This window comes from Mustelus asterias, chromosome 10, assembly GCF_964213995.1.
Source record: "Mustelus asterias chromosome 10, sMusAst1.hap1.1, whole genome shotgun sequence".
NCBI classification, from domain to species: domain Eukaryota; kingdom Metazoa; phylum Chordata; class Chondrichthyes; order Carcharhiniformes; family Triakidae; genus Mustelus; species Mustelus asterias.
The window spans coordinates 55,885,651-56,029,829 of record NC_135810.1 but is presented as its reverse complement, the minus strand read 5'-3'; the positions used below and the strand labels follow the sequence as shown (position 1 = coordinate 56,029,829).

The 144,179-nt window shown below is 46.0% G+C and overlaps 2 protein-coding genes across 3 annotated transcripts; both read right to left on the bottom strand.

Moving 5' to 3' along the window:
• Positions 1-33,214: 33,214 nt before the first annotated feature.
• On the bottom strand, positions 33,215-93,255 carry LOC144499597 (macrophage metalloelastase-like). 2 transcript variants are annotated; one of them, XM_078221735.1, is made up of 10 exons: positions 92,900-93,255; positions 73,350-73,504; positions 71,491-71,636; positions 70,229-70,354; positions 66,962-67,123; positions 60,643-60,817; positions 58,413-58,546; positions 38,723-38,879; positions 38,518-38,618; positions 33,215-34,285 (listed from the first exon to the last, which is right to left on the bottom strand). In XM_078221735.1, the coding sequence occupies exons 1-10, from the start codon at positions 93,008-93,010 to the stop codon at positions 34,188-34,190; spliced, it is 1,365 nt and encodes a 454-aa protein (XP_078077861.1). In that variant the 5' UTR covers positions 93,011-93,255; the 3' UTR covers positions 33,215-34,187. The 2 variants fall into 2 exon arrangements, with proteins under 2 accessions (XP_078077861.1, XP_078077862.1); XM_078221736.1 differs by lacking the exon at positions 92,900-93,255 and adding an exon at positions 92,205-92,524.
• A 21,099-nt stretch (positions 93,256-114,354) lies between these two features.
• LOC144499595 (neutrophil collagenase-like) lies at positions 114,355-132,515 on the bottom strand. Its single transcript, XM_078221733.1, has 10 exons — positions 132,292-132,515; positions 130,292-130,437; positions 128,319-128,464; positions 127,181-127,306; positions 122,690-122,851; positions 120,629-120,896; positions 118,488-118,615; positions 116,021-116,174; positions 115,822-115,916; positions 114,355-114,876 (listed from the first exon to the last, which is right to left on the bottom strand). The coding sequence occupies exons 1-10, from the start codon at positions 132,397-132,399 to the stop codon at positions 114,779-114,781; spliced, it is 1,431 nt and encodes a 476-aa protein (XP_078077859.1). The 5' UTR covers positions 132,400-132,515; the 3' UTR covers positions 114,355-114,778.
• Between the last annotated feature and the right edge of the window lie 11,664 nt (positions 132,516-144,179).

Sequence of the window (144,179 nt, the reverse complement as noted above, 5' to 3'; positions counted from 1 at the left end):
GGAGCTACTGCGCATGTGCAGACCACTGTGGCTGCACATGTGCAATTCCAGCAGCAGAGCCTGACAGAGAGAAAGAGACCTGTTAGGCCTCTGTTGTTGCAGCTGGCCTCAACACAGCGCCGCCCCCACAATTATGGGGGCCCACGGCAAATCGTGAGCCTCACACCACCCGAACATATAGCCCCTGCCGACTCTCTGCCATCCGGACCAATCACATCCCCTCCTCACGATCACAGGCAGGGTGACAGTGGGCCCCCCTCCCTTCCTCCACTGATTGCAGGCAGAGCACTTAGCGGGCTCCCCCCTCCCCGATCAGGCCACACTCTGCCTGGCCCTGCCCCTTCCAGTCCCCTACAAGCCCTGCCCCTCTGGTCCCCACCCCTTTATGCCTTGATCTTTCAGGCCCTGCCCCTTGGCACTGCCTACCAGCAGGCAAACCTCTCAATGTCATCCTGCCCCTTTCTTTCAGTCAAATGAACCTTCTCTGAAATGCTTCTGACATGATTATGTCCTTTCTTAAATAGAGAGATCAAAACTGTACACAGGACTCTAGATGAGATCTCATCAACGCCCTTGTACAATTGTAGCAAAACTTCCCCACTTTAATATTCTATTCCCTTGTAATAAACGACAACACTCCACTTGCCTTCCTAATCACTTGCTGTACCTGCATACTAATTTTTTGTCATTCATGTACTAGGACATCCAGATCTCCAAGACTCCAGCTTATTAACCAATACGTTCCTTGAGTTGCAGGCACTTACTGGTTGATGTGGATGACACTGGTGTCCACCTGCTTCCATATGTTCCAGCTCCAACATATCACCTGTCCTGTTATTCCTATTGTGTTTTGTTCAACTTCTTAGGATTTCAAGTTTAGAAATACCATCGATGATAACCTGTAGTTATCTTAAATATTTTAACTAGTTCAGCTACAATATCTCCCCAGTACTAATATAAACTATATAGAGGAAAAAAGGAACATACAACATACCAGCCAATCACCTACCTGTTGATATAACTAATGTCTCTGAACTTTAGCTCTCAGGTTTCACTGTTTGTCACTCCCTTGCTCGGACTGCCACTAATGGCGGCACGGTGGCACAATGGTTAGCACTGCTGCCTCACAGCACCAGGGTCACGGGTTCAATTCTTGGCTTGGGTCACTGTCTGTGCGGAGTCTGCACATTCTATCTATGTCTGCATGGGTTTCCTCCAGGTGCTCCAGTTTCCTCCCACAGTCTGAAAGACGTGCTGGTTAGGTGCATTGGCCATGCTAAATTCTCCCTCAATGTACCTGAACAGGTGTCGGAATGTGGCGACTAGAGGATTTTCACAGTAACTTCATTACAGTGTTAATGTAAGCCTACTTGTGACACTGAAAAATAAACTTTAAATTAAACTTGTCTTATAAAAGATCAGCACAGCAGGTCTTCCCTCACTGCACTGGATTCCCAGGTTCAGTACTCTGTCAAGGCTGCACTCTGTTATGCTGGCCTCCATGATAACCACTGTATGCAGGACCAAAAACTTCCCATGCTTATAGCAATTGGAATTTCAAGACCTCAGACAGGTCCTGTTGGCTAGGGAATGAATTGAGAACATAGAACCTAGGAGCAGGAGTAGGCCATTTGGCCCATTCAAGTCTGCTCTGCCATTTGATAAATCATGATTCATCTGATTGTGGCCTCAACTCTACTTTCCTGTCTGCTCCCATCCACCCTACCCCCCACCCTCCACACACCCACCAGAACCTTTGATTCCATTGTCAATTAAAAATCTGTAAATCTATCTAACTCTGCCTTGAATAAATTAATTGATCCAGCTGCCACTGAGTTCTGGGGAAGAGATTTCCACAGACTACTGACTTTCTGACAGAAAATTTCTCCTTATTTCCATCTTGAAGGAGAGACCTCTTCTTCTTAAACCATTATCCTAGTTGCAATCTTCCCCAGAAGAGGAAACATTCTCCTGGTATCCATCGTCAGCCCCCCTGGAGACCTTGTATGTCTCAGCTCCCCTTAGGATCTAGTATGTTTCAATAAGATCACTGCTGAAGCAAGCACAATGACTGCAGCTCATTACCCAGTGCAACTAGGCAGCAAGAGTGTGACTTTCCAGCCCAATCATGGCCCAGGTCATCTGGTCCCACCATTGGCTGGGCCGTCGAATCTCCCACAAAGATCCCACCACGGCAGGGCTGGAACATGCTGTTCAAAATGTGAGCTTGGTAAGTTGGTGAGTATATTTTAAGTGTTAGTTTAAGTTAGAATTTCTTTCTAAAATCTAAACCAGTTTGCATTTAATATTTGATTACAATTTACTCTTAAAGTTTCTTCCCGTCTTAGTTAGCTCTCTATTGAAGAGGAAGCTGTAGTCAATGAATTAGGTCCTTAGTTTGAACAGGAGTCTCTAGCCAGCAGTGCTGACTCATCTCTGCATAATTTCAGCAAGAGGCAGTCAGGAAGTCTCAATAAGAGCATAAAGACAGCAGCTCATCACTGACTGCAGCTAAATGCAGAGTGAGAGCATGGAAATAGAGGCGAATGAGGGAATATGGTGCAGTGAGGGGGGGAGGTGGCGCTATTCACTTTAGTAGCTACCTTACAAAAAGACTTCATAAAAGAGAGTGGGAGTGGTGTGCCAGGAGAATTCAGCAAAGAGCTAGGAATGCCTGTGGCTCTCGAGGAACTGGGTAAATGCTGAGAAAACCAAACGTGGCATCACAGAAAAGCAGGGGAGTGATTGGTTGGTGAGCATTCTTCTCATTTGCCCTACACAACTCGGGTAGTTTGGGGAATTGTAGGGTTTCACTAGGAATTGAAGGTTTACTAATATTATTAAAGCTTATCGAATTGGCTGATGGGTATTTCCTATTTAACTTAATGATGAATTTCAACTGGGGCAAGTGAAAGTTTTACTGAAAGAATATAAGCACAGACAGGACTGCAGACATTACTTGCAATTTAATCATTAAAATAATTATTTATTAAACATGGCGGAGCAGGTTCAGTGTGGTGACTGCAGAATGTGGGAGATTATGGACGCTGTGTGATCCAAGGCTACAGTAAATGTCTGCGGCTGAAGATCTTCAGCTCAGTAACATTGATGCGCGACAATCGAGCACGAGACACAAGGCTTCAGTAATTGAAGGCTTTTACTGTCAAACAATGGAACTATTTAAACACGAGTACACCATTCCAGACTGGAGGGGTCCCGCCTGAGCAGAGGGTCTTATACCTCTCCCCAGGAGGCGGGGCCCGACCGGGATGTGCCACAACAACATCTACCACAGGTATATTAATCCCACAGTGTAAACACCCTAGCCCAACAACAACATTATAACAACCCCACAGTGTCAACACCCTAACCCAACAGCAACATTAGAATAACCCCACAGTGGTAACCAACGATGGTTCACCACATTCACCCCTCCTTTGAAAACAAAGGCCGGCGGGGTGCGAAAACAGACTACATATATACAAAAAAAATCTACAAGTCCAGACGGTCTGGAGGACCGCACCGTCGTTGTGACCTCCTCAATACCGGTTGTGACACCGGAGCAGGTGCTTGCGGTGGCGTTCTCTCCAAAACAGCGTCCGGCTGTCCCCTCGAGGACTCACGGGCCGGTTGACCCTGGTGAAGCGGTGGTGCAGGGGATCCCGGTACCTTCTGCGGTGGCGCCGATCTCCGAGTCTCAGGCAAGCTGTACATGGGAGTATAACTGTTATGCACTGGTCCCGGTGCTGACCGCGCCACGTCCGGGGGAGAAATAAGCGATAGGGGATTCGTGACAGGGGGTATGGGAGCGACAGGAGTTGCTACGTCCCCTGCGGGCGCCAGGTCTCGGATCGAGACTGTGTCCTCTCGCCCGTCAGGATATGCCACATAGGCATACTGAGGGTTGGCGTGGAGGAGGTGGACCGGTTCGACCAAGGGGTCGGACTTGCGGGCCCTTACATGTCGCCGCAGAAGGACGGGTCCTGGGTATGTCAACCAGGCTGGTAAAGATATCCCCGAGGACGACTTCCGAGGGAATGAGAACATCCTCTCGTGGGGAGTAGCATTGGTTGCCGTACACAGGAGGGAGCGAATGGAGTGAAGCGCATTTGGGAGGACCTCCTGCCAATGGGAGACTGGAAGGCCTTTGGACTTCAGCGCCAATAGGACAGCCTTCCAGACTGTAGCATTCTCTCTCTCCACCTGTCCGTTGCCCCTAGGGTTGTAACTCGTGGTTCTACTAGAGGCAATCCCGTATGAGAGCAGGAATTGCCTCAAGTCGTTACTCATGAACGACGAGCCCCTGTCGCTATGTATAAAGCAGGGGTACCCGAACAGGGTAAAAAGATCACGGAATGCCTTGATCACCGTGGCAGTCGACGTGTCCGCACAGGGGACAACAAACGGGAACCGGGAGTACTCATCTATGATGTTAAGAAAGTACACGTTCCGGTCTGTTGAGGGAAGGGGGCCCTTAAAATCCACACTCAGCCTCTCGAAGGGGCGAGTGGCCTTGACCAATTGTGCCCGGTCAGGTCGGTAAAAGTGCGGTTTGCATTCCGCGCAAATCCGACAGCTTCTTGTTACTGACCTGACATCCACCACCGAGTAGGGCAGGTTGCGGGCTTTGATGAAGTGGTAGAGCCGAGTGACCCCAGGATGGCACAGGTCATTATGGAGGGCGTTCAAGCGGTCCTCCTGCATGGTAGCGCATGTTCCGCGCGAGAGGGCATCCGAGGGCTCATTGAGTTTCCCTGGACGATACATAATATCGTAATTATAGGTGGAGAGCTCAATTCTCCACCGCAAGATCTTGTCATTCTTGATCTTGCCCCTCTGCGTATTATTGAACATAAACGCCACGGATCGCTGGTCCGTGATCAGGGTGAACCGCTTCCCCCGCTAGGTAATGGCGCCAGTGTCTGACGGCCTCCACAATAGCCTGGGCCTCCTTCTCCACCGCTGAATGCCGAATTTCGGGACCTTGAAGGGTGCGGGAAAAAAACGCGACGGGCCTGCCTGCCTGGTTTAGTGTGGCGGCCAGGGCGAAATCAGATGCATCACTTTCCACCTGAAAAGGGATGGATTCATCCACCGCATGCATCGTGGCTTTCGCAATGTCGCTTTTCAATGCCTTGAAGGCCAATTGGGCCTCTGGCGTGAGTGGAAAAGTCGTGGACTTGATAAGCGGATGGGCTTTGTCCGCGTAGTTGGGGACCCACTGCGCATAATAAGAGAAGAAGCCGAGGCATCTCCTCAGTGCGTTTGCGCTAGCGGGCAAGGGAAGTTCAGTAAGGGGGCGCATACGGTCTGGATCAGGGCCGATGACCCCGTTTTCCACCACGTATCCCAGGATGGCTAACCTGCGCGTACGGAATACACACTTCTCCCTGTTGTAGGTCAGATTCAGGCGAGACGCAGTGCGCAAAAAGTTCTGGAGGTTTGTGTCATGGTCCTGCTGGTCATGGCCGCAGATGGTGACATTATCCAGGTACGGGAAGGTAGCCCGCAACCCGTTCTGGTCCACCATTCGGTCCATAGCACGCTGGAAGACCGAGACCCCATTGGTGACACCAAATGGAACCCTAAGAAACTGATACAGACGACCATCCGCCTCAAAGGCCATGTATTGTCGGTCCTCTGGGCGGATGGGGAGTTGGTGGTAGGCAGACTTAAGGTCTATGGTGGAGAACACCAGGTACTGCGCAATCTGATTGACCATATCAGATATGCGCGGGAGAGGATACGCATCCAACTGCGTATATCGATTAATGGTCTGACTGTAGTCGATGACCATCCGGGGTTTGTTCCCGCTCTTAACCACCACGACCTGTGCTCTCCACGGACTAACGCTGGACTGTATGATCCCTTCTTTGAGGAGCCGCTGAACCTCAGATCTGATGAAGATCCGGTCTTCAGCGCTGTAACGCCTACTTTTAGTAGCGATGGGTTTGCAGCCTGGTACCAGATTCTTAAATAAAGAGGGTGTGGTGATCTTTAGTGTGGAAAGATTGCATGCGGGGCGCTTTGGACGATTTGGAGGCTGCGGCTGATCCCCTACTGTCAGCGAAGGGAGTGGCCCACCGTACTGTAGGATCACACTCTTCATGTGGACCATAAAGTTTAGTCCGAGGAGAATTGGCGTGCAAAGATGTGGCAACACAAGGAGCCTGTATCGCTCGTAAATTGTGCCCTGCACTTGCAGAGTTACCACACAACGTCCTTGGATCAGTACAGACCGGGACCGTGATGCCATAGAAATTGTCTGTTTGGCAGGTAGAACCCGGAGTCCACACCTCTTTGCAGTGTCAGGGTGAATAAAACTCTCAGTGCTCCCGCTGTCAAACAGACAATACACAGTACGACCATTTACCTTAATGTTCATCATTGAACAGTCAAGCCTGTGATGCTTAGCCTGGTCCAGGGTGATCGACGCCACCGTTGGCCCTTGGACGTCACTGCAGGCAGCCGAGGTTGATGCTGAGGACCCCTGCTGGTCGCTCCTGGTCGTCGTTGACCAAGATGGCCGCCCCCATGAATCGCACATGGTTGAGGGCGCCAAGCGTAGCGACTCCTGGTGGTCATCCTCCTCCTCCGCCAGCCACAATGTCGTCGTCCTGGGCTCACACGTGGTCGGACCTCGTGGGTACTGCGACGCCGATGGAAATGATCTCCGTTCTGGAGGGTCACAGGCTGCACTGCCGTTCTTGGGCTTCGATCTGCAGACTTTCGCGTAGTGCCCCTTTTTACCGCATTGATTGCAGATCACCGTTTTAGCAGGACACTGTTGCCGTGGATGCTTGGCTCCTCCGCAAAAATAGCACCGCGGGCCGCCTGGGGCTGCCGCCATCGTCGGGTCGATATGGGAGCGCGAGCCCGTGGGGCGAGGAGGGATTTGTGACTGCACCTGCCACATTGTCTCCACGTGGTCCTCCGGATACAGGGCCAAGCTTTTCGACGCCGCCTCCAGCATTTCAGCCATCTCCATAGCTTGGGTCAGGCTGAGATTCCCCTTCTCCAACAGCTTGAGCCGGATGTACGAAGACCCTACCCCTGCCACAAACGCATCTCGGGCAAGGTCGTACATATAGTGCTCAGCCGACACAGCTTCGCAGTCGCAGCCCCTGGCAAGCTGCAAGAGCTCATTGGCGTAGTCCTCCATGGTTTCGCCCGACTGCCAACGTCGTGTAGCGAGGAGGTAACGAGCGTGGATCTCGTTGGGAGGTCTCGTGTATCGCTTTTTCAAAAGCTCGAGGGCCCTCGGGTAAGTGGTGGCCGCACGAATCGCGAGGTAGACAGTGTCGCTTACCCTCGCATGGAGGACCTGGAGTCTGTCGTTATCCGTAGTAACTGCTGCAGAGGCTGCCAGGTAGTCCTCGAAACACTTCAGCCAGTGGTCGAAGGTGTTAGAGGCGCCGACCGCACGTGGATCCAGCGTCAGACGCTCTGGCTTTAGCATTTGTTCCATACTCTCCTTTCTGTCGAGAGTTTCGTGTTTGACAATAAAATTGATGCGCAACAATCGAGCACGAGACACAAGGCTTCAGTAATTGAAGGCTTTTATTGTCAAACAATGGAACTATTTAAACACGAGTACACCATTCCAGACTGGAGGGGTCCCGCCCGAGCAGAGGGTCTTATACCTCTCCCAGGAGGCGGGGCCCGACTGGGATGTGCCACAACAGCATCCACCACAGGTATATTAATCCCACAGTGTAAACACCCTAGCCCAACAACAACATTATAACAACCCCACAGTGTCAACACCCTAACCCAACAGCAACATTAGAATAACCCCACAGTGGTAACCAACGATGGTTCACCACAAACATTGAGCTGGAAACTGAGCTGCACTCACTGTGGAACATCAGACTACGGGAGGATACCATCCTGGAGGAGGTCAGACCACTTAGGATAGGGTCGTCTGAATTGGTCCATGGCCAGGGACAGGGAGGATGAGACTGCAAGTGAGGCAAGTAGAGGGATCGAAAAGATAGAATAGCAGCAGCCTCTGTCTTTGCAATTTTCCAACAGTTGGATTTTCTTGCAGCCTGCACGGATGAAAGTGGGAGCTATCCAGAGGATAAGGAAACTGACCAAGGCGCTGTGGTACAGGAAGCCTGTCAGTCATGAGGAGTTAATAGGAATGTAATGATAGTAGGTGACAGCATAGTTAGGGCAATAGACACAATTCTTTGCAGCTGACAGCAAGAACCCAGAGCACTGTGTTGTCTGCCCAGTGACAGGGTTCAGTACATCTGTTCTGGGCTGGCAAAGAGTTTGCAGTGGGAGCAAGAGGATCCACTGGGCACGGTCCACGTATGTACCAAAGAAATGGGTAGAACTGGGAAAGAGGTTCTTCTGAGGAAGTATGAGCAGCTAGGGGCTAAATTAAAAAGCAGAAGACCAGAGGTATGAATCTCTGAATTATGACCAGAGTCACGAGCAAATTGGCAAAGGGCAAATAAGATTAGAGAGTTAAATATGTGGGTCAAAGATTGGTGTGGGAGAAATGGGTTTTGATTTTTGGGGCTCTGGCATCAATACTGGAGAGCTGTATCGTTGAGGTGGTCTGTGCTGGGACTATTGTTCCAGTCAGTCGTATAACTAGGGCAGTCGAGAGGGCTTTGAATCAAATAGTGACGAAGGATAATGTGAGGGAAAATGTGATCAATTAAAAAGAGAGCAAAAGGCAACAGTGCAATGTTGAAATAAGGGGAAAGGCCATCAGAACGTAGCAGGAAGGGTCAGAGAATATAAACTGAAGAGATAAGGCTAGAAGTTGCAAAAATAATAAAAGACAGAATCAAATCCACTAATCTGAGTGCACACAGCTGTGGCAACAAGGTAAATGAATTGACGGCACAAATAGATGGAGTCAGACATAACCAAATAACCATGATGCTGACATGCTGCAAAGTGACCCAGGCTGGGAACTGGATCTTCAAACATGTTTGACATTTAGGAATGCGAGTCAAAAATGAAAAGGAAGTTGGACAGTGATGTTAATAAAGGAAGGGACCCGAGCATTAGCGAGAGAGGATCTTCGATTGGCGAATCAGTTTGGGTGGAGCTAAGAACAGCAGGGGGCAGCAAACATGGGTAGCAGATGCTTATTGGGCATCAAATGTTAGTGGTGATGTAGGGCATGGTATAATTCAGAACATTAGAGATGCACCTGACAAAGATAATACAGCCATCAGGGGGATTTCAATCTACATACAGATTGGGGAAATCAAGTTAGCATTTTTATGACTCTATGATTCTAATACTGTGGAGGACGAATTGCTGGAATGTGTACACGATTATTTTTTAAAACAGTTTGTTGAGGAACCAACTGGACAATGGGTTATTTTAGATCTATTTTGCACAATGAGAAGGGACCAATTAATCTCAGTGTAAATGAGCTTTTAGGGAAGAGTGACTATAATCTGGTGGGATTTTACATAAATTTTGAAAATGATCTGGTTCAATCTGAGATTATGGCCTTAAAACAAAACAAATGAAACTATGACAAGGGGCAGATTGTCTTTGATTGATTGGGAAACAACATTAATAATGATGCCAGTAGACAGGCAACAGCGAGCATTTAAAGAATTAACACATGATCGATGACAAACTTAAATTCCTTTAAGGCACATAGCCCAGCAGGAAAAAATATCTATCCATGGCTAACAAGAGAAGTTAAAGATTGCAATAAGCAAATATTGCAATGTTGGAATCTGAAAATAGAACAGAGAATGCTGGAAAAACTCAGCAGGTCTGGCAGTATCTGTAGGGAGAGAAACAATAGTTAACATTTGAATCCTTTTGGCTCTTCATATCTGAAGGGAAGGAGAATGTGTTAGATATTGAAGTGTTGCTGTGAGAGATTGCAACAAAATATAGCAACATTAATAACAAAAGAGAGATGTCCTGATGTGGGAGGGTAAGGGAGAGGGTTTTGCATTGAGGCAATACATGTATGTGGTGTTTGAAAAAAGAGGTTTCCGAAGGAGGAGAAAGGTCGCAATCTAAAGCTGCCGAATTCAACATTGAGTCCTAGAGCTGCAATGTGCCCAACCCAAAGATGAGATGCTGCTCCCCTAGCTTACACTGGGCTTTACTGGAGCATTGCAGCAGGCCAAGGATGGGCATGTGGGCATGAGGGCAAGGTGCTGGGTTAAAATGGCTCGCAACAGGAAGGATGGGGTGATGCTTGTGGACTGAGCGAAGGTGTTCTTCAAAGCGGTCACCCAGTCTGCGTTTAATCGCCCCAGTGTTTCATGGTAGCATCATGCTGGGGTTGGCAGAAATGGTGGAGGATGATCCTTTGAATGTGGAGGCTGGTGGGGTGAAAAGTGAGGACGAAGGGGACTCTGGAATGGTGCTGGGATGGAGGGGAAGGGGTAAGGCCAGATGTACGGGAGATGGGTTGAACTCAGTTGAGTGCCCTGTCAATCACAGAGGGAGTGAAACCTTGGTTTAGGAAAATGCAGACATAGAACATAGAACATAGAACATTACAGCGCAGAACAGGCCCTTCGGCCCACGATGTTGCACCGACCAGTTAAAAAAAAAACTGTGACCCTCCAACCTAAACCAATTTCTTTTCGTCCATGAACCTATCTACGGATCTCTTAAACGCCCCCAAACTAGGCGCATTTACTACTGATGCTGGCAGGGCATTCCAATCCCTCACCACCCTCTGGGTAAAGAACCTACCCCTGACATCGGTTCTATAACTACCCCCCCTCAATTTAAAGCCATGCCCCCTCGTGCTGGATTTCTCCATCAGAGGAAAAAGGCTATCACTATCCACCCTATCTAAACCTCTAATCATCTTATATGTTTCAATAAGATCCCCTCTTAGCCGCCGCCTTTCCAGCGAAAACAATCCCAAATCCCTCAGCCTCTCCTCATAGGATCTCCCCTCCATACCAGGCAACATCCTGGTAAACCTCCTCTGCACCCTCTCCAAAGCCTCCACATCCTTCCTGTAATGTGGGGACCAGAACTGCACACAGTACTCCAAGTGCGGCCGCACCAGAGTTGTGTACAGTTGCAACATAACGCTACGACTCCTAAATTCAATCCCCCTACCAATAAACGCCAAGACACCATATGCCTTCTTAACAACCTTATCTACTTGATTTCCAACTTTCAGGGATCTATGCACACATACACCTAGATCCCTCTGCTCCTCCACACTATTCAAAGTCCTCCCGTTAGCCCTATACTCAACACATCTGTTATGACATGTCAGAAGGTGACATCATCAGAATCGATATGACAGAGGTGGAGAAACTGGGAGAATGGGATGGAGTCCTTTAAGGAAGCAGGGTGTGAGGAGCTGTAGTTGAGGTAGCTGTGGGAATCACTGAGTTTGAAATGAATATTGCTGGTCAGTCTATCACCAGAAATGGAGGCCGAGAGGTCAAGCAAGAGAAGGGAAGGGAAGTGTTGAAGATGGATCATGTGGAGGTGAAAGAGGGGTGGAAATTGAAAGCAAAACTGATAAATATTACCAGGTCCAGATGAGAACATGAAGCAGCATTGATATGGTCATCGATAAAATGGAAAAATAGTTATGGGAGTGAGCCTGGTAAGACTGGAAAAAGGAGTGTTCTACAGAACCCACACATAGACAGGTGTAACTGGGATCTATGAGGGTAACTATAGCCACACCTTTTATTTGCAGGAAGTGAGACAAGTTCAAGGAGAAATTATTTAGTGACAGAACATGTCCGGCCAGGTGGAGGAGAGTGCTGGTGGTGGATGGGGATTGTTTGGGCACACACACATCACTGTCCCCCTTATCCAGCCCCCCCCCCCACTACCCACACACATCACTGTCCCCCTTATCCACTACCCCTACTACCCAAGGGGGACTGTGATGTGTGTGGGTAGTGCAGGGGGGGTGGATAAGGGGGTCAGTGATGTCTGTGGGGACCATCGCTCCCGATTTTCACTCCCAGGCCACTTACTCCGCTTTCTGCGGCTCGGGTGCGATCTGACACGGGCGCGCTTTTTCACACACATCGCTGTCCCCCTTATCCACCCCCCCACTACCCACACAAAACACTGTCCCCCTTATCCAGCACCCCCCCCACTACCCACACACATCACTGTCCCCCTTATCCAGCCCCCCCCCACTACCCACACACATCGCTGTCCCCCTTATCCAGCCCCCCCCCCACTACCCACACACATCACTGTCCCCCTTATCCAGCCCCCCCCCCCACTACCCACACACATCACTGTCCCCCTTATCCAACCCCCCCACACTATCCACACACATCGCTGTCCCCCTTATCCAGCCCCCCCCCACTACCCACACACATCACTGTCCCCCTTATCCAGCCCCCCCCCACTACCCACACACATCACTATCCCCCTTATCCAACCCCCCCACACTACCCACACACATCGCTGTCCCCCTTATCCAGCCCCCCCCCCACTACCCACACACATCACTGTCCCCCTTATCCAGCCCCCCCCCACTACCCACACACATCACTGTCCCCCTTATCCAACCCCCCCACACTATCCACACACATCACTGTTCCCCTTATCCAGCCCCCCCCTGCTACCCAGACCGATCGCCACCACCTGCCCCCACCAGAGACCCATCTGCCCCCCCCACCAGAGATCTGTCTGCCCCCCCCCCCACCAGAGATACATCTACCCGTCTCCCTCCTCCCCCCCACCCTACAAAGATCTGGCCTCACTCACCCCCCACCCCCCGGACAACAATCTGGCCTCACTCATCCCCCCCACCCCCCCGCCACCCCCCAGACAACAATCTGGCCTCACTCATCCCCCCAGAGAATGGTTTGGCCTCACTCACCCCCCTGCCCCCAGGAGGAACATCTGACCCGCCTCCTGCTCCCCCCCCACCAGACAATGATCAGCCCTCCCCCTCTCCCCCCCCCCCGAGATACATCTGACCCGCCTTCTCCTCCCCCCCCCCCACCAGACAACGATCTGACCTCACTCCCCTCCCCCCCTCCAACAACCAAAGAATGATCTGACCCGCCTCCCTCCTCCCCCCCGCCACTGATCTGAGTCAGAGAGTCGTTGGAAGCTCGGAACGTGCCTCTTCAGCAGCTGGAGCACCCGATTCAGACTTTTATTCAGCAGGTCCATTACGGCACGATTCCGGATTGGCAAACATGGTGGTAAAGGGGGAATAGCTGATAAAGTTGGGCGGGCAGTTCATTAATTCAATTTAAATGCATGCATTAAATGGGGCGGCATGGTAGCACAGTGGTTAGCACTGCTGCTTCACAGCTCCAGGGACCTGGGTTCGATTCCCGGCTTGGGTCACTGTCTGTGTGGAGTTTGCACATTCTCCTCGTGTCTGCATGGGTTTCCTCCGGGTGCTCCGGTTTCCTCCAACAGTCCAAAGATGTGCCGGTTAGGTTGATTGGCCATGCTAAAAATTGCCCTTAGTGTCCTGGGATGTGTAGGTTAGAGGGATTAGTGGGTAAATATGTAGGGATATGGGGGTAGGGCCTGGGTGGGATTGTGGTCGGTGCAGACTCGATGGGCCGAATGGCCTCTTTCTGCACTGTAGGGTTTCTATGATTTCTCTGATTTCAAATGCATTTAAATCGCTGTTGCGCCCGTTTTGGGTGCCAATCGAATCGCCGCCATTCCTGGGTTTCAGTTAAGTGGCAATCTGCGCGGATGCAGGTACAGATCGCGTTAATGGCCTCACAGCCGACTTTACCAAGGTTTCGCGCCCGGTTTCGGTAAAATCAGGCCCCATGAGTCACTCCACATCGAAGTCTGCCATTTAACTCCATTGTTCCATTGATTGGGCTTCCAGCTATTTTAAGGTGATAAGTTTTCTGTGTTACCTAAATCCAAGAAAAAGGTTCATTTTCATTTGATACCATTTTATTCTCTTTCTTTTACTGTCATTAGGAGCTGAAGTTCTGTTTTAAATGAAAAAGAAATTATGTATTCTTTTTATTATCCATACATAACAACCCAGTGGTAAAAGTCATAAAACACCTGACTTTCAATAGTGGGGCTTTTGAGACTGGAATTGTTAACCGGTTGTCAGTTAAGGCTGAACAGCTATTGCACCACTTTTCATTAAAGGAAATAATTTATTCACAATCTCTTTATTTTCCATCTTTAACTTGTTGGGGGTTCCCAATTTCCTCCCACTTCTACCTCCTTCTTAAAATCCGCAAACAGATTTGCCCTGGTAAATCCACTGTACAGCCTGTTCCTGCCCTATGGAACACGTTTCTTCCTATCTTGACTCGATCCTATTTCCCTTTGTCCAGTCCTTTCCCACCTACATTCATGATTCATCTGAAGCTGTATGTCATATCACCAATTTCCAGTTCCCTGGTCCTAAGTGCCTCCTCTTCGCTGTGGATGTTCAATCTCTCTACACCTCCATCCCCCACCAGGAGGGTCTCAGGGCTCTCTGCTTCTTCCTGGAGCAGAGGCTCGAACAATCCCCATCCACCACCAGCACTCTCCTCCACCTGGCTGGACATGTTCTGTCACTAAATAATTTCTCCTTGAACTTGTCTCACTTCCTGCAAATAAAAGGGGTGGCTATAGTTACCCTCATGGATCCCAGTTACTGGGCTTCGCAGGGCTTTGATGACCGTGGCAGAGGACATGTCAGAACAGGGGATGGCAAAGGGGAATCGGGAGTATTCATCAACCACGTTGAGGAAATACACATTCCGATCTGTCGAAGGAAGGGGGCCCTTGAAGTCGACACTCAGTCGTTCAAAAGGGCGAGTGGCCTTAATGAGGTGTGCCCTGTCAGGCTGGTAGAAGTGCAGCTTGCACTCTGCACATACCTGGCAGCTTCGAGTTATCGACCTGACATCCTCCATGGAGTAGGGCAGATTCCGAGCCTTTACAAAATGGAAGAGCCGAGTGATCCCCGGATGGCAGAGATCATTGTGGAGGGCCTGTAGCTGGTCCTCCTGCACACTGGCACATGTTCCACGCGACAGGGCATCTGAGGGCTCATTGAGCTTGCCCAGATGGTACATGATATCATAGTTGTAGGTGGAGAGTTCGATTCTCCACCTCAAGATTTTATCATTCTTAATTTTTCCCCTTAACGTGTTGTTGAACATGAAGGCCACGGACCGCTGGTCCGTGAGCAGGGTAAACCGTTTGCCAGCAAAATAATGGCGCCAATGCCGTACGGCCTCCACAATGGCCTGAGCCTCTTTTTCCACAGAGGAGTGCTGAATTTCAGGGCCTTGGAGGGTGCGAGAGAAAAAGGCGACGGGCCTGCCCGCCTGGTTAAGTGTGGCGGCCAGGGCGAAATCAGATGCATCACTCTCCACCTGAAAGGGGATGGACTCATCGACAGCGTGCATCGTGGCTTTCGCGACGTCGGCTTTTATCCCTGCAAAGGCTAGGCGAGCCTCTGCTGTCAGGGGAAAAGAGGTAGATTTTATGAGTGGACGGGCTTTGTCCGCGTAATTGGGAACCCACTGTGCATCGTATGAGAAGAAGCCTAAGCATCTTCTCAGTGCTTTGATGCTCGTGGGTAGGGGAAGTGCAAGGAGGGGACGCATACGGTCTGGATCGGGGCCGATGACCCCGTTTTCCACCACGTATCCGAGGATTGCTAGGCGGGGCTTGCTGAATACGCACTTCTCCTTGTTATAAGTCAGGTTCAGGAGAGTCGCAGTGCGTAAAAACTTCTGGAGGTTGGCGTCGTGGTCCTGCTGGCCATGGCCGCAGATAGTGATGTTGTCCAGGTACGGGAAGGTAGCCCGTAGCCCGTTTTGCTCCGCCATTCGGTCCATCTCACGCTGGAAGACCGAGACCCCATTTGTGACACCGAAAGGGACTCTTAAAAAGTGGTAGAGACGGCCATCCACCTCAAAGGCCGTGTATTTGCGGTCCTCTGGGCGAATGGGGAGCTGGTGGTAGGCTGACTTCAAGTCGATGGTGGAGAACACCCGGTACTGCGCAATCTGGTTGACCATGTCAGATATGCGCGGGAGAGGGTACGCGTCCAGCTGCGTGTACCTATTAATGGTCTGACTATAGTCTATGACCATCCGGGGCTTGTCTCCAGTCTTGACTACCATGACTTGTGCTCTCCATGGGCTAGTGCTAGGTTGAATGATCCCTTCCCTGAGGAGCCGCTGAACCTCAGATCGAATAAAGATCCGATCCTCAGCGCTGTAACACCTGCTCTTAGTCGCGATGGGCTTGCAGCCTGGCACGAGATTTTCGAATAAGGAAGGCGGGGTCATTTTAAGTGTCAAGAGACTGCATGTGGAGCACGCTGGACGATTTGGAGGCTGCTGTTCTCCCACTGAAAGTGGAGGGAGTGGCCCATCGTACTGCAGGGTCACACTCTTCAGGTGGACCATAAAGTCTAGCCCCAGAAGTACCGGAGCGCAAAGGTGCGGTAACACGAGGAGCCTGAAGTTCTCGTAAACTGTGCCCCGCACTGTTAAGGTTACCACACAGCTCCCAAGAACGATAACAGATCGGGACCTCGACGCCATGGATATTGTCTGCCTGTCAGTTTGCACATGGAGAGCGCACCGTTTCACTGTATCTGGGTGGATAAAGCTCTCCGTGCTCCCGCTGTCAAACAGGCAATGCGTCAGGCGCCCGTTTACCTCTACGTCCATCATGGACTTGTCGAGTCTGTGAGGCTTGGCCTGGTCCAGGATGATTGACGCCACTGTTGGATCCCGAGTGTAACTGCAGGCAGCTGAGATAGCCGACGACGAGGACCCCTGTTGGTCTTCTGTGGCAGGTGTCGACCAAAATGGCTGCGCCCACGAATCGCCCGTGGTCGATGATGTTGAAAGCGGCGGCACCCGCAGATCACACGTGGCTTGCATCGTCATCATAGGAAATGGCGGCGCCCATGAATCGCACGTTGCTGAAGACATCGACGAGGCCAGAGACGAGGAGATGGATCCTGGGGAGTCACACGCAGCACTGCTGGGCTTGGAAGGGGTCTTTGCTTGGCACACTTTTGCATAGTGCCCTTTCTTCCCACAGGCGGAGCAAAACACCGTCCTGGCCGGACATCTCTGGCGAGGGTGCTTCGCCAATCCGCAGAAATAGCACCGTGGGCCTCCTGGAGCTGCTGCAGCCGTCAGGTCTGAAGTTGAGAGCATTATTGCGCAGTTCCGAGGAGCCGCCGAGTACAGTTGAGGCGGTGGCTGTACTTGCCACGATGTTTCCACGTGGTCGGTGGGTAGGTTTTAAGGCTTCTGGAGGCCGTTTCCATTGCATCAGCCAATTCCACCATCTTAGCTAGGTCCAAGTTACCTTGCTCTAGCAGCCGCAGGCGAATATAGGATGAGCCGATTCCCGCCACGAACGCATCTCGGATCAGATCGTTGGTGTATTGAGTAGCCGACACCTCCTTGCAATTGCAGGCTCTGGCTCGCTGTTGACGTTCGTGCAGGTACTGTCCCGTAGTTTCGCCGGGCTGCTGCCGTCGAGTGGCTAATAGGTGACGAGCATGAATTTCGTTCGGCTGTTTATGGTACAGCTTCTTGAGTAATTCGATGGCCTCTTTGTAATTTTGGGAATCACGGATTGTTGCATACACAGTGTCGCTCGCCCTGGCGTGGAGGACCCGCAATCTGTCGGCGTCGGACTGGACTGCTGTCGAGGCGTCGATGTAATCATCGAAACACTTCAACCAATGGTCGAAAGTATTCGATGCTCCAGCGGCACGCGGATCCAAGGTTAGCCGATCGGGTTTCAGCATCTGCTCCATTTTTCTTCGAACAAAATTTTCGGTATTTTGTTGTGAATAAAATTGATGCGCGATCAATTCACTCGGGAGGTTAGGACGTACCCGGGAATAAAGGCTTTTATTCACAACAAGAATAGAGCATACTGCTTAACAATACTATCCCAGACTAAGGGCCACTAGGAAGTAGCAGTGACCTTTATACTCCTGTAAGAAGGCGGAGCCAAACAGAGTGTACCACAGAACAATGCTAACAGGTGGAACACCCCAACCCTAACCCCAACAGTAACAAGAGTAACATATGTACAAGTACCCATAGTGGTAACCATCTATGGTTCACCACAGTGACATGTCTGTTCATTGATCAATCTGATGAGTATCAGTTTCAGTTGCAAGTTCATCAGGCACAAATGACACGGTTTGTCGTTGTTGAGGTACAAACCTTACTCTGTGTCCCATCTGCTTCGTGTACTGAGCTGGACACAGTATGTGACACTAAACATCGACACACGAGGCTTGGCCAGGCTTGTTATGATCCAGACGGTAATGATAAAAGAGGCTAATGCCTCAGTGTGACCAGAGACGCTGAACAGTGTTGCAGTTGCTCAGCATTATTGATTAATAGGCGGAGTTCTCCGGCCGTTCACGCCCCACCACCGCTACCAGCGAGGGTGGAGAATTTGGCGCTCAGCCAAATCTCTGTTCACTGGAGCAGGATGGGAGAATCTGGCCTTTAGGGTCATTTTAGGTGAGAAAACCAAAGTGAATCCACACTGGACATGCGACACAAATCAGATCCCAGTTTCCCAACATGGAGAGTGATGGGTTTTGCGGTTCCGAGAGAAGTGGAGCCTAAGCTCCACTTGTTGGTCAGGCCGCTTCACAGAGAGTGGGCACTATTTTTAAACAATGCTCCTATCTCAGGTTGATATTGAGGACCCTCTTCATGACCCTCCCATTCATAAACCCCCCCTTCATGACCCCCCGCATGCCCCAGCCCCACTCAGGCTATACTCCCTCAGGACTATATTTCTCTTCATCCATTTGAAACTCTTCCAGGCAGTCTGCTTGGTAAGTGTGGTGGAAAAAGCTTTTACAAAGTCAAATATCACGTGGTTAATTCCTATGCCTTTTGAGGGACATTCATTTGTTAAAACTGCACCTGATCTCCAAGCTGAGAGTGACAAAAACACTCGAAATGTCCAGAGCTATCGTGGTATTTGTTATACTCACAGGACAAACCATTTGTTTTTCTGTTTCTGGGTGAGGAAAAAATCAGAGAGAACATACCCATTGAGATCAGTTGCAGCTTAGATGCTGAAGAGTTAGCCATCTTATCCTTGCCCCTCATCCTTTAACATACAGGCCCAAGATCCTTCTATCAGAACATTTCCATCAAGATCATAATTTTTGAGTGAGGCTGTGACAGAAATATGCAGATTCACAAACTTTCAAAATCCTTTGTCCAACAAGGACAGTTCTGCCCGTAGCCGTCAGAGTGACCATTGCCTTGAGATTTTTTTCCATTATTCTTTCTGAACAATGGCTGGAGAATTCTGTCGAGCTTTAATTTCTTAACTGACTCCTGCAGTTGACTGTTACATTACTTACCCAGGCACAAATTCACTATTTTCCCCATGCAAACCAGCATTTGAAACAATGACATGTTTGGTAAATGGACAAATCATCTCTACATTTGCCAATTACATTGAACAGCAAAAGCACTTCAACACTACCTTCAAATCCATCAATACCAGTAAATACATTCTCCACAACAACAACCCTTAGTCCACCCACCCCATCCAAAATGAGCTCTCTCGATACAGAGTTCCCAGTTTGTTAATTACATGTAAGAGTAGGAATGGAGACTATTAGGGAGCCAGTGGGAATTTTACAGCAACCCAGCAGCTTTCATTATCATTTTCTGATGCTAATCCACAAATGATCAGAATTGTTGAATTCAATGTCACAATGAGTGACTGAGGATTTATGAGGACTGTAATCTCCAGGTTGTAAGTGAAAGGTGAAGTCACCATTATCCCAGATGACCATAGGCTGCTGGAGAGCTGATTGGTTGTGATTTAACCGGAAGATCACCACACCTCATATGAGGGGCAAGGTTGAGAAGATGGGGCCTTCATGAATAACCTCAGCTAGTACGGGAATTGAACCTGCGCTGTTGGCATCACTCTACATCACAAAACAGTTGTCCAGTCCACTGAGGTAGCCAATGTTGTAAGTAGCAGCAGAACAACTGGGTTACCAGATCCCTCAAGGAGACTTTGTCTGAGTTTAGGACCTTGCCCACAAGGACCTGCTGTAGAAAGCCCTGGTCTACATGGTGTTGGGCAGCTCAATCAGACAGTTATACAGCACTGCACAAATGCAGAATCATTTCATACAGAGGTGCCCCAAACATTTCATGCTGCTGGGACACTCTCAAATGAATTGATAAAGTTCTGCTGAATTCAATTTGCAGGCAGGTCCTTTGCGGTCTAAATCCATGGGTTCAGCAGTTGAAGAAGAGCAGGAACTGGTTCTCCTCTCAGAATTCCTTTCATTCCTACTCAGTGATTCACATAATCTCTCCCCGGAAACTGGCCATCTGAACTCCGCTGTTTGGATGCTAATGTTTGTCACTGTGGAAGTGACTGGAGCAGGTGGCATGAGCTGTTTTCTGAAGGGCAAACATTGATCTCAGAAACACCTGCGCACAATCAGCATAATTATCCTTCAACCTTTTAAGGATGAGGGTGGCACAGTGGCACAGCGGTTGCTGCCTCACAACTCCAGGGTGACTATCTGGCCGGAATCTTACTGCCTCGCCCACCACGGGAATCAGAAAGGCCGAGGAGTGGACCATGGAAAGGTCAGTTGACCTTGGGTGGGATTTTACTGTTTTGGGACGAGCGAGGCCATAAAACCAGCCCTCTGTGTGGAGCTTGCATATTCTCCTGGTGTCTATGTGGGTTTCTGCTGGGTCTTCCAGTTTCCTCCCATAGTCCAAAGATGTGCACGTTAGGTGGATTGGCCATGGTAAATTGCCCTTCAGTGTAGCTGGCTGTTTGTGTGTCCTGGGATGGGCTGGCGTCCTGTCCTGAGTGTACTAGGAGTGCAGGACAGGCATGTGCCTGTAAAAAGGAAGGACAGGAATGGTAGGATTCGAGAGCCGTGGATAACCAGAGATATTGTGGGTCTAATCAAGAAGAAAAAAGAGGCATACATAAGGTCCAGGCAGCTAAAAACAGATGAAGCACTGGAGGAATACAGAGAAAGTAGAAAAGAACTCAAATAGGGAGTTAGAAGGGCAAAAAGGGGTCATGAAATGTCCTTGGCAGACAGGATAAAGGCGAATCCCAAGGCATTTTATACATACGTTAGGAACAAGAGAGTTGTCAGTGAAAGAGTCGGACCTTTCAAGAACAAAGGAGGGGAATTATGCTTAGAACCCAAGGAAGTAGGTGAGATCCTAAATGAATACTTGCATCAGTATTCACAAAGGAGAGGAACACCTTGATATGTAGTGTCTCAGAGGGATGTGTAGACCCCTTAGAACAAATCGCAATTACAAGGGAGGAAGTGTTAGGTGTTTTATGAAGCATTAAGGTAGACAAATCCCCAGGGCCTGATGGCATCTGTCCTAGATTTCTGAGAGAGACAAGAGATGAAATTGCTGAGCCTCTAACAGAAATCTGTGTTTCTTCATTGGATGCAGGTGGGGTCCCAGAGGATTGGAGGATAGCAAATGTGGCCCCGTTATTTAAGAAGGGTAGCAAGGATAACCCGGCTAATTATAGGCCAGTGAGCTTGACGTCCGTGGTTGGGAAATTGTTGGAGAAGATCCTTAGAGATAGGATCTATACATATTTAGAAATGAATAATCTCATTAGTGATAGACAACATGGTTTTATACGAGGGAGGTCATGCCTCACAAATTTGGTTGAGTTTTTTGAGGAGGTGACAAAAATGATTGACGAGGGAAGGGCCATGGATGTCGTCTACATGGATTTTAGTAAAGCATTTGACAAGGTCCTTTGTGGCAGGCTGGTGCAAAAGGTTAAATTTCACGGGATCAAAGGTGAACTAGCTAGATGGGAAGAGAACTGGCTTGGCCACAGAAGACAGAGGGTAGCAATGGAGGGGTCTTTTTCTGATTGGAGGTCTGTGACTAGTGGTGTTCCGCAGGGCTCTGTTCTGGGACCTCTGCTGTTTGTGATATATATAGATGATTTGGAGGAAGATGTAGCTGGTCTGATTAGTAAGTTTGCGGACGACACAAAGATTGCTGGAGTTGCGGATAGTGATGAACATTGTCAGAGAGTACAGCAGGATATAGATAGGCTGGAAAATTGGGCGGAGGAATGGCAGATGGAATTTAATCCAGATAAATGCAAAGTGATGCATTTTGGTAGATCTAATGCAGGGGGGAGCTATACAATAAATGGCAGAACCATCGGGAGTATAGACACACAGAGGGATCTGGGTGTGCAAGTCCACAGATCCTTAAAGGTGGCAGCACAGGTGGAAAAGGTGGTGAAGAAGGCATATGGCATTCTTGCCTTTATTGGATGGGGCATAGAGTATAAAAGTTGGCATATGATGTTGCAGTTATATAGAACGTTGGTTTGGCCACATTTGGAATACTGCATCCAGTTCTGGTCACCACACTATTAGAAGGACGTGGAGGCTTTGGAGAGAGTGCAGAAAAGGTTTACCAGGATGTTGCCAGGTATGGAGGGTATTAGCTATGAGGTGAGATTGAGTAAACTAGGGTTGTTCTCCCTGGAAAGACGGAGGTTGAGGGGCGACCTAATAGAAGTTTATAAAATTATGAAGGGCATAGATAGGGTGAACAGTTGGAAGCTTTTTCCCAGGTCAGAAATGACAAACACGAGGGGTCACAAGTTCAAGGTAAGGGGGGCAAGGTTCAATACAGATATGCGGGAGACATATTTTTCACAGAGGGTGGTGGGGGCCTGGAATGCACTGCCAAGCAAGGTGGTTGAGGCAGACACACTTGGATTATTTAAGACTTATCTAGATAGCCACATGAACAGACTGGGAATAGAGGGATACAAACGGATGGTCTAGTTAGGAACACATGATCGGTGCAGGCTTGGAGGGCCGAAAGGCCTGTTCCTGTGCTGTATTGTTCTTTGTTCTTTGTTCTACTGTGCCTAATGCCCAGCGTCTGTCAGGATAGGCTCTGGCTCTCTGCAACCCTGAATTGGAGTAAGTGGTTCAGTGAAAATGAAGACGTTTTTACAGATAGTGATGTAATGGACTTTGTCTCCACAGGGTACAGAAATATACACAGGACTTGCCGGATAATGTTGTGGGTGATACTTTGAAAAAGGCTTTTAAAGTTTGGGCTGATGTTACTCCATTGACATTTACACAGACAACATTTCCTGCAGACATTGAAATTAAATTTGATTTTGGAGGTATGTTCAAACAATAAAATCAGCTGACTGCAAATACTGGAAATTCGACATAAGAACAGAAAATTCTGGAAATACTTGCGGACCAATTTGCATCTGCAAATAAATGAGCAGGTTGTGATATTTCAGGTGCATGTAGTATAATAATAGTTGTTTATTTCATTGGATTCAGAATCTGGAGACTGAGACTAACAATCTGGAAACGTCAGTTTAAATTCTGCCTTGGCAACTGGTGAATTTACATTCAATTCTTGAAGTACATGTGGGCCAGGATTCTTCCAATCTCAGTTGTGCCCCCCACCACCTGCCCCCCAACTACTCCAAATGAGAACAGAGAATTTGGTGATCAGCCAAAACTCCATTCGCTGCAGCGAGACCAGAGAATCCCAGCAGCTGTAGAGGTCAGAGAATTCCAGCTGTGGAGTTTTAAATAGCATCAGTAATGGTGACCCAATAGTAACTACAGAGCTCTTTGGTTCACTAACAAGCTTGTGTGAAATGTATCTGTAATCCGTACTTGGTCTGGACAGTATACGACTCCTAATCCCCAACTATCATGGTTGACTCTGAACTCTTGAATTGAATTCAAGGTGATAGCTCACCACTACTTCTCAAGGACGATAAATGCTGCCGTTCCTAAAGAGGTCCACATCCCGAGAATGAAGAATAAAACAAAAAAACCTGTTAATAGACTAAAGGCAAAAGAGGGAACACAAGGCTTCAGCCCAATGAATAATATACACCTGAAATGCAAACATTGCCTTATTACAGCTGCTGATTGCTCAACTGTATTATTCCAGCATTCTTATATTTTAATTCCTGTCCAAACAAGGACCTATGATTTTCATCCTGAGCTGCAAGTCAATCATTACTGACATATTTATTCAATTGTTTTTGATAGCTCATGGTGATTCAGGTGCTTTTGATGGAGCAGGTGGAACTCTGGCCCATGCCTTTGGTCCTGGATCAGGTATTGGCAGTGATGCTCATTTCGATGATGGTGAAAATTGGACAACAAGTCAAAGTGGTAAGTGTTTTCAACATTAATGAAAACTCTATAAACTAAATAGCTTGAGTCCTTACTGATGGAAAACAAGTAAATTTGAGGCAGCAGAGGGGCAGGTTGTTTGCCACAGGCATGCATTTGTAATATTAGATGAAATGATAACCATTGTGGACAATGGATGTATTACTTTTAACTTGGAGTTACGCTGGCAACAATTGCCCTGACGTGCAAAAAGAATTAAGGTTGCAAGACCTGGAAATGTGCTGTGTACATTTTCATTTTGGCAATTAATATATTTGACCACTCTCTAGATTCTCTTCTCAGCCAGCTGATCTTTTAGTTTCCGCTAGCGCCTTTCAATGCCCTTCCAAAGTTAGCCGCCAAAGGTCACAGCTGTTGGCAAGTCTCCCAGTTGTCAGTGTCAATGTCCAATGCCTTCATATTTCACTTGCTAGTTTCATTGTAGACATCTAGTAGGTGATGAATCTGTGGCCAGTTCATGATACAGAAGCTCTTTGTGCATCTTGTAGGTGGTAAACAATATTGCTCTTGTGCATTGGTGATGGATAGAGTGAAGGTTTAAGATGGTGAATGGGATGCCAATCAAGTAGGTTGACTTTTGTCTGGATGCCACTTGTTTTGGGAGCTTCATTCAGCCAGGCAAGTGAAGAATATTCTATCATATGCCTGATATATTTCTCTTAAATGGTGGAATTGCTCTGGGAAATCAGGAAGTGAGCCAATCATCAGAGAATGCCCAAACTCAATTGTGAAACTTCAAATTTGTAGCGAAGGTCATAGTTGACTAATTTGATTGAATTCTTTGAGAACATTACATGTGCAGTGGACAATGGGGAACCTGTGGATGTGGTGTATCTGGATTTCCTGAAGGCATTTGACAAGGTGCCGCACCAAAGACTGCTACATAAGATAAAGGTGCATGGTGTTGCAGGTAATGTATTGGCATGGATAGAGGATTGGTTAACAAACAGAAAGCAAAGAGTGGGGGTAAATGGGCGTTTTTCTGGTTGGTGATCAGTGACTAGTGGTGTGCCTCAGGGATCAGTGTTGGGACCGCAATTGTTTATGATTTACATAGATGATTTGGAGTTGGGGACCAAGTGTAGTGTGTCAAAATTCGCAGATGACGCGAAGATGAATGGCCGAGCAAAATGTGCAGAGGATGCTGAAAATCTGCAAAGGGATATAGATAGTCTAAGTGAGTGGGCGAGGGTCTGGCGGATGGAGTACAATGTTGGTAAATGTGAGGTCATCCATTTTGGTAGGAATAACAGCAAAATGGGCTATTATTTAAATGGTAAAAAATTGCAGCATGCTGCTGTGCGGAGGGACCTGGGTGTCCTTGTGCAAGAATCTCCAGGAGTTGGTTTGCAGGTGCAGCAGGTAATTAAGAAGGCAAATGGAATTTTGTCCTTCATTGCTCGAGGGATGGAGTTTAAAAACAGCGAGGTTATGTTGCAGCTGTATAATGTGCAGGTGAGGCCACATCTGGAGTACTGTGTACAATTTTGGTCTCCTTACTTGAGAAAGGATATACTGGCACTGGAGGGGGTGCAGAGGAGATTCACTAGGTTGATTCCAGAGTTGAGAGGGTTGGCTTATGAGAAGAGATTGAGTAGACTGGGGTTATACTCATTGGAATTCAGAAGAATGAGGGGAGATCTTATAGAAACATATAAGATTATGAAGGGAATAGATAAGATAGAAGCAGGGAAGTTGTTTCCACTGGCATAGTGACAACTTAGAGCAGTGGTGGGCAACCTGCAGCCCAGAGCCACATGTGGCCCATCTATGTTCTGAGTGTGACTCACAAGATGTTTTGTTGACTATTGTCCACGTACAGGTTTGCCACAGTCTGCCGATTTCCGTCCACGTAGCTTTTTTCCTGTCAGTATGACTGAAGTGATATGCATGTAATTCAGCGGCAAGTGAAGTGAGATGCATGCTGACTGCACGCAACATTGACTTGTGGGAGCCGTGTGCTCCCTCTGCCTTCAAAGTTCAAATATTTATTTTGTTTTTACCACTTGAAGTTGATGATAGTTCTATTAATATATAAAAGATATATGCATTTTCTATAACTTACAAAATATTCAGTGTATCTTCAATGTAATTAATCTTATTCATGGGGTCGTGGTCAGTGAACAAGCCCGATTTCAATCTTGCGGCCCACTGAGATGAAGGAGGGCAATTTATGTGGCCCACTCACTGGCCTAAGTTGCCCATCACTGACTTAGAAGCAATAGCATCCATTGCTGACAAAACAGAGAGGAAAGCAATCAACCAAAGAATGCCTCAAATATCGCAAATATTATCGATATAAATATATAAATATAAATAGATGTAAATAGATATAAATCCTGCCAACTGACTTTAGGTGGCACCTATAATAAAACCTGGCTGCAGGGTGGGTGAATATTTCAGGAAACAGCCCTGAAATTTCTCCAGAGGCCCTTTTGGAAGTACCTACAAAGGGAAGAACTTCAAACTGTCCCACGAATTCCTGTTAAACTTCATCCCAAAGTTTGGAGATGTATATGAGCATATGTATGGAGAGAGGCCAGCCAGTGTAAACTGTGGAGGGTGGAGGTTGGAGAGAGGAGGAATATGGCTGCTGAACTTAATGTTGAAGTCACTGCTTTTCTATTGGATCACAGATCGATGATTTTACTTTGGAAAATTCCACTTTGCAAATCCATAGGGCCCACTTCTGACAGGCCTAGATTCTGGGAATCTGCTCCATGCAAGGAATATGGTAGAAACAATGGACACCTAATTGAATGGGAATTCCAATAGATGACAGCACCTCACTACAGATATCCACATAGAAAGAATGCACGAAAAGCCCTGTCCTCTGTGGTAGCAGGGTGTTGAAACTACAAAGAGTGAAAACCCAGGGTAACTTCTCACTGCCTAGATTTTATGGTTTATTCACCCCACCAAAGAAATAAATCATGAATTAGAATGAATAGAGAGAAATGGGGATGGTTGGTCACAATAGTAGCAGATGTTACCTTGGTGATAAAAAGGAATGAACAAAGTGAGAATAGTCAGTCGGTGAATCACCATTGATGGGACTAAAGAACAAGAAAAGAAGGAAAAATACGAGTGAGAATGTTTTAAAGCCAGTGATGATTTAATAAAGTCATGGATGTATATACAAATCAGGAGGCTTGTACGAAGAATATATTTCAACCTCCATATCGTTTTCCAAAGCAGTCAGCTTCCATATATATGCCAATGACCACTAGCTGTATCTTTCTGCCCCCTTCGCTGACCCAAATGCTGATGCTTCGCCCTCAAATTTCCTAACCGATATGCAGAACCCAGATGAGCAAGACTTCCCCTAGCTGAACAGTGGAAAATCTGTGGCTGTCCTCGTTGAGTCCCTCTCTATTTTGATCCTCTCAATGAAACTCCATTGACTATCCACCTACAATCTTACACTGAATAATGACATGTACTACCTGAGGTTCAGCTAATGTTCCCACATTTCACTAAAACTACTTCTTTCCATTTCCAAAACTTGACTCTCCTGTACCTCACCTTTTCCACTGTTAGAACCCAATACATGCCTTGGGGTTTTTTTCAGAGTCTAAGTAATGCCAAAACTTCAGCTAATACAAAGACTCGCAAAGTCAGTATCCTGGTGAAAGACGTGTCTTTATTTGACCAACGATCGCTGGGAGAGATAACATTGGACAGTCCAACACCTCTCTGAGAGAAGGTCCTGAGCATTCCAATACCACTCTGAAGTTACAATATATCAGACAGGACAATTACACATTTTCAAGTTCGCTTTTCCCGCCTTCCCATTAGTTATGAACCAGTCATCATTAATACAAATAAATCATTGTTAACAGTTGTCATATACCTTAGCCAATTACACTCTACCCTCTGACATCATGGGATTTCATTGGTCCGTAGAATCTGGATGCTTCTTCCCCCTGTTGCTTGGCAGCCACTGACGTGTTGCTATAGAGTTCAAATGTTCTGTCCTCACCAACTCTCAATTAGATCAATGGTCAAGTCAGACAGTTGATATTCCCATGGCTGAGAAGCACTTTCTTATCAGTACAGACTGAACAGCTCTATTCATTCTATGGCTTTGGGAAACCGTACTGTCCGTAACTTATCCTGATAAGAATATACAGGTTTTGTGGTTGCATTATTGCAAAGAATGTGGTTCGTCTCACTAAGTCTTCATCCCATTATGCTGTTGGGCAGCCTGCTTTTGGCTAAAGTGCACAGACCATTTTAAAGTACATCTGAAATACCTTTTAAAATCCAAAATACATGTTTAAATCAGAAATACTTGTTCAAACCTCTTGTTTAAATCTCTTACTGTGATTATATGTGTCTTTATGCAGACAGTACCTTTATTAGTCTGTAAGTCTGATCTTAAGTCATTTCACTTCGTGCTTGTAGTTTTATTAGTGTCTTGAATCTCTAATTATTTGAAATTTCTTTAACACCTTCACTATCTCGAGGCTTGATCTCTTTAATGTTTTTCTAGTTCAGCTTCCTGCCATAATTCTTCAGAAGCTTCCAATCTTGCCAAGGCGCCACAGTTCACTCCTGAGTGGATAGTGAGTGATAGTGAGTGGATAGTGAAGGGCACACTCCAAACACCATGTCTTCTTCAAGTCATACACGTTCTCTATGCACCAGTATACTGATTTCAAAATTCTCATCCTCGTTTTCAACTCTTTCTGTGGTGTGGCCTCGCTCTACTCTACATTGGATCTTCTCTTTCCTCCAATCGCCAGACACAGCCTCTACTCCTCAGAATGCTCCACAATGCCTCTCTCCGCCTGCTCCAGTATTTATCCAGCCATAATGGGACATGCAACTATCTACCCCCATCATTTCATCTTGACATCCTACTTTAAGAAGCTATCTGAAAACTCTCCTCTTTCACCAAACTTTTGATTTGCCACACAAACACCCCCTTCTTTCTTGATGAAATGCATGAATAATTTCTCTTTGCTCCTTATCACAAAATGTTTTGAAATATCTTGCAACATTCAAGGAACACCCTAAATCTTGAGTTATTGTGCAGGTTTCAATCCAACAGGAGTGCAGGCAACGGCAATTTAGTTATGAGTTCATGAACCAGATATAGTGATCAACCTGGTAAGAAAGGAGGATCTTGGGAAAAGTAATCATATTCGATTACATTCACTATCAGGCTTGAAGAGAAGAGCAAAAATAATGGCTTTAGATTTTAACAATGTGAAAGAAGCATTTAGAACTTGGCTGGAATAGATTGAAATCTGTTCAACACAATCATTAGAGGATTATGAAAGAAGTCTTTAGTTGTTTAATTATCCATCACCATTCACGACCAGATGTTCCAGGACTGCATGGCTTAGATCAGATCCATTGGTTGTGGGATTGCTTAGCTTTGTCTGTTACCTGCTGCTTATGCTGTTTGGCACAAAGTAGTCCTGTGTTGTAACTTCAGCAGGTTGACACCACACTTTTAGATATGCTTGGTGTTGCTCCTGGCATGCCCTCCTGCACTCATCACTGAATCAGGGTTGATCCCCTGGCTTGGTGATAATGGTAGAGTGGGGGATAGGCCAGGCTTTGAGGTTACAGATTGCGGTTGTATACATTTCTTCTGCTGCTGATGGCTCACAACACTCAATTTTGAGCTGCTGGATCTGTTTGAAATCTATCCTATTTAGCACAGTGCTAGTACCGCACAACCTCAAAGACTTCATCTCCACGAAGACTGTGCAGTGGTCACTCATACCAAACTGTCATGAATAGATGCATTGGTGACAAATAGATTGGTGAGGACGAGATCAGGTAGGTTTTTCCCTCTTGTTGATTCCCTCACCACCTCTCAGAGTCCCAGTCTGGCAGCTATGTCCTTTAGGACCTGGCCAGCTCGATCATTAGTGGTGCTACCAAGCCACTCTTGATGATGGACATTGAAGTCCCCAAACAGAGTAACATTCTGCACACTTAGCACCCTCAGTGTTTCCTCCAAGTGGTGTTCAACATGAAAGCGTACCGATTCATCAGTTGGGGCAAGAGTGAGGAGGGGGTGCATTTAAATGTCAACGAGCAAGAGGTCTCCTTGCCCATGTTTGATCTGTTGCCATGAGACTTCATGGGGTCCAGGGTTGATATTGAGAACTTCCAAGGCACCTCCCACCCAAATGTATACCAAATTGCTGGGTCTGTCCTGCTGGTGAGACAGTACATATTCAGGGATGGTGATGCCGGTTCCTGGGACATTGTCTGTAAGGTATAATTCAATGGGTATCACTATATCTGGCTGTTACTTGACTAGTCTGTGGGACAGCCCTCCCAATGGGGGCGGAAGCCCCTAGATGTTAGTAAGGAGGAATTTTCAGGGTCAACAGGGCTGTGTCAACAGGGTCTTCAGGGCTGGGTTTACCATTGTTGTTTCTGCTGCCTATGTCAATGCAGGATGATCCATCTGGTTATGTTCCTTTTCATAGACTTTGTAGCTGTTTGATACAATGGAGCGGTTTACAAGGCCACTCGGGATTAGAGTTACATTGCTGTGGGTCTGGAGTCACATGTAGACCAGACCAGATAAGGACACAGATTTCCTTCCCCGAAACAAAATTTATTTTTACAATAATCAGCAATGGTTTCCTGGTCATGATTACCAAGGCTAACTTCTTTAATTCTAAATTTATTGACTGCAGTTAAATTCCACCAACTGACATGGTGGGATTGGAACAAGTTTCACTGATGCAGTAGTCTATGCCTCTGGATTACTAAAGCTTTTGTTGGTTGTTTTTATTCATTCACAGGATGAGATGTCACTGGCTAGGCTAACGTTCATTGCCCACCCCTGACTGTCCATGAGAAGATGGTGGTGAGCTACCCTGTGGAGCTGCTGCTGTCTACATTGTGTAAGTACACCCACAGTGCTGGGGGGGAGGGTGTAAGCTCCTAACTATGTTCAGGGTTGTGGCTTTTTAACAAAAAGAAAAGAATGTGGTTTACACACATATATTAAAACTATCAACAACCAAATTATTCTCGGAGCTCTGACCTGTACAGAGAACAAATGGAAACTGAAAGCAACTGCCTGTGCCACACTCTAATGACATCACCCTCAAATCAGGTGACCAGATCTTAAAGCAATCATGCAACCAGTTAAATAAATAACATCCCTCCCCCTTTACATCTGTGGTCATGACTACGTTGTTGTACATAGGATTGATAATAGAAAGCAGCTAACAATGGTATACCTTTATACAGCCCAAAAATAGTAGTTAAGGGTTGACAAATCAGTCAATAATGTTAAATGATGACCATATAAATAATGATGAAACCTTTGTACATTAAAAAGCTTTCCACGTGGCCGTTTTATATGCCAGAGAAAGTTCATTCTCAGCCTGTGAAATGACTTCCTCTCTCTGCCCACAGTTAATTTTGTTTTCCAGTTTTTGAATATTGAGCTCTGATTTTACCGAGTTAAAGCGTTCATTGATGGTCTGTTCAGTGTACTTCCTGTAGGATGCATCCTGAGGGATGGGTTGCAGGACAGTAAGAATCCTGCAGTACAAAATTCTCAACGTAGTGTCTTTAACTCTCCCAGGCGAATGTGAAGGATGTTCCCAAATTTACATCTTACCACACTGGCACTGAGCTGCTGGCCCTGTGCTTGAACCAGCAGCACCAGGAGGCTGCCCACCAGCCTTAATTGGGCAGTGGGCCCATGGGCAGCAAATTAGGAGGCTGCCTGTGGGAAAATCGCCACATGGGTTCGGCTGCCAGCAAGTTCAGGCTCGCGACTCGTTCCTTATCCTGACATTGGGGTCCCAAAGCCTCTCATAAATATTTGTCCTACGTTCTCTCACATGAAGGAGATACGAGGCTTGTTTGTGGAGATAAACAGCACTGATTTTTTTTCCTAAATATCCATGAATTTCACACAATAAGTGAACGATGCCCACATCCCATGAAAGGATCATAAAATCTCAGTGCATCGACAAAGTAATTATAGAAGCTTTCCCTTGATGGGAAATACAACCAACTAGGTCTGTTACCTTTTCACAATTTTTGCTGCAATCCCCATGCACAATGAATGGTCAATAAAAGAACAGGAGAACATCCAAGGCCACCTCAAATCGACAGTCAACTCAAGGTTGAGATGTAACAAAGGCAGCTGACTGGGTTTTGGGCCCAATTGTCAGTAAAATTTCCCCAAAGTATCAGGCGTTGCTGTTGAGGTTATTTATGCTCCCACGTGTCAAAACCTAACTGTGAAAAATTGAAATTTCATCGCTGGCTGGAATTTAATCAAGATGTTGGCCTGAAATTTCCCTTTTCCCGTGAGAGCTGGAGAGGGCGGGAATGGGGAAAGGGTGGGAATGGGGAGAGGGCGGGAAGGGGGAAAGGGTGGGAATAGAGTAGGCGGGAATGGGGAGAGGGTGGGAATGGGAGAGGGTGGGAATGGGGAGAGGGTGGGAATAAAGTGGGTGGGAATGGGAGAGGGTAGGAATGGGGAGAGGGTGGGTTTGGGAGAGGGTGCAGGCTGCTGGAGATGGCGGGAATGAAGAGGATGGGAATGGGGAGGGAATAGGAATGGGGAGGGTGGGAATAGGGAGAGAATGGGAATGGGAAGGGCGGGAATGGGGAGAGAATGGAAATGGGGACATGGCAGGAATGGCGAGAGAATGGGAATGGGGAGAGAGTGGGAATGGGAAGAGGGTGGGAATGGGAGAGGTTGGGAATAGAGTGGGCTGGAATGGGAAGAGGGTGGGAATGGGAAGAGGGTGGGAATGGGGAGTGGGTGGGAATGGGAAGAGGGTGGGAAGGGGAGAAGTTGGGAATGGGACAGGGTGGGAATGGAGAGGGCGGGAATGGAGGGGGTGGGAATGGAGGGGGCGGGAAGAGGGAGGGTGCAGGCTGCTGCTTCTAATGTGCACCCTCAGTGGGACAGCCGCTGTGGAATGTTCTCAGAGAGCTGCTGACCTGTGAATAATAAATTCGGATGAAAAAAAGAGTGTCTAAGCAGAACAATCAAAAACAAGTCTCTGTCCCCAACACCTTTTTAAATTTTATTTCAGTCCTGACATTTCATCCCACCCTGGATCGAGGTTGCAGCTAAAATGTGAAGGTTCTCCGGCCAATTGATCCACCTGCCAACTGTAAAAACAGACAGGCCACTTAAAATTCCATCAAAGTGACCCCTTAACTGTCTAAATGTCTACTTGGTTGTCGGCGGGTCTGCTTCCAACTCTTGCACGACATCTTCTTGCGAGATTTCACATGTTTCCACTCGCCCGAGCAACATAAAATTCTGGCCCTTATACAAAAAAGCTTCTGACCCAAACTCTGACCCATCTCTCCGAGCATCATGCAATGCTGCTCACATAAGCAGCCTTGGTCATCACATTGATGGCAAGCAATGCCGTTAAGGCATTGCTGAATTTTCACATGTTTTTTAATGTGTACCTTTTAAACAATGGTTTGGGATTAAACGAGTCAAAAGTATGAAATGTGGTACAGCGGTGGGCAGCTAGTGGATCAGGAAAGGGGTAAAAATTAACTAAATTTACTCAAAGTAATATTTGTGAACTCCAGATGTAGGCATGATCATTCATCACATTTCTATCCCTTTTCAGTTCTGTAGGAGAGTCATATGGGCTGGAAATGTTAGCTCTGTTTCTCTCTCTCTTGTCAGATGCTACCAGACCAGCTGAGTTTATCCAGCATTTTCTGTTTTTAATTATAAAAAATATATGCAGAGCAGAATATATGCTAAAATGTATTTTAAAGATTAAATGCTATATTGGCCTTATCTTGTTCCAAATTATGCAATAAATTGAGCAATTAAATCAATTGATTAATTGATTTGAAATTAAAAGTAGCAACTATATTATGAAAGAGTTAATGATTAAGCTTGACTGAATAGTTAATTTTGTGTTATATCGATTGTAACATGCCCATCCTTGATGAACATCATTCTCCATGAGTTGGTGGTGTGATGACAAAGCACATTTATTTAGGTACAATTCATCCACCCATTTGGTCTGGAAGATTTTATGAATCGAGTACCCTGGTATTTGTACACAGAAGGTCCACTTGTGAGGTAGAAAAACCCTGTCAATTGAAAGAAAAGTTTATTTATTATTTGCTTCAAACATGGGGAACCACATTTCCTCGTGTGTTCCATCAGATTTATGCTGTAACTCTAGCAGGGTACCGGGACATCTCAGAATCGGACAGATGCCAGGTTCCTGCTGACTCTTGGAGCTTACAGTTGGCCTTATAACGGGCAGAACATCTGGCTGTTCCTTACAAGAACAATGATGCCAAGGGAGCGGAGATAGAACAAGGGGCAAGGATTCCTGATGTTGGGATCCCTGCATTTCTAGATCAGAAAAGATTGGAGTCTGGTCCAAAACTGGCATTCCATGAAAGATCAAATGTAATAGTCAACAAAATGGTGCAAATGGGTGCCATGGGTATTGCCAGACCAGGGAAGCACGTGTCACAGAAATGTAGGCTTGCATTTATATATAAAACACATTTCACCATACATCTCTAAATAAGATGCTGAAGGGGATTGACAGCGTAGAGGTAAAGAGGCTGTTTCCCCTTGTTGGACATTCTAGAATGAGAGGCCATCGTTTTAGGCTATGGGGAGGCAGATTTAAACAGAAATGAGGAGGAATTACTTCACTCAAAGCATTGTGAATCTGTGGAATTCTCCACCCCAGAATTCACTAAACAAGGTTAAATAGGTCTTTAATTAGTAGCAGGATGAAAGGTTATGGGAAGTGGGCAAGAAGGTGGAGAGGAGGCTGTGATGAGGTCAGCTATTATCGTATTGAATGACAGAGCAGGTTCGAGGGGCTGAATGGCCGACACTTGCTCCTAGTTCTTATGATCTTATCTCAAAGTGCTTCCAGCCAATGAAAGTGTAATCATTATTACAGTGTAGGAAACCAGCAGTCAATATGCACACAGCAAACTACCACAAACAGCAATGTGATAAGAACAAGATAAACTGTCGCATGAGGGATAAATATCGGCCAAGACATCAGGATAACTCCTCGGCACTTATTCAAAATAGTGCCATAGAATCATTTACGTCCCCCGAGCAAGTACATAGCATCTCAGTTTGTTGATTGATTATAAGTGTCCAGCTAGCGTGAAAATGGGAGTGTTCCTGATCCCTTTTTTAGGTGAATTTTCACACACAATCTTATGCACTTAGTCATTGAAAATATGGGCTTTGACTGTTTCTAGCTGCTGCAGGCAGTGGGCTGGACTTAATGCGCCAGCCAACCTGCAGAGGGAGCTATGGCGCATGCACAGACCTCTGTGTCTGCAGATGCGCATTAGCAACTGCAGAGGGAGCTATTGTGCATGTGCAGACTTCTGATGCTGTACCTGCACAATTCCAAAAGTAGGGGTCTGACAGAAAGTGAGCTGTTACGTCCCTGCTGCTGCAGGCAGTCTCAACACAGCCACTACCCCCTGCCCACAATTGTGGCGGCCAATCCCGAACCCCGAACCCCCACCACCTCCCATTGCCACCTATAGTGGCCCTCCCCCACCCCCACGATCTGATTGCGTTACAGAGTGGCAGTGCCCCCCCCCCCCCCCCCCCGGATCTGATTGCATCTGCAGGCCCCCCCTCCCTCCCCCTCACCTGATCAGATTGCCTGGAGAGTGGCAGCAGGCCCTCGCCGATCTGATCAGATCTGCAGAGTGGCCCCGTACCCGCCCCTTCAAGCCCTGCCCCCATAGGTCCCGTGCAATAGGCCCCGCCGCTTGGCACTGTCCGGTCAGCAGTGCCAAGGTGCCTCGTGGGCAATGCCCAATTGCCAGGCTGGCAGCGCCAAGGTGCCAGGTGCCAGGATGGCACTGCCAGGCTGGCACTGCCTAAAGGGCACCTCCCCTTGCCTTTAGCCTCCCTGGGGGGGCCTCAATGGCCTCCGGGTTCCACAGGCGAGGCCAACACAACTGTTCCCCATTCATGGGGAGCAGGTGTTTTCCTCTCCGGAGGGTATGGGTGGAATTTTATGGCCGGTTTACCCTCATTTTGCAGTCTCCTAGGGGTTGGATAGACTCAGAATCCTGACAGAATGGGGCAGGTGGGCACTGGAGATGATCTTTTGGATATGAAAATGCCCCAAGTTAAATCTGTAGCTTTTCCAGTGATCCTATAAAATTCAGCTAGGTTGGTGCTGGAGAGCACCAACACCTCAAATTAATGCCCAGATCATGCCTCAGAATTTTTTCAATTCATTTTTCTTCAATGAAAGAGTTGGACAGATAGTGTTAATACTCTCAGCAATATGTGTAATCAGGATTGGAGAGATTTTCGTTTCTTTCCTAACAGTTCAATATAAAGGCAAAAAACTGCGGATGCTGGAATCTGAAACTAAAACAGAAAATGCTGGAAAATCTCAGCAGATCTGACAGCATCTGTGGAGGGAGAATAGAGCCAACTAATGCGCTTAATCCCATTTCAAGAATGGGGAGCAATGCAAATTTGACCTGACTGGGCTGGGGGCTCACAGTTCAGGAGCTCACAGTTTTAGGATTCATATCTAAGCACAACATGTGCATGTGGAGCATGAATATGTAAAACAATTCAGAACAATTTACTTCAGCTTTTCCATTTAGTCAGGTAGAGACAAAAGCAGCAAATAACATGCAGTCACCATTTTGATGGTTTTGGTTTCAGGGAATTCCCCGACAATATCAACATTTAACACTGAGCCAGATTTAAACTCCTGGGCTCAAGCAGCAGCAGGACAAATCTTTCCCATGACAAAACTGAAATAACAGTCATGTTATAATTGTAGCTGGGAATCTGAATCAACGCGCAGAGTCCTGCAGATTCTGCCAGCTCCATCAATTGACCACGGTTATACGCATGCAAGTTACAGAATTTGAATCATACACTTTGCTACTAAACACATTTCTAAAGCAGAAGTGTTCAGACTAACCCTATTGAGTTAAAGCGCTAAATGATTGACATTTACACAACAGATGGTGAGAAGTATGACATGGGAAATCATGTGATGAATGAAGTGGTTGCCAAATGCAAGATTTCCCATTATTATATTGGCTAATCTCCAGTGGGGAAGTGAAAACATACAATTTAATCAGGAAAATAACTTATCCTTCTGCTAATTATTATTTCTTAAGCCTGTCATATCTTGTTGTTATGTCAACAGTGGGCAGATTTCCATTTTTAGGGGATGTTGGCCTCATTTTTACCTTATACCTTGTGGGAAATAAGCGGGGCAAGTGGACATTTTTTTCCATTAAAGTAAGCCACTGGAGTATAAAATTGGATGGGAGGTAAATAAATATAACACAAAAAAAGCACACTGAATGCACGAAGATTTCAGTTCAGTGACTCTTTGTTCCACTAAAACTAAGCATATAAATACATTAAACTAAGTTATCTGAGGAGGAACAAATTCATTACAGTGGTAACTGTCACTTGTCAACTCCCAAATCAAACAGTTGAGAGCTGAATAAACTTCTACCTTGCACCAGTGGCACATGCCCACCTCCTAGGGGACTGCTGAGATTGGTCAAAATCTCAAAGGAGCCCCCGGGCACAGAAAAATCTGTCTCCTACTGTCACTGGCCAGTGGGGCAACACTGGGCCCAGATGACAATCACCATGGCAACCATGAGGCCCAGCATTCAGGCTGACTTTCAACATTTCACTTGTGCAGGAATGGCATGTAGAAATCAGGGAGACCGTACGACTCCCCCACTAATCAGTGTTGAAACCGTTCCTATCATTGGTCTACCCTGCGGTATTTTGTACTTTTGAAGAATCGGTTAATATCTCTATATGAAAAGTGTCACTACAATGTGAATGTGACACATTTGAATTGTGACAGAAGGGAAATGGTGCAAAATTCACCAATCTTATATTATGGACAGATACCAGAAAATCACCGGTACTCTGCAAAGTGTAAATTATTCAAGAAAAGAGGAAAAATTATGACAAATTTAGGGAGATTCTCCCAATGGAAGCCTTGCTTCAATGGAGCAGAGATCAGAGAAATGACTGTCAGACCTGCTGAATTGTGGCAATCCTGATTTCCCAGTGATAAATATTAAATTTTTTCTTTATCCCAGATTCCATAATCCACGTTCCTATAAATATGGATTTGGTGCAACAAACAGTCCCTATATTATTAATGTAAAGAAATCCATTTCGTTAAGAACATCTGCATTAAAAAGCAATCTTTTAAATCTCACTGGTATATTTTACACATTGATTTTATTATTTCATTTGTGCTGCTGTTAGAAAACAATAATTTATCTTTCTCTGATAAGTGGACACTCACCATGATGGTTAACAGCTGCATCCACAGTTGAAATGTTTTTAAAGATGTTTGCTATTAATCTTGGACTTCTGCTACTCATTTCATTTTCATCTAGATTATACCTAAATAAAAAAATACATGGCTCAGTAGGTTATGATTTTCAACACATAAGCACAAAAACGTCAGACGCTGGGTCAAACTTCGAAAAGGTTATGACAGCACATACCTCCAGAACAGATCTCCCGCAAAGAACATTATCCAACTCCATTCAACTTGCATTGCGGCATCTATTTTAGTTACACCGCTTGGAAAACCAAAATCCGAGATAGGCCTTGGATATCCTGACCTCAGAACATTCCCAGTGTAAAGCCAGTATTGAGATCCTGCAAGGTGAACAGTTTTTTTTAAAGAATAATCACAGAATTATTGGCCAGACAGTCACTCAGTTTTATATCAAAGGACTGTTTAAAAAGTTGTCCAATATTGTGACACCAGAGGGCGGAATTTTACATTTCTCAGCGGTTTAAGAATGGAAACTGAGCGGGAGGACAAACAGCCTCGTTTCACAACACCCGCTTCTGTATTTCTTGTAAGCAAAGTGTTCAAATGTCCCAAAGCTTCTTAGAAAATCTATGGGATTCTGAAGGAATTGTTGACTGTCTGGTCAAAGTTTGGCTTTACTTTGAGGCTATACAGTGGGCCAATCTGGGTTTACTTGTATCTGGATACTTCCTAAGGGAGGCTATGTAATCACCTGTGCTCAAGTGGTGGTCCCCGATCTCATCAAACTGGCATGGGTGTCCACTTCCATCGGGATACCTCGCAACTCATATGCCCCACTTGCAGAATTTTCCAATAATAAGGCCAGCTGCAGCACCTGCTTGAAGCACAGTTGGGCTTCAGTCAACAGGTGTTTTTGGATAGTTACATTATGGATCCCACAGACCAAACAGTCACTTAGCAACTCATTAAGTGTTAACCCGAATTTGCATGCTTCCGCCAGTCATCTCAACCTTGTGAGGAAACCTATAACAGACTCCTCGTCTCCTGGAGTGCCAAGTAAAACTCGTACCTTCTCAGGATCAGAGGTGGCTTAGGGTCATAATATTCCCTCAGTAGGACTGCCAATTCCTGGAAGGTTTTTGTATCTGGTGCCTCCGGGAAAGTTTAGCTGCGAATAACAGCAAATGTTCATGGTCCACAAGTGGTCAGAAGAATGACACTTTGCTTTTCATCTGCCACAATGTCATTAGCCCTGAAAATGTAATGCATATTGGGCCCGGTCCTCCACAGCAGGGTCAAAAGAGTCCAGTTTCCCAAGCAGAGACACGCGGGGCAATTCTCCCATCCCGCTGCACTGATTTTGTAGCGCAGTGGGCCGGGAGATTCAAGCACCGGCCACTTTGCACAATTCGCGCTGGGCATCCGGCCCTGAGCACATCACCCAACACCGGATATCCGGCACTATCAGCTCCGTGCCAGAAATTGGTGCGGAGCTGCAATCGAAATGCAGGGGGCAATTTCCATATAATTCAAATATCATTAGCAGGCCCAGGACTGAAATCTCTGGGCCTGCTAGCTTTTCCCCCCCAGCACCCCAACCCCCCATCCCCCACTAGAGGTGGTTCACTACAGCGGGGTTTACAGTAGCTCCCCACTTGCAGGGAGCTGGCGGCCTGAACCAGCTGGAATGAAGGGCAATCGAGGCCCCTCTAGAGGGTTGGACACCGGGGGTAGGGTGCCACCTGGGCATTCTCAGCTTGGCAGTACCAGCCTGGGCCCTCTGGCATTGCACAAGGGATAAAGTGCTGGCTTCAAACAGAGAAGTTCTGAAGTTTTTGGAAGAGAAGTTCTCGACCTGTTTGGAAAGGAAAGAAGTTAAAACGTTTTTTAAAAAACAATGGCCCCCGAATGGACCACTTTGGATCTTTCACTGAAACTGACTGAAGGCACCGATACATCAAAAAGAAAAGAGGAAAACAGGATTCTACAGTGGCCAGGGGAAAAATAAACTGCAGGGATTGCTAAAATGGTTTCCCCTCCAACTCAATTTTCAAGTTTGCTGACGACACTACTGTAGTGGGTCGGATCTCAAACAATGGCGAGACAGAGTACAGGAATGAGATAGAGAATCTGGTGAACTGGTGTGGCAACAATAATCTCTCCCTCAATGTCAACAAAATGAAGGAGATAGTCACTGACTTCAGGAAGCATAAAGGAGAACATGCCCCTTTCTACATCAATGAGGACAAAATAGAAATGGTTGAGAGCTTCAAGTTTTTAGCTGTTCAGATCACCAACACCCGTCCTGGTCCCCCAATGCTGACACTATAGCTAAGAAAGCCCACCAATGCCTCTACTTTCTCAGAAGACTAAGGAAATTTGGCACATTGTTCCACTGGAGCAAGCTGAGAGGGAGTGATTGGAGGCAGCAGTGCTGGTGAGAGATTAATTGAATAGTTTATTTATTTAATTAGTCAGCTAGTTTGTGTTTTTTTTTGGCCTTTACTTTTGCAGTAGTATTTTAAGTTTAAAGTGAAAACTGGAAGTGGGCTGCTAAGGAGTCTGGGAAGGGTTTTTATTTTAACTGTAAAAGTCAGTTACCAGGGAGGTTCCCCCTCATTGTTCCACTGGAGCAAGCTGAGAGGGAGTGATTGGAGGCAGCAGTACTGGTGAGAGATTAATTGAATTGGTTATTTATTTAATTAGTCAGCTAGTGTGTGTTTTTTTTTTGGCCTTTACTTTTGCAGTAGTATTTTAAGTTTAAAGTGAAAACTGGAAGTGGGCTGCTAAGGAGTCTGGGAAGGGTTTTTATTTTAACTTCAAAAGTCAGTTACCTGGGAGGTTCCCCCTCATTGTTCCACTGGAGCAAGCTGAGAGGGAGTGATTGGAGGCAGCAGTTCTGGTGAGAGATTAATTGAATTGTTTATTTATTTAATTAGTCAGCTAGTGTGTGTTTTTTTGGCCTTTACCTTTGCAGTAGTATTTTAAGTTTAAAGTGAAAACTGGAAGTGGGCTGCTAAGGAGTCTGGGAAGGGTTTTTATTTTAACTGTAAAAGTCAGTTACCAGGGAGGTTCCCCCTCATTGTTCCACTGGAGCAAGCTGAGAGGGAGTGATTGGAGGCAGCAGTACTGGTGAGAGATTAATTGAATTGGTTATTTATTTAATTAGTCAGCTAGTGTGTGTTTTTTTTTTGGCCTTTACTTTTGCAGTAGTATTTTAAGTTTAAAGTGAAAACTGGAAGTGGGCTGCTAAGGAGTCTGGGAAGGGTTTTTTAAGCGCGCGAAGTATAAAAGGTAGGCTGCAGTATACAGCGGGCAGCGTCGGGGGTGGGCAGTGGAGTGAGTGGGAAGCAGAGTGTGAGCTATAAGGCTTTGGCTCACAGGGCTTAGGCAGAAAGGGCGAGCAGGGGTGAGTTTAATTCATTTTTGCTGTTTCTACCTGGTACTGGCAAGGCATCTAGAGGGGATGGGTGTGCAGGCAGTGCTATGTTCCTCTTGCACTATGTTTGAGGTGAGGGACGACGACAGTGTCCCTGCTGATTACACCTGTGGGAAGTGCACCCATCTGCAGCTCCTCCAAAACCGTGTTAGGGAACTGGAGCTGGAGTTGGATGAACTTAGGATCATTAGGGACGCAGAGGTGGCCATAGACAGAAGCTTTAGGAATACAGTTACTCCGAGGAATGAAATCAGATGGGTGACGGTGAGAGGGGCTGGGAGGAAGCAGTCCGTGCAGGGATCCCCGGTGGTCGTTCCCCTTAGCAACAAGTATTCCGCTTTGGATACGGCTGAGGGGGATGACATACCAGTGGTGAGCCGCAGTGAGAGGATCTCCAGCACTGTGTCCGTCTCTGTGGCTCGGGAGGGTAAGGGGCAGAGCGGGAGGGCAATAGTTATTGGGGATTCGTTAGTTAGAGGGATAGATAGGAGGTTCTGTGGCAGCAAAAGAGACTCACGGATGGTATGTTGCCTACCGGATGCCAAGGTCCGTGACGTCTCAGACCGTGTTTTCCGGATTCTGAAGGGGGAGGGGAAACAGTCACAAGTCGTGGTACACATTGGTACCAATGACATAGGTAAGAGAAGGGACGGGGATTTAAAGCAGGAATTTCTGGAGCTGGGCTGGAAGCTGAGAGCCAAGACAAAACATGTGGTCATCTCTGGTACGTTGCCGGTGCCACGTGATAGCGAGTTGAGGAACAGGGAGAGAGTGCAGTTAAACATGTGGTTGCAGCGATGGTGTAGGAGGGAGGGTTTCAGATACGTGGATAATTGGAACACATTCTGGGGAAGGTGGGACCTGTACAAACAGGACGGGGTGCACCTGAACCAGAGGGGCACCAATATCCTAGGAGGGAAATTTGTTACGGCTCTTCAGGGGGGCTTAAACTAATTTGTCAGGGGAGTGGGAAAAGGAGTTGTAGTCCAGAAGTCAGTGAGGGTGGTGAGGTATTAGGGAAGGTATCAGGGTCAAGGGTGGGTACTGGTAGACAGGAAGGTGGGTTGAAGTGTGTCTACTTCAATGCAAGGAGCATCCGGAACAAGGTAGATGAACTTGGGGCGTGGATTGGTCCTTGGGACTACGATGTTGTGGCCATTACGGAGACGTGGGTAGAACAAGGACAGGAATGGTTTTTGGACATTCCGGGGTATAGATGTTTCACTAAGTGTAGGGAAGCTGGTAAAAGAGGTGGAGGAGTGGCATTGTTAATCAAGGATAGTTTAACGGCTGCGGAAAGGCACTTCGAGGGGGATCTGCACACTGAGTTAATATGGGCTGAGGTTAGAAATAGGAAAGGAGCGGTCACGTTGTTAGGAGTTTACTATAGGCCCCCAAATAGTAATAGAGATGTGGAGGAAGAAATTGCTAAGCAGATTATGGATATGTGTGGGGGTCACAGGGTAGTTGTCATGGGGACTTTAACTTTCCAAATATTGATTGGAACCTTTGTAGGTTAAATAGTTCGGATGGGGCAGTTTTTGTGCAGTGTGTGCGGGAGGGTTTCCTGACACAATATGTGGATAGGCCGACAAGAGGTGAGGCCACATTGGATTTGGTACTGGGAAATGAACCGGGCCAAGTGTTAGATTTGGTTGTGGGAGAGCAATTTGGAGATAGTGACCACAATTCGGTGTCTTTTGTTATTGCAATGGAGAGGGATAGGGCCGTACGGCAGGGCAAGGTTTACAATTGGGGAAGAGGTAATTATGATGCGATTAGGCAAGAATTAGGGGGCATAAGTTGGGAACAGAAACTGTCAGAGAAAGGAACTAATAAAAAGTGGAACTTTTTCAAGGAACAAATACTGGATGTCCTTGATGGGTATGTCCCTGTCAGGCAGGGAGGAAATGGCCGAGTGAGGGAACCATGGTTCATGAAAGAGGTGGAATGTCTTGTGAAAAGGAAGAGGGAAGCTTATATAGGGATGAGGAAACAAGGTTCAGATGGCTCGATTGAGGGTTACAAGTTAGCAAGGAATGAGCTGAAAAAGGGGCTTAGGAGAGCTAGGAGGGGACACGAGAAGTCCTTGGTGGGTCGGATCAAGGAAACCCCAAGGCTTTTTACTCTTATGTGAGGAATAAAAGAATGACCAGGGTGAGGTTAGGGCCGATCAAGGACAGTAGTGGGAACTTGTGTATGGAGTCAGTAGAGATAGGCGAGGTGATGAATGAATACTTTTCATCAGTGTTCACCAAGGAGAGGGGCCATGTTTTTGAGGAAGAGAAGGTGTTACAGGCTAATAGGCTGGAGGAAATAGATGTTCGGAGGGAGGATGTCCTGGCAGTTTTGAATAAACTGAAGGTTGATAAGTCCCCTGGGCCTGATGAAATGTATCCTAGGATTCTTTGGGAGGCAAGGGATGAGATTGCAGAGCCTTTGGCTTTGATCTTTGGGTCCTCGCTGTCCACGGGGATGGTGCCAGAGGACTGGAGAATGGCGAATGTTGTTCCTCTGTTTAAGAAAGGGAATAGAAATGACCCTGGTAATTATAGACCGGTTAGTCTTACTTCGGTGGTTGGTAAATTGATGGAAAAGGTCCTTAGAGATGGGATTTACGACCATTTAGACAGATGCGGATTAATCCATAAGACCATAAGACCATAAGACATAGGAGTGGAAGTAAGGCCATTCGGCCCATCGAGTCCACTCCACCATTCAATCATGGTTGATTTCAACTCCATTTACCCGCTCTCTCCCCAATAAGACCATAAGACATAGGAGCGGATAGTCAGCACGGATTCGTGAAGGCCAAGTCGTGCCTCACAAATTTGATAGAATTTTTTGAGGAGGTAACTAAGTGTGTTGATGAAGGTAGGGCAGTTGATGTCATATACATGGATTTTAGTAAGGCGTTTGATAAGGTCCCCCATGGTCGGCTTATGATGAAAGTGAGGAGGTGTGGGATAGAGGGAAAGTTGGCCGATTGGATAGGTAACTGGCTGTCTGATCGAAGACAGAGGGTGGTGGTGGATGAAAAATTTTCGGATTGGAGGCAGGTTGCTAGCGGAGTGCCGCAGGGATCAGTGCTCGGTCCTCTGCTCTTTGTGATTTTTATTAATGACTTAGAGGAGGGGGCTGAAGGGTGGATCAGTAAATTTGCTGATGACACCAAGATTGGTGGAGTAGTGGATGAGGTGGAGGGCTGTTGTAGGCTGCAAAGAGACATAGATAGGATGCAAAGCTGAGCTGAAAAATGGCAAATGGAGTTTAACCCTGATAAATGTGAGGTGATTCATTTTGGTAGGACTAATTTAAATGTGGATTACAGGGTCAAAGGTAGGGTTCTGAAGACTGTTGAGGAACAGAGAGATCTTGGGGTTCATATCCACAGATCTCTAAAGGTTGCCATTCAAGTGGATAGAGCTGTGAAGAAGGCCTACAGTGTGTTAGCTTTTATTAACAGGGGGTTGGAGTTTAAGAGCCGTGGGGTTATGCTGCAACTGTACAGGACCTTGGTGAGACCGCATTTGGAATATTGTGTGCAGTTCTGGTCACCTCACTATAAGAAGGATGTGGAAGCGCTGGAAAGAGTGCAGAGGAGATTTACCAGGATGCTGCCTGGTTTGGAGGGTAGGTCTTATGAGGAAAGGTTGAGGGAGCTAGGGCTGTTCTCTCTGGAGCGGAGGAGGCTGAGGGGAGACTTAATAGAGGTTTATAAAATGATGAAGGGGATAGATAGAGTGAACGTTCAAAGACTATTTCCTCGGGTGGATGGAGCTATTACAAGGGGGCATCACTATAGGGTTCGTGGTGGGAGATACAGGAAGGTTATCAGAGGTCGGTTCTTTACGCAGAGAGTGGTTGGGGTGTGGAATGGACTGCCTGCAGTGATAGTGGAGTCAGACACTTTAGGAACATTTAAGCGGTTATTGAATAGGCACATGGAGCACACCAGGATGATAGGGAGTGGGATAGCTTGATCTTGGTTTCAGATAAAGCTCGGCACAACATCGTGGGCCGAAGGGCCTGTTCTGTGCTGTACTGTTCTATGTCAGCTATAACTCTCACCAACTTTTACAGATGCACCATAGAAAGCATTCTTTCTGGTTGTATCACAGCTTGATAGTGCTCCTGCTCTGTCCAAGACTGCAAGAAACTGCAAAGGGTCGTGAATGAAGCCTAGTCTATCATTCAAACCAGCCTCTCATCCATTGACTTGTCTACACTTCCCGCTGCCTCGGAAAAGCAGCCAGCATAATTATGGACCCTGTGCATCCTGAACATTCTCTCTTCCACCTTCTTCCATCAGGAAAAGATGCAGAAGTCTGAGGACACGTACAAACCGACCCAAGAACAGCTTCTTCACTGCCTCTGTCAGACTTTTGAATGGATCTACCTCGCACTAAGTTAATCTTTCTCTACACCCTAGCTATGACTGTAACACTACATTCTGCACTCTCTCCTTTCCTTATCGATGAATCGTATGCTTTACCTGTATAGCATGCAAGAAACAATACTTTTCACTGTATACTAATACCTGTGACAATAATAAATCAAATCAAATCAAATTCTATTAGTAAAAGTGAAGTTTAAAAAGTTCAAAAAAAAGAACAGCTCGGCTTGCGCCAAAACTCCAGAAGCACAGGAAAGACAGGGACAACTGATAGCTTCTGATAACTAAGTAAAAAAAAAAGACAGTCTTAAACATTCAAAGAGGTAATGAATTTAAAGTGGCAATGCATTTAAAGCAGCAGCCACAAGAAGGAGAAATGACAGGAAAATTGGAGAAGATCCCAGATACAGGGCAACTCAAAAAAGGTTCATAGGGCACAATGACCTCAAGGAAGAGGCAACCGAAGACCTCAGAGGAGGCACCAGTAGACCTCAAAGGGGAGGCAATAAAGACCTCAAAGAGAGGCAAAAGAAGATCTCAAATTGGAGGCAATAGAAGACCCAGAAGTAGGGCACTGAAAGACCCCAGAAGGAGGTCAACAAGAGACGCCACAAGAACAGCAACAAGAGAATTGTAGAATGGGAACAAGTCAACACATTGTCGGAGACGGACCTGACCAACGGTGAAGTCGTAAGGACTTGGCTGAAGTTAAGACAAGTAGGAATGAGGGTTCCATTTGTGAAATGTATTTGTCCAATAAGAACATGACGGATTCCCTTGGAACAAACAAAAAAAATTAAACACTTCAAAAGAAACATTGAAGTTGACAGCAGAATCAGCGATTCAGACACAGAAAGAAACTGAACAAGATTGCTGAAATGATCACGTGAATGGAAAGGTGCAAGAACCAATATGATGAAATGATCAACGACAAAGATGCTGAACTGAAATGCTGGAAAGAGAAGAAAGGTAATCATGTGACCTCAGTACCAGAAGCAGAATACGTGTGACAGACCAAGATTGTGGAAAAAACTGTGAAAAGTCCATATTTACAACTGTCCATAGTTAAAGTCTACTGATAAAAGTGTTTAAGTTTAAACACACAATCCTCAAGATCTCATCAATGAGCCGTCACCATTGCAACATAGAAAAACCCATATTAAGTACATAATATGATATGGTGTTATAATATGAAACTTTAGCAGTTAAACAAGTTAGATCCTGGAATTATTGGGTGGATTTTTCCGGCCGTGCTGGTCTAAAAGCTGGAAATTCCCACCCGACCGTCAATGGCATTTCATATTCTCTGCAACCCGCCCGCTAAAATTCCAGTGGCGGGTGGGATGGGAGAATTCGGCCATTGTCCCTGAGACTGGACTCGTTTTACCAAGTAGACATGGAGGGATGGATCGTTTGTAATTGTGTGGACCACTTGAGTAAAGAGACACTCCAGTAGTCAGTGTTGTCATCAAGAAATGTTTTCAAACCCATAAGCACCGAAGTACTTGACATAACTGAGGTCTTTGTGGAAACAAGTAGTAATGACCTGCCTATGCCAGAAGAGGGATGATGTGGAGATGCCGACGTTGGACTGGGGTAAACACAGTCAGAAGTCTCACAAAAGGTTAAAATCCAACAGGTTTATTTGGTAGCAAAAGCCACTAGCTTTCGGAGCGCTGCTCCTTCATCAGGTAAGTGGGAGTTCTGTTCACAAACAGGGCATATAAAGACACAAACTCAATTTACAAAATAATGGTTGGAATGCGAGTCTTTACAGGTAATCAAATCTTAAAGGTACAGGCAATGTGAGTGGAGAGAGGGTTAAGCACAGGTTAAAGAGATGTGTATTGTCTCCAGCCAGGACAGTTAGTGAGATTTTGCAAGCCTAGGCAAGTCGTGGGGGTTACAGATAGTGTGACATGAACCCAAGATCCCAGTTGAGGCCGTCCTCATATGTGCAGAACTTGGCTATCAGTCTCTGCTCAGCGACTCTGCGCTGTCGTGTAAAATCTTACTAACTGTCCTGGCTGGAGACAATACACATCTCTTTAACCTGTGCTTAACCCTCTCTCCACTCACATTGTCTGTACCTTTAAGACTTGATTACCTGTAAAGACTTGCATTCCAACCATTATTTTGTAAATTGAGTTTGTGTCTTTATATGCCCTGTTTGTGAACTGAAATCCCACTCACCTGATGAAGGAGCAGCGCTCCGAAAGCTAGTGGCTTGTGCTACCAAATAAACCTGTTGGACTTTAAGCTGGTGTTGCCAGAAGAGCGAGCCATTATTGCAGTTCCTGTTAATGTCGATCCTGTGTAAGTATCTCAGGCTACAGGATTCCATCTCTCTATACAAAACAGAAAAACTCTCAAAGACTCGATTTATAATTGTTCAACTTATGTGGCCTCTGTACAGTTTTTCTTATTAATAAATACCTTTTGTGTTCTCATGAATACTCCGAAAGTGCATCACTACAAATAAGAAGTCTCACAGCACCAGGTTAAAGTCCAACAGGTTTATTTGGAATCACGAGCTTTCGGAGCGCTGCCCCTTCATCAGGTGAGTGTATCTTTGTATGTCTGTGTCGATATGCGCAATCTTCTTGGAGATCCTCTCCACTTTGAGCCGGCGGTTTGTGGTGTTGATGGTAGCCATGATGTGGCGATGCCGGCGTTGGACTGGGGTGGGCACAGTAAGAAGTCTCACAACACCAGGTTAAAATCCAACAGGTTTATTTGGAATCAGGAGCTTTTGGAGCACTGCTCCTTCATCAGGACTCACCTTACTGTAGTTACTGTTTCTATCATTAGAGAACCCCCTTGGAAAACTGGCCATGGGACACTCCGAGTGATGAAGCCTCTAGACCCACTCAGTTACTGGAATGAATTATTATAATGCGCACACTGAATTTCACCCTCATGATTAGACCAAACTGTGCAGTCTTGAAGGGCAGGCCATGATAATCCCAGCGCCTCAGCTGAAAACAGAACTTTCAGTCACCAGGTTGAAGCTTTCGGCACTCGGTTGCATTGGACGTCCGGGGGGGATTGCGGTGAATTTTCGTGCCCACACTGCACTGGACATAATTTCATGGGCCAGGAGTCTTCAACTGCACAGAGAGGCCTTGGGCCTGGAGTCACAGACAATTCCTTAACCAAAAGTGAACCTTTACTAATGGATGCTGGCTCTTGCATCTCTCTATTTGAAACTGCAATGAAGATGCCCTCAGGAAGATGGAGCCTGGTGTTATTGCTGCCTGTATTATTGTATATGGGCAGGAGAGGGAGAAGAGAATGCAAAGGAGATGCCTTGTTCACGAAAACCATCAAACCACAGGGCTGGATGTCCTCCTCCGGATGCAGAGGATGATTCTCAGAGAGCTGTCATTTGTAGGTGCCTCACTGGACCCTGATAGTATTGGTGTCGCGTGTGCTACCTGCAGATGAGCACGAACCGGTGTCACCAACACCTGTATATGTCAGCGGATCTGCTGACTCACATTTGCCACATTCTGCAGAGTTTGGCAGCACAGGGAGTGGGAGGACACCCAGTGGCTGTGCAAGTAATTACAACGCTCAAATTCTACACCAGTGGCTCCCTCCAGGGTTCCACTGCAGAACTCTGTGGGATCTGCCAATAGCAACAGCAAAAAGATACTAGTTTTACTCGGCACTGGATACTCCAGGGAGATGCTAATCCAGAATGGTGACAACCTCATGCCTTGTGGCATGTTTTTAGCGTGATGTCACAGATCAGGCACAGCAGCTCCATCTCATCATTTAGAGCCAGCTGTAAGTTAATAACTGACTCTGGCCTCTCAAACTCACTTCTTTTCTTTCAAAATGTCAAACTTCTCTGGAAAGTAGCAACAGAAACTGTCGATTGGCGCAGCCAGATGTGACTGAAGACGACTTGTCAGTCTATTGACAGTTTCCTCACTAACACTGTATTTCTCGATGTGCCAGAGCAGTGTGGGGAATGTGTAGTATCTGAGGCTTTTTACTCGCACTTGCCAAACTTTCAATAACTTCTGGAAAGCATCTATTTGTTTCCAGTGTCAAAAGCAATCATCATCCCCTCCTTGCAATTTGGAATTGTGCGTTTAGAATCGAGAAGATGTCTGCAAGGTAAGACAGAGTTAAAATTCAACTTTCATCACCAAACGAATCAGCCGGAGGGGACAATTTCTCAAGAAGGAAAGCGTGGATTTCAGATCTCAGTTTGCAAACTCTGCCAAGCCCCCGACCCCTTGACAGCCAATGTGCCTCTGTGTGGAACAATAAATGTGTGTGTGCTCGGTGCCCATTTCAGAACACGGCCTCGGAAAGCCTGGTATTGAGGGCACGAGTTCAATGAAGTTCACGACTTTCACAATTCCTTTCAACACCACTTCAAGATCGGATGGAATTCCTTGTGATGCCAATGCCTCACGGTGAACGAAGCAATGATTCCAGACAATGTCCTGACCAGCTGCTTCCTTAATCCTTATTATAACTCTGCTGTTTTTGCCAGTCATGTTGGCTGCCCCGTTGCTTATAATCCCACTGCAATTAACCCAATCAAGTCTGCACTTTGCAGCCGCGCAGCTATTCGATACTTCAGAGATCCGTGCACCAGTCACACTGCTCAATAATGTAAAGCAGCACAACACATGCTCAAAAAATACGCTGTGCCCAAACCAAACAGAACATTCCTAACATAAACTAACAAGGCTGCACAATCTGTAACGTCAGTACTTCCATCCAGTTTTACTGAGAAATCCCCCGCTAACTTCAACCTAGAAACAAGCTGTACTTCTAAATTCTCAGCAATGTCACACACTCACAACTCACACGCTCAAACCACACACTCACAAACTCACACACTCACACACTCACAACTCACACACTCACAACTCACACACTCATGCACACACACAACTCACACACTCACAACTCACGCACTCACACACTCACAACTCACGCACTCACACACTCACAACTCACACACTCACACACTCACAAGTCACGCACTCACACACTCACAACTCACACACTCACACACTCACAACTCACACACTCATAACTCACACACTCACACACTTACAACTCACACACTCACAACTCACACACTCACAACTTATACTCACACACTCACAACCTATACTCACAACTCACACACTCACACACTTACACACTCATAACTCACACACTTACAACCCACACACACACACTCACACATTCACATATTCACAACTCACACACACACTCAAACACTCACAACTCACACACTCACACACTCACAAGCCCATCACACAATCACAAGGGTCTGACTTTCTGCCACCATCACCATTCGCTCTTACACACCCTCACATCTCCACCTGGCCTCATCTCCTCTGGAGTTTGTGTCCTAATCCTGTCCAGGATTTAAGTCGCCAGTAACACATGTCGGGCATGCTTATTATTTTTCTATGCATGCATCTTGCTCACATTCTCTCCAAGTGTCTTCATGCAGGAAAAGGTAGTTCGCAATAAAAAGAAGTCCCAGAATATTGGAGGACTAACTAAAATCAAAGTGCTCACGGACTTTGGAGACAGAGACATAAAATTGGCCGGAGAGCATGTGGGCCATGCCTAAACTGACAATGAAGTTGGCAGCACACACCCAAGTGGGGACCCTATTATTCAAAGTGGGTGTTGTGACCTGCGGGTAGATTGCGTGAGCTTGAAAAATGGGTCATCAGACATGATCCCCAAAGATGGCCTGACCTTTTAATCCATTTTTCCTCGAGGTAAATACACCCTGCAGTACCATGTATGACCACATGAGGCAGGAATAAACAGGTCAATGCGCTCTGTACAAGCATTTGGCACCAAGTGTTCTGTACGTACCTACACTTGGAACCAATTTTCTTTCCATTTCTAGTGAGCCGATTGCAGGCATGGATCATTTTGTTACACATAAGAGAGGGTCAGAGACATCAATAGCCGATAAAGCTACCGGCCAGGATCTCACTTCTGAATCTGCCGGGGAGAGCGTTAGCCACTTTGCCAAGTCGCCGACAGGACAGAGCGGTGTTAATATTAGCCAGGAACAGAGCGCCTGAGCCTCAGGTAAACAGCCTGCAAAGAACAAACTAAAATCAGCAACAAACCAGTATTAAGATGATTTCTTGAGGTAAGTTTTGTCAGTTGTGCTGATGCAAATCAAGATGCAAAGGCCATGTGCGTTATATGAAAATACTGGCAAATCAGAGTTTAAAACCCTCTCAAGATGACAAAGACATCTGCCCAGCTCTGCCCCGGCTACCTGGGGAGCTTCAATGGCCTCCGCTCCCACTGGTGGGGCCATCATGTCTAGTTCCTGTTGGTGGGGACCATATGTGATCTTTACCGGTGAGCATCTTGACTGGTGAGCAGGTAAGGGCAAGCGAGCCCAGACAATAGTATCCAGGACTCACCATGAATATTGAAATTGGCTTTGTGCTCTTTCTGGGTGTGACATTGATTCTGCTGGCAAAACAGTGTCGGTAACATTGCGAGAGGCAGAAAACCGGACGGGATCCTGATCTTTCACCTCTCGGGATATCCTACCGCTCGCCCTATCAATCGGCCAGTGCGACGAGCCAATAAGATCACCCGCCAGTGTTGAATGCGTGAGTGTGTGAGTGGTGAGTGCGTGAGTGTGTGAGTTGTGAGTGTGTGAGTATGTGAGTTGTGAGTGCGTGAGTGTGTGAGTTGTGAGTGCGTGAGTTGTGAGTTGTGAGTGTGTGAGTGTGTGTTTTGAGCGTGTGAGTTGTGAGTGTGTGAGTTGTGAGTGTGTGAGATGTGAGTGTGTGAGTTGTGAGTATGTGAGATGTGTGTGTGAGTTGTGAGTGTGTGAGTGTGTGAGTTGTGAGTGTGTGAGTGTGTGAGTGTGTGAGTTGTAAGTGTGTGAGTGTGTGAGTTGTAAGTGTGTGTGTGTGAGATGTGAGTTTGTGAGATGTGAGTGTGTGAGTGTGTGTTTTGAGCGTGTGAGATGTGAGTGTGTGAGTTGTGAGTGTGTGTTTTGAGCGTGTGAGTTGTGAGTGTGTTTTGAGCGTATGAGTTGTGAGTTGTGAGTGTGTGAGTTGTGAGTGTGAGTTGTGAGTGTGTGAGATGTGAGTGTGTGAGATGTAAGTGTGTGTGTGTGAGTTGTGAGTGTGTGAGTTGTAAGTGTGTGAGTGTGTGAGTTGTGAGTGTGTGAGTGTGTGTTTTGAGCGTGTGAGATGTGAGTGTGTGAGTTGTGAGTGTGTGAGATGTGAGTGTGTGAGTTGTGAGTGTATGAGTTGTGAGTGTATGAGTTGTGAGTGTGTGAGATGTGAGTGTGTGAGATGTGAGTGTGTGAGTTGTGAGTGTGTGAGATGTGAGTGTGTGAGTTGTGAGTATGTGAGTTGTGAGTATGTGAGTTGTGAGTGTGTGAGTTGTGAGTGTGTGAGCTGTGAGTTGTGAGTGTGTGAGATGTGAGTGTGTGAGTTGTGAGTGTGTGAGTGTGTGAGTTGTGAGTGTGTGAGTGTGTGAGTTGTAAGTGTGTGTGTGTGAGATGTGAGTGTGTGAGATGTGAGTGTGTGTTTTGAGCGTATGAGTTGTGAGTTGTGAGTGTGTGAGTTGTGAGTGTGAGTTGTGAGTGTGTGAGATGTGTGTGTGAGATGTAAGTGTGTGTGTGTGAGTTGTGAGTGTGTGAGTTGTAAGTGTGTGAGTGTGTGAGTTGTGAGTGTGTGAGTGTGTGTTTTGAGCGTGTGAGTTGTGAGTGTGTGAGTTGTGAGTGTGTGAGTTGTGAGTGTGTGAGATGTGAGTGTGTGAGTTGTGAGTGTGTGAGATGTGAGTATGTGAGTTGTGAGTGTGTGAGATGTGAGTGTGTGAGTTGTGAGTGTGTGAGATGTGAGTGTGTGAGTTGTGAGTATGTGAGTTGTGAGTGTGTGAGTTGTGAGTGTGTGAGTTGTAAGTGTGTGAGTGTGTGAGTTGTGAGTGTGTGAGATGTGAGTGTGTGAGATGTGAGTGTGTGAGATGTGAGTGTGTGAGTTGTGAGTGTGTGAGATGTGTGTGTGAGTTGTGAGTGTGTGAGATGTGAGTGTGTGAGTTGTAAGTGTGTGAGTTGTGAGTGTGTGAGTTGTGAGTGTGTGAGTTGTGAGTGTGTGAGATGTGTGTGTGAGTTGTGAGTGTGTGAGTTGTGAGTGCGTGAGTTGTGAGTGTGTGAGATGTGTGTGTGAGTTGTGAGTGTGTGAGTTGTGAGTATGTGAGTTGTGAGTGTGTGAGTTGTAAGTGTGTGAGTTGTAAGTGTGTGAGTTGTGAGTGTATGAGTTGTGAGTGTGTGAGTTGTGAGTGTGTGAGATGTGTGTGTGAGTTGTGAGTGTGTGAGTTGTGAGTGCGTGAGTTGTGAGTGCGTGAGATGTGTGTGTGAGTTGTGAGTGTGTGAGATGTGAGTGTGTGAGATGTGAGTGTGTGAGATGTGAGTGTGTGAGTGGTGAATGGTGAGATGGTTGATTTACGCTGGTGGAACGGAAGAGAACATTCATCATCCTGCTGCCCTTGGGTGGCTGACCTCTTCTGCAGAACACTGGTACTGACCACCACTGTAACTACCTCCCAAAACCAATTTTCCACCTTGTTGGAAGTCCTGCGGTCAGAGCGGGCATGGCAGACATTGCGGCAGACCTTGACTGTGTCCAAGAGGCACACCAGGGAGGTGTCGATAAATCTGGGAGCTGTATCCTTCTTGCCTTTGGATGCCATCTTCTCAGGAACTGTCCTAAGCTGCAGAGAACGTGGATGCTGTCTAGACCAAAGAAACATTTCAGACTAGGATTCTTATTTCCCTATTTCACTGTTATTTCCTTCTGGTAAATATGGCCCCCAGAGTTTAAGAGTGCTATGTTCACAGTGGAAGAATCAGAGGCCGCCCGCCCACCAGTGATATGTTCCCTGTGGATGAATAATATGAAGTGCATGATCCGATGTAAATACCCTTCATCGCAGCTGGCAGGTTGAACAGCGTTGTTTACACACGCTACAATATTTTTATCTCTCAGGGAAAATTCCACCCTGGACCTTTTCCTGTCTCACATTTCCTGGGCAACCAGCCTGGTAAGTCGGAACCTTGCTAAGTCTCTGACCTCAACTCAGAGTTGGAAAGTTATTGGATGCTCGTAAGGAGCAAGGAAGTTGTCTATCAGAAGTTCAAACTCCACAGAGTTATTGTGTCGTGACTTCAATGCGGTCCCATAGCACATTGTCTGCATTACATCCCGTCTCCGACTACATGGAAATCAGAGGATATGGGCCATAGCGGTGAAGTTTGGTTGTATCTATGTTCACAGTGGACTCGAACCGTACCTCGGTGTGAATGCTTAATTTGTGGGTTCTGAGGAACTGAGCTGCGAAAAAGGACTTCACGCCCAATCAGCACTGTAGCCTGGGATGTCACGTGATAGAGGGGCAATGCCACAAACAGGAAGTAGGTCAAGAATGGAATTGTAAAGGTGTCCTGTTCTCAAAATCAGTCTTTACTTTTTGCTGAAGGCACAGCAAGGATTTTAGAAATGCCATTAAGCATCATACAGATGCTGCCACCTTTCCTCAGCGGAATCTACAGGTACATCCAATCATGGTCCCACTGCCAGGCATTAGCTTTCATCCTTGTGCTACCTTAGTTCAGCTGATGTAAAAGACTCCCAAACTTTTTCAAATTCAACTCCTGAAAAAATGCAGTGAGCGATGAAAAATCACAGAAGATTGTGGCTTAATTCATAGTTTGTTAATGAACTATTCACAAGGGCAGGCAGACAGCTGCTTTTGCTGCCTGTGTGCCTTCCATACTCTCGAAGACTGGCATGATGACATTGAGTTGCTCACCAATGTCACCATGCCAAATCTCTTGTCGGCTGGTAGAACGCTCAAATTGAGAATGTAAAATCCAACCCAAACACACTGATTGGCCTTCAGCGCTGGCACACAAACATAGAATAAAATTGTGTTGACAATATTTGAAATATCATAGAATCATAAATCCCTACAGTGCAGGAGGATGCCATTCAGCCCATCGAGCCTGCACCGACAACAATCCCACCCAGGCCCAATCTCCGTAACTCCACATATTTACCCTGCTAATCCCCCTGACACTAAAGGTCAATTTAGCACGGCCAATCAACCTAACCTGTACAGCTTTGGACTGTGGGAGGAAACCGAAGCACCCGGAGGAAACCCACGCAGACATGGGGAGAACGTGCAAACTCTACACAGACAGTTACACAAGGCTGTTATTGAACCCGGATTCCTGGCACTGTGAGACAGCAGTGCTAACCACTGTGCCACCGTGCCACCCACATATCCTACACTTCCGTCAAGTAATGGCCCTTAAGCAACGGTGTCATTAAACATGATACCACTCGATGTTCAACTGTGATGAGACAGCCACTCCAATATTACTGTATCATGTGCCCACCAGGGTGGTAGATGGCAAATCAAACATTTATATTAATCACCCAGGAATTATTGAGTTTCTATATTAATTTTATGTGAAGGTCAGAAATAAATATATTTCTCAACCTTCTGAACTTAGATTAAAAACCCTATTTAAAGTGTATTTTCACACACACACACACTGGGGTGATTCTCCCACTGCGCAGCGGCTGGGAGACTCTATCAGAGGCTGTTTAGCAGGCTTCCCACTGAACCCTTGGCCTCTGATAGTCTCTGGCCTTTGAATTTCCAGTGCTGTCAGCTCTGCACCAGAAATCGGCGCAGAGCTGTGTAAATTATCTAGATGCTCATTTCAATCTCATTAGTGACCTGGGACTGGAGCCTCCGGGCCTGCTAGCCTCTCAGCACCCCCGCCAGGAGTGTTTCTCTCCAGCAGGGTTCACAACAGCTCCCCACTAACAAGGAGCTGGCGGCCTGATGCTGCTGGAGTGAAGGGGGGCCAAGGAGGTCCCCAGGAGGTCGGCGGCAAGGGGGCTGCCCCTTGGGCATTGCCAGTTTGGTAGTGCCTGCTGGGGAGGGTGGGTCAGGGCTGCGGGGGGGGGGGGGGGGGAGAGGAGGTCAGGACTGCGGGGCGGGGGGAGGGGTGGGGGGCAGAGATTAGGACAACTGAGGGGGAGGCCGGGCTGGCCAGGAGGCATCCAGGGGTCCAGCCAGTGGGGGCCAGACGGACAGAAATGTAGGGTTGCGGGGCTGGCCACCAATCCTGGCGCTGACAGATTGGCGCATGCTCAGTGGCCCACTCAGTGCTATGCTGCCAGCCTCTCCAGCGGGGATAGGCCTCACGCACTGATTTTTATTATGATTCATGTTGGGGCACTCTGCCGTGCACAGTGTGGTAGATTCATTTTGAAACTTCTGCTGGAAAAAACAGCAGGTTTTACCCCAGTTTTTACACAAATTTGGCACTTAGAATGTTTTTGGGGAGAATCCCAGCCAATGTCTTCCCTTTGTGGAATAGTAGGGAAGTTGTGGAAGGATTCCTGAGCGGATTATTAGTGCATTAAATCGCATTATAAATTCTCCTTCTGTGGTCAACAAGTCCTGGTGTTGGACTTGAACATGAAGTTTCTGGTCTAACACTGCGCCACACGATTTCCAAAAATAAACATCTTTAACTATATAAACTGCAGGCTTTCTGTTGAAATATCACGCGCTGGTGACCCACAGTCGACATATAAATCTTTATAGACTATAGCCTACTCCCAATCATTCCAAGTCATTTGTGCGTTAAAGAGTTGAATCATATAATAATATAAATTAAGCAATATCGATAACACAGCAAATTGGAGCTTAGCATTTTAAAATGCTAATTATCAGATAGTTTTAACTCAATAACTTTGAATTATGAATAAACATTGGGCCAAATCCGCCTGGAATAAAAACGCAAGTTGAAATGCAACATTTATTGCAAAAATCTGTCAGCGCGCTCAGGGATCGAGTGAAGTGTGTTGTGAATCTCCGGAAATGGCTGCTTGGTTCATGCTACTCACTGCTTGCTTCACATAAATGGCACCTCATCTCCAGCACCTCCCCATCCCCCACAATAATAGATTTATTACTAAAAAACATTATTAAAAAACAGTCAGAAATGAAATCAGTAACCTGTAAAAAAGGCAACATCATTTGTCCTTTGGTCGTTCCTGTGATATTGAATAGCAGCATCAATATTTGACACAATACTTGGCCAAGTGTTGTTGACTGGGATTACATCTGAAGATCGTGCATTCCTATAGAACCTATACAACAATGAACAATGTCACATCAGTGATTATCCTGATTTGATGGCACAATCTATTACAAATACGTCGATGGTTGGATTTCTCAGTCACTAGTACATCATCAGACAAGACTTCAAAATGCTTTAATATGTCATTATGGGGGAAGGCTTGCTGTGTCTGCTTTGTGTAGCAAGGTTGTAACTTGGTGAAGAGTTTCCAATATGTGGCACTGTTTTTCTCTAAGCACAATTCGCCTGAAATTGAACAAACCAGCCCAAAAGATTGAGGAATATCAAATGCAAATTTTGTCCAGTGAAAGTCAAGTTTCCATCCAATGTTACAATAATACAATTATTTAAAAACCTCACAGAGGAAGTCGGCACTGTCAACAAACTGGCCCCAAATTTAATACGACGCTTTAGAAAAGGTCTTAACATTCAGCTTGTTTTAGGTATGAGGACACTAATAATCGCCATTTAAAATGATTAAATTTTAAGTCTTAAAATGACTAAGAAGCTGACTACTGGACACCAAGCAAATTATTCTGTGTATTTAAAAAAATTCTTTCACAGTCAGTTCATATGTTTGAGTGGAAACTTGAGCAAAAAGAACGTTTCTGCAAACTGGAGCAATATTGAGCACAGTTTGTGATGGAATTGACGATTGTGTTCAGAGCAGAATAACTTTATAATGTATTTTTGATGTTGCTGCAAATGGAAATCTTCCCACAGAACTGACTCTATTGCAGATAAGAAATCTAATTTACTTCTCAATAATCCCATTTAAAGAAAGCTGATTGCAGAAACCACATTCTAAATAAAAAGAAAGAAACTTCAACTGTAAACAACCTGAGCAAAAAAACCCCAAACTGCTGGAAATGAACAGCAGGTCCATTAGAATCTGAAGGTTTAAAACAAATTAACACTTTGGGTTTAAACCCTTCCCCAGTTATAGACCTCCCTTGCAAATACTGAGTTACTGTATTTTTAGCAAATCGATTCTTCACAGCAAACATTTTGCATTGCGTGTGTTTAAGTTTGCGAGCAATTACTTGCATTCTTGTCAATTATACTTTGTCCAATATGAAGGCCAGATGCGTTATTAACCCTCGCAGATTGACTGTAAGTTCAGGGGGTGGAAAGGGTGAGGTGGCCACCCTGAAATCAGGCCATTGTAATTCCAACGCAATCCTGCTCCAAAGCCACTCATTCCTGGTGCTTCATTACATTGGTCAGGGTTTCAGTTGGCGCTTTATTTAATTATACAATTCAGGGACCTAAAGGTCCCCGTTTGCAATCTCTGGATCTCCCGTCAACACTTTGTTCATTTGTTCCAAGGGTGAGTGCTCCAACTAGTGGCTTTTGAAGGGATTGACAGCAGTGGCTTATAAAATGGCCCAGGAAATGTCTCAGGTAAAAAGGAAAAATGCTGGAGGAACTCAGCAGGTTTGACCACACTCCTGCACAGAGAATCCAAGTTAATGTTTCAGGCCTGTGACCTTTCATTCAGAGAGGAAGTGTCTGACTCCTTTTGCTGGAGTCAGGAGCAGCAGCAACATTCCCTTCCCCCAGCGCATGCTCCTGTTATTGGCCAGTGCAGCTTGGGAAGCAGACAATGTCCCATCCACCAAAAAACAAGCTGCAGCCCTCGGCGGGAGGAGTGGGGGGGGGGGGGGGGGAGGAGGAGGAGTGGGGGGGGGGGGAGGAGGAGGAGGAGGAGTGGGGGGGGGGAGGAGGAGTGGGGGGGGGAGGAGGAGGAGGAGTGGGGGGGGGGAGGAGGAGTGGGGGGGGAGGAGGAGTGGGGGGGGGGAGGAGGAGTGGGGGGGGGAGGAGGAGTGGGGGGGGGGGAGGAGGAGTGGGGGGGGGGAGGAGGAGTGGGGGGGGGGAGGAGTGGGGGGTGGGGGGGTAGGGATCTGCATGAACTTTGCTTCTTGCAAAGGAAATGAGGAAAATGAGGCCTGGGCCCACAAAGACATCTTGCTAGTTAGAAAGACTAAACGGTGTTGTTTACTGTGGGTGACTAAAAGCTGCCCAACTGAATTTGCTTTTCAGTCAAATGCGCATAGAATAAATAGTGTTAAGCTAAACACGAGATGGAACAAATATGTTACTTACCCATTTTTGAAGTAAAAAATGGATTGGTTTATTTTAACAGCAGCATCCATGAACATATCTGGGTCACAGATTGATGGTTTCTCAGTTGGAATTTGGTCAGGTGTTTGCGTTGGATTCTGGTCTGAAGTTTGTGTTGGAGTCTGACCTGGTGTTTGGGTTGTCATAACTGGGGGTCCTGAATTTAAGAAGAATTGATTAGAAATAGTATGGAATTAAAGACTGAAAGGCATCAGGTCAAATATGTACGGAAACCTCCTGATGATTACTGTTAACTGTCCTATATCAGTTGATGATTTTTTTTTATGGGATGTGGGTGTCACTGGCTCGGCTAAGATTTATTACTTTTCCTTAATTGTCCTTGAGAAGGTGATGGTGAGCTGCCTTCTTGAACAGTCTATGTGGTGTATACCCACAGTTAGGAGCGGGATTCTGACCAGTGACAGTGATGGTACAGCTACATAATGGGCCAGAACTCCTGTGAAGTGATAATCACCCAGATTGCCACCCAGTTCCTCTTAATTTACCTAGGTCAGGATCTGCTTCAGCAATGAACTTCCCTCCAACATCAAGCCAGAAGTGTTTGTTGAAGATTGTGCAATGTTCAGTAACATTCAGAACATCACAGATACTGAGTGATGCAAGAAGACCTCAACAACATTGAGATTTGAACTGAAACGTTGCAAGAAACATTTATGTCAGATGAGTGCCGAACAATGACAATCTCCAGCGAGAGAGAATCTACCTATCTTCAAGCAATCAGCATCCAAAGTGCATGAATCCTCCATAAATTCAAATCACTGCCAAATCATAAGCAGAATGTGAGCGTATGTGGTATCTTTAAATATAGAAGATAGCAGCGAGAGGAGGCCATTTGGGCCTTTGAGCCTGCTCCGCCATTCATCACGATCATGGCAGCGAATACAGGCCAAGGTGCTTGTAAGAAAGGAAAGCAAAATAAAAATATATGAAACTAGTTCAAGATCAATTGGGGCACTGTGTCTAATTCACTTTAGGAAAGATGTGAAGATTTTAGAGAAGAAAACATTGATGAAAATGGTTCCAAGTTTCTTCAGTTACTTAGATTGGAGAGGTTGGGGTTGTTCTCCTTGGCAAAAAGAAAAAGGAGATTTGACAGAGATGTTCAAAGTCATGATGCATCTAGACTGAATAGATGGAGAGGAACTGTTCCCATTGGTGAAAGGGTCAAGAATTTGAAGTCATTGATTTATGATGAGTGACAAAGGAATAAACTGGAGCATGGGGAAAACCTACTTTATCCAATGAATGGTTGGAATGTCAAATGCGCTGCCTGAGGGCGTAATTGCTGCTGATGTAATTGTAATTTCCAAATTGGAATTTGATAAATAGTACAGAGGCCACTCCACAGTGTACCAAAGTCAGGAGCATGGTGAGTGAAGGAATTCAATGCTTTAAAGGTTGATTTCTTTCTAAAGGCTTGTCATGTTGCTTTTAGCATTCACCTTAACATGAATATTAACTTGCAGTTTATTTCAGTTTGAGTCAGCAGTAAACAAACTGCCTGCTAGTGGAGTTGCACAATTAGTTAATTAGGCAGCTATTTAAAACTGGTTCCATAGACAACAGGGCCTGACTCGGGGTTTTGGAATTCCAATTGGCATAATTATGGAATGTTTATCCTCATGAATGGAACGAAAATCATTGAGGCTGACACGACAGAGTACATCTTTAGCAGAATGCTGATCTTGGGAATTCAGTGAGTGAGGAAAAAGGTGTTGCTCTTTTACAGCGCAGGGAATGGTCTAAGTGTGGGAGGGGAACACAGTGAGATCTGGGAACTGATGTCTAGATGCATTAACTACAAGGATATTGGTGACTGATTGGTAAGGTTTAAGGTTTCTTTCTCTAAACTGGGGCAGTTGTTCTAATTAGTAAAGGGGAGATAGAAGTAATGTATAAAACTTATAGATTACAGGGCAAACAATCAATAATCATTGACTTATATTTTAAAGTGAGATAAATTAAAGACAGCAAAAGTGGCAGGTCAGGTGGTGTGTTTTGGCTGTCAATCAGGCAGTTCTTCGGCTTACGATAGTATTGGTTCCTGAAAACGGCATTGTAAGTCAAAACATCGTAAGTTAGAACTGATTTTCCCATCGGAACAATGGTATAAATGGGGGATTGTTCCTGAACCAAGGCTGGAAATCACTCATGGGATGCCCAGCAATGTTAAATGCTCTCAACTCGTGTGCTGTTAAATCTCTGAGGTGACTGTTGATGCTGCACACCTTAGTACAAGTTCCTCGGTTAGTGTAGGAGATATAATGTATCATTGATCACTGTCAGTTGTTTAACCTGGAACTGACATGAATCTCAGCACTTATTAAATACAACGTAAGTGTTTAAATGCTTTAAAAATGTGATGTTTGTGCCAAAAAAATGTTAACAGAATAAACCGCTTGTTTTCACCTAATAACAATAATTTGACCTGTCACGTCATTGAGATGGATGATGCAGAACATCAACAGATGACATGGTGTCGGAAAGTAGAAACCGGCATTGTGAGGTTGAAATGGGGGCCGCGATTCTCCCAAAAGTGCTGAATTGGTGGGAGAGCTGTTTCAAATCCCGACTGTTTTATCAGTTCAGCTTCTCACCTGAATCTTCACATTCTGTGCACTGAAGAGGTCCCAGTCGGGAATCTCATTAAAAACCCAGGGGGGCGGGGCCTATTCGCGCTGGAGTTTGACAGTTTTGGAGCTCTGTGCATGTGCAGTGGCCCCAAACTGTCAACCTCCCGTTTGCTGGCCAGCCCAATTGCTGGCCAGTCTGGGAACCCTGCAGTTCTGCCCATCCAGCCCCCACCCAGGGCCCAATCATGGCCCCCACAGCAATTTCCGGGCCAGCCCTGACCCTCCCCTGTCCCGGAGCATCCCGATGTCCAGGCCCCACCCCCCAGCAGTGGCAATTCCCCACACCCCCCTCACACCGGCAGACCCCCACCCCCCCCCTCCACTGACCCTCCCGGGGTCAGACCCCCCCCCAGCAGTCCATCCCCCAGCCTGCCCCAATCGCTGCCCTACCTCCATCCCAGACCGATCCCAATGCAGAGTGGCAGTGGGACCCTCCACTCCCACTGATTGCCCCTAGGCTCCACCCACAATAGGCCCCACCCCCTTGGCACTGCCCAATGTCTGGTGGGCAGTGCAAAGGTGCCCCCTGGGCATGGGTACATTGCCCCTTGGGCAGTGCTGGGGGCACAGGCTGGCACTGTGAGGGTGCTCATGCTCAGGGGGCACCACCCCCCCAGCCGCCCAACTCCACGGGGGGCCCTGATTGCCCCCTCCTTCATTCCGGCAGCATATCCCGCTAGTTCCCCGAACATGGGGAGCTAGTCTAAACCCCGCTGGAATGAAGTACTCCTGGCAGGGTGGGAGATTCAATCGGGCCCTGCCTTCCCATTGGTTTCCAGCATGGTCTGACCGGCAACTGTTCACCGGCTCTGGGAGATGCGCATGCGTTCCCGGCGCACACGCAAATCCCTGTTCAAGGCCGGAGATGCGCATTTCCCACCGCGACCCAACAGAAAAGTTGTGGGTCGCAATGGGAGAATCACAGTCGGGGTGTCAATTTGTAAACATATTGGGGGAATTTTCCCATCCTGCCCGCCACGGGAATCGTAATGGGTGGGCGGGGGGTTGGGGGGGGGGGGGGGGTGGTGTGACTATGCAAAGGTCCATTGACCTTGGGCGCGGTTTTTCGGTTTTGGGGTGAGCGCGGACGTAAAGACCCGCCCACTAAATGCTGTTCATTGTATCTCAAATGGTGTAAAGTCAAGGACTGCCTGTAATGCAGGAAATGGCTGCAGCTCAAGGAACTTTATTACCAAATTCCCAAATTGCTTCACAGCTTTGGGCACTGTGATGCATCAGGAAGGGAGGAAGTTTCCTGAACACTTTGTTCCAGGAAACATTCACACTTCATAGGCTATGTAATTCAGATTTAATCTGAGTTAGGGACAGGAATGTGTGAATGTGAGTGAGGCTGGTAAGGAGAATTCAAACAGTAACATCTTTGCAACTGTCCAATAGGTGAGAGGCTCTTGCAGTCTGTGTCGGGAAGAGCAGGGACTGCAGGAAGGGTGAGCAAGCTGGCCACAGCACCTTGGTGTAGGGGACCATTCAACTGAGGGGAGTAAAAACAGACTTAGCAGCAGTATGGGACAGTATAGTTAGCGGGGGGGTGGGGGGGGGGGGTGGTAAATAATGTTTTGATGAAAGCTTATGACCTGAAACGTGGGGTGGGACTTAACGCACAACCTGCTGTGGGAGGGGGCCGGCCATTGGCCAGCAGCCGGTTCTTCTGGCCCTGCTGTTGTCAATGGGATTTCCCATTGAATGTGCCCCTCACCACCGTAAAACCCACAGCCAGGGCGTGTCGTCAACAGGACTGGAAGATCCCACCAGCCTGAGCGGCTGGAAACTTCCGGTAACTCAGTTTCTCATTTCACAGACCTGCTGAGCATTTCCAGTATTTTCTGTTTTTATTTCAGATTTCCAGTATCTGCAGTATTTTGTGTTTCGATACTGTTCTCTACAGCCAAGAGTGTGAGTCCCAAGGCTGTGATGCTTGCCATTCGGCAGGATGAAGACATGTCCCCAGAGCTAAAACGTGCAGAGGGGGGGAAGTATCCAGTTGTCATGGTCCACATGGGTATGAATGGCTTAGGTAGGACTAAAAAGAGAGGCTCTGTAAAGGAGGTATAAGTAGCTAAGAGCTAAATTATAAAGTGTAACTATAAAAGTTCTCTGTATGAATTCATGAATCACACACAAATTGGCAAAGGGTAAATAAGATTAGAGAGATGAATGTGTGGTGCAAAGAAATGGGTTTTGATACATGGAGCACTGGCACCAGTATTCGAGAGATGGGAGCTGAACAGTTGGGAGAGTCTTCACGTTAACCACACTGCAACCTGCAACCTGATTCATTGTATAACTAAGGCTGAGTAGAGAACTTTAAACTAAAGGGTTAGGGGAAAAATAGCTTCACATGAGGAGAGATTTGGAATTCAATGAGGAAGGACAAGGCGCAGGGTAACAATGTGGGGAATGATACCCAGAGTGTGATAGGAGGGGACAGAGCAGAAAAGAGCAGAGCAGTACCAGGAAAAGGGATCAGTGTTGGAACAATGGTGAAAAGACTGGGTCTGAATTCATGCAGTATTCCAAATAAGCACTCGTGGTTACTTCAAAACTGCTATGGGTGTGATCTAGTGGCTGCGTTCGCCAGGGAGTAAATCCCACAATGGCCGTTAAATCACATGAGAGGCTAAAAACGGGATTTGCGCTGGCAAGATTTCCATTTAAGATCTTCTCTGCCCCCTCCCCTCAACCCCCATGGCTGATGGAATCAGTTTCATGCCCAGACAGCGTGAACCTGATTTTCATTCATTTTAATAAATTATCAAACAATACAGGTCTTGGCACTGTAATGTGCACCCACTACATATTACTACTGTAATGTGCACCCAGTACCTTCCCATCACCCCCCCCCCCCCACCCCCACCCCCCCCAACACACACAAGTGCAAATCACTATTTATTGAAAAACCAGTGGGCACTGGCAGGTGCACAGGAGCGGAGGGGTTGTTTGCCCTCCTCCATTGGTGGGGTTCTCCTTCTGCGTGTGGGGGGTATTCTCTTATTTCCCTTATCTGATGGGGGTGTCGTCCATGTCTATGTGGGGGAGGGAGTCTTAAATTTAATTTTGACATTGTATCCTTTAAAAATGGTGCCCCCACTCTCAGATTCCTGGCATTGCCAGCGTGTTTAGGCTCCGCCCCTCCAACTGGCTGCGTAATCTATGCGAACACTCTGAAATTGCACAGGGCACTGTTAAAGCAAAGAACAAAGAACAAAGAACAATACAGCACAGGAACAGGCCCTTCGGCCCTCCAAGCCCGCGCCGCTCCCCGGTCCAGGATTGAATCCTGAATCCAGGATCCCCGCCCAATTTTCCAGCCTATCTACATACCAATATCCTATCCACCGAGCTGTCCCTCACAGCTATGATGCTTTGTTCATTACAACCTATTAACTTACCCCCACCCCCCCATTCCAGACCATGTGATCTCCAGGGTGAGCAGGTGAGAAAAGGCATCTCAGAAGCAAAGAGATTCACTCAGCTTTTCTCACCTGATCCAACACACTTTAGAAATCAATGTGAGCATTCTCAGGCAATAGCCAGTTTCATCTGTCTATAATAACTGGGAAACTAAATAAGTGTGTGGGCAATTTAAGGGTAGATTGTACCTAAATAATTAGTCATTCATTTTGTACCATATAAAGACTGGATTGCTTTAACGTCACCACTTGGAAGCGTGAACCCGTCTGTTTCCACATATTTATATCTGTGAAACATCACGTCATTTTTATCCTCCGAATGACCGAGTCCCAGAGAGTGTCCAAATTCATGGAGTGCAACGATAAACAAGTTGAATCCTAGAGAAAAAACAACATTAAAATATTGTGTTCAAACCTGCTCAACTTTAAATTATTAGGCACAATTTTACATTATTTATATCCATGATATTTTGGTTCTTTTGTCAATCGTGCATGTTGGTATTGAAATTGATTCTAAAATTACAGATCAATGAATGCACCATGATCGTATCTGAGACTGCTACCCTCTATCAACATGTTTCCGAAATATGTCACAGTTTTATATTGTTCCAAAGTCATCCAGAATCAAATGGAACAGAACACGATCCCAGGAATGAAAACAAGCAAACAAGTAATCATCTGTTACACTGGCAATTCAGTCCGTGCACACTCAAGCCAATTTCAGACCCTGATTCTGACACAGAGTGCAGTCCATTTGATCCATCACACACTTATTTAGTTTCCCAGTTATTATAGACAGATGAAACTGGCTATTGCCTGAGAATGCTCACATTGATTTCTGAAATGAATCTAAGTGCCACATTGCAAGTTATGTTACAAATTGGGTTTGCAGTTTGGCAGTTTATAGCATTCTCAACTGCGGCTATTGGTCTCGGGGCATGATTCTCGTTTGGTGTTAAAATTACTGAGCTTGTGAGAGGTCCCAAGTTCAAATCCCAGATGAGCCCCTTACTATTATGGGGCGTCATGGTGGTACAGTGGTTAGCATTGCTGCAGGATCCCGGGTTCAATTCCGGCCTCGGGTCACTGTCTGTCTGGAGTTTGCACATTCTCCCTGTTTATGTGTGTGTTTCCTTTGAGTGCTCCGGTTTCCTCCCACAGTCCAAAGTTTGTGTGGGTTAGGATGATTGGCCATACTCAATTGACCCTAGTGTCAGGGGGATTAGCAGGGTAAATATGTAGGGTTACAGGGATAAGGCCTGGGTGGGATTGTGGTCGGTGCAGGCTCAATGGGCCAAATGGCCTCCTTCTGCACTGTAGGGCTTCTATTCCATGCATAGCCTTCATCAACCTCATTAAGTTATGTATCAACGCCATTTTGTAGACTGTCCGACCAGAAGAAAGCTGCTCCAGGCATCACAGCGCATCCGACCATCAGATTCATATTCGTATCACTAAGAACGATTATCATTTAGACCAGCTGTCGAGTGTGACTCAGTGCCAGCACTCTAACCTTTGAGTCCAGAGTGTGTCGACATGAAGCCGGATTCTCCGATCTTGCTCACAGCTGGGATTCTCTGGTCCCGCTGTTATGAATGGAGATTTGGTTGAGCGCCAAACACTGAACACTGCGTCCAGTCCATTGAAGCTGATTTTGCAGGAGGTTTTCCTGAATGCTTGTGGAGGTGGCTTCAAGAAGGACGGGAGCATTTGTTCGATGGTCCTTCCATTGAATCTGGAGGATATGATGGGAATTTTGCTTATAGAATTTCTCATGTATCCCTATGTGTCACTAACACACAGTCTGGGTCACACTGCGTACAGGAGTACTGTTGCTCTGTATAGTAGGACTTTATGGACTTGGGGAGATCTTTGTTTCACTCACTGCTGTAGTTTGTGAAAGGCTGAACTAGCACAGCTGATGTGGTGTGATCTTCTCCTCAATAGTGGCCCATTGAGACAGGTAACTGTTAAGTTCCACCCACAACTTCCTGGAACCTTTGTCTTGCTCTATCAACACCCAAAACAGTGAAAAGTTGACTGCCAGAGCCGTTTCTCTGATATCAATCCAAGAATGAATGGCTGTCATTATTCAGATGAGGACAACATATGTCGGCTTTGTAAGTTTTGCCCACATCCCGAGTATGAATTGAAAAGAAAGTTGTTTGAGGACACGCCCAAAGCAGAGTCTCGCCTGGCTGAGTTAGTGCTGAACTCACCACTTCCTCCAGGAACTCAGGAGTAGCACAAATCTGAGCTCCAAATGTCCCCATTCTTTAATCTGTCTTTCTGTCAAGGCCGGCTCAGCAGGCTCAATGTTAACACATTTTCTATAAGTTTAATATCCTAGTAATTGAGTAAAATTGGAGTAAATTTCCAGAACATGCGTGCCCCCTGGGAAGCCTTTCCATCGTGATCATGGATTGTGAAATTTGACCAGCTGGGAAAGCAAAGACGACACAAGCGATTTCCTGATACAGAATGTGAATATCATTTCCACCTCATACAATCTTCATTTCCATTGCATGTTCGGTTCCAATCTGGACAGCAACATATCACCATTCAACATGGTTACCCTTTCTCCTATTGTTCCAAATCCATGCCTGTAGTAAGCAACCTGCCCCCCTCCCATCTCGAGTTCTTAAAATTCATTCATGGGACATGGGTGTCACTGGTTGCCCCATCCCCAATTGCCCTTGAACTGAATGGCTTGCTTTGTCATTTCAGAGTCAACCACATTGCTGTGGACCTGGAGTCACATGTGGACCAGACCAGGTAAGGATGGCAGATTTCCTTTCCTAAGGGACATTAATGAACCAGATGAGTTTTTAATGACAATAGTTTCATGTTAACCATTAAACTTTCAATTCCAGATTTTTTATTGAATTCACATTTCGCCATCTAACATGGTGGGATTTGAACCCGGGTCCCCAGAGAATTACCCTGGCATTATCCATTAAAAAGGGTTGCAGTTGCATTAAGAGCTGATCACATGATGTGATGATGTTATCATTGGGGTGGGTGTCCAGGCTGCAAAGAACAAAGAACAAAGAACAATACAGCACAGGAACAGGCCCTTCGGCCCTCCAAGCCCGCGCCGCTCCCCGGTCCAGGATTGAATCCTGAATCCAGGATCCCCGCCCAATTTTCCAGCCTATCTACATCCTAATATCCTATCCACCGAGCTGTCCCTCACAGCTACGATGCTTTGTTTTACTTTCAGTTTTGGACTTGCTGCAGAGCAAAGAACAGCTTTCAATAAAGTGTGTTTGGTTGAAGCTACTTGTGCAAACCGAGTCTTTTCTGTATCTGTTAAAATTCGCAACCACTAACATAGTTCGGACATTGCACCTGGGTCTTTGGACTACTAGTCCATTGATAATGCCACTACATCACCGCCTCCTCCGACTTTCTAAGATACACTGACAGCAACAGTGGATGGCAGCCATTAGCAAGTTGCAATTAATGATGATAAACATTTACCATGTCTTCCTGTTGTCCAATCTTCACCTTCATTGAAATGAACGTCACTTCCAATACCTGGTCCAGGAGGATAGGCATGGGCTAAAGCCCGACCGTGCGCAACAAATGGAAAATAATCACCATGAGCTAGCAAGGAATATTGAACAAACATGTCAGTAAGAATTAATTTGCAGCTCATGAAAACACCACATAGAATTGGTTAAACTTGAAATAAAATGAGAGAATGCTGGTAACAACAGTTGACCAATCAGCTGACCCCACCTTTTGCTCCATGTTTCTTTCATCAATTGAGTTTTAATTCACCAGCTGTCAGGCTGGGATTTGAAATTTTGGACTGGGGTTTACACGGGGTCCCTACCACCCTGGTGGCAATGTAAGGAGACAAGCCCACCCAATTTGGCAAGCTTGTCCAACAGCTATTCATCAGACACTGGGCCGTGAATTTGTTTGAGAAAGCACTGCCACACCATTCAGAGTGGCTGGCTAGTTAAATAGCTCGATGTTCTCTTGTCCCAGCAGAGACAACTAAACCTGTGCCCACTGCAACATCCCCGAGGAAAACATTCAGCAATGTAGCCCGTCTGGTGAGCTGAGTCTGGGGTCTCTCTGGGGCCAGGCAGGAAAGAGAGAGATTGGGTGCAGATCAAAATGGGCAAATGCTGGGTGAGATGGGAAGGGGTGGGGATAATTCACCATTAGGGGGTCAGGCCTCTGATGGTTACAGTGGTCTCAAAAAGCAGATACCCACTCCTCCTGCCCAGCCACAAGATCACCAGTCCCAGCTGATAGACTGCAGACTTGATGCTGAACCTCCTACCACCTGGAGGTACAGTACAATCCCAGTGCTGGTAAGAGCAGGCCCAAAGAGCCATTCATTGCCCATTTCAAGGCCTCACTTGGCCTTTGGGTGAGCGGGCAACCTGATGCCTTCCCCGACACTGGTAAAATTGCAGAGGCTGGTGGGCAGGGGTGTTTAGGCCGCTGGCATGTGCCACTGCTATGGTGCCCAATTTACAGGGCTTCTATGTGCCATCCTGCAATCAGGGATGCCTGTAGTCTTGGCCAAAGTCCTGTGACAATAGTCTGGGCCTCCTGATTCCTTGTACAATAACATAATCAATAAACCTTTATACTGTTGATACCAGAAGCATCAGAACATGTCTTTCTCATGTTCAAACTCTGACTGGTCTATTGAATTCCTGTTCTTATTGCATATTCCACTGTTTGTGATTGTTACTTTTAATTTTATTGTTTGAACCTACCTCCAGAAACAAATTTAATTTCAATGTCTGCAGAAGCAGTTGTCTGTGTAAATGTCAATGGAGTAACATTAGCCCAAAACTGGAAAGCCTTTTTCAAAGTGTCATCCACAACATTCCGCGGTAAGTCAGCTGTATAGTTCTGTATTCTGTGTGGAGACAAAGTCACTTGCATCACTGTCTTTATAACCTGTCGAAATAATTATGCTGATTGTGTGCAGGTGTTTCTGAGATCAATGTTTGCCCTTCAGAAAACAGCTCATGCCACCTGCTCCAGTCACTTCCACAGTGACAAACATTGGCATCCAAACAGCGGAGTTCAGATGGCCAGTTTCTGGGGAGAGATTATGTGAATCACTGAGTAGGAATGAAAGGAATTCTGAGAGGAGAACCAGTTCCTGCTCTTCCTCAACCGCTGAACCCATGGATTTAGACCGCAAAGGATCTGCCTGCAAATTGAATTCAGCAGAACTTTATCAATTCATGTGAGAGTGTCCCAGCAGCATGAAATGTTTGGGGCACCTCTGTATGAAATGATCCTGCATTTGTGCAGTGCTGTGTAACTGTCTGATTGAGCTGCCCAACACCACGCAGACCAGGGCCTTCTACAGCAGGCCCTTGTGGGCAAGGTCCTAAACTCAGACAAAGTCTCCTTGAGGGGTCTGGTAACCCAGTGGTTCTGCTGCTAGTTACAACCTGGAGATTGCAGTCTTCATAAATCCTCAGTCACGCATTGTGACTTTGGATTCAACAAATCTGATCATTTGTGGATTAGCATCAGAAAATGATAATGGAAGGTGCTGGGTTGCTGTAAAATTCCCACTGTTTCCCTGATAGTCTCCAACCGCACTCACCACAGCTGATGTGAGTGTAATCTCACACTATGTGTGATTGATATAAGTTGGGTAAAGGGGAACTCAGCAGCATGAGATTTCATTTTGGATGCAGTTCCCTAAGACTAGTTGTGGAGAAATGCACAGTTTTGTCCTCCTGGCATTAGTTCAGGGTGGTGCCCATCTCCATTGTAGGGAAACATGGTCAAATACATTCCATTTATAAAGCGTTGCACTTTGAGGGAACCCGCGAATATTGAAATCTGTATCTGAATAAATAATGACACTGTTGCTTACAGGAGTCAGCTATGGACTGAAATTTTCACAGATATCTCCAGCAGTTGCTCAGAAAGAACAACATAAAAAGCCCACAGAATTATTTCCACAAAGGCGTTTGTAGGTGTGGCACATTTCTGTCACAATGATCTCCCTAAGCAGATCTCTTTGGATATATCTAGATATAGTCACCTTAGGCTGTATGTTCATGGGTGATAGGGCAAAAATAAGGTGGCTATAGCTTTAAGCTCCAACTGATCTCATTGTGCATGTTCTCTCTGATTGACCTTTGCCTTCTCCAGTTAGAGAAGGAAATATGGTTTGCCTGGTGAGATATAATAAATACACTATAGTTGTGGACATTTCGGGTGTCTCTATCACGCTCTGATTGGCGATCAGGAGCAGTTTAAACAAACTAATATCTGCAGAAAAGCCCGGAAACTGGTCATTTACTTTGTAAAGTTATTTTCCAATACCTAGCAAGTAAAATGGACACATAAACCAGTGTCACTGAGAAACTGGAACACACTTCAGAGGCCCAGGTTTTATTGAAGCATTTATCTGACATTGTTTTCCCAATCATAATGTGCCTGGCCAAAGCCAATGTGTCAGCACTCAGTGAAAATATTTTTGGTAGGATGGTGTGCTGAAACCTTTAGTGCCTAAACGATGGAGAAACGGTGTTATTGAGACTGATTCCTGTCAAATTGGACAATGTTACTGAATAACAAGTCATGCAACCAAGGTCTATACCTGTAGGTGATATTGTGCTTTTCAAAGATATGTTGATCTGGAGTAACGCTGGAATCTGTCCTCAGAGCCATTACACATTGAGGTCCTTCATGCAGATCTATTGTTCCATTGACCAGGTTTGCAGCTAATTTAAGATGATAAGCTTTCTGTGCTCCCTAGATGCAGGAAAAGAGTTTATTTTTAAGGCATAATATTTCATTCCCCAATTCTTTTATTGTCATTAAGAGCTGAAATTTATTTTTAAATGAAAAACAATCAATGCGTATTTTTACCCATGGTTAACAATCCAGTGATTTAAATCACAAAAACACACAACTTTACAAATTGGGATTGTTGGGACTGCAATTTAGTTCAGGGTTTGTTATTCAAGGGAAAAAGCCATTTCTCCACCTTTCATTCAAAGAGAAACTTCTTCGCAATCTTCGTATTATCCAAATAAATACACTTGATAGTTTTAAGTGATTTCTAAAATGTTAAATATCATAGTATTTTCACTGCAGCAATTCATTTCTAAATGCCTTTATACAGGGAAATGTGATCTCTCAATAAAAGTCTCCTGATGTCAAATTCAAATACACAGAAGGTGGATGTGGAATCCCCCGAGCAGGTTGCACTGTTGGTTGTTACCACAGCAACCCTGCCAACATTCTGCACTGATATGGGCACACACGACCATGTGTCCTCCATGAACACATTGAATTGGCACTAATTTAGCGTCACTCAGCCTGACCACCTGGTTTGATGCCAGGATGACAAATGAGGACAATGTAAGCCTCAGCAATATCGGTGCAGTCCACTCTTGGAGTAGGGAATGTGGATCAGGCAGAGGGATAGGTCCCTGTCCACATGAAAAACAGCAATAATCACAGAATTTGTTCCACAAAGGTGTTTGTAGGTGTGGCACATTTCTGACACAATAATCTTCCCAAACAGATCATTGGCCGATTTAGCTACCATACAGTTGGTCCCTTCATCCAAACCTTTAATGTAGATTGTAAATAGTTGAGGCCTGAGCAGTGATCCCTGTGGAACTCAACTCCTTACAGCTTGTCAATCCGTCAAAGAGACATTTATCCTTGCTCTCTGCTACCTGGTAAATAACCATCCTTTAGCCATTCGAATATGTCATCCCATACCACATTCTCTTATTTTGTGTTGTGATCCTCAGGCACACCACATCTACAGGTTTCTCTTTATCCACGTTGCTTGTTACATTAACTTAGATCAACATGATTTCTCTTTCACAAAGTCTACCTGATTTCCAAATACTTGCGGCACGGTAGCACAGTGGTTAGCACTGCTGCTTCACAGCTCCAGGGTCCTGGGTTCGATTCCCGGCTTGGGTCACCGTCTGTGTGGAGTTTGCACAATGTCTGCGTGGGTTTCCTCCGGGTGCTCCGGTTTCCTCCCACAGTCCAAAGATGTGCGGGTTAGGTTGATTGGCCATGCTAAAAAATTGCCCCTTAGTGTCCTGGGATGCGTAGATTAGAGGGTAAAATATGTAGGGATATGGGGGTGGAGCCTGGGTGGGATTGTGGTCGGTGCAGACTCGATGGGCCGAATGGCCTCTTTCTGTACTGTAGGGTTTCTATCATTTCTATCATTTCCTATGGATTGGGGAATTTTCCGATGACAGATAATAGGTTAACTGGCCTGTAGTTTCCTGCTTTCTGTCTCTCACTTTTCTTGAATAAAGGTGTTACATTTGCTTTTTTCCAATCCAGATTCTAAGGAATTTTGGAAGATTATAGCCAATGCATCAACTATGTCTGTAGCTATTCTTTTCATGCCTGAGGATGTAGGCCATCAGTTCCTGGGAATTTGTTAGCTTTGAGTTTGAACAGTTTTCCCAGCACCTTTCCAGTATCTTTGAAGTTTTTCAATTATCTTTGGGAAGTTATCTAAATCTTCTACAATACTTCACCCCCTCAAGCTGAATATGAAATTCCATCATCGTGGGATCGCTGCCACATAAAGGCTTCTTGCCAATTATGTTATTGATTAATCCTGCCTCATTGCTCGTTACCAGGTTTGGGTAGCCTGCTCCCTAGCTGGCTCTGGAACATATTGCTCGGAGAAATTATCCCACATACACACTACGAACTTTGTCAATCTGATTCTCCAAATCTAGATTGAAGCCACAAGACATCATAATTACTGCAGGACCTTTCTTACAAACTCCATTAATTTCTTCCTGCCTACTCCACCCTAAAGTGTAACTCCTGTCATTTAGCTGATAAATTACTCCCAAAATGACCTTGTTCCTGTTTCTTAACTCCACTTAAATTGATTCTACATCTTGCTCTTTAGAGCTAAGGTTATCTCTCACTATTGCACTAATGATATTCTCAAATAACAGCTACCCCATCACCTTTTCCTAGTTTCTTATCTTTTCAAAGCATCAATGCCATTCAACATTCAGGCCCTAGTCTTGGTCACACTGTAACCATGTCGCTCTGATGGCTGTCAGTCATGAATATTTATTTCCATCTGTGTTAATAATGTATTCATTTTGTTATGAATGTTGCGCACATTCGGATACAAAGGCTCTAACATTGTCTCTTTACCATTTCAGCAATCTCTGGCATCATCAGCTGGTGTGCTCTTTAAGTTTGTACACTTTGCCCCTTCCTGCCCTATTCTGGGTATCTTTACCCAAATCGCTACCTGCTCTCATAATTTGTTGCTCCCCTTTGGTTTACTACATCTCCTCTGACAAGATCCTTTCACTCCACTATTTAGTTTCAAGCCCTGACTACTGCCCTAGTTATGCAGCTTACCAGAACGCTGGTCCCAGCACAGTAAAGATCATCCCAATGGTACAGCTCCCACTTACTCCAGTACTGGCGCTAATGCCCAACTAACTGAAACCCACTTCTTCCACACTACTCTTTGAGCCATGAATTGATATCACTTTTCTTATTTATCCACTGTGGCCAAAACGGACCACCTAAAATGGTGATTTGTAAAGCACTCTGGGATAATTGGGCAAGAACTAAAACAGCAGGCTGCAGCCTAAAAGACCAAGATAAACAGGCTACAGCTCAGACGACTGAATACACAGGATGTGGGCCATCTCCAGGACAAAGGGGACTTTCTGGTCAAACTGGGTTGTTTACTAGACATAGGGGTGCCATAACCCCTTATTTGGGAGGGAGGTATATGTCCTACGTGCCCCCAGCACCTACAAACATGGCTGTTGAGGACACACCTAGAGATTGGTGTGGCAGCACCCGATTGGACTTTATCGATCAGGGTGATCAAGCCCTGATCGATTGATTGGAAATGGCCAAAAGGGGCGCGAAAACCAACGGGATAGAAAGGGTACTGCGCAACCAAGAATCTCTCTCTCTCTGATCCCATGAATGGCTACAACAATGGTGACCATCGCCAGCAATGACCAGCACGAGGAGAGCCACCATACCCGAGAAGGAAGGAAGACCAGAATCAGAGTGCCAGGCCAGACCAAAGGACCAGACTACGCAGAGGACGACTGAGACCAGCGCACAGATAAAGGCCAATATCTGCTTGGGTACTTGCCAGTCACGGAAGGTTAAGTCAAGGTCTAGTATTGGACTTGAACTTTAGTATTTTCTGTAAGATAACTTATTGTTGGCTGGGTGAGTGATTATTGATTGTGTGTTTTAAATAAATATTGGTTGTACTAACAAGAAGTCTACTCGCAATTCTTTGTCCATGGTATAAGGGTTAAAACAGACTGTGTGGCAGGCACAACAATTGGCGACCCAGATGGGACATCGACAAGAAGTAACTTTGTTGCTCTGATATCGAATCCCACAGAATCTATATTGAAAGGTTACTTAAAACTCAGAGCCAACAGGTGTAAACTCCTTATAGGACAAATTACTGCTTTCAGGAAATTGTTTATTGTGCATGCGTTGTTACAAACAAGGAGGATAGGGTAAACTCCGTAGGTTTACATTAGAATCCGGAGGGATTAGGACTGGAACACAGCCCAAAGCCGTATACACAGTCCGATCAACTCCCTACCCCTTGTCATTGAATATAGAATGGCAGGAAACAGCACAGAGACAAGAAGTGTCCCATATGGGAAACAAAAATCAGAGAATACATTAAGAAGAAAGGGTGGCCCCTATAGGCAGAATCCTGTGCCAATACTGAGATGGGACCGGGATCCCTAGGACAGAAGTATTGGGACGATCTGAGGAAAGTTCAGGGAAAACAGGCAGGCAAATGTGAGAAAGCGACTGCCATTGTGAGCTGCTTCGGACAGCTGCTAGAAACAGAAAAGGAATTAAACACAGTTCGTAAGGAACTGGAGGAATCGAAGCAGGCACAGGAGGAAAAGGAGGAGGAGATTAAGAAACTCAAGGAACAGCAGCAGGAGAGGATAGAGCAGATAAGAGCCGAAAAGGACAGAGAGGCAGATGAATTAAAGAGAACCAACCAGGCAAATTTATTACATCTGGGCAATTTTCAAACCCAGTATGAGAGAGCGTTCCAATACGCCGAGCGTGCTGTCTTGGCGAAAGGTGAAGTCGAGCAGGCAGTAGCACGACTGGAAGCTAAGTGCACCGATCTGTAGGTGCAAATAAAAGCGCGACATCAAACCAGTAAAGAACAGCGACAGGCAACCGCTGACCACTCCAAATGCCAGCGAGAAATTTCACGGCTGGAATTCCTATTATCGGTTCAAAACGGATTTATGTGAACCTTCGGGACAGGAGAGGAAGAGGAGATAGAGGATGCAGATTGGGGAGAGTTAAAGGAGAATGCCAAACTTTACGTTACGCGAACCCGAGGATTGGGGTCCACCACCATCCGTCCCAGGGGGAGACATACTCACCGTGCCCCCAGATTCACCTCCAGTCCCGATGCACCAGTGACAACTGTACGTTGGGTAGGAGAGGCTTAGGGCCCAGCTATTACATACACAACCCCGTTTACGGTGGCACAATTGGCTGAGATCGCAAATAAAATCACAACCTTTGAGCCATCGGCTGACCCACACAGTTTCTTTGAGGATGTTCGGCAGCAGAAGATAATGCATGGGCGAGATGAAAGGAAAGAAGTGAAGCTGATAGTCATGTGCTTAAACAAGTCTGCACGGTCTGTCCTGCCAGCCCCTCAAAATGTCGGGGAAGGAAATTTAAACAAAATTAAGGAAGCGATATTGACCACAGTAAGGCTTAATAAAGGGGATCCTGTAGATGGGTTAAATAAATGTAGACAGAGGAAAGGAGAACATCCGACTACCTTTGCCAGTCGTTTATGGATCCACTTCACGGGAGTGTCTGGGGAATTAGATCGGGCTCGATTAAATGAAGCTGATTCATCCAAATGGGCTTGGACATTAGTGTCGCACACCACAGAGAAAGGCAAGAAAGCTTGTGCTAATTTTGATCCCGCAGAGACCACACACAATGAAGCATGGGGTCTCCGACGGTTAGCTCGAGTCTGGGAACAGGAAGTTCAGGGACCCCCAATGTCACAGTCAGATAGGGAGGCGAGAACGCTTCCCATGAAGGCAGCCAAGGTCCAGTACGGAGAAACGAGGGTAAAGGGGATTCCCAACACCAGAGAGGTACAGCTCCACCTTACACAGCAGCCCCGGGGAGAGATAGAGGGACATGTTTTAATTGCAGGCAGCCAGGACACTTCACCTGAGAGTGTAGGAGACCCCAACCACCCTATACATGGTCCCCGAGACAAGCGGGACCACCGGCTCCACCTAGGCCAGCTCCTAGGTATGAGAGAGAGCACTGCCCACCACCAATAGAAGGTCCCGGTCACCCCATGCGTATTGTAAGCGCCAGCCCACCTCTATATCCAACTGTCCCTGCCTATGGAACCCTAGATTGACGGTGTCCGGCCTCCCCAACCTGGGTCTGCAGCACCAGGTGGGATAGCATATAAAAACTCCTAACTAACGGCGAGGTTTAAGGCCACCTTGTAGAAGTCCTTTGGGATACCGGAGGCTCCCAAACTACCCTGAATGTATCAAAATTAAAGACAGACATCCCTTGGCCAACTACGGGCACAATCACACTCAGTGGATTCACAGGACACATGCAGGAGGGACACATTACAGCCCCTGTACAGGTCCGCCCAGGTAGCAGGGCGTGTGACCATCCGGTGGTGTTAGTTGACCTTCCCCCAAACACTGAACACATTCTTGGGTCCGATTACATAAATAAATGTAATCTTTCATTGATCCAGCTAATCGATGCATTTGGCAGATGGCTACGATTAGCAGAGCACCATCAATCATTCCAGTCGGGACATATGCTAATAGGGTTAGCACAATAGGGGAATTCTGGTTTGATCCATGAACGATTAGTAGTGATCCGGCCATCAGGGAGGTGCTTCAAAGAAACAATGGGGTGTTTGCGCAGCATCAGCATGATTGTGGTCAGATACCTGGGGAGGTGTTAATTGAAGGGCCGGACCCGAAACCACAGAGACAATACGGTTTCCCCAGACAGGCAGAGGGGGAGGTGGCCAGAGTAACTGATAGTCTATTACAGCAGGGGGTGTTGAGACGAGTGGCAGCCACAAATAATGCGCCGATATGGCCTGTGAAAAAGGCAGATGGATCATGGAGGTTAACGATCAATTATCGGGAATTAAATAAGGTTACCCCACTCACGGCCCCCACAGAAGCCACAAGCCCCGTCACCATGATGAGACAGGGAGCCCAGGCAAAGTTTTTCACGGTACTGGATATTAGTAATGGCTTCTGGTCCGTCCCTTTAAATCGGTCCTGCCAGTACAAGTTCACCTTTACCTCCCAGGGACAGCAATACACTTGGACTTGCCGACCACAGGGTTTCCATAATTCCCCGTCCATCTTCCACAGACGACTAGTGACTGGATTAGAAATGTTTTCCCGACCTGAGTGCTTGGTCCAATATGTAGACGATTTATTGTTACAGACTAACACCAAAGAGGAGCTTGTAATATTGCTGGATGAATTACTCGCACTGCTCCACTCATTAGGCTGCAAAGTCAACCTGAAAAAGACCCAAATTTTGCAACCCCAAGATCATATACCTGGGTACAGTGATTACTCATGGGAAGAGGGAGATCGAACAAGAAAGGATAGACTCCATAGTGCACCTCCCACTGCCCCGAGATGTGAGTGCCCTCCGATCTTTCCTGGGCCTAGTAGGGTACTGTCGGAACTATATAGACTACTTCGACACCAAGGCAGCCCCACTTTCCAAATTGCTAAAGAGAAACATGACCTGGGAGTGGACTGCGCAGCACACAGCTGCAGTAACTGATTTAAAGTGCGCCCTCGCCACAGCACCAGCCTTACTAGTCCCCGACCTGGATCTACCCCACGCCTTAGAGGTTGCAGCCACCGACCACACACTTTCAGCAGTATTATTACAGCAAAGACATGGTAGACCAGGCCCAGTAGCCTGCGCCTCACGAGTATTAGACCCAGTCGAACAGGGCTTCTCCGGGTGTGAACGACACCTGCTCGCGGTGTTTTGGGCTGTGCAGCATTTCGCCGATATCACCGACTAAACCCAATAACCATTCTCACCGAACACACCCCAACTCAGCTTCTGCTGGACGGCCGCCTTAAAGATGGCTCAGTAAGCCAGGTCCGCACTGCCCATTGGACACGACTACTGCAGGGTAGGGACATCACCATAAAGCGATCCAAAATGCCCACGTTCCTGGCAGATAATTTAAATTATGAGGGAGATCCGCATGAGTGTCAAGTTATAGCCACAAAGGACGCCACAGGTCCATTTATCCCAAAACAACAGGGGACACAGTCAGGGAAAAACCAGACAACCAGCCAATAGATAGACTCAGCCATAAGAATTCATGTAGACGGTTCATCCACCATAGAGAATGGGATCAGAATCACAGGATGTGGCATTTATGTGGAAAATCAACAGGGACAGCCACTAATAGTACTCACTCTCAAACTGCCCAGCCATTTGAGTGCTCAAGCTGCCGAACTAGCAGCAGTCGCATGCGTAGTGAGTCACCCAGATTTATTTCGAACCCCCGCCAACATACACTCCGATAGCAAGTACGTGTGCAAACAGCTTGACTGAGTCCCTACCATTATGGGAAGCCAGAGACTTCACCTCTGCAGACGGAAAGCCCCTACCGTCAGCCCCCTTATTAAAATATTTTCTGCGGGCCACTGAAGGACACACATACGGAATTATTAAAGTTAGAAGCCACTACGGGTCCTCCCCACCTGGCAACTGTAAAGCCGATGCATTAGCCAAGGCCGGTGCCCGTACGGGACAGTTTTGGCAGCCACCCATTGGAAAGCAAGTAAACGCTGTGGCCATCTGCCAAACTACTATAGCCGACCTCGTCCGGGCACAGAGCACTGACAGTTCCCGAAAACAAATTTTAGAAGGAGTATGCCCAGCCCCGTATGAGAAATGGAAGGACAAAATACAGATTCAGGATGGTTTGATATTAAAGGCAGGCACGTACGTAGTCCCTACCCAGGACAGAAATCAGCTCATCTACCAGTACCATGACGGACATGGCCATTAGGGCATAGAGACAACAATTGAGTGATTGAAAGAATTATGTTGGTGGCCCAAACTGCACGATGACTTCACCCATTATATCGACAATTGTTTAATTTGTGCCCAGAATAATCCTGATATGTATGCCAGAAAAGCGGAGCTAAGACACACACGCCCAGTGGAAGGCTCCTGGACAAACCTCTAAATTGATTATATCGGCCCACTACCACCATGGAGGAATGGATTTAAATACGCCCTGGTAATAATAGACACTTTCACCAAATGGGTTGAGGCATTCTCCACTAGATCCATAGAACCATAGAAAATTACAGCTCAGAAACAAGTCTTTTGGCCCTTCTTGTCTGTGCCGAACCATTTTTTGCCTAGTCCCACTGACCTGCACTTGGACCATATCCCTCCACACCCCTCTCATCCATGAACCCGTCCAAGTTTTTCTTAAATGTTAAAAGTGACCCCGCATTTACCACTTTATCTGGCAGCTCATTCCACACTCCCACCACTCTCTGCGTGAAGAAGCCCCCTCTAATATTCCCTTTAAACTTTTCTCCTTTCACCCTTAACCCATGCCTTCTGGTTTTTTTCTCCCCTAGCCTCAGCGGAAAAAGCCTGCTTGCATTCACTCTATCTATACCCTTCAAAATCTTATACACCTCTATCAAATCTCCCCTCAATCTTCTACGCTCCAGGGAATAAAGTCCCAACCTATTCAATCTCTCTCTGTAACTCAGCTTCTCAAGTCCCGGCAACAACCTTGTGAACCTTCTCTGCACTCTTTCAACCTTATTTACATCCTTCCTGTAACTAGGTGACCAAAACTGTACACAATACTCCAAATTCGGCCTCACCAATGCCTTATATAACCTTGTAAGAAGTTTAACAACACCAGGTTAAAGTCCAACAGGTTTATTTGGTAGCAAAAGCCACACAAGCTTTCGGAGCTCTAATGTGTGGCTTTTGTGTGGCTTTTGCTACCAAATAGACCTGTTGGACTTTAACCTGGTGTTGTTAAACTTCCTACTGTGTTTACCCCAGTCCAACGCCGGCATCTCCACATCATTATATAACCTTACCATAACACTCCAACTTTTATACTCGATACTCCGATTTATAAAGGCCAATGTATCAAAGGCACTCTTTACGACACAGCTAAGGCCACCGCAAAGATATTAGCCCAACAAGTGTTCACGCGATGAGGTCTTCCGCGCAGCATAGAGTCCGACCAAGGGACACATTTCACCGAGCGGGTGATGCAGAACATTATGGCTATGTTCGGCATCCAGCAGAAATTCCATATCGCCGACCAACCACAATCCAGTGGAATCGTAGAGCGCATGAACCGAACGCTAAAAGGGATCATTAGAAGGATGGTGCAGCAAAACAACACAACATGGGATACAGTACTTCCCTTTGCCCTCATGATGGTACGCAACACCGTTTCCAGTTCCACTGGATTCACCCCCCACACATTAATGACTGGCCGACCTATGAGAGGAGCTGAATATTTATTGGGGTATGACTTAACTGAGCCTGCTATTACAGCGCTCACCCATGAGAAAACCATCCAGCAGATAACTCAAAGCATTAAAGCAGCCCAGTTAGCCGTGGCTGTTTGATTAGGTGTTAAAAAGAAACAGAGCAAGGCATATTTTGATAAAAGGGTACACCCAGTAGAATATACGGTTGGCCAGCATTTCCCTCTACAACCCCAGTTCTTTCTTGTCCCTGAGATATGCGGGTCCGCACACCATCACCGACAAAATAAGCCCCTCAGTGTATAAGGTCCTGATCGCCAATGGGAAAACCGGTTGGTTCCACGTCAATCAACTGAAAGCTTACGGGACTCAGAATAATCACTTCCACCGTCTCACATAAGAGATAGGGGAGGATGACACTAGGTGACCGGAATGGCCTCACCCAGGAAATATGTTTCCCCGGACACTTTCTCATCCACTTTCAGGTTCAGACCAGAACCTTATCCCTACCACGCTATAGCCCAGAGCCTCGTCCACACCTGAAGTGCCCTTAAGGGGTACTGATCGACCCAGACATAATAGGAGACTTGCGCACCCTAGAGGACTGGAGTGACTCACTCGATATCGGCCCTCGCAGCATTATGGATTCCCCCATAAACATAAGCCTTACTAGACTCAGACCCAACAGTGAGGCCCTGTCTAAATGACACCGGGTTATTTTGATGGGGACACCTGATGCTGCATCCCTCTCCTGGGTAAGGGACCAGACACATCGATTAATTAGAATGGGAGACGAGGATAAAGGACCCCCGAACCCAGATCCAAAAACAGACCCCACAGTGCAGCCCAATGAACAGACATGGGTATGGAGGCCAGGTGAGGAGATAATGATGAAGCCCCATGAGACAAATGATTCAGAAGATGAGTCTCTGTTGGGCAATTTGTTCACGGAAATGCAAAATGAAGGAATCTAAGGTGCTCCAAATGATGAAATTCAGCCCACAATGCAGACCAATGCAAGGTACAAGAATCAAGGCGGCCTGTTTTATTCTAGCAGCAGTCACCATTAGCCCAGGGATTCGAATCGCACTGGAGTCGGTCTGTAATGACCTGAAGAGGTGTCCGTTCCATGAAGCATCCACTTAAAACCCCTCAACCTGCAGGTCCACCGTGACTGACCGACAGTAAAATATCCATGGTTAAGTACAACCAACTCATTGCCATACCATTTGTATACTGCCATTACGATCAATCGGGTTATTTACACAGTCTGAAGCCGTGCTCTTTGGCCACCTTTCTCTAGTTAAGAGATCATTAAGGCAACTATACAAATCTTTGAGGCAGGTATGCCAAATTTTAACATCATTGAGGCGGCTGTGCTAAATTTTAACATCGTCAAGGCGACTGGGCTACATTTTCAACTCTTAGAGCACTTGTGCTAAATTTTAAATGTGTTCCGCCTTCAAACTCCAAGACACTCATGGAACGGAGACTTCTTCAGGTCATTAGGGATACGGACACCTCTTCAGGTTGCAGTGACAGAGACTTGGTTAAAAGAAGGACAGGACTGGCAGCTGAATATTCTGGGGCATAAGTGTTTTAGGCGAGACAGAGGAGGGGCTAGAAGAGGTGGGGGAGTAGCAATACTGGTTAGGGAGCATATTACAGCGGTACAGAGGGTGGACAATTTGGAAGGATCATATAACGAGACACTGTGGGCAGAGCTCAGAAACAGGAGGGGCGCAGTCACTATGCTGGGGGTATACTACAGGCCTCCCAACAGCCCACGGGAAGTTGAAGAACGGATATGTAAGGAGATTCTGGACAGGTGTAGAAAAAATAGGGTTGTTGTAGTGGGAGACTTTAATTTCCCTCATATAGATTGGAAATCCCTAAGGGCTGGGGGTCCGGACGGGGTGAAATTTGTAAAATGTGTCCAGGAAAGTTCTTTGGTACAATATGTTGATAGTCCAACTAGAGAGGGGGCTATACTGGACCTAGTACTGGGGAATGAGCCTGGTCAGGTCATCAAAGTTTCAGTGGGGGAACATGTGGCGAACAGTGACCACAATTCTGTAAACTTTCGGATAGTCATGGAAAAGGATGAGTGTTGTCCTATGGGTAAGGTGCTGAATTGGGGGAAGGCTAACTACAACCGGATTAGGCAGGATTTTGTGGCTGTTGATTGGGAGAAGCTGTTCGTGGGTAAATCCACATCTGGCATGTGGGAATCTTTTAAGGAGCAGTTGATAGGAGTGCAGGACAGGCATGTGCCTATAAAAAGGAAGGACAGGAAAGGTAGGATTCGAGAGCCGTGGATAACCAGAGAAATTGTGGGTCTAATCAAAAAGAAAAAAGAGGCATACCTAAGGTCCAGGCAGCTAAAAACAGATGAAGCACTGGAGGAATACAGAGAAGTAGAAAATAACTCAAACAGGGAGTTAGAAGGACAAAAAGGGGTCACAAACTGTCCTTGGCAGACAGGATTAAGGAGAATCCCAAGGCATTTTATGCATACGTTAGGAACAAGAGGGTTGTCAGAGAAAGAGTCGGACCTCTCAAGAACAAAGGAGGGGAATTATGCTTAGAACCCAAGGAAGTAGGTGAGATTCTAAATGAATACTTTTCATCAGTATTCACAAAGGAGAGGAACACGTTGATTGGTAGTGTCTCAGAGAGATGTGTAGACCCCTTAGAACAAATCGCAATTACAAGGGAGGAAGTGTTAGGTGTTTTATGAAGCATTAAGGTAGACAAATCCCCAGGGCCAGATGGCATCTGTCCTAGATTTCTGAGAGAGACAAGAGATGAAATTGCTGAGCCTCTAACAGAAATCTTTGTTCCTTCATTGGACACAGGTGAGGTCCCAGAGGATTGGAGGATAGCAAATGTGGTCCCGTTATTTAAGAAGGGTAGCAAGGATAACCCGGGTAATTATGGGCCAGTGAGCTTGATGTCCGTGGCAGGGAAATTCTTGGAGAAGATTCTTAGAGATAGGACCTATACACATTTAGAACTGAATAGTCTCATTAGCGATAGACAACATGGTTTTGTATGAGGGAGGTCATGCCTCACAAATTTGGTTGAGTTTTTTGAGGAGGTGACAAAAATGATTGACGAGGGAAGGGCCGTGGATGTCGTCTACATGGATTTTAGTAAAGCATTTGACAAGGTCCCTCATGGCAGGCTGGTGCAAAAGGTTAAATCTCACAGGATCAAAGGTGAACGAGCTCGATGGGTACAGAACTGGCTTGGCCACAGAAGACAGAGGGTAGCAGTGGAGGGGTCTTTTTCTGATTGGAGGTCTGTGACTAGTGGCGCTCACGATGCTCCATTTCTTCAGCTTCCACCCTAAACATGTTAAAGAAGCCATCCCATACGGACAAGCCCTCCGAATACACAGGATCTGCTCGGATGAGGAGGAGTGCAACAGACACCTCCAAACGCTGAAAGATGCCCTCATAAGAACAGGATATGGCGCTCGACTCATCGATCGACAGTTCCGACGCGCCACAGCGAAAAACCGCACCGACCTCCTCAGAAGACAAACACGGGACACGGTGGACAGAGTACCCTTCGTCGTCCAGTACTTCCCCGGAGCGGAGAAGCTACAACATCTCCTCCGGAGCCTTCAACATGTCATTGATGAAGCCGAACATCTCGCCAAGGCCATCCCCACACCCCCACTTCTTGCCGTCAAACAACCCACAACCTCAAACAGACCATTGTCCGTAGCAAACTACCCAGCCTTCAGGGGAACAGTGACCACGACACCACACAACCCTGCCACAGCAACCTCTGCAAGATGTGCCGGATCATCAACACGGATGCCATCATCTCTCATGAGGACACCATCTACCAGGTACACGGTACCTACTCTTGCAACTCGGCCAACGTTGTCTACCTGACACGCTGCAGGAAAGGATGTCCCGAGGCATGGTACATTGGGGAAACCATGCAGACGCTACGACAATGGATGAATGAACACCGCTCGAAAATCACCAGCAAGACTGTTCTCTTCCTGTGGGGGAGCACTTCAGCAGTCACGGGCATTCAGCCTCTGATCTTCGGGTAAGCATTCTCCAAGGCGGCCTTCACAACACACGACAGCTCAGAGTCGCTGAGCAGAAACTGATAGCCAAGTTCCGCACACATGAGGACGGCCTAAACTGGGATGTGAGGTTTATGTCACACTATCATTAACCCCCACAGCTTGCCTCCTGGACTTGCAGAATCTCACTGGCTGTCCTGTCTGGAGACAATACGCATCTCTTTAACCTCTGCTTACTGCTCCCTCCACTCACATTGTCTGTATCTTTAAGACCTGGTTGGCCGTAGAGATTCGCATTCTAATCAGTATTCTGTAACTTCATTTTGTGTGTCTGTGCCCTGTTTGAGAGCGGATTTCCACTCCATCTGATGAAGGAGCAGTGCTCCGAAAGCTAATGGCATTTGCTACCAAATAAACCTGTTGGACTTCAACCTGGTGTTGTTAAAACTCTTACTGTGTTTACCCCAGTCCAACGCCGGCATCTGCACATCATGACTAGTGGTGTTCCACAGGGCTCTGTTCTGGGACCTCTGCTGATGGTGATATATATAAATGATTTGGAAGAAGATGTAGCTGGTCTGATTAGTAAGTTTGCAGACGACACAAAGATTTCTGGAGTTGCGGATAGTGATGAACATTGTCAGAGAATACAGCAGGATATAGATAGGCTGGAAAATTGGGCGGAGAAATGGAAGATGGAATTTAATCCAGATAAATACGAAGTGATGCATTTTGGTAGATCTAATGCAGGGGGGAGCTATACAATAAATGGCAGAGCCATCAGGAGTATAGACACACAGAGGGATCTGGGTGTTGAAGTCCACAGATCCGGAAAGGTGGCAGTACAGGTGGAAAAGGTGGTGAAGAAGGCATATGGCATGCTTGCCTTTATTGGACGGGGCATAGAGTATAAAAGTTGGCATATGATGTTGCAGTTATATAGAACGTTGGTTTGGCCACATTTGGAATACTGCGTCCAGTTCTGGTCACCACACTACCAGAAGGATGTGGAGGCTTTGGAGAGAGTGCAGAAAAGGTTTACCAGGATGTTGCCTGGTATGGAGGGTATTTGCTATGAGGTGAGATTGAGTAAACTAGGGTTGTTCTCCCTGGAAAGATGGAGGTTGAGGGGCGACCTAATAGAAGTTTATAAAATTATGAAGGGCATAGATAGGGTGAACAGTTGGAAGCTTTTTCCCAGGTCAGAAATGACAAACACAAGGGGTCACAAGTTCAAGATAAGGGGGGGCACGGTTCAATACGGATATGTGGGGGACATATTTTACACAGAGGGTGGTGGGGGCCTGGAATGCACTGCCAAGCAAGGTGGTTGAGGCAGACATGCTTGGATCATTTAAGACTTATCTAGATAGCCACATGAACAGACTGGGAAAAGAGAGATCCAAACGGATGGTCTAGTTAGGAACACATGATCGGTGCAGGCTTGGAGGGCCGAAGGGCCTGTTCCCGTGCTGTATTATTCTGTGTTTCTTTGTTTTATTACAGGCCGACTCCAGTGCTATTTGAATCCCTAGGGCTAATGGTGACTGCTGCTAGAATAAAACAGGCTGCCTTGATTTTGCTGGCCAGTTAAACAAGCTCTTTTCCGACCCTCCACGACTCGTCCATTCATCGATCTGAGCAAAAGTTTGCTCGGCAGTGGTTCACAATTAGAATTTTAAAACACTACGACATGCAAGCGACAACCGGGTCCTCCTGACCACACCACCGTCAATAGTGTTCAAAAGAAAAGGGAGGGGGCATGGACAGTTTAAATACTGGATGCCTATATACCAAATGTTAGACGCGATAACAGCAGAAATTACACTGATCTCCTCAGGACAACGATGGACGACGACAAAGATGCAACCTCGGATCTACCTCATCGGACTCATCGTCAGGAGAAGCATGCAGGACACTTCAAGCAAGATGAACTTTTGGTATCTCGGTTATTTATGGTTTGCCCCACCTGACGAGGGGGAATGTGAGGATAGCGTGTTATGGGTACCTCCCGATAAGAGTATAATGTTTGGGTGTAACAACCAGCGGCTGATATACAAAAAACCATATGGCAGTTCAACTGAATGTTATCAGAGTGTCACCATAGCAGGGGATTGGTGGGGATTTTCAAATAATGGGTGCCCCGAAATTGGATGTCTGGCCAACAGCCCAGAAAAAGGATTAGAGCTCGGGCAGCGGTGCCCCGGGACACTCAGAGAGGGGAACTTTGCAATGTATGAAATAAGAACTGGGCCAAAGCCAACCCCAGACCCATCCCACTTGATTTGTCCTGAAGCCACCCCCGGACCACAGAATGGAAAACCCTGTATGACAACATCCACTATGAATTGGTACCTGTGGTGGTGGATATAGCTGGGACCCAACTGCCAGAGTGGTGCTCTCCCCAACTTAAGAGATTATACCTCCACTTGACTCGCAGACTGTTAGGATGGAAGATAGGAATGGACGAAAGACAGGAAAGATCCAAGAGGGAGTTAGTCAATGACATGGCCACAGCATACGGGGCAGGGGTAGCAACCATCATCGCCCTTGATTCAGTCGACCTGGACAATAAATTTAGTATTCTGACCCAACAGGTTAAACAGACACTAAGTTCTATCAATGAGGACAATCAGCAAGATGCTGAAGGGGAACTGACTGGGAACGCAGCCAGCCGCCACATGGTAGCTGTGTTAGAAGGACACGCCAAGACAGTCAATCAAACTATCAGGGAAAAATTAGAGGACGATGACCGACAACAGAACCGGACTTTATGTAGTGCATATGGATAGTGGATAATAGAACAGCTGAGGGAAAACCTGGAGCAGGTACGCAGTGGATAGGCTCCATCTTGGATTAGTGATGAGCAGATGGAATACCTATTTACGGGTAAGAAACACCCTGAGCTATCTGGCTGCCAGACGCGACAGTTGACCAAAGTCTGGTTCAATGACGACTGCAAAGGGACTCCAGGGAATGCCCTGGGAATGATATTAGACTCACCATAATCACTGACGACCGGGTCGGACTGAGGGTTTTTGAAGTGGAAAATATAGGGACTATCCATGAGGATACCTGGATAGGATATAACGGCACTCTACCGTACGCAGTGGAGAAAGAAGAGAGGCTCACAGACACTACTCTGGACAGATGTCAGCAAACTGACGAAATAATCGCATGCCCATACCCAGTTTGCTTAAATGAGCATGCACTGTGTGGCTTCAGAACAAACACTAGTCTAAATTGCTCAATAGAAGCTCGTAGCCTGGACACAGACATAACTCAGTTGGTTTATAAGGGAGCAGGGAGATACTGTCTCACCACCTCCCTGAAACAATATCAGTATGGCACCGCACATTGCGACATTACTAACACTACATTCTACATCAAGACATGCCAGCAGGGTGGGCCTCATTCAACTAATAGACATTCACAAGAGGGAGAAGGTAGATTTGAACGCCACTGACGAGCTCCGACAGACCCAAGGGGAGTACCATGAGAAATATGATACAAGCCTAAAACCCCTGCCGGAGGAGTTGAACCAAATTCGGATAAAATTGTCTACATCCCACAGAACCTTTACCAAAGTAATGCAGCAGACCCAAGAGGTGAAAAGGAGAATTAAAGAAATTAAAGTCATCTCCTTCTGGAATTACCTTTGGAACTGGGACTCAAACATCCAAATCCATCCATTTGATCGCATAATGTCACACCTGGCGGTATTACTGATTTTGTTCACCCTGGTGTATCTAATCATCCTCACAGTCCAATTCAGCCGTCGGAAAAAGAGGATCACCCGGAGGCAGGACGTAGAGTTCACCCTTGAACCACGGTCCCCTCTAATTCAGTAGAATGTTTACAGGAAGCCTGCCATTTTGCGATTTGTACTAATGAACAGTTGGAAATCCTACTGTCGAAATGTGCCTCAGATCTGCGAATATTTTATTGTAACGTTTGTTTGAATGTTGGCTTATAATTAACTTATTGTAATAATGGTGTTTAGAATATGTGCTTGCTTGCATTTGTAGAGTGTTGCTGTCTGTAGCTTCTGGAATGTAAATATGTTGTAGGGATGTATTATTACTGTGCATGCCAATGCCTGGGCCTTGCTTGACTGTTGAGTGACTGGGCAGCCCCTGCTCTCGTCCCAACAGCCTGCCAAAACCTTGAATCTATCTCGAAAATTGCAAGGGCCAAGGCTCTTCCACTTCTACCTTCTTTCTGCCTTTACCTGCCTTTCTCAGAATACACCTTCCAGTCCCTGACCACTGACCAAATCAGGAGATCCTGAGGAGTGTGATCACCTCCTGGAACCAAGTGCCTCATCTCTGATACTGAGTCTGCAACTCAACCTCCAGCTCAATGACTCTGAGTTGAAGCTCCTCAAGGTGCTGACATTTATTGTAGACGTATCTGAGCTGGAGCCCATTGGTGTACAGGAGTGCCCACATTCTGCAGTCACAACACATCACCAGCCTTGCCATCTTTATTATGTTTGAATCAATTTATTCTTTTCTTCAATGATGATTGATAAACCCAACTATTCTCAGTGGCCTGGACTCAGTGAGCAGTTGCTGTCTTTGTACTTGCTTATCTTGTGCCATTTCTACCAGCTGAAACCCTACAGAGTTGAGTCAGCATTACTGGCTTGAGAAACTAGTTCCAAATAGCTCTGCAATTAACTAACTACAGCTGCCTGTCCTATAAGGAGTTTATTTACCTCTGACTAAGATTGTAAGAGACTTCACTTTGTAGTTAAATTCTAAGAACAAACTAGACTAGATTGTAAAGAGAATAAAATTCCGTTCCTCACCAAATTCTTCAATTCACATGCTGTGACTAGCTGAACTCAGCAATGAGCTGCTGTCCAGTCAGTCTTTCCGATACAGCTTCTGTTGTGAGTTGTTTCCCACCATGGTCTTACATGTGTGATTAAAAAATGTAAATGTTGTACATTTCTGGGCAGCTTCCAGGCATCTAGCCCAAGTTCCTAATGGCAGGGTCAGTGTCAGAGGCACTGACGGATAGGTCAGGACAGCTTATCTCTGTCCTCCGAAAAGTTGAAGTTTGGGCACAAGTCCCACTTGGCTGGAGCTAAGCATTTGCTGCTACTTCAATCAGAATGTTCAGCCTAACTACTTTCAAGCAATGCAGAAGAATTTAACTGTGTAGGTGTTGCACATCTTGTTATATGGGTGTGGTATGTGCAATGGAAAAGTGATACAACTGAGCATCAAAGCTGCAAAGCTAGACTTTCTTAGTATGCACAGCGACATTTGTTACTTTATGCAGCAATGGATAATCCCATAGCCCCCTCGAGCTTTGTACTTAGTATGTTGTTACTGGCATTGTTTAATCAAAAACATAAAGAGAAACAGAAATATAACAAAACTTGAATATGTTCAGATTAATCACAATCTTTTGCTGTTCTGAAGAATCTAAATGAAACAATGTTATTAGATATTTCTTCATTCCTATTGAAATACTTAATGTGAGTTCTTTACATACCTCAGGATTTCTTGGAACCATCTTCACTGAAGACAATGGAAGTGCAGCTGAAGAAAAAGCTAGAAAAGCTATTTTGAGCACAACAGCATAGTAAAAGCACATTGTCTCCATTATGGGTGTTTACTGTGGAGAGTGGGTCAGTTATCCCAGTGGATAGCATCTGATTCAGAATAACACCAACAACACAGGTTTGATTCCTATTCCAGCGGAGGTAATCTTGGGACCTGCCTCCTTGCCCTGCCTCTGAGTGTAAAAGGCAATAGTAAACCACCACTAACGTGAGGACAGCTCAGGGTCAGCATCAGTACATAATGAATCATGGAGCTGCCTTCTGGCAGAACACACATACCGAGCATACTGTGTGGAAAACAACCTCCAGGTAAAAAGCAGTGCCCCTTGCCTATCTTTATGAAACATTAGAATATTAATCAACCAAATGACTAACAAAAAGTCCATACCTCAGAGTAATTATCACTGAGTCATTGGAAAAGTATTTCCTTGCGTGGTGACTGCTGTCGCTTAATATAATTTCAATAAATCCTTTTTAGTTTCAGCTGAAAACAAGGAAGGAAGAACACAAAAATACAGAAGTGTTATTTTGCATCATTAAGAATTAGAGAAACAGTCATTAATTTTCTACAAACACATGTAGTGATGGTATTTTTCAGCCCTGGACTCTTAGACTTTAGGGTTGGATTTTACAGCTCCCCGCTAACAGATGTGTAGGTGGGAGAGAGGGTCTCCTCCAATAAACCAGGAGATCTTCCCACCATTTTCCCAGCCACTCCTGACCTGTCTTTAGTATTATGGTGGGTGGGGAAGGAGTCAGACAGCTCACCAAACTCCACTCTATTGCGTTCCTTAAGTGGCCAATAACTCCACGTGATGTCAAGAACAGCTGTCACGTGGGGAGAGATATTCCTGCCATGCTTGCTCCAAGACCAGAAATGCCCACCCTAGGTCAATGGACCTTTGAATGGTCTGCCAAATTTTCTACCCTGCTGGCACAATTTCTGCGGCGGCTGAGATGGGAAAATTCCATCCATTGAATACAGCAAAGGTTAAAGGCCATGAGAACATCCCAGCTATAATGCTGAATACTTGTGCTCCAGAACTAGCTGCAGCCCTATCCAAACTGTTCCAATACAACTACGGCACTGATATTTCTGTCAGTGTTTAAATGCGTGTCTGATAAATTCGACTTGATCTAATTCAGCTGTGCATGGCATAATTACTGTCACCCAAATTACTCCTTTTGTTAGGGCTCCTTGATACCACACGTGGTAAGATGCTGCCTTGATGTCAAGGGCAGTCACTCTCACCTCACCCCTGGAGTTCAGCTCTTTCATTCATGTTTGAACCAAGGCTGTAATGAGGTCAGGAGCTAAGTGGCCCTGGTGGAACCCAAACTGGGCGTCAATGAACAGGTTATTGCTGAGTAAGTGCTGCTTGATATCGCTTGTTATGGGTATGCTACGATAGTTTTCTTGCTGTATTTAAAACTAACATTCCCCTTAAGTAGCCAGACAAAGTTGCTGAGTGGTTTCAAGATGAATTTATTTTAAAAAGGCTGTAGCTCCTTGACTCTGAATGAAATCACTCAGACCATTCAGAATGAAAAAAACAGAAATACTAAGTAATTATTTGATTGCAAGTAATTAGCATATACCAATAAAAGTCTGGGAGTTATCTCCATCCAATTACAATCCTTAATTAAGTTTAAATCATATTAAAGTACAGTTTTTAAAACCAATCACAATCACCTTACACTTGCTTAATTATAATATCCAACTGGCGTGCGATTTTAATTGCCTCAATTGAATGTTGTTTTCAACTATCTTCTAAACATCCCAGCTATGTCTGGATGTTAGAACATGAATCAATTTCCGTGTCTAAAAGGCCTTTTCCCAGCATAGTATCTTTCCCTCTTCCTTATCTGAAGGTTAGGTGACTGGAACTATCTGCTTACTATCCTGTAGTTAAACACCGTGTAGGCTTTTGAGAATTGTCACTGTTAACCCTTTTTACTGGGCAAAGTTATTAATATGACTTATTTTCCTCCATAATTACTAGTATGGGATTAATTCCCCTCGGCACTGTTGATGACCCCTTCCATTACTTTACTGATGATCGAGAGTAGACTGATGGGGCAGTAATTGGCTAGGTTGGACTTGTCCTGTTCCTAGCATTATCGGCTAGATGCCAGTATTGTAGCTGCACTGAAACAGCTTGGCTAGAGTCGCGGCAAGTTCTGGAGCAAAGGTCTTTGGTATTATTGCTAGAATATTGTCAGGGTCCATTGCCTTTGCAGTATCCAGTGCCTTCAGACAGTCCTTGATAATGCGTGGAGTGAATCAAATTGGTTGAAGACTGACATCTGTGAAAGTGGAGACCTCTGGAGGAGGTTGAGATGGATCATCCACTCAGCACTTCCTTCTGACTGAACATTGTTATAAACGTTTCAGGCTTATTTTTTTGCTCAGATGCACGGGGCTAATTCTAACAGGACTAGACAGGGTAGATGCAGGAAGGATATTCCCAATGGAGGGGGAGTTCAGAACCAGGGTTCACAGTCTAAGGATTCAGGGTAGACCTTTTAGGAAGGAGGTAAGGAGACATTTCTTCATCCAAAGAGTGGTGAGCCTATGGAATTCATTACCACAGGAAGTAGTTGATGCCAAAACATTGTATGTATTCAAAAGGCAGCTGGATATAGCACTTGGGGCAAACGAAATCAAAGGCTATGGGGAAAAAGCAGGATTAGGCTATTGAGTTGGATGATCAGCCATGATCGTAATGAATGGCGGAGCAGGCTCGAAGAGCCAAATGGCCTCCTCTTGCTCCTGTCTTCTATGTTTCTATGTTTCTATGGCTCCTCCATCATGAAGGATGGGATATTTGTGGAGCCTCCTCCTCCAGTTAATTGTTTATCTGTCTACCACTGTTCACTTTTGGATGTGGCAGGACTACAGAGCTTAGATCTGATCTGTTGATTGTAGGATCGATTATCTCTGTCTATTAGTTGTTGCTTATGCTGGTTGGCACACAAGCAGAAACCTCACCAGGTTGACCCCTCATTTTTAGGTATGCCAGGTGTTGTTCCAAGCATGTACTCCTACACTCTTCATTGAACCGGGATTGGTTGATGCCCTGACTTGGTGGTAATGGTAGACTGGGGAAAATGCCAGGCCATGATGTTACAGATTGTAGTTGAATACTGCTGCGGAAGGCCTCAGATACTGAAGATACTGAAGCAGTCCATGTCCAAATACAGCAAGACCTGGACAATATCCAGGCTTGGGCTGACAAATGGCAAGTAACATTCGTGCCACACAAGTGCCAATCAATGACCATCTCCAACAAAAGAGGATCTAACCATCGCCCCTTGACATTCAATGACATTACCATTGCTGAATCCCCCAATATCAAAATCCTTGGGGTTACCATTGACAAGAAACTGAACTGGATTAGCCATATAAATACTGTGTCTACAAGAGCAGGTCAAAGGCTAGGAATCCAGAGACGAGTAACTCACCTCCTGACTCCCCAAAATCTGTCCACCATATACAAGGCACAAGTCAGGAGTATGATGGAATACTCTCCCCTTGCCTGGGTGAGTGCAGTTCCAACAACACTCAAGAAGCTTGACATCATCCAGGACACAACAGCCTGTTTGATTGCTACCCCTTCCACAAACATTCAATCTCTCCACCACCGACAAACAGTGGCAGCCATGTGTAACATCTAACAGATGTGCTGCAGGGCCTCCCCAAGGTTCCATAGGCAGCACCTTCCAAACCTACAGTATTTACAATCTAGAAGGACAAGGGCAGCAGATATCTGGGAACACCACCACCCAGAGGTTCCCCTCCAAGTCACTCACCATCCTGACTTGGAAATATATCGCCATTTCTTCACTAAAGTTGAGTTAAAATCCTGGAATTCCTTCCCTAACAGCACTGTGGATGTACCTGAGGGACTGCAGCAGTTCAAGAAAGCACCTCACCACCATCTTCTGAAGGGCAATAAATGCTGGCTTCATCAGCAATGCCCGCATTATGAATATAGAATAACTTAAGTATCCAAATTTCACAGTATGCAGATCCCAATGATCTATTCAAATATGTCCATTCACTATTGGTTGAAACAATATTTGAGGTGTGTCAGATGCTTGCCTCAGGTCAGCAACCTCCCTCGAGTATTCTCCCTGTCAGAGGCAGCAATAGTAATTCCACCATTAATTGTCTTTAAGCTATAATAGCCTATAGAAACATCTGGCATGTAGCCTATTTTTGCACCTTTTAAGTATTGCCCCACATTGCTGCAAGAATAGATGTGCGGTTAAGTATTTTACGTTATTCTACCGCAAGTCTGATCTAAAGGCCTCAGCCTACATTGTAAAGTCTTCCAAGTCTGAAATGTGAAGCTAACACCCCAGAGTGATCTACTGCAGACTGCATCCATTATGCTCCTATCAGGCCAGCCTTGCCTTAATGCCTTTCTTGTTTAAGTGTGGGTAACACAGGATTGGAAAGGGCAGTAATCATCGAATCATAGAAGCCTGACAATGCAGAAGAAGACCATTTGGCCCATCGAGTCTGCAAAAATCACAATCCCACCCTGGCCCTATCCCCATAACCCCATGCATTTACCCTACTAACCCCCTGACACGAGGGGGCAATTTATCATGGCCAATCAACCTAACGCGCACATCTTTCAGACTGTGGGAGGAAACCGGAGCACCCGGAGGAAACCCACGCAGACACAGGAGAATGTGCAAACTCCTCACAGACAGTGAGCCAAGCCGGGAATCGAACCTGGGTCCCTGGCGCTGTGAGGCAGCAATGCTAACCACTGTGCCACCGTGCCAACCATAGTTGCATTGAATTCCTGAGAGTCCAGGCATTCCACTGTTACTGCCAGGTCAATGTACTGGGCACTGGTTTTGCTTGGCAACTGGGAATGTAAAACAGCAAAGTTTCTATATCCACTCTGGTACCCATAGCAACAATGGAATCAGGTACATCAGCCATGCCAGAAACGAACAGAAAATCTGACAATTGCATATTGCTAACTGAACACTGGATGGCCCTCTGATTGTACTAACTGTATCTCAAAAACTCTCACGTTGCTTTTATTCATCTTTGAAAGTTTATTCTTGAGGATCTGGAAATAAATGCCGTTAGTTTTCACTGCAGCAATCTCAGTGTCTTATGAACATCGGTGAGAAATGGGGTCAAATGGTCCAAGTACAGCAAAGCCTGAAGCCACTTGTGATTGGGGAACTCTTCAAGTTTAACAGAAGGAGGCAAAGGGAGGATCAGAATGTTTCTCAGTTGATGGTAGGACAGTGGAAACTGAATGACATGGGACATTGGGGTGTTTCTTGATGATGCAAAATACGAGAGCACTTTGCCTGGGGCAAGAAGGAAATGTTGATACAGAGGAAACTGCAGGGAGGAGACAGACTTGTATCTGTGATAGCTCTGTTACAGACTTCTACCAGGATTGCCCCAATACATCCATGGTGGGGGTGGCATGGTGGGAGGAGAGTGCCCCTAATGCTTAAGTGGTACGAGGGGATGTTTGATTTGATTTGATTTATTATTATCACATGTATTAATAAACAGTGAAAAGTATTGTTTCTTGCGCGCTATACAGACAAAACATACCGTTCATAGAGAACAAAATGAGAGAGTGCAGAATGTAGGGTTACAGTCATGGCTAGGGTATAGAGAAAGATCAATTTAATACAAGGTAAGTCCATTCAAAAATCTGACAGCAGCAGGGACGAAGCTGTTCTTGAGTCGGTTGGTACGTGACCTCAGACTTTTGTATCTTTTTCCCGAAGGAAGAAGGTGGAAGAGAGAATGCCCGGGGTGCGTGGGGTCCTTAATTATGCTGGCTGGTTAGCTGAGGCAGTGGGAAGTGTATACAGAGTCAATGGATGGGAGGCTGGTTTGCAAAATGAATTGGGGTACATTCACAACCTTTTGTAGTTCCTTGCGGTCTTGGGCAGAGCAGGAGCCATACCAAGCTGTGGTACAACCAGAAAAAATGCTTTCTATGGTGCATCTGTAAAAGTTGGTGAGAGTTGTAGCTGACATGCCAAATTTCCTTAGTCTTCTGAGAAAGTAGAGGCATTGGTGGGCTTTCTTAACTATAGTGTCAGCATGGGGGGACCAGGACAGGTTGTTGGTGATCTGGACACCTAAAAGCTTGAAGCTCTCGACCCTTTCTACTTCATCCACATTGATCTAGACAGAGAAATCTGTATGTTCTCTTTTACGCTTCCTGAAGTCGATGACAATCTCCTTCGTTTTGTTGACATTGAGGGAAAGATTATTGCTGCCACATCAGTTCACCAGATTCTCTATCTCATTCCTGTAGTCTGTCTCATCATTGTTTGAGATCCAACCCACTACGGTGGTGTCGTCAGCAAACTTGAAAATCGAATTGGAGGGGAATTTGGCTGCACAATCATAGGTGTATAAAGAGTATAGCTGGGGGCTGAGAACACAGCCTTGTGGGGCACCGGTGTTGAGGATGATTGTGGAGGAGGTGCTGTTGCCTATCCTTACTGATTGTGATCTGTGAGTTACAAGTTTCAGGATTCAGTCACAGAGGGAGGAGCCGAGGCCCAGGCCACGGAGCTTGGAGATGAGTTTCGTGGGAATAATAGTGTTGAAGGCTGAGCTGTAGTCAATAAATAGGAGTCTCACATAGGTATCCTTGTTATCTAGATGTTCCAGGATGGAGTGCAAGGCCAGGGAAATGGCGTCTGCTGTGGACCTGTTGCAGCAGTAGGCAAACTGTAGTGGACCCAGATAGTCCGGGAAGCTGGAATTGATTCTTGCCATGACTAGCCTTTCGAAGCACTTCATAATGATGGATGTCAGAGTCACCGGCTCAGAGTCATTAAGATACGCTGCTTAGTTTTTCTTAGGTACTGGGATGATGGTCGTCTTCTTGAAGCAGATAGGGACCTCACATTGTTGTAAAGAGAGGTTGAAGATGTCTGTGAATACCTCCGCCAGCTGATCCGCGCAGGATCTGAGTGCACATCCGGGTACTCCATCTAGGCCAGTTGCTTTCCATGGGTTGACCTTCAAGAAAGCTGCTCTGACATCTGCAATGGTGACCCCAGATACAGGTTCATCCAGGGCTTCCAGGGTGGAGGGCATGCTCTCGCTGACCTCTTGCTCAAAACGGCCATAGAATGCATTGAGGGGTGTGTTGGAGCCAGCGATTGTACATGTCTTAATCCTGTAGCTTGTTATGCCTTGCAGACCTTGCCATAGTCAGCGGGGGTTGGTGTGGCTAGTCTGGGACTCTAGCTTTGTCCGGTATTGTCTTTTGGCATCTTTGATGGATCTCCTTAGATCATATCTGACTTTCTTGTAAAGGTCAGTGTCGCCTGACTTGAACGCCTCAAACCTGGACTTCAGCAAGCAGTGAATATCCCTGTTCATCCATGGTTTCTGGTTGGGGAACACACGGATTTGCTTCTTTGGCACATAGCCTTCTACACACTTACTAATGAAATCAGTTCCTGTAGTGGCGTAGTCATTCAGGCTAGTCGCAGAGTTTTTAAATACTGACCAGTCCACTGACTCCAAACAGTCTTGTAGGAGATCATCCGATTCCTCAGACCAACATTGCATGATTCTCGTGCGGGGCGGGGGGGGGGGGGGAGCGGTGGTGGGGGGCCGGGGGGGGAGCCTGATGCATGTAGCAGTGTTCTCCATGTCCATAGGGGGTTTGCACAGATTGAGGGGCTCTTTAAAGATGGCGCCCTGATCTCTGTGGAGCCAGCCTTGTCAGTTCTATCAGACCCCACCCCGCCAGAATGATGGCGCAAACCACACCCCCAGATTCTCTGTGCACTGAAAGCCAGGAGATCTGCGCTGAAAACTCAGCTGCGCATTTGGAGAGATACACGTTGGTTTTCAGTCTGAGCCTGACACTCTGACAAATTCTGGTAAAATTCCATCCCCAGTTTCTGACCTGCTCTCGTAGCCACAGTATTTACATGGCCAGTCCACTTCAGTTTCTGGTTAATAGTCCTTCCAAGATGCTGACATGGGTGAGTAAGTGATGGTAATGCTAATGAATGTCAAGGAGTAATGGTCAGATTCTCTCTTGTTGGAGATGGTCATTGCCCAGCACCCTTGTGTAGCATAAATATTGTCACGGTCAGCTCAAGCCTGGATATTGTTCTGCTGCATTTGGATCTGGACTGTTTCTCTATGTGAGAAGTGGTGAATGGCTCTGAACATTGCGCAGTCATCAGTGAACATCCCCACTTCCAACCCTATGATGGAAGAAAGGTCATTGATGAAGCAGTTGGAGATGGTTGGGTCTTGGACACCTGAGGAACTTACACTGTGATATCCTGGAACTGAGACGATTGACCTCCAACAATCACAACCATCTTCCCCTGTGCCAGGTATGATTGTAAACAGCAGAGTTGTCCCCTGACTCGTTTTACCAGGATGCCTTGATGTGAACAGCAGTCACTCTCACCTCACCTCTGGGGTTCAGCTCTTTTGGTCATGTTTGAACAAAGGTAGTAATGAGGTCAGGAGATAAGAGACCCTGGCAGGATGTAAAACAAGTTATTGTCAAGCAAGTGCTGCTTGTAGCTGTGCTGAATGAGCTTGGCTAGAGGCACAGCAGGGACTGGAGCAAAAATCTTCAGTACTATTGCCGGAATACTGTCAGGGACCAGAGCTTTTGCAGTATCCAGTGCCCTCAGCCATTTCTTGATATCATGCAGAGTGAATTGAATTGGCTGAGGGCTAGCCTCTGCGATGCTGGGGCACCTGGAGGAGGCTGAAATGGATCATCTACTCGGCACTTCTTGATGAAGTTTGTTACAAATGCCTCAATCTGAACTTTAGCACTGATATGCTGGGCTTTCCCATTATTGTGGATGGTGTGGTCAGGTGACCCATGATCTCCAGGGTTGTTCCAGAAATATTGATTTTTTTTTCATAAGCATGGATAAAAACTTGAAATGTGGACTGAGCTGGACTCTGCAGTTTGCAAATTGCAGAGCTGGGGCAGACAGTTTTCATACAGCCAGGCTTTGGACAGTCAATTTCCCCCAGGCAGGAACTGCCTGGCCAGATGCGAATGGCCACGTTGTATCAGAACAAAGTGCTGTTTACACCGCCAGTGAACCTGCTTTGTTAGAAAAATGCAACGCAGACTTGGTGGTACGCAGCTCAATAGGAGGCCAGAGACATAACATGGCAAAAACAGCACTTAACAGTTGACGGTTCAAAACGATGTTCTGTGACCTCCAAACATGGAAATAGGCATCTCATTGGATCATCCTGCCCCCCACCTGAGGCTAGTATTGGACAAAGGTCACAGAATCTTCAAGAAGGACACGAAGAGGGGGCATCTAAGGAGCAACCTGGAGCCCCAGTTCTCCCTCGACCTTTTGCACTTCAACAGCATCTCTAGAAAGCACCTTTCGACTGGCATCTCCAGCTGCTTGTACCTCGTGACATGCACCATCAGACTGGCTGGACTCAGAGGATCACCCCGGTCATAGAATCATAGAATTTCTATTGTGCAGCAGGAGGCCATTCGGCCCATCGAGCCTGCACCAACTGCAATCCCACCCAGGCACTATCCCCGTAATCCCTGCCAGTCCCACTGACACAAAGGGGCAATTCATCATGGCCAATCAATTTACCCACACACCTTTGGACTGTGGGAGGAAACCAGGGCACCCAGAGGAAACCCATGCAGACACGGAGAGAATGTGCAACCTCCACACAGTCACCCAAGGCTGGAATTGTACCAAGGTCCCTGGCGCTGTGATGCAGCAGTGCTAACCACTGTGCCACTGTGAATCTGTGTGACTTTTCAGAAGGGCTCTTCCCTTGAACTTCTGCTTCAACTGCATGGCATGTCTGGAAGCTGCTTTACACCAAATATCCAGGTGCACTCAGGTTATTCTGTAAGGGTTCCTCAAAGAGGACTTTTTCACAGCCACCCTAACATGAATGTCAGAGCACTGAGCCCAGTCAGCCTCATGCTGCCGCCACTGGCCTGTGTTATCAGGGATCCATTTCCAGTTGGGGGGTGGGGGGTGGTTGGTGGTGAGGCAATGCTGTGATGGTTGGCATCCAATCGAAGTGACACATGACACTGGGAGTTGCCAGGGTTCAGACACATGGGGACACGGCATGCTAGGAGGGATTGAGGGGTGCAGGATGGATAATCTTACAGACTGTTTCTGCCTCTCTCCTCCCCCCACCCCCACACCCCCAGAGCAAGCATGAAGTTTGGTATAGAGCCAGCAGAGTTGACAGCACTCGTCGCTGCTGCTGTAGTGGTTGACATACATTGCTGCCTGCAGCAAGGCCAACCCAGGCCAGAGGCTGCAGCAGGACAACAGGGGGGCCACTGGTCCAAGTCAGGACCTGGTCCCACATCGGCCTGAGGGGGAGGACAAAAGACGGAGGAAGAGGAGACCACAGCTTTACAGGATGCACATGTCCTGCAGTGAGCTGTTGGATGCCATGTACCACCCGAAGGCACCGCCTGAGTGCAGAGACAATGCGAGATCTGTGCCACGTCCTTGGAGACCTGGCACCTCGTGGGGAGGAGGATACTTGCTCCCAGTAGGAGTGAGGGTGATGGCAGCCTAGTGACACTACTGGGTCATTCCAGGGGTTGAGCAGGGATCTCAGAGAATCCCTACTGTGCAGAAGGAGGCCATTCAGCCCATCGAGCCTGCACTGACAACAATCCGACCCAGACCCTATCCCCGTAACCCCACATATTTACCCTGCTAATCCCCTGACACTAACGGGCAATTTAGCATGGCCACTCCACCTAACCTGTGTGGCATATTGCAGGTGTTGGCCCACAGGTACATCTAGGAGGTCACAGATGCCCTGTACACCCAGACATCCCGCTATATCCCCTTTGACCAGAGCCAGGCCCAAAAAGGCTTTGCCCCCATCACCAGCATGTCAGAGATTCAGGGGGCTATAGACACCCATACCTCACCCTGCGAGCCCCATGGAATCAGGGAGTGACCTCAATCAATCACAAGGGGTTGCATTCCCTGAATGTGAAGGTTGTGTGCGACCACCTCAATAGCATGCTGGAGGTGTGTGCATGCTTCTTGGGGAAACGTGGCCGGCTTCCACCCCTGGTGCTGTACTGCCCCTTTCGGGCTCTGCTGCACCCTCACTCAGGCTGTTCCTTGTAGGAGCCGCTTTCTGCCACAAACAATTCACCTTGTTGGGCACGCCTTGTAACTTACCAATGTCCTGCTCAGTGTATTCAGTCACCTGGGTCATCTTTGTGACTTTTTCCAAAAGAGATTTAGTCTCAGACATCTAAAATCCTGACAGGGTGGATGGTGAGATGTTTTCACTAGTGGGAGAGTCTTGAACAAGAGGACATAGCTACAAGATAAAGGGCTGGTCATTTAAAACCGAGCTGCGTAGAAATTTCTTCTCGTAGAGGGTGGTGAATCTTTGGAATTATTTGCCCCAAAGGGCGGTGGAGGCTGGATCATTAAAAGTCTTTAAAGTGGAGGTGGATAAACATTTGACAGTTCGAGGAATAGAGGGCTATGGGAAAATGGCCCAGAAAAAGAGTTGAGGTCGGCATAGATCAGCCATGATCGAATAAAGTGGCGGGGCAGACTTGAAGGGCCTGGTGGCCCACCCTTGCTTCTATTTCTGTGTGTTTCCCCAGCCAGCAGCTTTTTCTGTATTGTGAGGCTGTTGGTCCCATAGACCAGATGGTCTCTTAACACCTCCCCCAAAGCTGGGTCGAACTTGCAGCTCTGCTCACCCTCTCACTCTGACCATGAACCCAGAAATCATCTCCCCGGCTCCCTCACAACAAAATGAAATTTATACCTCAACATGATGATGGAAGGCTGGGGATTAAAATGATCTTTGATCATATCTGGGCGGAATTTATTCAAAAAATTTCGAAATGTTGTGCAGGTGAAAAAACGAGAGGTTTTCTTGCTGTTTCTTTCAGCGAGGTCAGTAAAGGGAATTTAGAGCACTTTGTGCAAAACAGGAGCCGTAATGCAAATCTCGCCAGTAGGAGGGGAGGTTGTACTGTCATCTCGTCTGTGAAGCCGGCTGCTGAGCTTCACACCGGCTTGGCACATCGATCGGCTGGTGTGGCGAGCCAGTAAGATCACACTCCCAGTTTCTGAAGCGTCAGGTGATGTTAGGCACCTCACTAGGCTGTCAGTTTGTGGACTACAGACAATGGATAGTTTCACTTTTCATTTTTCCTTTGATGTGTTCTCATTAGCTACAAATATGTAACACAGCCTATCGATATATTGCCCTTGGTTTTCCACTTCTGGGTCAAACGGCTCAATCTCCTCAATTAAAGACATTTTTAGGGCATTTGTACCCTGCCTCTTCTGAGCTTCGCTGATCATTTTCCTCCCCTCTAACTGTGCACTGCGATATCCCAATTACTGATGTACCTTTCCTCATCGCCAGTGTAATAGGTTCAAAGGTGACTCATTGTGGCTTCAACAAGGAACGGTTTATTAATGAATATATTACAAAGAAGATAAGAATCTGACAAAATTAATACGCAAGTCTACTCTCTTCACCTCCTGGGCTCCAACTGAGGTTCCTCCCCATCCCAGGATGTATGCCTTGCTCTGGATTTTCTCGGCTTCCCACGCAGCCTCTCCATAGAGTCTGGCCTAATCACATGGCCCGCAAAGGATTGCCCCTTTAAAGGGGCCACGTTACTACACAAGATCATAGGGACTGTAGCGTTTCAAGAAGGCAGCTCACCACCACTTTCACGGGACAGTTAGGTATAGGCAACAAACCCTGACCTAGCCAACAAGGCCCAGATTCTGTGAAAGAATACAAAAGATAAGAGGACCTTGCAGGGCAACCTCAAGCAGCTCTGGATTTTGAAGACCTGACTTGGGCCTGGACCATCTCAGCCTGAGCAGCAGCTTTGTGAAGTAATTGATGACAGTTAGGGCAGAGGGACAATGATCAGAACACGAAAGCTGTCATCCTGAGAGAAGTCAGCACGTCCCTGTTCCACAAAACCACTGCCATTTGCACAGCAAGGTGCCTCAACAATCCTTGCTAAATATTGAAAGATATTGTGCAGGGTGGCTGGGGTCACACTTTAAGCTGTTACAATTCCAGCCGATGTTACTACTGGTCCAGTCAGATCCCAGGTTGGAACCTGGCTTGAAAGATCCTAACTTTTAATTGTTGTTTCGCTGACCAAACTTTCATGCTGGTGAGGCAGGGTTCCAAGGTCTGTACAAAGATTAAGTTAGTGCTGAGATCCTCCCTGCTCATTGAAAGATCCTTGGAATGAACGACGTGGGTTTATCATACATTGCAATTCCCACACCTGCTTTTTGGAATTGAGTTTTGCTCCCAACATCTTGTTTGCTGTTAATTGGAGGATTCTTTGCAGGGTGGGGGGCGGGGGGGGGGGGGGGGGGGGCGGGGGGAGGTGAAGTTGTACGAACTAAGGAATAGCATGATGGGAAAAGTGGTCAGCTATTTGGTACAATATAAGAACGGCTGACCAAAGCTATTTCAAAATGCCAGACCCCTGTAAGACTTAATAAGGCTGACTCCGCATAACTTTAAGACTGTATGAGTAAATAAAACAAGATAAGGTCAGGGATGACGGAGTCACCGACATTCTTCTGTTCCATCAAAGTACACGATACGGGTATGAATGATGTGACAAAGAGTTCTAGGAGGTCAGCAAGTTATGACATGATTAATGACATTGCTTATGATTCTATTGCTAATCGAATTCCTGAATATGCTCTGGTCACGCAAACTGATAATGATTATGTATAAATACTGAACTGATTCTTTGTGTAATTGCGGACTTGAGGAGGAATTAGCAAGTTGTACCAACTGCTCTCTGAACTCAGGTTTTCAGCCAAAACTGCATGCAGTCTTTCATAAATAAATACTAGTTTTTTTGTTGGAATGAACTTTGTTGAATTTTTCTATCACAGTCAAGAAGCAGGAAAGTTTCCAGTTCAACATTTGGTGCTGCGAAGCAGAAACCAATACCCTGAGTGAATTCCGTGGGGGTCTGAAGAAGTGATCGAGCCACGACCCGGAGGGAAGAGACAGACGCCGGCACAAGGTAAGATTCACCTTGGTCTCTCTCTCTCTCTCGGAGCGGTGCTACAACCCCTCATCCCTGACGGAGGACACTAACGGGTGACAGTATTCGAATCTAAATTGGACTGTGAGTAGAGTATTTCGGGTCAGGGACCCGATAGAGTGTTTAGGGTCAGGGACCCGTTTGTGTCTAGCCTAAGGTCAGGGACACCTTGATCTCGTTTTACATCCGGAGCAGGGTTACACAGGCTTAGTTTGGGTCAGGGACCCTGTGATTTGAATAGTCTGGGTCAGGGACCCTGTGATTTGACTTTGGTAGCAGGAATTCTTTTTATTAACGTTTTTGCCAAGGGCGCAGTATACTGACGCTATGGGACAGAGTTTAGACAAAACAGGGGGAAATTCTCCTTTGCTTTTTATGTGTTCTAAGTCCCCTGCTCAGGAACGTAATTAACCTAGATTAAGTGCCGCATTAAACAGTAAATTGGGTAACGATAGTTGGCCACTAGGTGGCACATGGAACTTGGATAATTGCACTGCAGTAGAAAAAGCTATTCCAAGTGGAAAACTTTAATTTCAAAATGGAAAAAAAGAGTCGACTCGGCGCCACGAACAATCGCTATTAATGAGTTGGAGGGATAACGCCCGTAAAAGAGGGATTGATGAGTGTGTGGACAGGCAATCGAAGGATTGGGAAACTTTAAAATTGGAATGTGAACTTAGGGATAAGAAATCATCGGGTGAGATGCAGGCTGGGCTAGCCCATCAGATTAAACAACAGGAGGATCGTCCCAGTTGCTCTGGCATGCCACTGTTTCCCTATTCAGGCGACACGAAGGGGGACACTCCTGTGCAATTAGGGAATGTCCGTGCTGATTCAGCTGCTAAGGCGGCAGCTGTAACAGCCTCTGTGATTGTTCCCACTGGGGGTAATCAGGCTCTAAATCGGGTACCTGCATTAGGGACGAAGGGCATGCCAGAACTAACTGAGGTTCAACAATTACAGAGGGACGCCTCTGATTCTGAGTGCACGCTATGGAAGTCAATGGGGTGTTCGCACTCCTTGGCACGGGACCTCTGGCTTACTCTAGTTGATCAAGTGTGTATTCCGGATTCTTTATTGCCGGTACTTATTGACTATTTGCATTCTTGTACCCATCTCGGCAAGGAGGGAATGGTACAGCTACTTCTAAAGACTTGGTGGCACCCAGATTTGAATACAGCAGCGCAAACGCGGCTGGATCAATGCCTCATTTGCATGAGAAATAATAAGGGTAAAGGCATTAAATGCCCTCCTGGAACCACTCCCTTGCCAGATGGTCCTTTTGCCTGTATACAGCTTGATTTTATTGAATTACCAGAAGTAAATTGCTATAAATATTGTTTAGTAATAATCGATGTGTTTAGTAAATGGATTGAAGCCTTCCCCACCATGAATTGTACTGCACATACGGTGGTAAAGTTATTGTTGACAAAAGTTATTCCCTGTTTTGGGGTACCCAAAATGGTGAGCTCAGATAATGGACCACATTTTGTGGCTCGGATCAATACTGAATTGTGTGAAGCACTCGTAATTAAACAACAACTGCACTGCGCGTATCACCCGCAGGCAGCTGGAATTGTGGAAAGAGCCAAATGGACTTTAAAAGAAAAATTATCTAAATTGACTGAAGAAACTGGGTTAAGTTGGCTAAAGGTATTGCCCTTGGCACTGTTTCACATGCGGGTGACTCCTCATTCGCGGACCGGACTGTCAGCTGCAGAGATAGTCTATGGTCGGCCAATGAGGACACCCTGGGATGCCCATGAAAAATCCCTGGAGGGAGTAGACCTCCATGTGATGGGGGAACAGATGCAGAATTATTTGAAGCAATTAACACTTTCTCTGAAGTTTCTCCACTCACAGGTGAAACAGGCACATCTCCTAGTGACAGCAGGGACAGCCGCCCCTCGATATCCAGTGATCGAACCCGGAGACTACGTATTGGTGAAGAACTGGGATAGAAAGAGGCTAGGACAACGCTGGAGTGGACCTTTTCAAGTACTACTGACCACACCGACTTCCGTCAAGCTTGAAGGACGTCCAAGTTGGATACATCTATCCAACCCAGATATGAACACAGGATGAAGATCTCCATTATACTTTTTGGACTTTCTGGACTATTTGGCCTTAATGGCCACTCGGTAGTGAAAAAGCGAACTACTCGGGGACTGCGTGCCAATACCTATTTATATATGTCATATATTTATGCTGAAAAATTGAATGTAAGCAAGTGTTGGGTTTGTACCCACATCCCCGTCCATTCGAGGGAAGAAATACCTCTCCAATTCCTCCCATTCCAGACAGCAGAGACAGTGGAATGGATTCTACATCAAAACCGAGCAGGGTTTGAGGGAGATATGAGAGAATGGAAATCGGCTGGCTATGAAATGACTAGGTTTTCGGCTTGGTACCAGCCTGCTTATAATCATGCCTTGCTTCCACCCTCCCTTACCGTCCCCTCGAGTGATGTGCGAGGTTCCCTATGTTTTAGTAAATCAGGGAAAGGAAAGCTGATGGGGAAAAGTAGATGTAACCTTACAGCTGAGTGGCAAGGACCAGTAGCAAACCTATCCACCAAGGGTATGTTTATTCTTGATTGGTCCAGGGTAAGGAATATAACCTCTAATAGCCCATGGGCACGTACTTCCCCAATACCCTGGATGACATTGGCTGATGATTTTACAGCCTATAATGGAACATATTTCATATGTGGCACTAAAGCATATTCGTGGCTTCCTACCAATTGGATAGGATCCTGTTATCTGGGATATGTCGTACCCTACATGCACCACCTACCCGCCCTTCAGCATCACCCCTCGTGAGCCAAAAGGACCAATAGCGGAACAGAATGGCTCTATATGATGGCCTTTCCACTATATGGAACAGGCAGGGCAGCCAACGCAGTGATTCTTATGGCCTCAGCATTGGAACAACTGGCAAACGTAACAACGGTGGAAGCCAGGGCAACTGGACAGGCACTGGCCAAAGTCTTGGCTGAGCTGGTGGCTGTCTCGACCGTGGCATTACAAAATCGACTGGCTTTGGATTATCTGTTAGCCTCGCAGGGAGGAACGTGAGCCATTGTAGGTCAGGAATGCTGTACTTATATCCCAGATGCCTCTGAAAATATCACCAACCTGGCCGACCATATTAAGAGACAGGCTGATCAAATTCAAGCGATTGGCCGTGAATTTCATGATTATGACCCACCGGGTTGGTTAGGATGGCTGGATCACGGATTATTTTGATTGGATCTTTAAGGCCTTCATGTTACTACTACTACTGCTACTGGGGATAAGATTGCTTGGTTGCTTGTGCAAATGCATTTTTAATCGGGTCATGGATATACCTATTTAATTAGTTGTCATGATATAACAAAAGGAGGGAATATGAAGTTGTACGAACTAAGGAATAGCATGATGGGAAAAGTGGTCAGCTATTTGGTACAATATAAGAACGGCTGACCAAAGCTATTTCAAAATGCCAGACCCCTGTAGGACTTAATAAGGCTGACTCCGCATAACTTTAAGACTGTATGAGTAAATAAAACAAGGTCAGGGATGACGGAGTCACTGACCTTCTGTTACATCAAAGGACAAGATAAGGGTATGAATGATGAGACAAAGAGTTCTAGGAGGTCAGCAAGTTATGACATGATTAATGACATTGCTTATGATTCTATTACTAATCGAATTCCTGAATATGCTCTGGTCATGCAAACTGATAATGATTATGTATAAATACTGAACTGATTCTTTGTATAATTGCGGACTTGAGGAGGAATTAGCAAGTTGTACCAACTGCTCTCTGAACTCAGGTTTTCAGCCAAAACTGTATGCAGTCTTTCGTAAATAAATACTAGTTGTTTTGTTGGAACTTTGTTGAATTTTTCTATCACAGTCAAGAAGCAGGAAAGTTTCCACTTCAACAGAGGGGGAATCAATATTTGATGGAAGAAGGAGTTGGTTGACATAGTCTGCTTTGTACAAAGTCAAGTCAATGTGCAGAAAGTGATGTGCACCCAAATTGGGATTCAAAATGTGAGCAGATTTATTCAGGCAGAGGAAGGATATGCAGCTGATATTCAAAGTATGAACACAAGAAATGTGAACGACAGGGCAAGGGTGGTTTACGTGCAATGGACCAAGTAAAACATGCACACTATTCCTTGAAATATTTCATAGAATAATAGAATCATACAATCCTAGAGTGCAGAAGGAGACCATTCGGCCCATCAAGCCTGCACCAACTACAATCCCACCCAGGCCCTATTCCCATAACCCATTTACCCTCGCTAGTCCTCCTGACACTAAGGGGCAATTTAGCATGGCCAATCCACCTAACCTGCACATCTTTGGACTGTGGGAGGAAGCCGGAGTACCCGGAGGAAACCCATGCAGACATTGGAGAGAATGTACAAACTCCAAACAGACAGTGACCCAAGCCAGGAATCGAACCCAGGTCCCTGGCGCTGTTATGTTAAAATTAAAATGCTGGAATTACCGATACATTCTCCATTGGCAGTTGTTTCAATGAACATTTCTGAGATAAAAAGGATTAAATTGAGAGCTTGAAATTTGCAGTTTAAGGGATTCTGAAAAATTGGTTGATTCACAAAGGATTTTACGCAGCTTTCATTGAAAGTGAGAACAAACTGTGATAGAGAAAGATCATAAAACAGTGGGAGGAAACCGGAGCACTTGGAGGAAACACATGCAGACTCCACACAGACAGTGACCCAAGCCGGGGATTGAACTCAGGTCCCTAGCGCCATGAGGCAGCAATGCTAACCACTTTGCTACCGTGCCGCCCATGCAAATAATTCCAAAAGAGCCTCCTGAAAGATTTCAGAGCTATAGCTTGAAAATGTCACCCTATTTGCAGCCCAGTCCCATTCCAGTCGCCACATAAAGCCAGTTCTCAGGAATTATACTTGTGGCACATGGATTTTTGATTTGATTTATCATTGTCACATGTATACAGTGAAAAGTCTTGTTTCTTGTGCGCTATACAGACAAAGCATGCCGTTCATAGAGTACATAGGTGAGAAGGAAAGGGGAGGATGCAGAATGTAGTTTTACAGTCATAGCTAAGCTGTAGAGAAAGATCAACTTAATACGAGGTAGGTCCATTCAAAAGTCTGATGACAGCAGGGAAGAAGCTGCTCTTGAGTCGGTTGGAAAGTGATCTCAGAGTTTTGTATCTTTTTTCCGATGGAAGAAGGTGGAAGAGAGTACGTCCGGGCTGTGTGGGGTCCTTGATTATGCTGGCTGCTTTCCCATGGCAGTGGGAAGTGTAGACGGCGTCAATGATGGAAGGCTGGTTTGCATCATGGACTTGTCTTCATTCATCACCTTTTGTAGTTTTTTGCAGTATTAGACAGAGCAGGAGCCATACCAAGCTGTGATACAACCAGAAAGGATATTTTCTATGGTGCACCTGTAAAAATTGGTGAAAGTTGTGGCAGACATGAAAAATTTCCTTAGCCTTCTGAGAAAGTAGTGGCGTTGGAATTTATTTGCAAAATTACAGTCCACTTTAATAAATTGTTTTCTCCTCATTGAGGTCAGTGATTGATGGTTTTACTTCTATGTTGTCATCGCGTCTAAACTCCATCCACTTAAAAAATAGATTTATCAAAACAACATTTTATATATATTTATTATACTTCAATTATATTTCTTATAGTTACAATATGTTCAATATTTACCGTCTCTTCAAGGATATCAGCAGCAGGAGTTGATAAGGATGAGGGCTTTTTAGAGAGTTGGGCTATGTTACGGAAATAGAAGCATGGTATTTTGCTCAAACAAGGTTATGGGGATTGGAAACTGAGCCCTGGATGCCTCAGTACAAAATGGCAGATGTGAAACTTTTGGAATCAATTTTGGCCACTCGCCGGTATTGGGTGGAATCTTCCTCCCAATACCTCCTCTGTGCTGGCTGAGGTGAGAACACCGGGGCGTAGCTCACCGGTTGCATAGCCGTGTTTTCTCTTCAGATTTTAGTGCACTCTGGACAAAGAAAATCTGGGGCGTGGTTTTCACAGATATTGGGACACCATCTTTAAATGGCACCCCGATCTGTGATAGAACTCCACCCCTATCCCCGACGGGCGTGGAGCACCACCACTTAAGTATTGGAGTGATTCCCACGCACCACAAAGGCACTGGGCACCCCCACAAGCATCAGGGTGACCCCACATCCCCCTCCCCGCACAGGATCGGGCAGACTCTCCCTGCCCCCATATATACCGGGGCACCCCCCCCAACCGCACAGGCATCGGGGTGACCCCCACTCCTCCTAGTAGCATTGCGGTAGCCCTCCACAACACCAGCATTGGGGTGACCCCACCCCACACAACCATCATTCCCTCCAGCACCACACTTTTTGGGGAAACTTCTGGGGTTCTCGAGAGGGCCCACCCATGGTACCTGCCACCCTGCAACGTCACATTGGCAAAGTATGAATATTCAAGAAGCGAATCATATGGCTGGTAAGCCCTTTAATGATATTTAAACGTGTTAAAATGTATTGAAATGATGCAGGAATCTTGGGCAGAAATATTGTTACGTTACCAAGGGGTGACGGGCAGGGAAACTTGGGAAACAAGATCTCACTGGCAAGCATCTTGTTTCCAAACACTTGGGGGACTTTGGGCCCGCGTTGCCATTTACACTGACAGCTAACACTGGCTCAGAATTCTGCCCATTAACTCAAAAGTATCTACGTGCTTGGCTTTTTGGACATATTGACCAGAATTTTACTGTCTGCCTGCCGTGGGAATCGGAGTGTGTGAGGGAGCGGACAGTGGAAAAGCCCGTTGACTTTGGGCAGGATTTTACAGTTTCGGGATGAGTGAGGCCGTAAAATCCCATCCAATTATTTTTTCAACGATCCAGAAATGTTTGTTATTTAGTCCAGATTAGACTCCATTATCTCAGGTAATTCTTATTAATATATGATTTAAAAGTTAAATATATGGACTTAGGAACAGTAGTCGGCCATTCAACTTCTCAATAGACAGGTGTTCAATGAAAGAGTTTAGTTTTATCCACCTACCTTGCCTCCATATTGCCTAACACCTTAGCTAGCAAGAATCTATCTGTTTAAAATTACTAACAAACTGTTAGTTTGGGAGAAAGATCCAAACTTTAACGACCTTCTGTGTGACAAGGTATATCCTAACTTCTCCCTTATGATTTATTGTGGTAAAAATCAGTTATTTCTCATATTAAATTTATTGTTGATACACAGAGCAATCACAATCAGTATGTCTTTACTTCTTTATTTTCAGTAGGATACATTGAATCACAATTCTTGACATGAATGAATAGAATTTATGAATTAATGGAAAGAAATATTTTTGAAGTACCGTGAATATCCTAATCTACTTTCAATGTAAATATGTAAGAAATAACACATTAACTGCACAACCAAGTATATTCATGGGTTGATACACAGTGAGAAATGCTTTAAAAACTGAAACTTTGTATTACCATTATCTTGTTACAAATTATGCAATAGATTGAGCAATTAAATCAACGAATTGATCAATTACAAATTAAAAAGCAACTATATTATGAAAAATTTAATGATTAAGCTTGGCTAAATAGTTAATTTTGTCTTATATCGATTGTAACATGCCCATCCTCGATGAACAATATTCTCCATGAGTTGGTGGTACAATTGTATTTAGGTACAATTCATCCACCCATCTGGTCTGAAAGATCTTTTGAATACAGCATTCTTGTATTTCTGAATAATAGGTCCACTTATGAGGTAGAAATGGCCTATCAATTGAAAGAAAAGTTTATTTATTATTTGCTCATAACATGAGAACCACATTTCCTCGTGTGTTCCATCAGATTCATGCTGTAACTTTGGCAGGTCACCGAGACATCTCGGAAATAGATAGATGCCAGATTCCTGCTGACTCTAGGAACACAAAAATTCCAAACAAATATTTGTGGGCAAGTGACCAGCCTTGTTTTAGAGATAGCCCTCCACTTCCAAATGAAATGATTGGGATCATACCTGACTTTTGAGCTTTTAAGTATTACTGAGAGAGTTCTACACTTTCTCAATTGCACTTTTACTGATGTTCAACAAATCAAATTAGTCAGAAAATTAGCAGCAATGCAAATTGGGCATTATAGGATAGGAAGCTCACAGTTTTGGACTTTATATTTATGCACTGCTGCCTCACAGCTCCAGAGGCCCGGGATCAATTCTGGCCTTGGATTACTGTCTGTGTGGAGTTTACACGTTCTCCCTGTGTCTGCGTGGGTTTCCTCCAGGTGCTCCGGTTTCCTCCCACAGACCACAAATGTGCGGGTTGGGTTGATTTGCCATGCTAAATTGCCCCTAAAAGTGTCCCAAGTTGTGTGGGTTAGGGATATTAGTGGGTTAAACACGTGGTGTTACGGGGATAGGGCCTGGGTAAGATGCTCTTTTGGAGAGTTGGCGCAGACTCAATGGGCTGAGCAGCCTCCTTCTGCACTGTAGGGATTCTATCATTAAGTACATGTGGAACATGCATACATGCAGATAATTAAATGCAAATCAAGACAATTTATTTTCGCTTTTCGCTTTAGCCAGAGGAACACACAATATTAAAGCATCAAACCACATGCAGTCACCGTTTTGATGGTTACTGTTTTTCCAGGAGTTAACCTAAAATATAAATATTTAGCATAATGCCTAGATTATGGCTCCAGGACACAAGCCACACTTACGCCTTCGATGAAAAGCTGCATCCACTTTGGAAATGTTGCGAAAGGTGTTCCTTATTAAATATGGGCCCAACACGCTTCTAGTAGATCGAAAATAGCTAAATAAGAAAGCACATGGTACAGTATTTTACAATCACCAGAGAAAACACACAACAATGGCCTCAGAAATTGGGGTAAGGGGAAAAAAAATGAAAGCACATACATCCAGAATTGATCGCCCACGAAGAAGACTATTCTGCCTTGAATTCGCATTGCGGCATCTATTTTAGTAACACTGCTCGGCAAACCAAAATCAGTGATAGGCCTTGGATATCCGTCTCTCAGATTTCTCCCATTGTAAAACCAATATTGAGTTCCTGCAAGGTGAACAGATTGTATTTTTTTTTTGAAAATCACAAAGTGATTGACCAAACCTATCATTCAGTTTTATGTGCCCCAGGTTAAATCTATAACTTTTCCAGTGATCCTAAAAAATTCAGCAAGTTTGGTGCTGAAGAGCACCAGTCATTTCAATCTCAGATTGGTGCCCAGATTGTGCCTCTGGATTTTGTGTAGAATTGTGACACCGATGCACTTTAATTGATTTGCTCCACAAATATAGACTGTGCGAACAGTATTGGCAATAACCCGTGTAAGGACCAACTATCAGGTGAAACATCCTCTCACCACGTGAAAATCATGTCTGGAAGGGTGATCATGATAATGTTGCAAATGCTAAAGCATTAATTCAAGATGATAGTGCTTCTATCAATGTCAATGTGGTGAAATCACTGACCCACAGTACAAAGCCACACTGAAGCTTTAGTACTGTGGAGGTGGTGAGAAACTGGAAGGTCAGAGAGACAAAAAATTCCGAGATGACTCTGAGAAGAGAGAAAGGAAAAATATAGTTGAGTGGTTAGGGGAAGATAATGAGGGCAGGTTCAATAACCTCTCCACAGGAGTAGGAAAATAAACCTACAGGTCAATCTGGGCCTCACTCAATCACTGCCTGTTTACATGGAAATGGTAATAACCCCACCTTTGAGCTTGATTAAGTCTCAGGTATTTATAGCATTGATGTGTGAGTGAGTGATTGATACATAGAACGGACTTCCGAGGGAGGTGACAGAAGAAATTAGTATTGATTCATTCAAATGCAAATTCGACAGATTTCTTTCAGGGAATAATATCTTGGGGTACATTAAATTGAGACATGACATGTGGGAAGTATAGCACTCCAAGGAGTGGGAAGTTGGATTTGAAATTGGCCTCTGCAGCTCACTGAAGACTGCAAACAATGTCAAACAGAATGCTCGCAGCCACTTCTACTGCAACTTCTGTGTCACACCCAACCATCAGGACACTGGCAGAATGTGCACTGGAAGCATGCAAAATCAGTTGTTTTGGTCCACGATCCAGCATTTTGGGCTGCACAGGTCCAGATCATGTTCATCTTAATCACCCCAAGATGATTTTCCATGTAATGGAACCTCCAACCACCCACTATTTGAAGGGCAACATCAGATTTCCTGGTAAGGTGCTTTTAAGTTCCTTTTCTGAGAGCAACGTTTGTGAAAGCATTCGGTGTGACTGGATGAAATTTGCAAAGTTTTTGCATTTGTAAGCAAGTGGTACTGAATTTTGCCAAGGTTTTCAGAGGAGTTTGATGCCCCGTCAGGAGAAAGTTTGGCTCCAGTAAGAGGGGGCTGCACCATGAATTGGAAATTGGAAACATAGATCAGAGAGGGAGGATGAGGACTCTCAATAAAAGGCCACAGGGACCCCACCACAGATTTTTAAGGAGCATTTCACCTGCCTCCACCTCAGCCCGAAGCTTCATTTCACCAAGGAAATAGTGTCTAATTGTACCATCTCCTTCAACCGGCAGATGCACATCACGGTGAATGCCACACTTCCGTGGGCTGTCAAGTTCATTGCCCTAAATTACTACACCAGCAGATCCTTCCAGGCAGGAGTAGGCAACATAAGTAACATCTCAGTTCACTGTCCATCATCACGGTGATGAAGGAGGCCCTAAGTCTTCTTATTGACCAGAGAGAAGTATGAAAAGACAGTACATGGATTTGCCAGTCGAACAGGACTATCAATGTTGTAGGGTGTATCCATACTATCCTGAGTAGCCCTTAACGCAAGCAGACCAGACCTGCATCTGATCTATCCCCACCACTCAGTTTCCCAGCCCACCTGACCATTCCATGACACATTACCCACTTGCCAACCTACTCACCTAACTGCCATACTATCTACCTGTCACCTTCCAATCCTCCCCAACTACCACCTTACCCCACTTACCTTCTCTTCATCGCTTTTCAAAGATAATTTGAGACAATTAAACTCTCACAGGAATATAGCGGTTAGCACCATATAAAAGCTGGGGTGGTGGGTGAGGGAAGGAGGTGGGGTGGGATGGGGGGGGGGGGGGGGGTAGGGGGTTGGTGGTAGTAGTTATCTTCCCCTGACAATCCACACTACGAAGAGGCAGTTCATTTTCAGGTACAGGCTACATTTCAGATGAAGCTGGGCTCAGATGTCCCAACCAGGAATACGGAGCTATGGCATAACGGAGAAAAGTAGGAACGGAGTGGCAATCTGACAGTGATGAGTGACACAGTATATTACGAACATGGCAATAGATTTATCACAAAAGAAAATAGAAAATGTGCAACCTGAGAAAAAAATAATCTTGTAGCCGTATCTCCTGCGAAATGAAATAGCAGCATCAATATTTGACACCATACTTGGCCAAATGTTGGTAACTGGGAATGCCTTTGCTGATCGTCCAATTCTGAAGAATCTATACAACAATGAACAAAATTGTATCAGTGTTTCCAGCTTTGATGAGGTAATTTGATACAGATGCACTGATGGTTAGAAATCTCATTGATCAATTGCTAAATTGTAAAAGTCCCACTCAGGAGTTTCCATTGTGTTATGTTTCCTTGAAATTGGCCAGACCAGCTTAAAAGTTAGACCAGTTTAAACACAGATTTTGTCTAGTATAAATCAAGTTTCCATAAGGTTTTGCATGGGTTTGAACCCACCATACACTTGGTCAGATAACCAGATAGAATTACTACGCTAACTACCCAGATAGAATTACTACACTAACTGCCCAGATAGAATTAGTACACTAACTACCTCGATAGAATTACGACACTAACTACCTCGATAGAATTACTACGCTAACTACCCAGATAGAATTACTACACTAACTACCCAGATAGAATTACTACACTAACTACCTCGATAGAATTACTACGCTAACTGCCCAGATAGAATTACTACACTAACTACCCAGATAGAATTACTACACTAACTACCCAGATAGAATTACTACACTAATTGCCCAGATAGAAGTACTACACTAATTACCCAGATAGAATTACTGCGCAAACTACCCAGATAGAATTACTACACTAACTACCTCGATAGAATTACTACACTCACTACCTCGATAGAATTACTACGCTAACTGCCCAGATAGAATGATTACACTAACTACCCAGATAGGATTTCTATGCTAACTACCCAGATAGAATTACTACGCTAATTACCCAGATAGAATTACTACGCTAACTACCCGGATAGAATTACTACACTAATTACCCAGATAGAATTTTTATGCTAACTACCCAGATAGAATTACTACACTAACTACCCAGATAGACTTACTACGCTAACTACCCGGATAGAATTACTACGCTAATTACCCAGATAGAATTACTATGCTAACTACCCCTATTTGGAGGACATCAAAGAAACTCATGTCTAACATGAGGTATTAAAACTCCTTAAATCTGCAAAGAAACTGACAACTTGCTCCATATAGTTTTAAAATTTAACTTAATTCAAATTTATGATTGAAAAAAAAATCAACTGTTTGCAATCTGAACAAACTACAAAATACCAAACACAACAATTCCATCAATATTTGAAAAAAATAAGAAGGTTAACATTGTGGGTTTAAAGCTTTGATCAATTGCCTACCCCTTGGGCAAATTTTGAGTTACTCTATTTCTGGCAACGATATTTCATTGTTTTATATCAGCTTGCTACCAGTTACTTGTAGCCGTTTTACTTATGTACCATCTAAAATGAACGTCAGTCATGCTATTAGAATTCGATGGTCAATATTAAATTTGACGAGTGGAACAGGGGAGGTAGCATCTCCATGCTGCAATTCCTAATTCCTTCTTGCTCCAATCCCACCCACTGCCCGGTCCTTCACGAGGGTAACCTCAGCCAGTACCTAATTATATTATGTATATCAGGGCCCTATCTACATGAACTGTAAGTCATACCTTGTCCATTTGTTCGGAGCAGTGACTGATCTAACTATCAATCTATGAAAGAACCATTGCCAGGCACTCAGAAAACATCCCAGGAAACATCTGAAATAAGAACTGAAAGTGCTGGGAATACTCAGCAGCTCCAGCAGTCTCTGTGCTGAAAGAAACAACCTGTGACCTTTTTTATCAGAAGAGGAAGTATCTAACTCCTTTTTTTGTTGAGGGCAGATAAAGCGAGGGCATTATCTCCCATAACCATATACGGCTGCTCCAGGCCAGTGCAGCATGGGAGCCAGACAACGTCCCACCTTGCAATAACAAGCTGGAGCAATGGGGGATCTGCTTGGTGCTGGCAGAAAGAAAATGTGGCCCGGGCCGCTAAAGAGCTCAGATATCCAGGCAACTAGAAAGGATACAGAATTTTTTTCTCTGTTCATGCTTAAAGTCAGCCCATCTGATTTTTTTTCTGTTTAGTTTTGATAGAATAGATATTGTAAACAGGAGATTCAATTATTTACCTATTCTTAAAAAAGAAACGAGTCCATAAGTTAAGAGCAGCATCTGCGAACAAGTCTGGGTCACACGCTGCTGGTTTCTGAGTAGAAGTCTGCCTTGTTGCTTGTGTCGAAGTCTGGCTCGGAGCTTGTGTCGAAGTCTGGCTCGGAGCTTGTGTCGAAGTCTGCCTTGTTGCTTGTGTCGAAGTCTGCTTTGTTGCTTGTGTCGAAGTCTGGCTCGGAGCTTGTGTCGAAGTCTGGCTCGGAGCTTGTGTTGTGTTAACTGCAGCTCCTAAATTGAAAGGGACAAGATTTAAAATAATGTGAAATGAAAGGAAATTGTGAGACTGTAAATACAGGAATTTGAAGGAAAGGCCTAATAGCACTTCAAATTTGTTTTGGTCCGTAATGAGTCTCAGCCAGCTCCGCTTTTCGGCTAATGCCCCAGTCTCCCCCGATCACCATCGCTGGGTTCGTTCTGTCCCATCTGCAGGGCAGACACACCAGAGGTGACAACACAATTGAGTGTATAGAGTGAGGAGGGAGTAGCTCCAGGAGTCCTCAACTTTGACTTCTGACCCCATTAAGAATCATGGCATCAGGTCAAACGTGGATAAGGAAACCTGGTGATTACTTCTGACTGATTAACTTAGTTAATGAATCAGTGATCATCTGTGGTGAATTCCATCCAGAATAAACAGTGGGGACATGAAAGGCACAGAATGTGCCCTGGGTTGGGGACTTCAATGTCCATCATGGAGAGTGGCGCAGTGGCACCATGACTAGCTGAATCCTGAAGGACATAGTTGCCAGATAGGGCAGTGCAGCAGGTACTTTGTTATGAGTTTCAGATTTCATAAGATGGTTACATTTTAAAACATTTATTTACTACAAAGTTAAAAGAGGCAATGAAGAGAGATATGTGATCTGTGACGAGTTCTAATGAAACGGCTCTCTGGCTTGGTTAACATGTGGGCAGGAGGCCCCGGTCAAGCCTTATTGAAAGTCAGCCTCCACATTTAACACCTGAACACAGAAGACAGAGCCATTGACTTTTCTATGGGTAGACTTATGTGTCAGATTCAGAGACCCAGGCCAGGAGCAGCACCAAGCATAACTAAAAATGAGGTGCCAATTTGGTGAAGCTACAAACAGCTCTATATCAGTGTTAAATGTGGGAAGTAGAATGCTATAGATGTAGTGATCTTACAAACAATAGATCAAATCATGTCCTGCCACATCCAGTCATGAACCATGGTGGATAATTAATCAATTTAACTGAGAAGATGAACTACAAATCACCCCCATTGTCAATAATGGAACAGCCCAGCATATTAGTGTGAAAGACAAGTCTGAAACATAGCAACACACCCTCCCCCACATCAGGGGTGGCATTGCTCCCCCAGGGTTGCCGGCATCAGGGCATCAGGACCATCCCGATTAGTCCCCTGATGGACCCCCGACATGCCCTCTTCCCCGTCATGACCCCCTACTCACCACCCCCCTTGCAGAGCTCCACCTGCAAAAGCTGCCCCCCCCATCATCATGCATAACCCCCCACTCCATCATAGCCCCACCCCCCCACTCAAACCCCCTCCAACTCAGGCCGCATCCACACTCAGGTCACACCCCCTTGGCACTGTCTTTGGCACAATTATGGTGCCCAACTGGCACTGCCAACTTCAGGTGGGTACTGCCAGGTTGGCACTGCCCGATGGATATGGCTGGGCTGTGTCCCTGACAACCTGAGGGCTTCAATGGTCTCCGATTCAGCTGGTGTGGCCATGGCGCCTGGCCCTCACCACTGTAGAACAGTAGTGATCCTTGCTGGCATGACATCTCACCGCTGAAGGGGGAGATTCTGGGAGGCCAGATGAAGCCGGGTGGGAGCAGGTAAGTCCTTTTAACTTACATTAGCTTTATATTGATAAGCTTTGCAACCCTCACCAGCAAAACAGGGCCAGGAGGATATGATTGGCGCGGCGATCCGGTAAGATCGTGCCCAAAGTGTTGAATTTTACTTGACAACTCCTGGTGAAGTGCTTATGAAAAACTCCAAATCAATAAAAATCAATATTGTTGTACCGTATAAAGACTGGATTCCAGCAACATCATCGCCTGAAAGTGCAAAGTTCTCTTTTGGTACAAATATGTAGAAGGGAAGCATCACGGAGCCGGTAACATTAGTGTGACCAAGTCCAAGAGAGTGGCCAAATTCGTGAATTGCAACAATCAGCAAGTTGAAGTCTGGAAAAACAATGTTAAAATATTTTGTTCAAACCTGTTTAAACTGAAGCGTAAAAAGCATATTTATTCACAAGCATTATGTTTTAATTCTGTCAATCTTGTAAGTGGCTATTGAAATTGATTCTAAAGTCAAGGAAAAAAAACAAATGTCCAATGATCTTTCATCCAAATGTTTCAGGTTTATATTGTTTCAGAGAAATCCAGGTTCAAATGGACCAGGAGATGATCACAAGAATAAAAACAAGCAGGCATTGTGTTACTCTACATCAGTAGAAGACACTGGCAATTCAACTGATGCACAATGAGGTAAATTTTCAGATCTAAAACATCCAATACAGAGTTGATTCATCTTAAATTTCCAATTATCCACTGTGGGGGTTCCCAATCCAAAAGCCGACACATTGGTCTGCAATGAATGTAAGTGATCCATTGGAAGTTATGCCACACATAAGCAGCATACAGAATACATAGCCTCCATCAGCCTCATCAAGTGATGTACCAATGCCATTTCTCACTGTCGCCCACTGGGAAAATTGCTGATCAAGGCACCTCACTATAGCATAACATAGCATAGCATCCCAACAGTGCAGAAGGAGGCCATTCGGCCCATCGAGTCTGCACCGACCACAATCCCACCCAGGCCCTATTCCCGGAACCCCACATATTTACTCTGCTAATCCCCCTGACACTAAGGTCAACTTCGCATGGCCAGTCAACCTAACCCGCACATGTTTGGACTGACCTTCCATGTCTGACCATCACATTAAGATCTGCTGAGGAAGATTATCTTGTTGACGAGCTGTTGATTGTGGCCCATGGGTAGTATCATAGTGTATTTTCCAGGACAACACCTCAGTGGGAGTGCTGCAGTGTTGGAGGTAGACTTTTTAAGCAGCATACAATAAAGGCCTCATTTGCCCTCGCAATCAAACGATTCAACAAGGTTCCAGCAGAGGAATTCCGAAGATCATTTAAGGCTTGACTAAGATTACTGGAGCAGATGATCTGGTTGTTTAACACTTCACAGCTTGTGGTTGCCAAGTATCCAAAATTGCAACAGCACCTCAAAAAAAGTAATTCCTTGTCTGTGAGGTTCTTAGGACATCCATTATTTTAATCCAAGTTCTTCCTTCTCTCTCACCCTTTTTGGGGGTGGTGGTGAAGGGGAAGTGAAGTCTATAGAAATATTTCGCTAACCCTGTTATATATTTCAAATCTCAATCTTACAAGATGAATCAGAGGGCAAGGTAGGAATCTAAATAATCTGATCTGCTTACAGACATAAATAACAAAGTGTGAGGCCACTGCAAGTATTTAAACTGGGAGGTTGACATCACATTTAGCTGTTAGCTGTTGCTGCAGTTTTTGACAGTTGATGTACTAGTTACTTTCCAATCATTCTCCTTCAAGCAATCGAGATTATGACTGCGATTCTCCCAAAGTTTTGCCGCCAGTGGGAAAAACAGTGCGTTTCCTGCTGGCATTGCCTGTATTCACCAGGTGGGATTCAACTACTCTTTGGTTGCAAAAAAATCGCCCATGTAAAACATGCCAGCAAGCCCAGCTTCGATGTCAGCATATAATGCCAGTTAACCCTCCCCACTCTCTCCCATATCCCCACCACCCCACACCATCCACATCCCCCATGGACATAACAAACCTATGCAGACAAAGGGAGCACACCCAAGCCTTCACCACAGAGGGGCAACCTCCCTGCCACAACTAAATGTTTGGGTCAACAGCCCCTTACATCACACAGGCATGAGGGTGACCTAACACCTCCCCCCCCCCAACTATCTCCCCTCTCCCACCCCCCCACCGCTGCCACCCCAGTCAGAGGCCTCATCCCCCACCACAAGAGAAACACTCTGAGATTGGGGCAGCACAGGCCCCGCCCCCTTCAGGCTCCCTGCAACCCTGGCAGTGGCAGTGTCACAGCCATGGTGTCACTGCCAGAATGGCAGGGGTTAAATCCAGGGCACTGTCCAGCCATGTACCTGACCAGCTGGGGGGCTCCAAAGGCCTCCAAGCTCCCAGCATGGTCAAAATGTCTGTCCAGAGAAAGGAGTGGTGGTTGCAAGAGGTTCCTCATTGAGGACTGCTTGGTCAACAATCTCTGAGTTGTGCCAGCTTCTCCTTTGGCTTAAATCAACCTCCAGTTTGGACATAAGAGGTTGAAAAAGGCCTACGATGAAAAAAGAGCACTCAGACTGCGCACTTGGTCTTTGTGGAAGGTCTTCAGATCGAAGAGATATTCACTTAAAAAAAGCTGCAGTTAGAACCATCAGCTGCTCATACAGGTGGGCACTTCAGATCAAACAGAAAGCCTGCTTAAAAAACCTGCAGTTCAAAATTGCAAAAGAGGAAGCACTTCCAGCTTAATGGAGCGTGAATTGATTATATCGACAATGAACTGTTCCACCTGCCCTGGAGCTGTCGGCCAGAAAATATTTTAGCAGCTACTGGGTTGTCAGTTCTTTATGTAAACAACCTCACCTAATTCCCTCTTTCAGCTGTTTTGAAGTTGCCAATCAAAGCAGTCCGAAGAGCTTTCAGAGCAGCTGGGGCTCATTCAAGCTACAAAGAGGAATCCCTCTGGTGAACTTCAATGCCCCTGTCACTCAGAGTGCTTCACAAAAGTTTCAGAGCACCTGGAGTTTATGAGAAAAACCAAAGGGATTTATTTGGTGAAACTGACAGCTCCTGGTCAATCAAAGTACTTCAAAGAGATCTGGTAACACCTGGGGCCTCCAAAATCAACTCAGGGAAATCTCTATTCTAGAATGGATGCTGCTGTGATTTTGAAGAATTCCAAGTGTTTGTGATTTTAATGTGACCAGGCCACTTCAAAGGTTTTACAGAACACTGACAATAATAATGATTTTAACCAGAAATTGCCTGAAATCACCATTGTAAGAGTGATTTTCACATTTCCCAGGCAGAAAGGAGAAGAAAGAAGTCATGAGACCCCTATCCTGGGGAGAGCCCCAAGGTCAACTCCTTCCCCCCAGCCCCTATCCCCAGGCCCCTTGAGGGATCCTCCTACTGCGTCTGCCCCGATCAGGTTCTAGCTGCAGTAGAGGTGTCAATGGGCACAGTCAGAAACAGTACTTAACCCCCTCAAAGCCCACAGCACCTGGTACCCCCTTGTCAGAACCAGGTGAGATCGATGCTTGCTGGACTTTCTGCTGGGCAGGAAGCATACGGCTCTAAACCCAGTAATTACATTTCAATATATTAAAATCAGCAATGATCAGATTCTCACCGGCTCTGGGCCAGAGCCTGATCAGGGCAGGCGCAGTGGGACAAGAGACTTGCAACGGGTTGGGCGCCCGGCAAGAATTTGGCCCTTTCACCTGATTCAATGGGAAATCAGGATTCCTGGCCTCAGAGAATCATCCCATTGTGGACACTCTGATGGGAATCTCTGCCAAGAAATGGCTGTGGGGTCACGTACGAAGGGGAATTTGGAGTATAACATTTTGATGCCAGCTCTCCATTCGTTACTGATTGCTGATGGTGGGATTGACAGCTTTGTTGTGAACATTGCAATATTGAGGGAGCACAGGCCTGATGACAACCTTCAGTAGTTCTGACTACCATGGAACAGCTCTGAATAAAACAAGATTATCTGAAAAACAGACACCAGTGGGGTCCACAATGGGATTTCCCAGTTCTGCAGGAAAACATCAGGAATGAACTTTCTTTTGTTGAAACTTCAACCCAAAAATTCTCTCAGTGCCCGTCCAGTAGAAGGAGTTCAGTAAGCTTCAACATTCCTTGTTTCTCTTGGTCACCCACTTGCCCGACTCGCAACAACCTCCTCCCCCACTCCCCGCCCTGCCCCCTCCCCCTTCCCTCCCCTCCCCCTCCCTACCCCTCCCCCCTCCCTGCTCCATCCCCTTCCCCTCCCCCTTTCCCACCCCCATCCCCACCCCGCCCATACATCACGAAAAATGCTGACTTCACAGCTGGCATAAACTGCCCCAGAGGAAACTGATGAGCCGCCTCAGGAGGCTCAGATGGGGGAGGATGCTCAGCTTTCGATACACTTCCATTCTCTGGTGCATTCTATCAGCATAGCAAATATTTGGGTCTGAAAATGGTCAAAATGAGTTCACCCATAATTCTCTCTTTCATTAATGCCCTGATTAGTTCGTTACTCTGGCAACCTGCACCATGCAAACAACGTACAACAAACATCAGGCATGACAATGCACAGGCTCTTCAATTCCACTCTGCACTAACAGCAGCACTGGCTGTCTCCCACCAGCCAGCTCTCAGGCCATTTGGCTCATTGAGTTTTAATTCATGGTGAAATATATTTACTTTCACTTGTATTTGTCCACTGTTCATCCTCATCGAAATGAGCATCACCTCCAATTCCAGGCCCAGGACGAAAGGCATGGGCCAGAACGCGACCAGGTCCATCAAATGGAGATCCATCACCATGATCTAGCGAGTAGAATTGAACAAACAGTTCAGTGAAGATTAGTTTCCAGCTTTTATTTTTAATCATCCGTGGGACATGGGCATCACTGGCTGGCCGGCATTTATTGCCCATCCCTAATTGCCCTTGTTCAGAGACAGTTGAGAGTCAACAACATAGCTGTGGCTCTGGAGTCAGACCAGGTAAGGACTGCAGATTTCCTTCCCTAAAGGACATTAGTGAACCAGATGGGTTTTCCCGACAATCGACAATGGTTTCATCGTCATCAGTAGATTCTTAAATCCAGATTTTATTTGGTGAATTCAAATTCAAATTCCACCATCTGCCGTGGCGGGATTCGAATCCGGGTCCCCAGAACATCAGCTGAATTTCTGGCTTCATTGTCTAGCAATATTACCACTAGGCCATGGCCTCCCCCGGATGAGGATGAAAGGATTACATGCAATCGTTTGAACAATGAAATGAAGCAATTGATTGCTGGCAATAACTGTCCACTGATCTGCTGATGCCTCCTATTACTCCACAATTAACTCATTACTTGAATTTAAATTCACACCCATCGAGCTAGGATTTGAACTCACGGGTTAGATTTTACACAGGGGACGGCGAGGTCTCTGCCACCCTGCTGGAAAAGTCAAAAGTGATCCTGCCTCAGATTGGTGAACGAATCCCACAGCCATTTAACAGCTGTTCAGCTGTTGGTTGGATTGAGGGGGAACTTCGACTCCATTCCAAGCTGATGTCCGATCTCCAGGACTTGCTGGTTAATCAAAAGGCCAACAGCACTCTGGTCCCTGGACAATGAGGTAACCACTGCTGGGACTGCACACTCCCTGAGAAGGCATTCAGTGACCAAGCCCGCACTGTGAGCTGAGTCCAGGAGTATCACCAGGCCCATGTCAGTGGCCCCAGCAGAATGACTGAGGGAGCTGAGGGGAACGTGGTTACAGGTCAAGGGGGGGCAATGCGGAGGTAACACAACATTTGCAGGAGCGATATATTATTGTTTGAACATACCTCTGAAAACAAATCTAATTTCAATGTCTGCAGGAGATGGTATCTGAGTAAATGTCAATGGAGTGACATCGGCCCAATATTGGAAAGCCTCTTTTATCGTGGTATCCACAACATCCCGCGGTAAGTCAGCTGTATAGTTCTGTATTCTGTGTGGAGACAAAGTCACTTGCATCACTGTCTTTATAACCTGTCGGAATAATTATGCTGATTGTGTGCAGGTGTTTCTGAGATCAATGTTTGCCCTTCAGAAAACAGCTCATGCCACCTGCTCCAGTCACTTCCACAGTGACAAACATTGGCATCCAAACAGCGGAGTTCAGATGGCCAGTTTCCGGGGAGAGATTATGTGAATCACTGAGTTGGAATGAAATGAATTCTGAGAGGAGAACCAGTTCCTGCTCTTCTTCAACCGTTAAACCCATGGATTTAGACCGCAAAGGATCTGCCTGCAAATTGAATTCAGCAGAACTTTTTCAATTCATGTGAGAGTGTCCCAGCAGCATGAAATGTTTGGGGCACCTCTGTATGAAATGATTCTGCATTTGTGCAGTGCTGTGTAACTGTCTGATTGAGCTGCCCAACACCATGTAGACCAGGGCATTTTACAGCAGGTCCTTGTGGGCAAGGTCCTAAACTCAGACAAAGTCTCCTTGAGGGGTCTGGTAACCCAGTGGTTCTGCTGCTACTTACAACCTGGAGATTGCGGTCTTCATAAATCCTCAGTCACGCATTGTGACTTTGGATTCAACAAATCTGATCATTTGTGGATTAGCATCAGAAAATGATAATGGAAGGTGCTGGGTTGCTGTAAAATTCCCACTGTTTCCCTGATAGTCTCCAACCGCACTCACCACAGCTGATGTGAGTGTAATCTCACACTATGTGTGATCAACTTGATTATTCTATATCATTAGAGTTCATTTTGGATGAGGAATAAGAATAAGAATATTTGTAGAAAATGATTTGCTGGCCTGACATTAGTTCAGGGAGGCTCTCACCTCCATTGTAGGGAAACACTCACATGGTGAAATACATTCCATTTATAAAGCTCCACACCTTGAGGAAACCTGCAAACTCGTGTATTATTGTTTTAAACATGGTTTTGAGAGGGAAAATATTGAAATCTCTGCCTGACTGGACAATAACACTGTCAGATACTGGAGTCAGCTATGAATGGAAATTTTCACAGATGTCTCCAGCTGTTGCTCAGAAAGAATAACAGGAAAAAAGCTCAAGGCATCGATCACCCTGACAGCCAGTGACTGAATTTATTCTATGAAGATGCTGGAAGATGTGGCTTCATGAATCTGCACATTTCTGTCACAGCTTCACTCAAAGATCATGGGTCTCCCAAGCAGCTCCCTTTGGATATGTCCAGACTGAGTCATCTTGGCCTGTTTATGCCGATATCTTCAGCACCGAAGCTGCAACTGATCTCTGTGTGGATGTTCTTTTTAATCATCCTATTCCTCCCCCAGATCCAGCAGAAAGAGTTGTTTACCTGGTGATTATATCGAATACCACTGTAGCTCTGGACATATCAGTCTCTGATTGAAGATCAGATGCAGCTCAAACAAACTAATTGGCCCCCAATAGCCCAGAAACTAACAATTCACTCTGTGACTTTGTGAAAGCTTTATTTCCAACACCTATCTCGCGGATTGACTTCCAGAAGATTCAAATGGCTAACTGGATATACAAACCTTTAGCATTGAACGTAAAGGCTCTATTTTCACTGAAGATTGGTTATTTAACACACTTTCTGCATCTTAACAATCCTGGCCAAGCCAAGCGTGGCGGCAGTCATTGTCAGATATTCTATCAAAGTGGAACCAATAGGGAATTAGCCAACTGGGTAAATGATGGATCAGATGTGTCAGTTCTCCCTGGTACATTTGAAATTGTAACTGATGCTCATAAAATTGACCAATTTTATTGAATAAACAGGAATGTCAAATTGCCAAGATCTATACCTGTAAGTGAGGTCCTTCTTCTCAAATACAGCACCGAGAGTAGTGAACTCTTCCGCATCAGTCACTCCACAACGAGGAAGATTTGGATTCACTGTTCCATTGACCAGGTTTGCAGCTAATTGAAAATGATAAGCTTTCTGTGCTCCCTAGATGCAGGAGAAGAGTTTATTTTTAAGGGATAATATTTCATTTCCTAATTATTCTATTGTCATTAAGAGCTGAAATTTATTTTTAAATGAAAAAACAAACAATGCCTATTTTTACCCATAATTAACAATCCAGTGATTTAAATCACAAAAACACACAACTTTACAAATTGGGATTGTTGGGACTGCAATTTAGTTCACGGTTTGTTATTCAAGGGAAAAAGCCATTTCTCCACCTTTCATTCAAAGAGAAACTTCTTCGCAATCTTCGTATTATCCAAATAAATACACTTGATAGTTTGAAGTGATTTCTAAAATGTTAAATATCATAGTATTTTCACTGCAGCAATTCATTTCCAAATGCCTTTATCCAGGGAAAAGTGATCTCTCAAAAAAAGTCTCCTGATGTCAAATTCAAATACACAGAAGGTGGATGTGGAATCCCCCGAGCAGGTTGCACTGTTGGTTGTTACCACAGCAACCCTGCCAACATTCTGCACTGATATGGGCACAAACGACCATGTGTCCTCCATGAACACATTGAATTGGCACTAATTTAGCGTCACTCAGCCTGACCACCCGGTTTGATGTCAGGATGACAAATGAGGACCAAGCAGGAAAATAAGCAAAGTGCTGTGGATGCGGCAATCAGAAACAAGAGCAATAGATGCTGGAAAAATTCAGCAGGTCTTCCAGCATCTGGAAGGAGACAAAGCAGAGTTAATGTTTTGAGTCTGTTTTGCACTTCATCAGAACTAAAGAGAGGGAGAAATTTGTGAGAGATTGCAACAAGATGTAGCAACTTTAAGAACAAATGGCAGATGGCCTGGTGTGAGACGGCTGGCAACAGTGAGGCGTTTCATTGAGGCAATACAGGTATGAGATTGATGCGCATCAATTGGACACGAGGCACGAAGCTTCGGTAAAAGAAGGCTTTTATTAACTAACAATGGAACTATCAGAACTTTAACACACTATCCCAGACTGAAGTGGTCCCGCCCGAGCAGGGGGTCTTATACCTCTCCCAGGAGGCGGAGCCCGACTGGGATGTGCCACAACAGTAACAACCACAGGTGTATCAATCCCACCCTAGCCCAACAACAACATTAGAACAATCCCACAGTGGGAACCAACGATGGTTCACCACAGAGATATTTAAAAAAATAATGGTTTAAGCATACAAGCACTTAACCGTGTCGGTGCCCCGTATCTTGTTAAATGGGCGCAGCACACACAATGGACCAGAGATAAAATCAGGAATCAAAGCCGAAAAGCGAGTCAATCTTCGGGGCTTTTGGTACTTTATGCTGCAATGAATAGATTTAGTGTTCCCAGAGAGTAGAGAAACTACAGCTTAGGTAAATACTGACTGAACTTGAACTTTATCAGTATTTCATATTCTTTAATCATATTATCAAAAATGGTTCATCAAAAACAGAAAGGACCTGAAGTAGAACAAAACAAGAATGTGGTCAGGTTAATCATATCCACTTGATACTCTTACATTGAAACCTAGAAACTAGAAGCAGAAGTAGAACATTCGGCCCTCTGAACCTGCTCCGCCATTCATTATGATCATGGCTGATCATTAAATTCAATATCCTGATCCCTCTCTTCCCCGCATATCCCTTGACTCTTTTAGCCCCAAGAATCATATCTAGTTTCTTTAAATCACACAACGTTTTGGCCTCGAGTACTTTCTGTGGTACTGAATTCCACATGTTCACCACTCTCTGGGTGAAGAATTTTCTCCTCATCTCAGTTCATTATCCTCAAACTATGACCTCAAACTAAACTTACATGCCTGAAAGAAACAATAGTATTTGATATGCAAAGCTTAAATATTTTACATACCTCAGGCTTATTTGCGTCCTTTACTAAAGACAATGGAAGTGCAGTTGAAGAAAAGGCGAGAAAGCCTAGTTCGAGCACAACTGCAACGCAAAAGTACATTGCCTTCATTGTGGCTGTTTACGGCGTGGTAAACAGGTTTATGATAAAAGGTAGTCCACTGCCTATCTTTATATAGAGCTGGAGAACTAAGTGACTCAATGAGTCAGAGCAGGTATTCATGTCTCAAAGCAATTATTGGTGAAACATAGGTCAAGTATTTTCTTCTGCAGTGATTGTGCAGTCTGTTAATTCAATAAATACTTTTCAATTTAAATTGTGAAACAAGGAAACAGAAAAAGCAGACAAAATCCTGGAAGCCAAGTGATATTTTACATTATAAAGCATTTGAGAAGCAGTGGAATAAAATAGAATAGTTGTAATGTTCTACAAACCCAGGTGATGTATTTTTCAGCTCTGGACTCTCAAACTTGGTGCAGCAGAAACACCAGAATTCAAACAAAATGTATAAGGTTTGCCAGAGTTGGCTCTCTGACATCAAAGAAATACATACCCAATGACAGACTATCAGGGATGTAAGTATATACCCACCAATAAGTCCTCAGGAATAACAACATGAACTTGCTTTTATGCAGCATGTTTATCACGGGAAAGCAACCCAAGGTTTTCAGAGAATCCTTATCAAAAAAAACACAGATACCTAATTAATAAAGAAACTATTAAAACAGGTGACCCAACGTGTGCTCGCTGAGGTGGCTCTTAAGGAGCATTTTAAAGAGGAGGAGGGAGGGAGAGAGTCAGAGATGGTGAGTGAAGAATTTCTCAAGATTAGGGCCCAAGTTGCTGAGGGTATGGCTGCTAATGGTGGGCCGATGGAAATCAGGAATGTGCAAGAGGAAGAGTTGGAAGAGTATCGAGATCTTGGTGGTTGGAGGACTGGGGGAGGATGCACCAATGAGGAGATTGAGACCTTGTTGGATTGGGAGCCAGTGTAGGTCAGCGAGCACAGGCTGATGGGTGAATACGACTCTTGTGAGCTCGAATAAGGTCAACAGGACATTTATGGAAGGTACAAGGTGTGTGGCTGGTCAGGAAAGCATTGTCATTTTTAAATCTGAAAGTGACACAAGCATAGATGAGGGTTTATGCAGCAGATGAGTTGAGGCCTGGGCAAGGACGAGCGATGCAACCCACGATGGAAATGGAAAATCATGGCGATGGAGAGGGCCTGATGTCCACAGCTCAGCTCAGGGTCAGGTAGATCACACTGAGACACTGGCCTTGCGAGGGACAGAGTCTCTGGTACAAACCTCAAAAGATGGGCTTAATTTCCAGCCCCACAGAGATGGATTTTTCCACGTTGGGCTGGGCTCACCATTGGTCGTCAGAGGGAACTTCTGGACCCACTGAAATTAATGGCGATATGCATGGCTCACCTGTCCCACCACTGGGGAACCTGCAAGGAGGGTCATCTTCGGTGGGACTGGAAGATCCTTCGAGCAGGAATGATGGGAAACCTGCCCCAGACCACCAATAAAGTGCCAGTGACTTAGATACTTAGCCAGAAATAAATCCTGAATTCTAACCGAATCAATTCTTCAGTTCTCTTTGCAGACACTGCCTGAGCTGCTGAATGTTTCCAGCATTTTCTGTTTCTGTTCCATCGTGAGATGACCAGCTGAGACATTCACACACTAACAACTGGAATTGCTGGAAAGTATTGGAAAGCAAACAAACACGACCAATACACTCTTTCCACCCTCAACAACCATGTGATGAGGGAATAACAATGATGCGACCCTGTCAATTACAGCTGCAGAGCCTGGACACTCTCCTGCCCCAACATCTATGAATTTGTGCTCTGAGTTGTACTTTGTCCACCAGGAGGACATATCAGAAATACATCCCGGGGGGCAGGGGGCAGGGGGATGTGGGAGGGGCATCCAACAAGTTGGCTCCTGGCTGACTTTGCTTCTGGGCTTGGTGGGGGGTTTGTGTGTGTGTGTGGGGGGGCGGGGGGTGGGCGGGGGGGGGGGGGGGGGGGGTGACCCTGTAATATTCTACCCACAGGAAAAGAAACAGAATTCCTTGAAAAATGATATGTCTGACTGGGATAAATTCACACTGCTTGGAGGTAACAGCTTCAGAATTGACAAAACTTGATGGAGATGGGATGTGAACTAAAAGCAAAAGAGCAGAGCTGTTAAACATTCTCTGAAAATTGTACCGACAAAATAGAGAAATGTTCCTTTTCAAAATTAATTCCCTCACTTTTGACCTTAATATCACTGAGGAGCATTTAAGAATTATCATCATGAGCAAGAATGAGAAAGCAGAAACCCAATTTTGTGCCCATTTAGGAAACGTGTGACGAATGTTAATGAACGTTCTTGACAAAAGTTTACCTTTACGAAAGGTAATTGAATTTTTTTCTGTTTTGGCAACATTGTGCAGTGCCAAAGTCCTGAGCCGGAATTCTGCTGTCCCGCCAGCCACGGGAATTGGAGCGAGCGAGGGGCGGACAATGGGAAGGTCCATTGGCCACAGGCGGGATTTTCCGGACTCGGGTTGAGTGAGACTGTAAAATCCTGCCCCTGATCTTAAAGAGGATCTATTGCCTTGAGGATAGTTTTTAAAAAACCTCTGAGAAATTCTGAATACATTTTGCTTCTATTTACTTCTATTAAAAATGTGGGATGAAGCCACAGTTTAGGATGTTACTTAATGCAATAATACATTTCATTCAATGTTCACTCCTCAATCTATTTTAAATGGTTTAACGCCTTCACAAAAATAGTTTCCAGAGCGGATACGGACCAATGCCGCTTAATACTATTGCACAATGTTCCATAGTTTCCTAAAGGAGCAATTAGTTGAACATTGCACACAAGTTTAATTGCAATAAGCGTGTATCATAATTCAATTGGTACCTTAATTGTCACATCAGGTTTAAATAAAATATTTTAAAATAAAATATAGTCACCAGCAAAAAAAGGGGGTGGGTGATTCTCCCGGCTACGCAAGCAGCACAGCGGGTCCGGAGACATCAGTGGGTGGGCTGCAGTGGGACGCGCGACCGGCGTCCGGCCAATCGCAACTCTCCCAGGGAATGTTTTTCAACGTAATCAGCCTGGTCCCGGAAATCACCGCGAGGCTGATTCCCACATTGAAATCTGAATTTCAATATGATTAATGAGCCCAGGCTGGTCCTCTCCGGGACTGCTCGTGTCTCCCCCACCGCGCCCCCCCCACCGCCCCCCACCCCACTCCCGGCCAGGAGAGGGAGACCAGGCATGATCACCCACCCCACTGATGGGGACAGAGGCCATTGAGCCCCTCCTGGGAAGTCGGGGATGGATGGGCATGCACCTTGGGCAATGCCAGCCTGGCACCCTGCCACTGCCCACCAGCAACGATGTCCACGATATGAGGAACAATAAATTGCAGGTTGAGTGGGATGAGCTGAATTGCTCTCACAGAAAGCTTGCTTGGGCACAACAGGATCACTGGCCAGCTTCTGTGATGTAGCTATTCTATGATTCTATGGGCAGAATCTTTAGCCACTCTCTATGTCTGCAGGAATGGTAGTGCAGTCTCAAAGTATGGGGAGTTCAGAAAAACATGATTCTCACCGGCGAGATTGCATTTTCCGATTTTGATGTAATCTCGCTGGCAGGCAGAGTGATTTGGAGTATGTCTGGGAAAGGGGCAAACTTAATTTGAATGCATCAGCATCTCATTAGCAAGCACTCACACTGGATACTGAGCCCGCAATAAATATTCAGCTGGCACAAGCGTGATGTCACGTCGGCACCATTTACAACAGCTCTACATAACCGTGAATCTGGCGCCATCTCTTCCGAGGGAGATAACAGAGGCGAGCACTAAGGGGGCCATTATACCTTGGGCAGTCCAACACGCACAAAGCACCAGGGAGAATGCTGGGGACACATACAAGTGCAGCTTGGGGCCGGGGGTGAGGTCATTATTGCCGTCGGGAGGGGGTGCATGATGGTGGGGCGATAATTCAAAGGCCTTATTTTCCCTTCATATCAGGCTGCCCTTGTTCCAAGGGGATGTGCTGGCTGCCAAGTGGGCATCGCTTCCTGATTCCTCCTTGCTGGATTAGTGTTCAAACAGTAGATGAGTGGGTGTCTTTCCTTGTTGGGAGTTGCAAACTGGATGGGAGGCGGCAACAACAGAGGGTCAGTACTGGGTGCGACTATGATGTCCTGGGGTCCTGATTTGGAAGAGGCCAGGCTGCAAGGGCAGTGTTGGGGTCTCGGTGATGGGGACTACTCTACCTCATGAGGCATAAAGACCCTCTCACTTGGGGGAAGGACGAATGCAGTGAAATGCACAACCCTCACTCGGTCAATGGTGTGAGGCCAGAGAGGATTACTGGACAGGAAGTTCAAATTCACTTCTCTGCAAACTCTGTCTGTCAGAGACAGCAGTGAGAATTCATTGACTGTTCTTATGAAAGGCTCTTTAACTAAGCACCATTGAAGACTCGGAATAATGAAGCTGTCCTCTAGATAATTGCTTGAAAGGCACAGTAAGTAGTCTCACAACACCAGGTTAAAGTCCAATATGTTTATTTGGTAGCACAAGCTTTCGGAGCGCCGCTCCTTCATCACATGAGTGCCAGTCCAACGCCGGCAACTCCACATCATTGCTTGAAAGGTTAATTGCAGACCTTTCAAGATTCAGTGGTGTCGCGTCAAGAAGAATGTTATTGCCAGAATGACTAACTGCTGAGGAGTCCAGCAAGTCAGTTTAATATCCAGAGCTTGGTCTAGTTGCACAGTCTGGACGACTCCCCAGCACTCACAATGGTGTCTTCACTCTTTCAGTGCCTGATTCAGGAGAATCATGGAGCCTGTTGAGTTGACGTTTCTACTGATCGGGATTGGCCAGCAGCAGAGACAATGGCGTGCCAGCTGCTCAGGGAGCAGGACCACATATGGAGGAACAACATCGGAGACAGTACCGGCTAAGAATCTTCCGGCATTGATGTTTCTACCTTCAGGTGTCCTGATCCTGATAATATTCATTTAGGATCTCACCCATCCCTTGTGGATCCGCACATAGATGACCTTGTTGATCCTTAAGAGGCCCTACTCTCTCCCTTGTTACTCTTTTGCCCTTTATGCATTTGTAGAAGCCCTTTGGATTCTCCTTTGCCTTATCTGCCAAAACAATCTCGTGTCCCCTTTTTGCCCTCCTGATTTCTCTCTTAACTCTACTCCTTAACTATACTCTTCGAGGGATTCACTTGATCCCAGCTGCCTCTGCATGTCATGTGCCTCTTTCTTCTTCCTGACCAGGGCCTCAATATCCTGAGTCATCCAGGTTTCCCTACTTCTGCCAGCTTTGCTCTTCACTCTAAGAGGAATGTGCTTACCCTGAACCCTGGTTAACACACTTTTGAAAGCTGCCACTTACCCGACATTCCTTTGCCTTCCTACAGACTCCCCCAATTAACTTTTGAAAGTTCCTGCCTGATACCACCAAAATTGGCCTTGCCAATTTTGCCAATTGCCAAGGAGAGGCTGGATAGACTGGGACTTTTTTCTCTGGAGCTTGGAAGGCTGAGGGATGATCTTATAGAGGTCTATAAAATCATGAGGGGCACAGATCAGTCGCTGGTCATTTATCTCGCCAATGTGATAGCTTTCATGATTGGCTCCACCGGTGAACTTATAAAACACAATGGGCGTGATTTTTCTATCGCGCTGCGCTGGATGATTAGCGTAGCTAAGTGAGAAATTAGAACGAGAGGCGAAAAATCAAAATCACGCCCAGCATCGGGCAATCCGTGATCCTCCCAGGCAATTATTTCCAGCACAAACAGCACCATGCTCACACAACATCAATTTCCTTGCATTTGAATCGGTTAACGTATCATTAATGAGTTTGGCACGGACCCCCCCCTCCCCCGTATCTCTCCCACCTCTCCAGTGTGACATCGTGCCAGTGCCAATCACAGAATGTCTATTAAAGTCCAGAAGAGGAGCGAGGAGCGGCATTGAGCGGCAGCCCCCAGAGTGCACGGGGGAGTTCTCAGGCTCTGCAAAGTTGCTGGGTGGCGTAAGGCGCTTGCATGGGTGTTGGAGTTTGGGGGTGCCCGTGCCGGTCTAGGGGTCCACAGGTCGAGGGTCACTGCTGGCTGCTGGCTAAAGGTGCAAGCATTTCCCTGGCTGCAGAGAGACTCCCACGGGGTGCCACATGAGCTCCACCACCAACCTCATGAATATCGACCTGTTTGTCCTGCTATCCATCTGCTGGGCAGGCTCTGTGGCTGACTCCAGATCTTGCATCCCAGACCCTACTAACAGCAAAGGCAGCAGGTCTGGCAGCTATGCTCTCCATGCCCGCTGTGGCGAGGGTATGTCAACGGTATGCAACCCATTGAGGTGACGCATGGTATTGGGGATGGTGTCGGGTTGCCAGCATCCAGGCTCATGGGAACACTGCTTACTGGGAGGGAGTGGGGGGGGGCCTAGGATGGATAACCGTACTAACTGTTTCTCTCTCCTCTCTCTTACCCTGCTCCCCACCTTAGCGCAGGTACGGATTTCGGATTGGCAGCTACTGAGATAGCGGCTGCTGAGGAGGAGGAGGAGGAGGAGGAGGGAGATGACCGGCTACAGCAAGGTCAGCCTGGGCCAGAGGCTACAGCAGGAGGGCAGGGGGCTGCCAGTCGGGGCCAGAACATGGCAGTGCATCCTCCTGTAAAGAGGGTGCCAGGTGAAGGAGGAGGAGAGTTTCATGGTCTACAGCACCCATAGGTCCTCCGAGGGGGTGACAGAAGCCACATGCCACCTCAGGCTCCAGCAAAGCAAGGGGTCGGTATGGCTCCTGTGTCAGAGCCCTGCAGACCTGGCACTTCAAGGGACAGGGGGACACCCACTCCCGGTGGTGGTGAAAGTCGCGGCAGCCCTCAACTTCTACGCCACCGGATCCTTTCAGGCATCCAGTGTGGACATCTGTGGCATCTTTCACCCTCAATGCACAAGCTCGTCCGCGAGGTCACATATAACCTGTTCACCCAGGCTGCTAATTATATCCAGTTTGACATGGGCCAGACCCAACAGGAAGCCTGGCCAGAGGCTTTGCCACCATTGCTGGTGCAGAAGGCGGAAGAGGGTGCGCACATCACCCTGCTGTTCCCACACAGTAAGGAACATCAATAGAAAGGGGTTCCATTCTCTGAACATGCAGATTGACTGTGCCCACAGGATGAATATCACATACGTGTGTGCACAGCAGCTATTTCCTCTGAAGTTCAGACAGCCCCGGGCTGTTTGAGGATCAGCCCAGGCTGCCAGAATGGCTAGCATGGGACCTGATATCCCCACTGAGGACTTGGCTGATGACGCCAGTGAGGAAGCCAGAGACCAAGGCAGGGACCCATTATACTGAGGCCCACACTGCCACCCAGCGCCTCATCGAGCAGTGCATCGGGTCCTGAAGATGCGGTTTCGCTGCCTGGGCCACGATGGTGGTACCCTCCAGTACAGCCCCCTGAGGGTCTCCCACATCAGCATGGGCTGCTGTGTGCTCCAGAACTTGGAGCAGCAGTGGGGAGATTTCCTTATGGAGGAGGAGGAGGAAGATGTGGAGGAAGAGGCTGAAGAGGAGCCAGAGGATTTAAGTTTATTTATCACAAGTAGGTTTACATTAAGACCACAATGAAGTTACTGTGACAATCCCCTCGTCGCCACACTCAGGTGCCTGTTCGGGTACATTGAGGGAGAATTTAGCACGGCCAACGCACCTAACCAGCACGTCTTTCGTCCCGGAGGAAGCCCACGCAGACACTGGAAGAACGTGCAGACTCCGCACAGACAGTGACCCAAGCCGGGAATCGAGCCCGGGTCCCGAGCTCTGTGAGGCAGCAGTGCTAATCATTGTGCTATTGTGCCTCCATGCCCATCAGAAAAAGGATGGTGGACAGGCGGTGCTGGCAAGGGATGGCAAGGCAGGACGGCATGGAAGTCCCTCATCACGGCAAGGTTCACATTCTAGCTGTCGAGCAATCTGGCAGCTGCTACCCCCACCTGCCCACCACACCCGGGAGCCGTTATCACGTGCCCACCCAATCCCCTCCTCCACCTCCTTTCCCCCACCCTCCTGTCCACACCAACCCCCTATAGGTCCAATTGACATCACGCCAGAGTGATGGCCCGGGGGTGGCCGTGCTAACGAGCTATTGGTCCAGGCAGGAGGATGATGACCTGCTAGGCGGCACACTGTGATGCTGCCCTGGTGCCCACACAAATCTGACTCCTACCTGTTCTGAGATTGCATACTGGCGCCAGGGCACATGTATGAGTGAGGGTTGGGAACATGAAGGGCCGGGTGCATCAGGGTCGTTTCCTGCACAAAGGACACGAGGTTCAGTGCAAGGGAGGGAGGTAGTGTTTCAGCAGCATGCCCTTTATTTGGCATCAGCCATTTCAGTGAAGAATTTGCAGATGCTCACTTCCATGGCAATGCCAATCTGGCTGTCATTGACATTTCTTTCCTTGCCCTCGCCCTTCCCCACCAGCTCCAGTGCATGTTCCAGTGAGGAGATGCAGCTCAGGGAACCCACCTCCAGTTTTCTCCCACTCCTGGCAGTTGTGGACCCTCTTCTCCTGCAGAGACATAAGGGAGGATTGAAAGCCAGATGTCCGGAAGGGAAGATGTGGTAGGGAGTGTGGGGGTGGGGTCGATCGGGTGGAGTTTATTGGGGCTGTTCTTCGGCAGTCTGGGGTTGTGATGGGAGTTGCCAGAGGAGTTGGAGGAAGGTAATGAGGGGGAGGGGGAGGGTGCTGGAAGGCCAAGGGGTTTCGGGGGTGGTTCGACATTGCAGGCACGACAGACGGGATGGATGACAGGACAGGATGGACACTCACCCTTCCTGCCCAAAGGAGGCCATTCATCTTCTTCTGGCACTGGCCGCCAGTCCTCCATGCTGGTACACAGGCACTGACAGGCACACCGCCACCTCTCAGGCCACATTGTTGGCCCGACCACTGAGCCGTCACACGTCTGTGGGGTAGATTATTGCCCACCTATCCTTCACTGCGTCCAGCAGACGGACCAGCTCTGCATCACTGAACCGTGGGGCACTTCTTTTTGGTGCCATCTTGGTGTGACTCCCTGTGTGTCCATTGTTAAAACTTATATGGAGCTTTCCCTTGTTAAGGGAGTTCAGCTGCAGGCTTTTTCGGTGAGTCATGCACCCATTGGGTTCATTCCGCTGAGCATAACATAAAGGCTGTATGGTTGCAATAACGGGAGGGTGGGGGGTGGGGAGATCTGCAGAGAATGTCCCTTATAGGGGCTAGCCCCTTAAAGGGGATAGCTATCCCTTCAGTGCTTAAATTTGAATGCTGGTCCCATTCTGACAGATATTAGTGTTGAATTGTAACATTTTTGATGAAGGTAGAGGAGTTGAGAACGGAGTTTAAGATTAATCAGAGATGGTTATTTTGGATTCTCCACCAGAGAAACACTTTCTCTGAATCAAATTATTGAATCCTTTTACCATTCAAACACCTCAATTAGATCACCCCTAAATTTTAAAAATTCAAGGCAATACAAGTTACGTTTATAACACTGTCTTTATAATTTGTTCCTCTAACCCAAAGAATAAATCTGGAAGACACAGAATCCCGATTTCCGGAACTCAGACAGGGAATGGTGAAGAGATACGAGAGACTGCACACTGTCACTCATTTCCACAGCGAGAGATCGACTGCAAATGGAACCAAATGATGACCAGGAACAAACTGTGAACAATATTTCCAAATTGTTAATCCTTGTACCATACTGCATTATAGCACGGCTATTCAATTTATAAAGCGAACATTCAAAAATAAGAATAAAGCATCATGCCAATATTTTTCAGAACTGATTGATATCACCCACCTCCACATTCTTGTGAAGATTAAATGCTTTGCAATCGTGTTGTGATTGCTAAATGTGTTCGCAAAAACTGAGGCATGACGTAATGTACAAATATAATTAGGGCATGCGAAAGTCTTGCTGCATCAATTCCTCCACCTCACCTCAGCCAGCTTAAGCCTCACCTTCCCAAAATATGCTTTAATGTAATCCGGTATTTTAATCACTCTGCAGAATGATTGTCGATTAAATTGGATCAGCAACTTCATCATATTGTGGCCACTATTCCCAATGTGCTCACGCATATCCATCTCATTTATTTATTTTCTCATGATCAGATCTAACAGTGTCTCTGCCCTTGCAGGTTGACTAACATCTTGTTTGATGGGGGAGCCCTGTATTTCCCTCCTCTTAATCCCAATTAATGGTTAATGCTATTTTATTATGCCAATCTTCACTCCGACAAAGGTGAAATAACGCGGTATTTTGGGGAGGTGAGGTATGAACTGGCTGATGTGCTTTAGGATGGCACACACAAATCAAATCAATAAGAAAAGAAGTTCAAAGTGAGACAAGAAAAAATAAAAGGTTTCTTGAGAAAACCCATTAAAAAAAGTGTTTTATGAGTAAAGATAGAATTGTTAAGAGCACTGTGGGACCTTGGAAAAGATTTTAAGTTGGCAGAAAATCATAGAATGATGTAGCACAGAAAGAGGCGAATCAGCCCATGTGCATGTGATCTATGTGGGGTGGAGGGGTTCCCCTGGTTGGTGGGGGTTCCTCTTATGTGAGGTAGGGATGAGAGATGGCATGAACCTTGTTAATATGAGAATGAAGGGTACATGTAGAAAGCACTCAGGGGCTACCACTGCTGCAATGTCTGATGGCCCAGTTAGACTTTTGTTTATTCATTCATGGGCCATGGGTGTTGCTAGTTGGGTCAGTAGTAATTGCCCATCCCTAGTTGTCCTTGGAAGGCAGAGGAGAGTCAACCACATTGCTGTGGCTCTGGAGTCACATGTAGACTAGACCAGGTAAGGGTGGCAGATTTCATTTCCTGAAGGACATTTGTGAACCAAATGGATTTTCCTGACAATCAAAAATGGTTTCATGGTCATCAGTAGCTTCTTAATTCCAGATATTTTTTATTGAATTCAAATTCCACATCTGCTATGGCAAGATTCAAACCCAGATCCCCAGAACATTCGCTGAGTTTCTGGATTAATAGTCTAGCGATAATACCACGAGGCCGTTGCCTCCCTTAAACAATTAAATCTGTATCCAGATAATTAAGACATATTTGGGTAGGTGAGGAATCGGGTGTGATAGCAACTTGTGTTATTTTTATGATCCATCTCCCAATCCAACAAAATCAAGAAAAGATTCCTTTTCTGACTGGACCAAAATCTGGGAATGTGGAATGGGAACAATGCTGGCTTCCTCACAGTGAATGCCTCAAGCTACAGCAAGCATCCTACATTAGTTATGTGTTGAACAACAAATATAAACAAACTGAGATGATAGAACAAAGTGCAAATCCTAAGAACTTAGTCAGATCTGAACATTGTGAAAGATTTGATGTAGCAAGACCTTCACGTGTCCCAATTATATTTTTACATTACACCATGCCTCTGCTTTTGCTAACTCATTTAGCAATCTCAACAAGGTTGCAAAGCACTAAATCTTCATAAGAATGTAGAGGTGGGGGATATCTATCAGTTTTGAAAAATATTGGCATGATGCTTTATTCTTATTTTTGAAATTTAGTGTTTGCTTTATAGATTGAATAGAAATGCTAAAATGCAGTATGGGACATTATGGTGCTTCACCAGCACACATGTAGAACCCATGATTATATGGCACTTGATGGATGGTGGCATAACTCTTTTGTAACAAAATCAACTTCCATCATTGCTCCAAGTTGGAATTGTCTGGTAACGTGAGGGCTTTGGCAGCGAGGCAAGAACTGTGCAGCATTTCACCTCTGAGGT

What these genes read in the sequence shown, in the direction of transcription:
- LOC144499597 (XM_078221735.1), bottom strand. Translation starts at nt 93,010, where the DNA reads ATGGAGACAATGTGCTTTTACTATGCTGTTGTGCTCAAAATAGCTTTT. An exon ending in AAGCACAATATCACCTACAG is followed by an intron (nt 71,637 to 73,349) that starts GTATAGACCTTG and finishes GTCTCCACACAG; the next exon opens with AATACAGAACTATACAGCTG. An exon ending in TGATGTTGCCTTTTTTACAG is followed by an intron (nt 38,880 to 58,412) that starts GTTACTGATTTC and finishes TTCACCTTGCAG; the next exon opens with GATCTCAATACTGGCTTTAC.
- LOC144499595 (XM_078221733.1), bottom strand. Translation starts at nt 132,399, where the DNA reads ATGAAGGCAATGTACTTTTGCGTTGCAGTTGTGCTCGAACTAGGCTTT. An exon ending in TGGAATCCAGTCTTTATACG is followed by an intron (nt 120,897 to 122,689) that starts GTACAACAATAT and finishes CTTTCAATTTAG; the next exon opens with GAGCTGCAGTTAACACAACA. An exon ending in TGCAGCTTTTCATCGAAGGC is followed by an intron (nt 114,877 to 115,821) that starts GTAAGTGTGGCT and finishes TTCAATTGATAG; the next exon opens with GCCATTTCTACCTCATAAGT.